Here is a 129,481-nt window from a genome sequence, read left to right as displayed (position 1 = left end):
CAGATAAGCACACATAAAGCCTTGCACAAACCAGAGATATTTGATCAGATTTATAAGAATTTGTAGTCTTATACATGAAAACACAGTAATGCCAGAGAGAATGACTTCAAATCTCCAAGAGAGTACAGGATATTGTAAATGTTAATTTGGGGGTGGCTCTCAGACATGACTATCTACTTGCTTGGTGTATAGTTCTTTAGGGATGCTATAGCACATGTCATTAACTTAGGAAAGATATATCTTCTAACACTGCTCAAGTTTGTACGACCAAGAACAGGATGTTGACAGGGCTGGTGGCTTCGAGGAATCCCTTGTGGCTTTAGATGAGATCTTCATAGTGTCTTTCCCCACATACAATGAATCTGTGTGTAGACATTTTTTTTTTTAATTCTTGTAAGGACACTAGCTAGATGGGATTGCAATACTTTCTAAAAACAGCTATCTTAACTAAGTTGCTGTTTAAAAACCCTCATTCTGATGTCTCTCTACTTGCTGTAGTTATGTAAGCGGTTAAAAATTCCTGGGGGGAGACTCTTCATCAGTAATGTAGCTGAATGTTGCCTATGTTCCTGTAAGCAACCCTTCACCTATATTGCTGTAAGTAACCCCAACTGAACACACTGGCTCACTAAGACAGAATGGGTCGTACTTTGGTCTGTCATTGGTGCCACACCTGAGGTGACTTTTTCTTTCACATCTATCCAGAAAAATTCACATAACACATGTATGTCTTCCCTCCCATATTGTGTTATTAATCTCTCTGTCTTGACACCAAGCTCATGTAGTGTATGGGCTCAAAGTTGTTGGGCTCTTGTAAATAATCCTTCACACAAGATCTTAAAAAAATCTAATTAAATGCAATGGGTTCCATACGTACATCACACACATACACACATGCACACACACACACACAGGCACACATAAACACATGTGCATACACAGGAAAGGGAATAGTCAGGAGGACAAAGGAGCTCATTAAAAGTGGGGAAACAAAAGGAGGTTCAGGGGTGAGTGTGATAAAAATGTATTACATGTATTCTTATATGTATGAAAATATCATAATGAAGTCATCGGTATGGATAATTAACATATGCTTATAGAATTATTTTTAAAATAAATTAGACTTTAAAAAAATGTTTAGCATATGAGAAAACTGAAGCAAAGCTCATAGGAACTCACGGAAACTGAGGCAGCTAACACAAGCCCGCACCAGTCTACACTGGGTCTTCTGCATAAATATATACAAATACTATAGCTCTCAGTTTAGTATTTTGGGGGCAGTCCTGAGTATGTGATTGAAGGGGACTGAGATTCTTATACTTTCTCTTGGGCTCTTTTCCTTCTGTGGGTTTGCCTTGTCCAAATTTGATATAATTGTTTTGTGTTAATATTATTTTTTTGACTTTCTCTCCAATCATGTTTAATTATTATATTTTATTTTGTAATGTCTGGTTGTTATCTCTTAGATGCCTGTTCTTTTCTTTTCTTTCTTTCTTTCTTTCTTTTTTTTGAGACAGTTTCTCTGTGTAGTTTTGGTACCTGTCCTGAATCTCACTCTGTAGACCAGGCTGGCCTCGAACTCACAGAGATCTGAGTGCTGGGATTAAACAAGTGCGCCACCACCCCCTGGCTGTCTGTTATTTTTTTTCTAATGAGGCACAGGGGGAGTCTTTGCCCTGGAGGAGATGGGAATGGGGGGTGGGCTGGGAGGAAGGTGGGGGGTGGGGGGCGGGAGGGGGAAGAACAAGGGAATCCGTGGCTAATATATAAAATTAAATTAAATTAAATTATAAAATTAAAAAAAAGAGTGGATCTGAATGGCAGGGAAGATGGAGAGGAGTAGAAGGAGGAGAAACTGTAATCAGGATATATTGTATGAGAAAATAATTAATTAGTGGGGAAAAGGAACATCAGAACCTCTGTGTTTATTGGGGAGCTCAAAAAGGAGTTTGTCTTGTTGGTCCCTTTCTGAGCTAACTGTGCATAGGAAGAATAGAGTTACCTTGAACAGGTTCCCTTGGAGCAGTCACAGTACCCTCTCACGTGACAGGTACATGGAAATAGCTGGAAGTGCTCAGTCTGAGGGCCCTTGCTGTCAACCTAACAACACGCTGCCCTCCTTTTATGCAATGACGGTGGGAGTTGCTGTACTGTGAGAGACATGGAATGTTGATTTCCCATCTGATGGGTACAGGTGAATAACTTGTAAAGATGCATGTTCCCCCATCCTTCCCTATTCCTGATACCCCGGTTAACTGTTTAGAATTTAAGCAGTAATTGAAAGAAACTTTGGTGAATGGAAAGTGGCTTCAATTGTTGGAGGAAATTCTGATCATAATATTATTTTAAACTCCTTGTCATTGGGGATTTAGCACTGATAGAACATAAACCTCAATGATGCTTATTAATGACTTTTCACTCATATTTACCAAAAACAAAAACAAAAACAAAAACAAAAAAACAGTGTTTTAAAGCAAAAAAAAAAAAAAAAAGTAAATCCATCCTTTCTGGGATCATGTGGCTCACTATCAATATGCATATATGAGGAATCAAATGCCCTATACTTAGCATTATGACTCCCATGAAATACCAAAGTACTTAACAAATCAACAAAACAGTAAGTTAGTAAGCCAGACTCTCTCAAGTGCATCCCATTTCACTGTCCCACTCTAATAAATTTAGCTGTGGTAGTTTGAATACAATTGGCCCTCATAGGATCATACATTTGCATGCTTGGTCCCTAGTAGATAAGCTTTCAGGGAAGAGTTAGGAGTGGGGCCTTGTTGGGGAAGCTGTGTGACTGGACAAGGGTTTTGAGGTTTTAAAAGCCCATGCCAGGCCCAGTCTGTCTGTCTGTCTGTCTGTCTCTCCCTCTCTGTCTGAAGATCAGGATATAAAGGTCTCAGATACTGCTCTGATGCCTGTCTCAGTGCCTGAGTACCACCATGATGATAATGGACTAAGCCTCCGAAACTGTAAGCAAGCCCCCAATTAAATGCATTTCATTGTAAAACTTTACTTAGTCATGGTGTCTCTTCACAAAAAAAGAACAGTGGTGAAGACATTGTCTTTCAGCTCCTTAGCTTTAATGAAATAGTTAAGGAAGCAACAGGCCTAACATAAACAAAAAAGGACTAATGTATTTCATTTGTGTACTGTTATCAGATTTTCCTGGAGATGTGATATAAATTAGCCATCCAATCTTAATTTAATTTGATAATAAAATTCTGCTGGTGACATCTGCTATTTAAGCCAATGATTTGAGAAGTACCTTTGGTTTGTTTGTTTTGGTATGAGTGCTCTGTCTGAATGTATGCCTTCAGGTCAGAAGAGGGCATCAGACCCCATTATAGATAGTTGTGAGCCACCATGTGGTGGCTGCGAATTGAACTCAGGACCCATGGAAGATCAGCCAGTGCTCTTAACCACTGAACCATCTCTCTAGCCCTGAGAAATAACTTTTTACTATGGTGAATATTGATCTTGTCAACCCAGCTATCCTGTAGTATTGTATAACAACTAATACTCTTGAAAACAAGTGTGTGCCCCAGGCCCTTTAGGAAAAGTGAAATGGCTTCTCTTTCTTTCTGAAAGGAAAATGGTAACCTTTTTTATTGAACTGAATCCTGAGCAAATACCATTTGACCTCAAGAATTAGAGCATGTTTGACTTATATCACTTTTTATGACGTGAGTCATATACTCTTGAGCAAACCAGATGTCTGTGCAACACTGCCTTGCCAGAAAGGCCTTTCCAGACCAATCTTTACAAAAAAAATACCACATTCTGACCTTGCCATGTACCACCCTTCCTTCACATACTACCCTGATTATCAAAGGTAAATATTTGAGGTGATAATAGAAAAACTATATTTCTATTATCACCTCATATATTTGCCTTTTATTTATCATTTTATGTGTATATTTGACATGTATTCTGATCCATAATTTACACATTAAATACCCTTTGCTTGTGTATGTGTATATGTACATGCATCTAAGTGTGTTTGCACATAGAGACACGCATGTGGGTATGGGTGCTTGCATGTGTGTGTATGTGTGGAAGTCTCCTGTTGATGTGGGGGATCTTTCTGAAACCTTTTCCACCTTCCTCACTGAGACAGAAGCTTCTAGCTGCACCAAGAGCTCAATGACTTCAGCTAGCCTAGCTGGCCATCTTGCTCCAGGAATCTCCTTTCCAGCTACTGAACCCTGCAATTACAGGTGGAGTGCCACCCTCACCCGGCATTTGCATGAGTTCTAGGGAGCTGAACTCCAGTCCTTACCATCTCCACAACCTCTGACCTCTAATTAGGAGATTGGGACTTCATTTCCATCCTGCTGGAATACGGTAAGTCTAAGCAGAGACAATTAAAACTGCAGAAAGAGATTGATGATGATGTCACCAGAATCCTTGGTGATTACCTACTTGGCAGCACAAGCTAACTGATGTACATCTCACTTCTCCTTGGATGTCTGAGGACACAAATCCCAGATGATGATGTGAACAATGATTTGAGTGATAACACTGTTGAGGCCTTCCTTGATGCAGTCCTGTACTCAGGACACAGCTGCAAAAGGGGCCGTTTCAGCCACAATCTCTGCTGTTTTTATAGCCTGCTCTTTTAGTTCCAAACAGCTGCTTTAGAAGAAAAAAGCCACAAAACTCAGCAATTTCAAATTTGATCATTCAGATTAAAATACACACAAATACCTATTAATTAATGAGTAGGAAGTCTTTTTCTCTAACATGATATTATCATAGAAACATCTTGATCAATATAATTACATCTGACAATTCTTACCAGACACTTACACTGGAAAGAACAACTGCTCACAGGGACCTGTTCTTAGTTTTTAATCAGATTATTTCAAAATTAGACCCAGCCGTTAGCACAGCATCTACTCAGCCGTGGTGATTAATGTAGGGAATTCAGCTTCCAACTTTAGTATTTCAGACTGACATCTCGATTTTCCAGATAAATGCCAGCTCACCCACACCACTTTAACAGGGCACTGCTAATTCTTCCACAGAAAGATTGTGGCCACTGTGTTTGAAATGCTGACTATAGCTTTACACTGCTCTTGGGGGATATTTTTAGCATCCGACTGCAGATAACCTTCATCCAGTGCTTATGATCTGAAAGTGAATGTTTAAAGACATTGATATTTTTTATTTTGTTTAATCTGTACATCAGCCTTCTGAAATGGAATTGCATTTTTCTCATGTTGCAGATAGGGAGAGTTAAATTAGGAAAATTAAACCACCCATCCAAAGTCACACATTTCCAACTGTGTGAGTATAACAGCAAAGTATAATTCACCTAGGATGGAGGGAATGAGGCATGCAGGCTAAAGGAAAATTCTACTGTGTCTATATTCAGTTTGGTAAAATTCATGTGCAATATTTGTTCAGAAGTATTTTATAGAATTAAATACAAATATAAGTATGTTTTGCATGTTAAGATTGTATAAACATAAAAAATCTTGAACAGTAGTTATCAGGTGGTTTATTTCTCATAAAGGTATATCAACGGGATTGATACTTTGGCATTTAGTAATTACTACCATTGTATCATTTGAGTACTTACAGTATTTGTGAAAACAGGGCTGACTTGCCAGCCTAGAGGACCAAGAACACCCAGCACCCAGAAGCAAGTGTGGTGGTTTGAATGAGAACGGTCTCCATAGGTTCATATGTTCAAATGCTGGGCCACCAGTTAGTGGAACTTCTTGGGAGGGATTAGCAGGTGTGTCTTTTTGGGAGAGGTACATTACTGGGGGTGGATTTGAGGTTTCAAAGGCCCATCTCAGGCTCAGTCTCTCTTTCCCTTCTGGCTGCCTTCAGAGCAGAATGTAAAGCTCTCATCTACTGCTCCAGTGCCATGCTTGTGTGCTTCTTGCCATGATGATCACAACTAACCCCCTAAAACTGTAAGCAAACTCCCAATTAAATGCTTTCTATTATAAGAGCTGCCTTGGTCATGGTGCCTCTTCACAGCAGTAGAGCAGTGAGTAGGATAGAAAACCAAGCTCCTCCTGAATTGTCTGTTCCTAGAGGCAGAGGTGATGTCATCAGGAGGAAGGGATTTTCTACAGTGTGTCATTCAGTGTGGGAATTCGAAGGTTCTTATGTTGTAATCCATACTCTTAGCCAGCCTCCTATAAAAATTATGCTTCCTCGATATCATATTTAATAAGAATGATTCTACTAATACCAGTATTCTAGCTTGCTTGTCATTGTATTTCTTACTGTGGATAAATAAATCACAATCATAGAGGTATGTCAGGTTCTAAATGTTTCAATATTATGATACTATACACACATGCACACACACACACACACACACACACACACACACACACACACACACACAACCAAATTTCCTTGAGATGGCAAAACAGTATAAGAACTAGAGAAACAAATTCCAGATGGGACAAAATTACCAAATAATGACACCTGGTGAGCTCTTTACATTGCAGCAGCCACGCTGCAGCTCATTTGAGAGAAAGCAAGTCCAAAGTTAAATCCATTTTAGAAAGATTTATTTATGTTGCTATAATGGATTCTAACATAGTCTAATTTTCAAAGCATTTTTATAAATATTTAAAAGGCAATAAAAACAGTAACAATAAATTCAAAAGTATGCAACAGAAAAATCATATGAACATACCTTTTCTGTGACTCAAAACTCTGGGCTAAATTCTATTGTAGAAGCTTCTGAAACATCAATAATGTGTTCATCAGTTGGCACTTACCCACACTTAGATCAGGGATGATAATCATATTGTATAACAAAAAGATGCAGGGCTCTTTAGATAAATCGGGAGTATACTAACAAAGAGAATGTAAAGATGTGATCAGGAAACAGAGGGATAGTGCATGGCAGCCTGAGAAAGTTAATGATCATATCAGATAATAAGTGAAAACAACATAAATAAATAAAATAAATACCTCAAGTCCAAACTTTCACAAATAACCTAATGTATACACAGCCTAAAAAAAAAGAAAGAGAAAATTTTTTCAGCTATACATTTAACTGAGGATTAACAGCTAGAATATACAAAGAAATAAAAAAAAATAAGAAACAGCCCAATCACAAATCTGATTTTGTAACTGAACAAAGTTCTCAAAAGAGGAAATTCAAACAGCTAGTAAATGTTTTCTAAAATCTTCAACGTCCTCACCTTTCAGGGAAAATAAGAAATTGCTTTGATATTTCATCTCACCCAAAAGCTACAAGCAGAACTACCATAGGATCCAGCTGTAACACTTTAGACATATAAACAAAGAATGTCACACCCTGGGACAGAGACACTTGCACCCCCATGCTCTTTGCTTCTCCACTACTAATAGGTGAGAAATAGAATCTGCCTAGATGTCAGTCAACTGACAAAAGGATAATGGAATGGAGTATATTACACCATGCAAGTTTTTAAGTGCTAAAAGCAAGCTGAATTGTGAAGCTTTCAGGAAAATGTAGTTAGCTAGGTAATACTATATCAAGCATGGCAATGTAAATACCAAGCATAGGCCCAGAAAGACAAAGGTCATGTATCTTCCCTCATACACCGATATCAGAGCTGAAGATTTAGAATTTTGTATTTAAGCTGGAGGAACTGTCTACAGAGACCAAGAAGTAAGAAAGAAGTTGTGATGTAGGGAGTAAGGAGGAGAAGACTGAATGTGGGGACTATAAAACCATGTGAAAGAAAGTAGGGGAAATTAATACTATTGGAAGAAATATCTAAATGGGCATGGGAGTGGAGAGATGAGGGGAAGTACGGGTGTTCAAGCGAAACTAAAGACTTTGAAAAATCCATATAGGAATCTGCCATTTTATATGCTAACTAAAAATTACAATCTTTATAAAAAGTATGAAAAGACATACTCCACATCAGTGGGTAATGCTGCTCCCAGAAGTCAAAGATTTTAAACCCCAAATTCCAGTGCCAGGTTTGAGAAAATTCTTTTATGTTCTATTGGTAGGAAGCCTCAAGACGACCCCAAAGCAATTATAGGCTATTGTCACTGTGAATGGCCAGCTTAAGTAGCCAGAAGATACTATGTACCGCAGATACAGGACAAAAACCAAATCCAGCTGGAACTAAACTAGAAGCTATCCTCTCAATTGGATAGCATTCATTGTATTAGACGTTCTATTGGAGCCCACTACCTATGGTGGGACACCTTGCACAGCCTTGATACAGGGGGAGGGGCTTGCACCTGCCTCAACTGTATGTACCAGGCTTTGCTGACTCCCCGTGGATGGTCACACCTTTTCAAAGGAGGGGATGGGGAGTGGGATGGGGGAGGGAGAATGGGTTGGGAAGAGGGAGGAGGGATGAGAGGGGAATCTGTAGTTGGTATGTAAAATGAACAAAATTTCTTAATAAAAAAAAAAAAGAAGTGTTATTCAGGGTGTTGAGGAAGAAAAGTCATCAATGATCTTACCCAGATATGGACCCTGCCTGCTGTAATTCTGACTTATCTGACAAGATAAACCCAGTGATACAATAGAAGCTTGGATGTTCTGGGAATAATCAATGGCTGGCTGATGGAATCTGAGGCCCACTCTATAGGAAGGAGTGAGTACACACACTTGGTACTGTAAACAGTCAAATTCTGTGGCTAGAGAGGTTACAGGCCCTATGTGGGGAATCTACTACTGATGTTTTGCTAAATGGATATATAGTTAATTGCTTTCTAAATAGTTATATTTATACCCACAGACTAGTTCAGTTTTCCCTCTCTTTCCAGAAAAACTTCTTTTGGCAGTGAGTGATAGATGATCAAAGAAAGGACTTATAAGAATGTGTCATCATTGGTGTCTGGCTGTAAATGGGACACCTTACCTGCTCTGGGTCCCAGAAGAGTGTGGAAAGACTTAATGCTGGAGGATGAGGAGGAGTAAAGAGAAGCTCTGCTTCTGGTCTGACATGACTGATGCAACCGTGGACACAGCAGCCGTGACCACCTCCACAAGCCCTGCAGAGGAAAGACAGGTAAGGTGTGCCAGAGAGCCATGAGGAAGAAAGGGAACCTCGCTGTGAGGAAGAAGCAGGGTGGGGGGAGCTGGAAGGGGATGAGAATAGGTCCTCAAGGATAAACGTAGGAACAGTAATCATGTGCATCACAATCAAGCATGGAATTATCAAATTTTCTTTTAAGTAGAAGGAAAACTTTCAGGCTAGGGAAACAAAGGACACTCACAAAAGAGGAGAGGGCTGTGAAAGGGGTAGGATAGGGGCTTATGGGGAAATTCAGAATACATTACCTATTGTGTGAAAATTTCCTTATGTGTCACAGCATCATGAACAATAAATATGCACAGTGAAAATTAGCACAAATAAATAATCTAAAATCATTGTTGTCTTGGTATTTTTTTTATAAATCAAACATCATTCTAAAATTAAATATATGTGTGTGTGTGTGTGTGTGTGTGTGTGTGTGTGTTTTAAAGAATTGTTGTTTTCTTCATGTTGTACCACTACAAAGACCCTAGAAGGTATCAGAGGAATATCCTGTACTCACTGCTTTTGACACTGATAAATTGTCCTGGGGAGATCAACTATTCCTGAGAAGTCTGATTGCATTCAGATTTCAGCAGCATCGCAATCAATTAGATGCCACACCAGACCCTCTGGTATCATAGATCTTACAAGCGCAGAAGCTTACAGCAGGATCTTCTGATACAGCTTCTCAGTCACCAGAAAACTAATCCTAAAAATAGTAAATGAAGCAGAACAAGGAAATAGTCTTGTCATTACAGGCACTTGGCTTTTCTGGAGGAGGAAGGAACACAGTGTACTTTGAAAGGTTACCCATGACAAACAGGGCTGTGATAGAAGTTATTATTCATTCAGTAGTCTGTGCAATAAAAACTTGCCACCTGCTCATTGTGTGGTAGCTAATCTAGAAACAGAAAATGAGTAGAGTACCTGTAGTCACCTGAAAGGAGATCACAGTCTGGGGGAAAGACATATACAGAGGGGGACTGTAATTCTCTGATGATGCTTGGAATGCAGATCTCCTTGTCTGTCCATGCCTGCTTAACTGTGTTGGGGTCTACATCAACATGTCATCTTCTCCAACTCAGCACTGTTACTTGTTAAGACTGTAGATACCATTCAAGATCTATAAGGGGAAACAATTTCCATACTATAAAGCTGTCCCCCTAAATTACATCCTTTTTTTTTTTTTCAAAAAGTCATTCTGTAATGACAATTTCTTTGTCTCCTTCAAATGTCATCCCTTATGTAGCCATTTGGTACTTTATCACTTTAACATTTTGTGTCTGCTTACAAGGAATTTACCATAGTGGCCTAAATACAAAGGTATGTCTTTAAAAAGAGAATTATTGTTCCCAATGGATTCTAAATACACTTCTAAGGGCTCCCCTAATGTCCACCAGTCCTATAGAAACTATATATGTTTGCAGTTATTGTACAGATGGCTTTACAGTCTGTGCATCACAGGCATCTGATTGCTGTCTTTACTGACAAGTCAACCATAGGTACCTAATGGGATGACTCTTTAATCAGTTTTACGGAGGAATGAAATGCTTGAAGTGTTCATTTCAATAACTTCTGTCAAATGATTACCTTAATTATCAGAATAGTTTTCCATTCCCTTGAAATGTTGTACTCAACATTAGCCTCAGGCAAGATTCTGCTCATTTGCAAGTTCTGTGAAGAGAAGTAGATGCCAAGTATGATTAACTATGACAACAAATTAGGAGAAATGTGAAAGATGAAGAGGAGAATGTCTAAGCAGCACAAGTCCTGCATAGCATCTTGGTTTTCACACCTTAGAACAGTTGAGTTCTCTTCAGTAGTTCTAAATCTCCTTTTGGAATTTAGTTTTCAAATTCTGCATTGGCTTCATAATGGTATTCCTCTGTTTGTTTTTTTGAACTGCAGTTACAAATTAATTTCTTCCCTGTTAGTTTCAAGTGTTTGTTTGTGTCCTCTTTAATTTACTTGAATTTTCTGATCATGGTTTTAATTGTTATTTTAAGTTCCATGTCCTGCATTTTATTTAAGCAATTCCTATTGGAGGAAATTTCTATAGGACTGGTGGACATTAGGGGAGCCCTATTGGCTTGGTCTTTTATACTGTTTGTGTTTTTGTGGTGGGACATGTGCATGCATATTTATTTTGTTGGATGTGTGTTAGATATGAAAATTCATCATGTCTTTGTTGACTGGAAATTTTGCTCTGTTTTTCCTGTTGCCTACAATTGGTTGATTTCAGGTCAGGTAAAAGTGAGCAGACCAATTCTTCAGACACTTACTGTTGATTATTGATTAGGGAGACAACAGTGACTCCAAGTCACTTGTAACTAGTGTGATGCAGGGATTTAAGAGTCACATAGGATTGCCTGAGTGAAGTCCAAGCTGGGCTTGGGTCTGGAAAAGCAGCACAGATCAGAGAACCGGGAAGACATTCTAAAACAGTGTGATGATGTTGCTCTCAGCTGGACCTGGGTCTGCATGGTTGTACAGGTCAAGATAGTTGGAACAAACTCAGCAAGAAAACACATGTATGGGCACAGGCCAAGAGAGTTTCCATGTGTGACTACTGCCTTGGGCCCACAGAGGCTACATGTATGGGCAGCTCAGAATGAGAATCCTGGATCAAACTAGGCAAGGGAGCCCATGAATGTGACTCCTCAGTCTGGGCCCAGAGGGTTTCAATGAATGTTATTCATGGCTTAGGTTAATTCTTAATATCTCCTTGCTTGTAGAGATTTTACTGCTAATAGTTTTATATCCAATAGTTCTCAATATATTAACCTTGTATTATTTTGGCAAATATTGTAACAGGAGAGTGGGTGAAAGCAGAGGAGAAGGAACAAAGTTACAAACAAAGGGATTAAGAGAATTGGAAGGAAGAATAAAAGGAAAACACAGACATGATAGATTGATTCTGAGTGCCTGGTAATGAAATGGTTGCATGTTCCCTCTTAAAGAAAAAGTAAGTAAATCAGCATAATGAAAATACCTCTGTGCTTGTGTGTGTGTGTGTGTGTGTGTGTGTGTGTGTGTGTGTAAGAGACTGCTTTAAATAAAAATGTACAGATATTCTATTACCTTTACTCACCTTTTTCAGGTTACAGTCACATTCATCCATTACAAACGAAGACCTGACAATAAGTTGGGAATGGCTTATTTTCTCACAAGCAGGTAACAGGTGGAGCCTTGACTGAGGAGCTCAGGAGCATTTGAATTGGAGCATCTGACAGCTCTTTCTCATTTTCAAAGACCTCAGCTGGTGCTGGGATTTCAGCTCTTCATTTCCATTTTCGGAAAGAAGGGAGGGCAGGGGAACTGGAAGGGAAGGCCTTTTGCCTGAAGCAGCCTTTTAAAGAACTTTCCAAAAAGAGACAGTCTGTTACTTGGAACTATATATCTTTAGCCATCCAGTTGAAGAAGGCTTGGAAATGTAATATTTGTTTATTTATTTTTTAAAAAAAATACTTGTTTTCCTCTTTTTTATATTTATTTACTTTATGTGTATGAGTGTTTTGCCTGCAATGCATAACATGTGTTCCTGGTATGTAGCTGAAGTTTTCCTGTGTCCCACCTGGCCCATGATCAGAACAAATCACTCTCACTCACTAGTCCTGCAGCTGCTTGGACCCAAGTAAACACACAGAGGCTCATATTAATTAAAACTGCTTGGCCATTAGCTCAGGCTAACTATTGATTAGCTCTTACACTTAAATTAACCCATAATTCTTATTTATGTTTAGCCATGTTGCTTGGTATCTTTTCTCAGTTCTGCCTTCACATGTTGCTTCCTCTGTGTCTTGCTGGTGACTCCTGACTCTTCCAAGAATTCTCTTCTCTGCTTGTCCCACCCATACTTCCTGCCTACCTACTGGCCAATCAGCATTTTATTTATTAACCAATCAGAGCAACACATTCACAGAACACAGAGCAATATCCATAGCACTGGTACCCACAGAGTCAGCAGAGACTATCAGATTCCCTGGAACTGGAATTACAAATAGTTGTGAGTCACCATAAGGATGCTGGGAATTAAATCTGTGTCCTCTGTAAGAACAGCAAGTGCTCTTAACCCCTGAGTTCCACCCCAGAAATGTTATTTTTAAATGAACCTGTTAAAGTAATCAAAACCATCAGCTTTGGGATCCTCAGCACAGGCTGAGTTGGTGTTGAGTTGACAGGTAGCAACTGCTGTCTACTTGATTATTTTTATTCACTGTGTAATACATGTAGTTACTATTGCTACTCATTCTTTACAGTTGTCTGTGCTTAATGTTCCCAGCCTTTTATATACTTCTGTTGAGAATGTTTATCTGTAACTAAAGTACTTGTAGAACCCTCCCTTTCCATAGACTCTAAGGTTTAGAAAAAGGTGTCTTCATTGCCTACTGTCAGACTATTCCATGCCTCCTCTCTTGGCTCCTGGCACTTTCAGAAATACCACTCATAGTAATTTTCATGGAATGTAGAACCTATTGCTCCTTCTAGGTCTTAGGCTTTTTATTGCCAACCACCTACTGGATGCCTTCTTAAATCCCGTTTGTGTATCTTAAAGGGAAATCAAATTCTAGATGTTGAAACTAAACCTACTTTACTCTGTTCTTTAATGGCCAATCTCCAATATGTCTTTTCACAGCTGAGATATCACAATTAATAACAATGAACTCTTCTTTATTATGTCTCAGACAACATTTGAAAATCTTCATGTCCCATTTTGCAGCCACTGCACCATTAGGAGAATATATTATATTATACCCAATTAACTGATGAGAAAACTGAGTCATAGAATGGAACAGATTAATAATTATGACCAGTGAGACAGCAAATAGTGCCCTCTTCAGTCACAAACTTAAAATTATTGTTAGAATTTCTTTTGTTCTTAGTAATAAATCTGAAGAAAATTTTCAGTATGAAAGGGGAAGAAATTTTTTTTCTCTGCACCAACCTTGGCAAAATTCAGCAGCATGAAATGTGTAAGTGTGCCTCAATGCACTTTGCCCTGTGCAGCTATGGCTTTACTGTTGGATGTTAGCTTTACTAACCATGCTAACACAATAGCTTTCAGACTCCCTGTTTTATTATTCAGCTACTCTTAGGAGTAAATTCTGATCAGGTCAGGTATTTTATCACAGTAAGAGAAAAGTAGCTAATACATGGCCCTCCCAGCCACATCTCACTGTTCCATCACATCTACTCACATTTACCTCAGCAAGTCACATGGTCAAGCCTGACTACAGTGAGCACTCTGAGAAAGTTCAAGGAGACAATGAATGTAACTGAGGAGGACAAGAGAGGGAATACTGTTTCACTCCTCACTCCATCATCTGCATGTTTTTCTCTGTAGACAGAATACCACAATGGAGACAGAGAAATCAGAATGTGAGAATGCTCACCTCATGACTCAGTCAAACTCACTGAGTACACAAGAGGGAAAGGGTAGAGTAGATGATCTGAAAAATGTCTTCAGAGAAAACTCCCACATTTCTGTAATATTTCCACTTTCCCCAGAAGCCCCCATGTCTGTGCAATCTTCCTGCATTTCTCATTTCATGTGGAAGGAAGGTGCAGATCAAGCATATTATGTAAATCCCTCAGATTTCATCCAGAGTTGTAGTTATTACTGTTCTTTTTCTGACACATATGGGAATAAGCAATGTATGTCTTGTTCAATTGACAACTAAACATGTCAGCCACAAATAATCATGACTGTTGTAGCCATCATTCTGGTGCATAATACACAGACACACAGACACACAGACACACACACATACACAGAGAGAGAGGGGGGAGAATTCCAGTATAAATTATTCATGAAAGCCAGCTTCATCTCAAGGACATCTCTTTGGCACAAGTTGGTTGCCAACTGCAGCTAGGATAATTCATGCTTCTGCATGTCATCATACCAACTGATCTCAAATTTTAGCTGGAATAACTTGTGTCAAATTCCTGTATATGAAACAATCCTTGTCAGAAAAAGAATATGAACTGGCTAATTGTCTTCTTCCCACAATCCCCGTGTCTCTGTTTAATGGGGGCGGGGTGGTGGAAGGAGAGTCAGCCCTAGAGAAGTAACCCTCCAGGTCCACAATGACAGTCACATGGAACATGCAAATCTGAACTTCATTGGAAAGTCATCAGTGTTAAGGAGTATGTCACCAACATGAAGAAAGAGAAGAGTGCAACAGTGAATGCTCACCATATTTATATATCCTTGACAATATTTGTGTGCTTCTAATAGAAAACATGACACCTAATTCTAATAGCGGGTTTAGAAATTTTCAGTTTATTTTTCAAATCTGAGCATTTACATTCATTAAACCTGTTTCCAAGTTCTTAGAGGCTCTCAGAAATTTTTCTGAGAAAAACATCTCACTATAGATTGATAACCACGTGTGGTGGAAAATAAAAATCCTGTTACTGCTATCTCTAATGCTTTGGAGGAGTGGAGAACCTAAGTATACTACAGCCTAGTTTGCTGGGTTATCTTATTAACATAAGCAAAATAGTCTTTATATGGCATAGACAGACATAATATAACACCACATTTTACTTAAGAAGGGAGGGAGATGTAGACTCAAACTCCTAGCACACTGCAGACATCAAATCTTTTATGTATCTGTCTTCTTTCTTTCTTTCATTTATTTCTTCCCTTTTCCCCAATAAATAGCTTGCTCTTATTCCCAGAGGAGGACTTGGAAAAGCAGGCCATATGGGGAATATATAGACAAGCTAAACAAAAGGATTCTAAAGAACCAGGCTTAAAGATGTGCCTTCAATCTTTTATATGAAACATTTGGAATTCCTAGAACATCAGCCACAGTAATTCCTAACAAAATAACAAAAATATATTCTAAATACAAATAAAAGTGATTTTGGATTATCTGTTTTCATTCCTCTCTAATAGCTTAGGACATTGAAATGACTTCATGTGAGCATCTTTGTGGCAATGAAACAGAACATAGAGTCTTCTGAATTATTCATGCTAATTACCAAGAAGTTATGCTATTAATAAATTAAATTTACAGATGAAGAAAACATCTGTGAGTCCATGGTACATTGTATCTCTCTTTGAAATAGAATCTTCCACTGTATATTAGAGTGATGTCCTATGCTTTACCTATTAGTCTTGGAGATTTGGAGGTATATGGTTATAAGAAATTGAGGTAAGCAGTCAAAGTAAATCATCTGTTGAGAGTTAGGCATTTCCAGGAATTTTGAGTATCATTGATGACACAGCTGAGAACATTAAGATTTTTTGAAACTCTCACATAATTACTAAGGCAATTGCTGTGGGGACGAGGGGTCTTGAAAGCAGGAACTTGGAAGAATCAATGAATTCCAAGAGCTGAATGTTAAAGAGTGAAGTGTCTGGACAGCTGATGAGGAAGTACAGAGAGAACAGTGAGTGCAAACACTGCTTTTCATAACAGAGGTCTGGGTTTACTGCTGCTGTATCTTCATCTGCATCATAAGTACCTATAGCCCATGGCTCTGAATACAGTGTCATTCAGAGAACCGAGGCTCCCTCCTGGGGGCTTACTTTTTAAACTGTGTAAATATGGATACCACAGCTGACCAATATATAGGAACATTGGATTTGATCCCAGGACCAAATTGTTATTCAAGAAATACACTAGAATTGAAAACTGATTGCTCTGTGATGCTGAATCCATTATACTCCAAGGGAGATAAAAATATCCAAATTTCTGGACCTGCCATAAATACTGAAACCCAGCCAAGAATTTGTTTTGTTATTCCCAGGTAATTCTCCTATGCAGTTGGTTTGAAAAATCACTTGCAGGGACACTAGTCAGAACATGTTTACTTTTTTTTTTAATTTTTATTTTTTTATTTCTTCTTTTCTTTTCATGTCTTCAGTGACATTTTAGAACTAAGTATAGTCCATTTCTTTAGATACTAAAACTCATTTTTTTTCTAGATTTAATAACAATCTACATATGTGTTTGTACTTGCCAACAATCTAAAATGAATCTACGGGCTAGCAAAAACACCAGTATATGCCTTCTTCCTAAAAGATGATCTAGGTAATTGTAAAAATGTTACATACACAACACCTTCAGGGAGAAGGTATTTGGTAGTTTTGGGACTAAGCATTCCAAGAGTTCTTTGTTTTGTGGATATGATTTGATGACAATATGTCTTTGTATACATGTGTATGTATCAAATACCCACTATGAAATCCTCAATGTCCATTCCCTCTTTCATGAGCACTTGATCGTTGAAAGATCATTTTGGACATTTGAAAGATCCTATGTCATTTGTTTATTTGCTTGTTTATACTTATAGTAACACCACTGGCTGCCTTTTAAATTGACCACTGCCCTCAGATCTGTGTTTATAGTCACTGTTCTGATGGACAATGTCCACTCAATTAAAAGGAACAAAGGAGGTAAACTAGCCAGTGACTTAATTTCTGGTTGTTCCAGAATATACAAAGAATCTGTGAGCTAGTCTCTATTTGCTTTAAACGAAACCAGTGCTACCTAGAATGAAGAGTATCAAAAACAAGAAGGTAAGAAGACAAGTGGCTGAATCCCCAGGGGAATCCTTGCCCTGGAGGAAATGGGAATGGGGGGTGGGTTGGGGAGAGGGTTGGGGGGCAGGAGGAGGGAGGACAGGGGAATCCATGGCTGATATGTAAAATTAAATTAAATTATGAAATAAAAATAAAAAAATAAAAAAGACAAGTGGATTCATTTGTTTTCTGAAATAATGGAAGCACGATAATGTTTGCTGCATGTTAATTAATGCTCAGCATTGAGAGCAGAACAAACACTAAGACAGAAGCAACACACTGTTCTCATTTGTCTCTTGGAGTTCTCAGCTGATTCAGGTTAGAGCCAGGATGTTTAGTTGGAAATTAATGTTGCTGAACGAAAAAAATTGGGCTGAATCCTGAGTATTTGTGATGAAACAGGCATCCCTTAAACAAAATTTTTCAACACAATGGTAGTGTAAAAGGAAAGGGCAATCCCACTAAAACAATCGGCTTTCCTGAAAGTATAATCATTTTTTGTCACTTTCCTGAGAGATGGATTCATCATATATTAGTCATTAATATGTTTTATTAAATGATACAAGAAGAGATAAAAAATCTGAATACAGTAGAAACTTTAAGCATGTATTAAAATGAAATAATTTGTAATTAAGGAAATATAAATTTTCTAGGACTCAACAAAAGGCAAAATGAGGACACTGGCAACAGCAGATAAAATAATGCCTCTATGGCATGAGCCAGACTTCTCATAAAGTGAGGAGACTGACCTTTTGGAGGTTTCCCAGATCCAGCAAGTGCTGAACACAGATTCGAAAGCTTGCCTTTCTGTAGGAAATAAATATAGGACAAATGAATGTGCTCCTCTGAAAACATGAAGCCCTTCACCTCTTCAGATTCTCTTTACTTAGAAAATTATATTGTGTAGATTCATTTTCCATAATTCAGTAAAATGTCAGAAAGCAGCTTCTTGTGAGATTAATATTTGCATGCATATTAACAAATTTAGTTATTTGGACACCTAACCAATAAATTCAAGAACCCAGAAACTGGTTTCTCCTGAACCCCACTTCTACTTAATCTTACCATTCACCATTACCAAGTTAGAGAAAAATTACTGCTGGCTGTCCAGAAAACTACATGAAGATAAGTGAAATGTGTGATAATCTTATTCCCTATAAACAAGAGATAAACCCACAAGAAAATGAAAAAAAAAAAATCGATTCACTGTACATTGGGGAAAATGGGTTTAAATCCCCCTTTCAAAGCCTCTTCAAATGTGGGAAATGCTTATTAGGTAGGAAAAAAGTCCAAGGGAGAATTTGAAGGAGTCTCAAGAAGCAGAGGGATAAATGAAGAAAGAAATAAAAACTGAATGTAAAATGTGCATTCATTGCAAACTTAGGAATATTTGGTCTAATTTAAAAATTGGAACCACAAGTCTGCAATTCTGCCAGTATTAAATTGCCTTTATTATACACTGGGAAAAAATTCTACCTATTCACATGATAAAACAAACTTTCAAGAATGCTTAATGAAAAAAAAAAAAAAAACCTCAGCAATAGCTTTCTGATCTGCAGTAAATGAGAATACTCAGAACTATGACTCTTTTTACATTCTAGAAATTAAGGGTGTCAAAGTTTTCAGTTTTCTTACGTTCAAACTTTGAAGTTATAAGATTAAAGAAAGTTATAGACTTAAGAATAGAAAGAGGAGAAATAGGAAGAAAAGAGGGTTAATAAGGAAGGAAGAAGTAAGGGAGAAGGAGGGAGACAAGGGGGGAAAAGGGACAGAAGATGGAAGTAGCAGGAGCAGCAGGGGGAAGGTGCTAGCAATTCCATTGGAAATTCGTCCTGATCATTTAAGGACCCAACTGAAGCCAGGAGAAAGGGAACAACAGGAAAGATAGCTCTGTCATACATTGATAGTAAGGAAAATGACCCAAATAATGTTCAATAATCTTACCGCTCACATGGACACAAGTCTCACATGTATACTTCTTCCAATAACAATTGCAAGCATGGCACAGTTGGTTTTATTGACAAGGTATCTTCCTTGAATGTAACTTTTACCATGTCTCTATGAACTCACCTCTCATCTAAGACTTGATCTGTGGACCTCCAGTTGCTCTACATCACCTACTTTAGAATGAATCCTTGGAAATCTTATTAGAATCTACCACCTTCAATGTGTGATTTATTTCCTTATTTCTCACCTGTGGAATCTGCCCTTTAGTTAGTGTCTCCCTAACCCCTTGTATCTCCTCTTTCCATCTGCAAACCTACTCCTTGGCTATAAACCCCCAGTTATTTATGTTGTGTTAAGAATAGAATCTAGTTCTCTGCTAAATTCCCCTTTCCACTCTTGTTATACTTCCTGAAAAACGTATTCACTTACTGCTTTATTGTCCATCTCTGGATTGCTTTAACAACATTAGTTAAATATCTCCAATACTCCTCTCTTTGTGTTCATCTCTGTTTTATATTGTGACACCTCAGCTCTATGAATACCTGTCAGGACCAGCTGACCTTTTGAACATTACCTGAATAGCGGAGTGGGGATTAAGAAAGAAAGAGACAAGAGACAGCAGATAGAATCAGGAGGGCTCTCGGTGAATACTGCAGGTCTCAAACTTACTTTTCATAGCCTTTTTACATTCAAAGCAAGGCAGACAAAAGACTTCCTTTACCATGGTTCAAGGGACAAACAAGCATAAATACCTCCTTAATTCTCAAAACATCTCATAACCATGCCTTTGTCCAAATACCCTGTGGTTCAACTTCGAGGAGCAATAACAAGCTTGAAATCTCTGACCTTAATTTAAGATGGAATCAAGCCACAAGCTGGAATCACCGTGGACTCCCACAAATACCAAAGCTAAATTAATTCCCTTGAGATTCAAAGTCCACTCTATATTCTCTCATGTCTCCTCCTTCTTATAGAGAAAAATAGTAAGTGATCTAAAAATGTAAGTCAGTTAAAAAGAATAGAGTGAATATTATTAATAGTAAGTATATAGGTACCGTTTTAGCCTCAAATATTTGCTTCTACCAATAAATACACATATTCAGAGTTAGAAGGTTGATTTTTTAGGCATACTTTATATGGAATAATTTTTAAACTAAAAAAACATGAAATCTTAACATCACTTAACAGACCCCTAAAGTTTTAAAAGGAAAGTTTAAAATCTACTTACCTCACTTAGAACTAATGTGACAGTGTCTTCTCTAGAGTGGAGGCAGAAAATTAGGGAAATGAAATGGTTATGGTGCATGAGCTTCCTTTAGAATAGCAATGACTCTTTCAAATGATTCCCCTGTGTTCTCAAGAACCAATTTAAATATCTGTATAAGGAAATACAACAGTGTGACCTACTTACTGGCTTAGGGTGCTGTCTGGAACACTGGCCACTCAGTTCCCAGAATGCCTCTGTTTTGACATTGAGTGTATTTTTTTCTCACTGGTGCTCATCCCTAATCTGCTGTCAATAAGAAAATAGAAACTAGGTTGAAGTTGTGGTCATTTATATTCAGCTAATAAATCTTAGTATTACAGTTTTCATTTTGAGTAAAAAAGTAATGATATTTGTGTTATAAAATTATACGTGTAAACAGCTATAATAGTAACAATTATGAAATTTGTCAGTCCTTCAGCATTTATAAATGGCTTTTGCAGTGTCTTATCTGACGACCACTACAAATCTGTGGGATGAACGGGACAGTTGCTGTCTTCACAGCAAATGGAAATCCGATTTCAAGAAGGTTTAATTTGCTCTCAATATCTAACTACAGAGACATTCAATAATTCATGGAAGAAATTAGCCTTAATCTTTTAGAGATAAGTCTGAAAACTGCATGGGGACCCTTTTTTGAAATAGGACCTCTGCAAAATTGAAGGTGTAAATCTTCAAGAGGCATGACCCAGGGCACCTAATTTCTAACCACAGTAGAGAAGTGGGGGAAAGGAGTCACCTGCCCAACTATAGCACACACTAATGTTGCTACAATAAGTTTATTATGTTTAATGTGAAACTTGGTTTTATTGGTATAGATTTAAAATGGGGTTAAAATAATTTAGTAGAAAAACTTAGTATGCATTCTGAAATCAAACTGTTATTAAATATCCGTGTTAGCATTCAGTTCAGGAAATGCCCATCATTCGGTAAGCTTCATCCAGAGCAGGACAAAAAGTCATAAACTTCCTTATAAGCAAGCAAAACAAGAAACATTGTGTCCCATAGCTATGGCAAATGTTCCATTAGGACAGTGAATGTCAAAGGTCAGAGCAGGCTGTCCTACAATAAAGGAAATTGTCCATAAAAAGAAAACTGGCAAAGTATGTGGGAAATCCTCCTCTTTGGGCTTTCGTCTTCCACTTATAACACAGATCAAATGGAATGCTTCTATTATTCTCTTCTGCAGTGGTCTTTATGCCTTTTATAAAACATATATTGAAGCTTATGCTTTACATATATTTATATTTCAAAAGTAGCTATGTACTTTGAAGAGCAAATGCAATGTTATATAAACACACCTGTGACTTGGAACAGCGAATGCAGTCTAGAGAGTGGAGAAAGCTCTGAGTGAATGACATCCTGAGTGAATGTGTGCTGTTGACATAAGCACAGCCATGTTGAGGACATCAAGACTTTGCTCCTATAGGACATGAACAAAGACATCTCCCCCATGTGGGTCAGTATTAAGGGGATAGCGAAGCTTTCCTCTGGAGTCTCAGCATGAGAGTTTATGAACAAGGGACCAGTGTGTGCAAAGAGTAGCAATCATGCTTCCTCCTCCTAGATAATTAGAGCCTGATACTAACCTCCTACCACAACTAGATAAATCTTCTACTGTACTGTACCTAGTAAACATGTTGAGGTTCCAGCATGTTTACTTATCCCAGATTTATTGTAATGTGTGTTTGTCCTTTCTTCATGCGGTTGCTAATCCTAGTCAGGGTTCCAGGACCCAAGCCTAAAGGGTGGAACCAAATTCATGCTACTTAAGTATACTTGTCTCTTGGGACAGGGAACGCAATGCTGCTTAAGCACAGACTTGGAATAGCAGGTACAATGCTACTTAAGCATATGTGCAAACCTTGATTTCTGTCCTAAATGTTCTATTGAAAAATCTCTTATCTCTAATGTCACAAGAGCCCCAGATAACTGATGATTACCTCTTGTCTCCTCCTGATCCCCCCACACACCCTTGTTATCTAACCATCTGAGCCAGGAATGAGATCAGTGGGACACTTGGCAGCCAGCTTTAGGAAAGCCACCTTTTCACTAATGAGGCACCAATAGGAGACAGCCACAGTCAGATAAATTTACACTGTTATATGAAATATTTGATGTTTCAGGGTACAGCTTTCATTCGAATCAGATGAAAAATATGAAATACATATGATCATACTTAAAATTATAATAAAGATATATTACCATCTATAACCACAATGTGAAAACACGTAGTTTTGAATCCAATACAGTGTCAAATATATCAAGAGAATACTAAATTAAAGTTATTGGACATTATTTTAATTCTCAAATGAGTTGCTTTTGAAAGAATTTTACTAAACATTTACTATTAATAAAATGAAATATTTCTCCAACTGAAACAGAAATTTTGAATTATCTGAAATCCCAGCAGACTACACAGAATGATTGTAGACCTGATAGAAGCCACTGCAAGGCCATGCTGTAGGGGAGAGACTCAAAGATGTTCTGAGTTGCTGAGTGATCACCAATTTGTGAATAAAACATAAATGAATTAAGATAAACAACAATGTTGAGTTATGCACACACTTGTGGTGACCCTGGTGTAGGAAGAATGGATTTAGTAAAGAACATTGTTTTATGTTCTTTTCACTATAAAAATCACAAGATTGATTTCCACCCTTGCTTCTAGTTAAATAGAAATGATAAAGCAGCAGAGTTAAAATTTCCAATATATAATCTAGGAAATTAATAGTGTTTTAATGAAGCAGACAGATAGTGGAGGCTCAGGTGCTGTCATTATGAGGTGGCAGAAACATGGACTTATCTGAAGGATTCCTGGGGATGACCAGGAATATACCTATAAAACTAGTTGATAGGGGTTTTCTCGGTTGTCTTTGGAAATAGGAGACTAATATCGATTTGATTTTCCTTGCTTTGTTGTATATTAGAACCCAAAAGAAGAAACGTCCTATGTAGAAACATAAATTTATTTTTACAGAGAATTCTTTGGAGACTTAGACTAATGCTGTCTTCTCTATGAAATCTTCTGCTGGTGTCGGTTCCCATGTAAAGTCTGCCATATGTGGTGAAAGGTAAAATAATAGACATTGTATGGAAGCTAGGATCTAAAAGATCAGCAGAAATTGTTTCAATGACAGGTAAGATAAAAAAAGCTTTTATTTTATGAACCAAAAGTAGGTCTTCTAATTTGCTTTCTGATGCTGTGATAAGCAATGATCAAAAACAGTTTTGGGGAGGAAATAGTTTTTTTTTATTATTCTCTTTTATTTCTTTTTTGTTGTTGTTTTTTGCTTTAAAGCTTACAGTCCATTATTGAGGGAAGCAATGGGAGGAGCTCAGTCAGAAGCCATTGAGAAATATGCTTACTGACTTCCTCTCTATTCTTACCTAGGCATACTTCTTGTGCAACCCAGGGCCACTTGCTTGGGAGTGCTACTGGCTGCAGTGGCTGAGTCTTTCAATATGAGTCATTAATCAAGAAAATGCTTCCACAAACTTGCCTGTAGGCCACTCTGATGGAGACATTTTCTCAATTGAGTTTCCTTCTTCCCAGACTACTCTAGGTTGTGTCAAGTTGATGAAAAAAAATCTAACCAGCACATTAAGGTTCCCTAAAGAAATGGAACAACATATAGATTTATCATAATGTAGCAACTCACATAAAAATAAAGGGTGAGAATCCATTTAATATAAAGACCCAGAAAATCAGTAGTGTTGTTTCAGAAGACTAAGAATTGATGTGTAGTAAACTTTCAATCAGGGTCTGATAGCCAGTAGAGTTGAGCATGATGCTTCAATTCCAACATCAACATTTCAGAGAAAGAACTCAACCCTTGTTTGATTTTTTGTCCTACTTAAATGTTCTCCCACACTGGAAAGGACTATCAGATTTCCCAGTCCACCAGATCAAACCCCAATCTCCAGAAACACTTTCACAGATACCCCTACAAATGATGTTTGACAAGTGTGAACTGAAGTTCCCTGAAAAGGCAACTTGATGTGGAAGATTCTGAAGATAGAGTGCCTGATTGTCATGATTTTGGAGGGTGGTGGTGCTGCAGGCACAGAGATAAAATAATCTTGTGCTGTCTTTAGTTCCCTGACTCCTAACCTGACCAGCTGACTCCTTACTTGGACTATCATTTACCCCTTTTCAGTCATCAGGTAAAGCATTTGGAATGTGTTATTAGCAGGGCATTAACTTCTACCCCACACAAAGCTGAGCATGAGCTGAAGCCCATTGTACTGCTTGTCTCACTTATCTCCTTGATGTCCTCACTATTACATTTGGGAATACAATAATTTATGATTTTCTCTAGTTCCATGACTATTAAAATACAATCATTTCCAGATTGAAATATGTCTGACATTAGGGATAACTTGAATATATATTCCTAGGATATAATTACATATATTTGGATCATCATAAACTATCTATTATTCCATTTAGAATAACTCTTTTTGGACATGATTTTTTCTTGCTTATTTGAGTTTTTAGATGTGTTGTTAAGTTACTAATATGAGGTCTCTCCAGTTCTTTGACATAGGCACTTATTGCTATGAACTTGCCTCTTATAACTGCCTTTATTGTGTCCCACAGATTTGGGTATGCTGTGCTTCCATTTTAAATTAAATTCTAAAAAAATTGTCATTTCTTTTTTTATTTCTGTCTTGACTCATTTTTCATTCAGTAGTGCATTGCTCCGTTCCCATGAGTTTGTAAGCTTTCTGTTGTTTCTAATACCCAGCTTTAATCCCTGGTGATCAGATAGGATGCAGGGTGTTATATCATCCTTATATCTGTTAATATTTAATTTTAGTCAATTTTGGAGAAAATACCATGAACTACTGATAAGAAGATACATTCTTTTTTGTTTGGGTGGGAAGTTTTATAGGTTCCTGCTAGATCCATCTGATTTATGGCACTATTTAACTCCAGCATTTTTGTTTGTTTGTTTAGTTTTTGTATGGATGACCTGTCTATTGGTGAAAATGGGATATTGCAATCACCCACTATCACTGTGTGAGGATCAATATGTTATTTTAATTGTAGTAGTGTTTCTTGTGTGTGTGTGTGTGTGTGTGTGTGTGTGTGTGTGTGTGTGTGTTTCTTTTATTAACTTGGATACATAAATGTTCAGAATTACAATGACCTCCTGGTTGATTTTTTCTTTGATAAGGATGTAGTGTCCTTCCCTGTCTCTTCTGATTAGTTTTGTTTTGAAGTCTGTTTTATCAGATAAGCATACCAGCTTGTCACTTGGATCCATTTGCTTTAAATACATTTTTTTTTTGTCCTTGTGACCTGAGATAACACCTCTCCTTCATGGTGAGGTATGATACTTGGATACAGTAGAATGATGGACCCTGTGTCCTAATCCAATATGTTATTCTGTGTCTCTTTGTTGGAGAATTAATGTTGAGAGTTATTGATGAGAAGTGTATATTGATTACTGTCATTTGATTTTAATGGTATGTTTTTTTCCCTTCTTTTGATTTACTGTTCTGAGGTTATTTATTCTTTATGCCATCTTGGGTGTGGGTAATCCTTTTAGACTGAAATTTTCTGTCTAGTATCTTCTGTACAGACAGATTAGTAGATAGAAGTTCCTTAAAATCACGTTTCTTATAGAATGTGGAATCTTTTTCTTCCTTCGTCGAATACAATTTGTAGTTTTTTGGGGGTATAAGTATCTGGGCTGGCATCTGTAGTCTCTTACAGTTTGTAGACCATCCATCCAGGTCCTCCTGGCTTTTAGAGTCTCCACTGAAAATTCTGCTGTTTTTCTAGTGATACTGTCTTTATATGTTTCTTGTTTTTTTTTTCTTGCAGCTTTAACTATCCTTCCTTTCTTCTGTACATTAAGTGATTTGATAATTGTTAGTCCTAGGGAGTTTCTTTTCTGGTCCTATCTATTTTGTGTTCTGTATGCTCTTTGAACCTTCTTCAGATTAGGGAAATTTTATTCTATGATTAAAAAGAATATTTTCTGTGCCTTTAACGTGAGTATCTTCTCATTCCTTTATCCTTATTATTTGTAGGTTTATTCTTTTCATTGTGTTGCACAATTCCTCAATGTTTTGTGCCTGGAAATTTTTAGATTTAACATTTCATATTTCTCTTGTGGAGGTTTGAATAAGAATGGCTCCAAGTTGCTTATATATTCAAATGCTTAGACATCAGGGAATGGCACTATTTGAAACAATTAAGAGGTATGCCTTGTTGGAGGAAGTGAATCGCTAGTGATGGACTTTGAGGTTTCAAAATCCCATGCCAGGCCCAGGGGCTCTCTCTAGGTCCTAAATTTTTATTTTCAGTCGTTTGCTTGTTTCTAAATTGAGTTTTTTAGTATTTTGATGACTAGCATTTTTAGTTCTTTATATATTTTGGATTAGCCCTCTGTCAGATGTGGGGTTGAGACATCTTTTACCCCAAATTCCTCTTGCTTCCTGCTCATGTTTTCTAGACATATTTGGAGACTATCACGATTGCATATAATAGAAATCTGTTATTCACTGTGTCTCTCTTCCATATCTATTTGGGATATTTACTCACTACTTCTTACTATATCAGTAAAAATCTATGAAATAATTTTCTTTTATTCACCAAACTTACATATGTGCTGTGAAATAAGTTAATGTATCATTTCACTTAACAATGCCTAGCATTAGAATGCTATTGGTGTTGACTATCCCTTTTGATTCCTTATAGTCCAGTAAAAGACTTATGTTTCTTCAATAACCACAGAATATAAAAATAAAAATGATTACTAACTACTGTGTTTTATCTCTTACCAAGTAACTAAATATATACGATGCTGTTTCTGATTTGTTAATGTGCATCTTGCATCTGCTTATTTATGACAATTTATACTGAAAAACACTAGGAGCTAACTATATGCACATATGTATTTTTTATGCAATTGCTTTTAAATAAATAAAACAAATAAAAAATATATTGCAAAAAAGACTATAGCATTTACTAAGTAGGTCACATGTGAAACTTATATTGAAATTGATCTCAAAATGCTAACCCTTCTTCATTTGTCTTTCCATATGTTTTCCTGTTTATAGGCTCACCTCACTCCCACATCTAGTTTTATGTGATAGACAACTTTTCAATATTTTCTCTCTCACACAGAAGTTTCCTGAATATGGTGTGCCTTCAGCAGAAAATCCTCAAGTTATACTGTGACCCAGAAATTTGGTTATCTATGAATAGAAGAACACTGAAAGTCTTAGTTCCCTTCAGTTTTTCCCTTAATTAAATTCATTAAGCCAAATAGAAATCATATAGCTTTTTTTCTGCACATCAGCTTTCTGTTGGGAGATCTTTTGAAACTGAAGGATTAGAGATCCATTTGCTCTTCAGGAATAATTGATGACCATGACAATAAGTCCGGCCCCTGGAGTCTAAGATTTAGAACACAGAAACCATAGAGGTTCTAATTGGAATGGGCAGAAGCTTCATGATACATGTACTGGTGCAATTACAGATTGATTTACCTTGCTTTGCTCTCTGTGGATATTGACTTTTAAGCTTAAGAAAAGGCTTCCACACACATGCCTGTGTCCTCTTACTTCTTGCCTTGGAGATCAGTAGATGTTCTAAAAAAGACCAAGAGAAACTGAAGTAGGTGAGAAGGATGAATGAAGGCAGGTATTTTAGTTTACTCTAATTAGTGAATATTCAAACTGGAGATGCAGATGTTAGTGGGGGATGTGGAAGAGATGCCATATCTACACAAAAGTATTCCTCAAGCTGAGTTCTGAGTTCTGAGTGGGGCATGGGCAATGTCATATTTATAAAATTATTGACATCTCTTTTTCTTAGATTCTTACACAAAGTAAAAAATTGTATTATTCTTTTTTTCATACACTGGAATATTCCAAAACCAGCTGTCTATACAAACAAAATTAATAAATCAAATGGTTCCAAACAGTTAGCTGTAATAAAAAGCAAATTTGTGTGAAAATAAGTATTATCACACCAAACAACCAGCTAGATGCTAATGTCAAAGGCCTAGAGATGTGGCTTAGTGTTAGAGCACTTGACTCCTATGTACAAAGCTCTGCACTTGAATCTCAATCCCACAAGATGAACAACAACAACAACAGCAAAAGGAACAACGAAACAAAACAAAAACCACCATTAAAAGTTATCTCCTCAAATGAGACCAAGGGTAAGCTCCACACAGCCATGCTTTGTGCTGTTACATTGGGGCAGGGTGGATTCTCTGCACTGTCATTAATATTTACAATTAAATATTGTTAAGTGTCAGAGGAAAAAAAACTACTAAATTTCTCAGAATTGAGCAACACTTTACAATTTTACTGTTTTTTATTTCCAGTTAAGAAATTTTTTATTTTTAATTGTTCTCAATTAAATCTGTAAGGACAGTCAATAATTGTACAATTCTAGCAACTGTTTCGAAGTTAATGAGATTTATTAAAGAATCTTTCATCAGATACCTTCCCAACAAAGCCAATGATTAATAAGTAAATAGAGAAGTTCCCTACAGCTTGGCTGTCAGGAAGAATTATACGAACTAATTAACAGAAGACCTTTCAGGAACTCAGGCTCATTTATAATCTTGATAAAAAGAAGAAAAATGACACCACAAAACAGAAGACACACATATTATTTTAAGTAGAAGGTTATTCTTTCTTAATAATATATATGCCTAGTCAGAGGAAGAAAGCTATTAAAATGTGTTCAGGAAAACAAATAATATTCAAAAGATAAGATGTAAGCATTCATAAGGAAAATCAGTACACAAATACAAATTAAAAATCAAAAAACTGGCAAGTAATTGGTAAGTTAATTAGCAATAAAAATTTGAAAAGATGTTTAAAGAATACAAAGCAAAAGACAACTATGTTGGTAATGTGAAAATTGATAACTTTAGAAATCATTTATACTAGGTACTCCAAAAATCGTGTAAATCTCCCTACCCTTAAGATAGCCAGGGCATTTAAGAACATTTTCCCAAGGATTACTTAAAGAAATGAGTACTTGTAGTCATTGTAGCATTATTCATTATAGTAAAATACCACAACTACTTAGCAAGAAGAAATGATTATTTAAATATGGTCTATAAACTGATTTTATATTAGAGAACAATATTTAAAGTTAATTATGAGGAATCTCTAGCAATGTGTAAGAAACTATAGCACTGCAGAGAATATGGAACAAGAAATTAGCCTTGGATAGGAACATTGCTCACATGCTATCTAAATTTTACTCCTCCTTACTACTGCCTATTTGGGGTAAAAGTTGTAGAGAACGAAATAGAAGAGGAGATTGTTCTTATTTCTACTAGAATTTAAAAATTTCTATATAGGATAAATTCTTTGAGCCAAGCCTTCTTTGTAACTTATTTTTAAAACATTATTAAAAATGTGTTATGAAAAAATATTTGGTAAAATATTTGGTGAAGACTCAACCCAGACAACTGAGGTCTGACAGGAGGTTTTCCCCAAGTAACAGTATTTCATACTTAGAAGGAAGGGAGGGAGGGAGAGAGGAAGGAAGAAGTGAGGGACAGAAGGGAGGATGAAAGGAAAGAAGGAAGAAAGACAGGCAGGCGGGCAAGATTGCACAGGTCCAGGTAGCTCATTTAGTGCTGAACTTGTTCTTGAAATCATTTGTACAATCTTACAGGGGAAAACCTCAAACAACACCCCTCTACCATTGTGTTCAACCTCCATGACTGTGTGTGGAGATGGCTGCATGAGCATCCTTGGGATATAAGCTGAGTGATCTGCACAGATGTTTTGGTTTCTTTGGTAAAAGGCTGAGTCAGTTAAAGCTGGGTCCAAACCTGAGGACCTTCCTCACATATTTATGTCTGGGTAAACAGAATGTTAAATCATTGTATGGAGTTTAGTCCCTATAAGGTTCCCAATCAGGATTTGTACCACTTCTTACATGGATCCCAGAGGCATTCCAGTAGGGTTTTTTATTGTGATCCACAAAGAACTTCGAGTAGTTCCATCATGGCACTATGTGGCCTTCCTAGTTTGAAGACGGGTGAATTGTTCCTTCAAGGCCTGGGGGTTGTGGCTACCCATTTTGATTTCTTTAAAGCATGTGGTTGCCAAGGTAGATGGACTACGGATTGCTTTGCTCCTGCCCTTACTTTGCTTTGTCCAAGGGTTGTAAATTTCTTAGCTGTTGTTTAGGACCAAACCATCAGTTTAAGCTTGGAATGAGTCATAATCTGCAGCAGGTTGTGATGCCTTGAATATAAGTTCCCTGACTCCTGCTGGGAGGCAGCTCCCAGAAGCTCTTACTTGACAATTAAACAGTAATATTCAAGTACACTGATGGTGAAATTACTGATAATGTATGAAGAGTCTTTGACACTGTCTAATAGGAAAAACATGATTACTTAGAATAAAGTGCAATTAGGCATTTTTAAATAATAGCTTTTACCTGACAATCTCAGATTTACAGAAATTATCTGATTAACCTATAAAGAGGGATGTACAATTTTCCCAGTACCTGATCACCAAGGTTTATTTTTTTTTGTTAGTGGTGGTAATGTTTTTTGTTTGTTTTTAATTAATAGAATTGCAAGGTATGAAAGAAAATGATAGGATAATTAAAATAAATAAAAAGCCATTGTCTTCTCAGAGCCTTCAATATAGCTATTTAAAAGATAAATGAACCCATGAGACACAGCCCACAAAAAAGCAGACTTTCCAGTCAGATTTTTTTCTCAGCTAGACTCAAATAATATACAAGCATAAACATTTTTAGACTAAGAGTGGCTGCTATCTAGCATCTGCAATTTTCTGGTGACATCTACTGTACAAAGGAAAAAATGCATGACATCTTTCTTGTGACATGATAGTTGAGCTGCTAGATCTCAGGTTTTACTTCATTTTGTTTTACTTTTTTATTTACAATTCTGTACCTTTGATAATATATATATATATATATATATATAAATATATATATATATATATATATGAAATAGATAAGAAATCCTTCATCTTATAAAGGGCTGGATATATAATATCCATGCATTCTGAATATAAATATATTGGGCTGGAGTATACACACACACACACATTACACACACACATTACACACACACCTCTATATATGAGAGAGAGAATGAATAAATAAATATTAATTGGTCACTAAAGTGCTTACCACTCAAGAATGAGCACAGAGCTACTCACACAAAAGGAGCAGAGGGATGATGCTTATAATCCTGCATTGTGGTGGCTGAGTCAAGTGGATGCCTGACCCTCCTTGCTCAGCCAACTTTGCCTTATTAAGAAGCCACCATTCTAAATGGGAGCCTGTCTGTCTCAAAAATAGGGTAGCTGCCACCTTAGGAAGAAGAACTTGTTAATACAGTTGCCCTCTAAGGAGCCATAGAAAACAGGTGGAGGTGTCCTAAGAAATCTCCACATTGAACATGAGAAGTTAGAGTCTACAAAGAAGCTGAATCCTTTCCTCGTGATGACTGATCATGACTGGAAGTTCTTTTCTTTCTTTCTTTCTTTCCTTCTTTCTTTCTCTTCTCTCTCTCTCTCTCTCTCTCTCTCTCTCTCTCTCTTTCTTTCTTTCTTTCTTTCTTTCTTTAACGTGTGCCAGTAGTCAACATCCTTCCAGCTGTAATCTGAAGAAACTCTTGTTCAGGGCCTCTTTCTTCCTTTTGATTCACCCTCTGTCTGTAGACAAGGCTAAGTTACTTGTTGGAGATCTTGTACACATGATCAGTATAAATTTTAGATCTTATTTAAAAGCCTTTGCTTTCCCTCCTGCTTTTCAAAAAGTTACAAATCAAAGACAACTACCATTTCTTCACTAGGAAACTACTTTTTATCTGATAAAATTTTAAGTACTTCAGATTTTCCTCCCCCAATACTTTGTTCTCATGCTGAGCCCTTGACTTTCCCTTACTACTTCCAATAAGTAAAACAGCATTCTGGGAACATTTCTATTTTTCTTCCTGGACTAGGGGTGGCGAGAAGCCAATAGCAAAACAAAAGGCATAGTGTAAGTGACAGTCACCAGTCTTGGTTACCTCTCCCAGATTTGCACAAATCTCCCTTTCCAAGAAAGATGAAAATAATCCTTCCTGCAACTTGTCAACAAAATGCATAAATGGAGTATTTGAAATACCTAATACATAAGTAGAAAATATTAACAGCTAATTAAATTCAGTTGATAACTGAACACTACAAATACCATGCCTTTTTTGGTGTGTTTTTTTTCCTAACAAAATCATAATAACTTTATTTATTTTTTTAATTTTATAATTTAATTTAATTTTACATATCAGCCATGGATTCCCCTGTCCTCCCTCCTCGCCCCCCTCCCCCAATCCACCCCCCATTCCCATCTCCTCCAGGGTAAGGACTCCCCTGGGGGATTCAGCTCAACCTGGTAGATTCAGTCCAGGCAGGTCTCAGTCCCCTCCTCCCAGGCTGAGCAAAGTGTCCCTGCATAAGGTCCCAGGTTCCAAACAGCCAGCTCATGCACTAAGGACAGGTCCCAGTCCCATTGCCTGGGTGCCTCCCAAACAGATCAAGCTAATCAACTGTCTCACTTATCCAAAGGGCCTGATCAGTTGGGGCTCCTCAGCTATTGGTTCATAGTTCATGTGTTTCCACTAGTTTGGCTATTTGTCCCTGTGCTTTTTCCAATCATGGTCTCAACAATTCTCAATCATACAATCCCTCTTCTTTCTCGCTGCTGATTGGACTCCTGGAGCTCCACCTGGGGCCTGGCTGTGGATCTCTGCATCCAGCTTCCATCAGTCATTGGATGAGATTTCTAGCACGACAGTTAGGGTGTTTGGCCATCCTATCACCAGAGTAGGTCAAGTGAAATTTCCATCCCAGTTCTAGCAATAAGTAAATATTTTCCTCTATATCAAGTTGTGAATTTTCAACACTGCCCTAAAGAGTTGTAATTTTGTGTTTCCTGACTATGGATTCAGGACAAGTTAGCAGAGGGAGAAGTCGTGAAGCTATTTCACATTTCTGACTTTTACCATGTTTGCATCCCAATTCTGGGTCTACACAAACTGTAAGTAAATGGAATGGTACCACATGGGTCACCTCCCTGCCTTAGTCAGACCACCTGTCTGGACTTAGTCTGTCACTATGCAATCTTCTGACAGCTGGTTGTACCTAGTGAGACAATTCAGCAGTGCCATACCCTTTGTTGCCCAACCCAGACATGTAAAGGAGTCGTTCTTCTTAATGTAGTAATCCTCCAAATTTTTCATTTTATAAGAATTAAATATGCTTATAAACTAAAGCAAAATTATTAATTTTCTGCACAGGGAGGGTTAATATAATGTCATTCATATTTTGGGTATACACTCACCCACCTTAATAGACTTTCTAGTAGTCTTGAACTAATACCGTGTTGCTAATACTGTCACAAAATTGCATTTATAAGTATAATTTTAATTTCTTAAGACTTTAAAATTACCAATGTCTTATATACATTTCCTTGGCCTTTGTTTATTTGTTTTTGTTGTTGTTGGACTGAGTTTCATTATGTTGTCCACATAATCTCAAAGTCCTGGACTCAAATGAAAATCCCTCCTCATTCTTCTGTGTATATGGAACATCACACAAGGTCACTGAAGTTGTTGTGGCTGTTGTTGTTAAGGAAGAATTTGAGAAAAGCTGGCCCCCAACTCAAAATCTGCCTGCATCAGGCCCCTGAATGCTGGGATATCCAACTGCTCAGAAACCTTCCTGAAATCTACATTGTTAAGATATTTGGCATACTTGGTTGACACACCCCTATAGGTCACAATTAAGAAAATATTCTGCTGTGGGTACTGAGGTACCAGGGATATTGAATAAATTTCATTAAATGGCAGGCATTTTCATATGGTCTTATGTTGATCTTGATAGATTTTTCTCCACAATAATAGCAAACGCAGCAGCAACAAACAGTGGCAAAACTCTGTGTGTATATAACAATATATTATAGAAATAACTGACTATTATATATATTATCACAAAGCTTCTTTGATGACTGGGTGGTAGCTATACTTACCTGTGAGTATAAGGATGAAATTTAGAATGTAGTAAGGAATTATACTGGTCTAACATAGTGGTGTCAATAGATTCGTTTCCTAAGGTCCATGACCTCATTAGTTCTGGGAAGCTGGCCAGGTTTCCAGTATCAAGCATGATTTACCTTCTATTGAATATTTGTTAATTAAAATTTAATGGCAAATGGTTTTCACCAACGCAAAAGAACCCCTTACTATATCTTTATGGATACTGTGCCATATTTCTTCAAGATATTTACCTTGTTGTCATTATTATTCCTATTAGTGTTTATGAGATAAAATGCTTCAATTTTTGTGTTATATTTTTGAATCCAACTTAGACTATATTTCTCCTTCCTATGATTAAGAAATCACCTGTGCTCCACAGTGTTCACTGATCCCAGTGCTGCTCTCTACTCCTTTTACACCCTCTGGTTTCCATCAAAGAGGGAACATGTATTTAACTTTATTATTTTATTATATTAACTGTGTATTTCCACTATAAATCTGGAAGATCTTGTCTTAGTTAGGGTTGCTATTGCTATGAAGAGACAACATGATCACAGAAATTGTTGTAAAGAAAAACATTTAATTCAGGTTGGCTTACCGTTTCAAAGGTTTAGTCCATTATCATCATGGAGGGAAACATGATGGCATGTAGGCAGATATGGTGCTGGAGAATGAGCTTAGAGTTCTACATCTTGATCTGCAGGCAAAAGGAAGTGAACTATCTGCCACACTGAGCACAGCTTGAGCAAAAGAGACCTCAAAGACCACTCCGACAGTGCCACACTACCTTCATCATGGACATATCTACTTCAACAAAGCCACACTTCCTAACAGTGCCACTCACTTTGGGGGCCATTTTATTTCAAACCAAAACAGATCTTGTTTAAAACATTTCCATTTTTCTTCAGAGTCTATTTTATTTGTATTGTTTTGTTAAAAATATTTAATGTGAGTTATGAAAAATGTGAAACATTGACATACTAAAGGAATTGAGTTAAAGACATATTCAATAGTTGTTACATTAATCAAAATAATTTAGTAATTATTGAATATAGTTTGTGCATAAATATATTTTTGTGTTCTTTTAATAGATTTTTTGACATATTCTTACAGGTTAGCATCTATGCCTCCTGCCCATAGAGTCTAGAAATCTCGAGGACAGACTCTGGGACTTAAATCATTGCCTTGGCCATTCCCTATACCTTTCCAGGTCTTCTGCCTCAGGCCCCCACCATCTTGCTTCTCCCATTCCCAGGCACAGGACTCTGAGTGAGTTATACTCATTGTCTCTCATGGGCCTCCAGTTTGCAGGTGGCATACTGTTAACTTTGTCAGCATGTGAACAATCGCCATACTGGAGATCTTCTCTTGTGTATCTGTGCCACTAGGTTTGTTCAGTTTCTCTGGAGAACCTCAGCACATATTATTCTAAAATGTCAGATGGCAGTATGGAATCAACACACTCTGATTCTACACCCTGGCTGGAGAGAGAACTTGCATTTCTTCCACTTGCTTGTTGTTTGGAAATCTTTTCTCCAGATTTCTTGGCCTCCAGTATTGACAAGTATGAATCCTTACCCTGTCTGCCAATGCAGAGACTCAATTCTCTACCCTATCAGCTACACAATAAATAAATAAAACTTTTCCTGCCAGCAGTGGTAGTGCATGCCTTTAATCCCAGCACTTGGGAGGCAGAGGCAGGTGGATCTCTGTGAGTTCGAGGCCTGCCTGGGCTACAGAGTGAGTTCCAGGAAAGACACAAAGCTGCACAGAGAAAACCTGTCTCAGAAAAAAAAAAGTCATAAAAGTTTGCCAATGATCAACATTATTTTCTCCAGTTAACTGATACAAAATTCACAATCATAAAAGAGTATAGCAAAGTGATTTGCATTGCTCCTTTCTTGTCTGTCAACTATTTTTAGACACCCCTTAAATCACTGAGGAGTAATGCAATATAACCTTCTTTTTCCTTGTAGTATCCCAAATCACCATTTACTGCCTTCCTTCTGTCCTGAAGAACCCAGAATTATATGCTTGTCAGTTTGTTGTGATCTCATGTCTAGATAACTCAGGACTACTTAGTGGTCATTATTTTTAGTCAAATAATGGTAATTGTATAAAAGTAGCGTCCACTTGAGAAAATTCCATGCATGATGCTTCCCTGTTTTTGTTAAGTTAGAACATTCTTTCAGTAATCCAAATTCAAATCATTAACCATGTGTAATTTCTTCTTGACTTCTTTATAGTAAGTCACTCATGAGGTCACCTGCTTTCTTTGGCAAAAATTGTTCTATAAAGAGGGAGACAGTTAAATATTTTAGCACCAGACATAACATACTGTTAAATTTACTTTTATAACTATGAGAAGTCAGACATAAAAGGCCTGTAGTATATAATTCCATTTATAGAGAGTTCTGTAAATGGTAAAACTGCAGACACAAAAAGCAGTGTAGTAGGTGCTGTTATAGAGGAACTAAGGTGAGAACTGGACATAAACTGCATATGACGGTTCAGGGAAAGAGAGAGATCTCAAAGACGCAGGGTAGTACTCACAGACTCACGGCATTTACCAAAAGCCATGAGACTCCCGTGGCAGAAGACTACCTTTTACTGCATGTTAATTTTTCAAAAATCCAACAGGACGTATGGATAGGAGGAGTATGACATTGTGAAACAAGTAAGTTCTTTCTGTAAAGGACCATATAATGAGCACACAAGGCTTTGTTAGACCTGTCATCACTGTTCAGTGGCTGACCCCTTCATGGGACATGAAAAACCACATAGCATATTTGAAAGAATATACATGGCTGTTTCCCTGAAAAAAAAAAAGACCAGGTAAGCTTTAACCTATGAGCTACAGGTTTGTAAACCTTGCTACAATTAGTATTTTATAACGGGAGCATGAGTTAATACTGCAGCTACTTCACTTTCATATTAAATTTAAGCCAATGAGTACATGTGTAACTGATAGATTACCTATGGTGGGATACTTTGCTCAGCCTTGATGCAGGGATGGGGGAGACTTGGACCTGCCTCAACTAAATGTACCAGGCTTTGCTGACTCCCCATAGGAGCCCTTATCCTTTTGGAGGAGGGGATGGGGTGGATAAGGGGGGAAGCTATGGGGAGTAAGAGAAGGAATTTGTGGCTGATATGTAGAATGAGTGGAAATTTTTCTTAAATTAAAGAGAAAAATCCCTCATAGGTGTAACCCCAAACAACAACAAAAACAGTGAGCTGTGTAAGAGTCCTGACAGTTTTTGAATTCTTAAAAATATAGACAAAAATAAGTATCAGTTAACTTATATCCCTAGGGACTAAAAATTAGAGCCCTGAGAAAATTGCTGGACCCAAAAGGCTATGGGTCCATGTCTAGAACAGTACAGACTTTTAACATTAATTGCAGATTGCTGAATCATTTGACATCAGAGTGGATGTCAGAACAATTTGTCTCAAAGCACTTAATAGCAGTGGTCAGAGCCAAGGGGACACCACTTCGTTGGTAAGATTAGATGTAACACACACACACACACACACACACACACACACACACACACACAAAGCAGTGTCAATTCATATGGCCCATGACCTCTGTTACCACAAAGGTGCTTTACCTTCCTAAAAACCCATAATTCAAAGTGAAAAACTTTGGAATTTGAACAAGGTAAAAGAAATAATTCTTAAAAGTCTCAAGATGCACATTGCAGAAAAGGAAGCCAAAATAAGTTGGAGGTCATTCACACCAGGGAAAGGAGCGTTTATTTTGAATTGTGGTCTTCCACAGAAAATGAAAGTTACATTTACTCATACATCTAAGTAGTGATCACTAAATTGATGACTTAACACTCCCTGCTTCTGTCTTCACAGCACCAGCTGAATAATGCTACTCCTGGAACTGCATCTTCCCTGGTGGGCACTATGTGCCTAGCATGACATTGGTATTTGGATTATAATTGTCCCATGAGTGAAGGAATAAATGAACTATTACTGCCCCACTGAATGACACCAGAAATAACAGGCAGACTGGTAAGCAGATATTACACCCAAACTTTACTAACAGGTTGATACTAATCCCCTTCTCCCGACTCCGAGAAGACTGAAAGGAACTTAAAGAAGGGTGGGGCTCTTAAATGTTCTCAGGTTTGACAGGGATCCTCTGACAGAGAAAAACCTGGGACACTTTCTGGAGAAAAACCATTTCCTTTATACTTGGTATTCTCTGAATGCCGCACATCACAGGCATTTAGTCAGCAGTGGTTGGACATGAGTTTGGGTTTACATACATTAGTAAAAGAAATTGTCATCACAAAAGATGTGCTTTTAACTCATGATGCTACAGAAATATTTATTTTATTTATGCTGGTCACCACAGGGGTTCATGTAGTCAATGGGATTGATTTATGAAACTTCTTGCTATCAAATCAAATAAAATAATGCTCATGAGTAAACTGGTAAATTTCTCCCCTTTTGACCCTCCAGCAGGCCAGGTTATTAGGTAAGACCGAGAGGCACCTCCTAAAAAACCAACGGGGGTGAGAGAGAAAGAGACCAAGCGCGTAAAGGAAACAGAGTCAGTCTGAGTTCGTCAATCTCATTTATGCAAGGAAGCAGGTTATATACACTGATGTATAGAGAAGTGAAAAAAAAAGAAAGTTTGAAAATAGAAGAATAGGTCTGGTGAGTTCTTCTGAAATGATCGCAGTCTCTTGGTCCAAGCTTGTGCATGACAACTGAACATGTTCAAGTTATTCTAATTATTATCTAAGGTACATTTTGTGTTTTTTTGGAGTTACTTTTTTTTAATTAATGTTGTCAGTGTATTACATATCATCCAGCAAGAAGGCAGAGCAGTCTCTTTTTTGCTCCACACTTTCTGTGTCAAATACATAAAAAGTTTATCATGATCTTTATCATTGTTTGTGTTTCAATTCTCGGGGCAGATTCTCTATGTTCTTCATCTGGCCCCTCTGCCCATATTATAAATGTAACAGTGTTGGATTATAAGCACATTTGTGTGAATGATTGCCTTGCTGCCTTTGAACCCTGTGTTGACTCTTCCTATTCTCATGACATTAGCTGTATTGTGGACAGGAAACAAAGAGAAAGAAATAGAGAGAGAATTTCATTTAAACACACACATAAACAATGTTGGATCAGATTCCTTCATATTTTGGGATGCAATTATAGAATCATAAACCTAAAATATCCTTCTAGACACAGCCTTTGAAATCACCAATTCAGCTCTTGTGTCTTACATGTAAATTTTACTAACTTAGAGATTAAGCTCTACTTGATTACAAGAGAAATATTTCATTGTCTTAATTTGAACTGTCATTTATTTGTTTAGGGATTTTTAAAAATTTTTGCAAGTGCATTATTATGATATACACCATAAACCTACCATTCAAATACACAAACTAGAAAGTACAGACATGACTGAACAGTTCAGAGTGCTTTCTGCTCTTCCAAAGAACTTGAGTTCTGCTCCCAACACTCCTGGGTCAGATGGCTCATAATGCCCTTAACTCTAGCTCCAGGAAGAGTCTATGCCTCTGACTTCTGCAGAAACCTATACACACATGCACATACCCACACACATATATGTGATTAGAAATGTAATAATCTTTAAATGCATTTATATGCACAATCCAATGCACTTAACATATGCACACAAAAATTAGATCATTAAGATCTATTTTTAAAACACTTTGCCATCTCTAAAAGAAATTTTGCCATCATCATCTTTATATCCAAATCATCTCCTATCTTCCTGGGACTACAGATTTGTATACTCTGAATATTATACAACTGTAATAATACAGTAGGTGGACATATATAACTGGATGCGTTTAGTTGATTTTGCATATTCAAAGTTCATACATGTTGTTTAGTGTCATAGTAATTCATACAAGAAACACACCTCAACTTCAAAGACAGACACTACCACAGAATAAAAGGCTGGGAAAAGACTTTCCAATAAAATGGATTTAAAAAGCAAGCTGGTGTAGCTATCCTAGTATCTAATAAAATAGACTTCAAACTAAAATCAATCGAAAGAGATCAGGAAGGTCATTACATATTTAACAGAGGGAAAATGCAACAAGATGAAGTCTCAGTTTTGAATATTTATGCCACAAATACAAGGGCACCTTGTGTGGTGGTGTAAACCTTTAATCCCAGTACTCCTGAGCCAGAGTCTGGCACATCTCTGAGTCTGAAGCTGGCCTGGCCTACAGAACCAGTTTCAGGACAGCCAAGCTCAGGCAGTGAATGAAACCATTGAAAACAGAAAGATGTTGAAGTTGTAATTGAATAAGGGGGTCTTATTTCAGCCCCAGTAAGCAGCAGAAATTGGCAGCTTTGGCCATGTGGTTCTGGAGTTAATGATAAAAGAAACTGAATATGAAATTAGCCTCTGTAACTAAGGAAAGTCCCTGAGGCCAGGCATGTGTCAAGGGTGTCCCTGAATGGAGGCTTAGAGAGGCCATTGTGTGAAGCTATGAAGTTGAAGCCTGGATTGACTTTGAGATCCCAAGATGTTGGAGATGCCAGAGTTGTGGGATGCCTACAGAGAAAAGCTGATAACGGGGTGGAAGCAGCCCAAGAGACAGAAATATGTTACAGTCAACAAAGATGAAAGGAGTTGGAGATCTGAAGAGTGCCTTAACATCAGACATGGAGATGCAGAGTTTGTAGTTTGCTCAGCTGGGTTTCTGTCTTTCTTTGGTATAATATTTCCTCACTATATCCCTCCCCTATATTTTGGAACAGTAATGTATATCCTGTGCCATATTTGTTGGAAATATGTAATCTGCTTTTTTAAAAATTTTGATCTCATAGGAGATTACAGTTAAGAGAATGCATTAATCTCAGAAGAGACATTGAACTTTTAAAAAGCAACATAACTTTAGATCCAAAATTTGAAGTCAAGATACTGTGTGTGTGTGTGTGTGTCCTTAATTTATCAGCCCTTACAATCAAATGTCTTTTTGTAGTTAAAAATATTAACGACAACACAATCCAGATTCTCTGTGTAGTATCTATCTTTACAACCTTATCTTTTATATTATCTTTACTGTCTCTTTAATGACTTTATTTTTTTAAAAACTTTTTTATATAACTCTTTATATTTATTTTCTCTCTTTTAAGCCTATCTACATTTTTACACATAATGTAAACCATTTAAAGTCTTGTTCCATCTGAATCTGCCTTATTGTAATCTATTGCTTTAAACTGTAGCATTACTAGGACTGAAATGGCAGCTTTGGCTGCTGGCTCCACTCACCTGAACTTTCCAACATGATGGTGATACATTTATTGCCAGCTTTGACTCTGAGAGCCAAGTGTATCACCAACTCTCAGAAGCATTTGGTCTATGCCTCCATTAAAGCAGTGTGTAGACCAGAATATTTTTTTTGTATTAGCAAAAGCTAAATCTGCCATGCAGTGTTCTGTGTGGCTTGGAGATGCCACTGTGTACTGTGGTGGAAATCTGTCATGCTGCACTCAAGCCCACACACTGCTATAAACCAGCCATACTGTAGCTCAGGGCTTGCCTGAGAGACACAACTAGGAAGCTATTTTTAGCTCCATTTTAGAATCTTTTCTTCTTTTTTTAAAAAGATTTTTTAGGTTTTAGGTGGAAACTATTGGCCCCACGTTGGGTGCCATCTGTAGCTGAAGTTTTCTCTGGTCCTGCCCAGCCCCATGGACCCCACAGCCACTTATAAAATAATCCCTCAGAAGCTTATATTAATTAAAACTGCTCAGCCATTAGCTCAGGCCTACCACTGACTAGCTCTTACATTTTAACTCAGTACGTTTCTGTTCATCTATGTGTTGCCACATGTTCGGTGGCTTTACCTGTTTGCCCTTCCATGCTGGCCCCTGAATGGCAGGCTGGCATCTACTGACTTGGCCTTCCACTTCCCAGAAATCTCCTTGTCTGTTTATACACCTATACTTTCTGCCTGGATACTGGCCAATCAGTATTTTATTTATCAACCAATCAGAGCAATACATTCATAGCATACAGAACATTCCACAGCAAACTGGTAGGCAACATATATCTATAAATTTGTCCTTCTTTTATATGTTTCAGGTTCATACAAATAGAATGTATGAAAGTCTTATACCTCTCTGAGTTTCTTTGATGTCTGTCCTAATGCCTCAGTTTTGTATCTAATTTCATTAATTTGGGTCATTTCTCTCTATCTTTGCTTAATTAGACTAAAAGTTTTTCAACCATGTTAATAATTTTCAAAGAACCAAATCTTCATTTTATTGATTCTTTGCATTTTTTTCAGTTCTAGTTCGTTAATTTCAGCCCTGATTTTTATTATCTCATCCTGTTTTCCAAGGCCTTCAGGTTCATCACTAAGTTATTATTTTTAAATTATTCAAGTATTTTTTTAATGTAGCACTTGGTTCTATAGACTTTACTCTCAGCAAAACCTTCTCACATCCCACAGATTTGGGTTTTTTTTTTTTTTTTTTTTTCTTTTGAGACAGAGTTTCTTATGTAGTTTTGGTGCCTATCCTGGATCTCACTCTGTAGACCAGGCTGGCCTCAAACTCACAGAGATCCTCCTGGCTCTGCCTCCCAAGTGCTGAGATTAAAGGCATGCACCACCACTACCCAGCTCAGGTATGTTTTATTTTCATTTTCATTCAAATCTTTTCTTCTTTATTTCATCCATAACTAAGTCATCATTTACCAATATGTTGCTCAGTTTATATAAGCTTGTGTACTTTCTGCTATTTCTATGTTGTTGATTTGCAACTCTATTCAATTCTGGTAGTATAAAATGGCAGATATGATTTCTATTTTCCTATATTTGTTGAGACTTGATTTGTATCACAATATTTGCATGATTTTGGAGACATTCCCATAGGCATATTGAGAAGAAAATGTACTCTTTAGTGTTTGAGTGGAATATTTTGTTAGAACTATCTTGATTTATTTTAACATTTGAACCCACAATTTCTATGTTTAGTTGCCTTTTTTCTTACCCAGATGATATTTCTACCAGTGAGGGAATATATGGAACAAGTAGGAGACCTCAAATATTTATTGGATGCGGTAAAGCAAAACTATCGTTTTACTCAGGACATCTTTCACCCCCCTCTAAATAATTTTTCTAAGTCAAAGATGTTCTTTTTGATTTCTTTACATGTTCTTCTCCCTTTCTCTCTAATTCTCTAGTCTTCTAATCTCCCTCCTTCTCCCTTCTCCCTCTTCTTATGGTCAAGAGATAATATAGTACAGGAGCCATAAAAAGCTAAGTATATGCGGTAAAGGTAGAAGCACCTAGACCTATAATCACCCCAAACCTAGGTGCTTAAACAACAGTGTAAAAATGCAATCAGTAACATCTAGGGCAATATACCTCTACCAGAACCCAGCTATCCTAGCCTAGCAGGCCCTGAATATTCCAACATAGCTGAAGTGAAAGGAAAGTCCTTAAAAACCAACTATATAAAGATTATAGAGTTCCTTAAAGGGAAAATTAATAAATCCTTTAAAGAAACCAGAAAAATACAACCAAATAATTGGAAGAAATGGATAAATTGCACAAAGAACCCCCACAAAAAAGAAACAAATAAAATTGTTAAAGACCTGAAAATGGAAATAGAGGCACTAAAGAAAATACAAAATGAGGGAATTCTGAAAATTAAAAATTTAGGAATGTGAACAGGAACTACAGAGGCAATTATCACCAAAAGAATCACCAAAAAGATGGAAGAGACAATCTTAGGCATTGAACACATGATATAAGAACTGGATACATCAATCAAAGAAAACATTAAATCTAAGGAATTTCTGAAATGAAATGTACAGAAAATCTGAGACACTATGAAAAGATCAAATCTGTGAATAATAAGAATAGAGGAAGAAGAAGAATACCAGCTCAAAGGCCCAAAAATATTTTCAATAAAATCATAGAAAAAAAATTTTCCTAATCTAAAGAAGGAGATGCCTATAAAAGTACAAGAAGCATACAAAACACCAAGTAGATTGGTCTAGAAAATAAAGTCCCCTCACCACATAATAATCAAAATACTAAACATACAGAACAAAGAAAGAATATTAAAAGCTGAAAGAGAAAATTAGCAAGTAATAAATAAAGGCAGACTTATTAGAAATATATTTGACTTTTCAACAGAGACTCTAAAAGCCAGAAAAACTTAGAAAAATGGTCTTCAGCCTCTAAGAAACCACACATGCCAGCCAGAACTATCATTCCCAGAAAAACTTTCAATCACCATAGATGGAGGAACCAATATATTCCATGATGTCAAATTTAAATAATATCTGTCTACAAATCCAGCACTACAAAAGGTGTTAGAAGGGAAAATCCAATTTAAAGGGATTAACTACATATGAAAACACAAGAAAGATATAATCTCAATCAGCAAACCAAAAGAAGGCAAACACACACACACATACCACCACCACCACCACCATCACTACCACCACCACCAAAACAACAACAAAATAACAGAAATTAACAATAATTGTCCATTCATATCTCTCAATATCAATGGCCTCAATCCCAAAATAGAAAAGACACAGACTAAGAGAATGGATAAGAGAATGGATAAGAGAAACAGGACTGAATACAAGAAACACACTTCAATATCAATGATAAGCATTATCAGGGTAAAGGGTTAGAGAGAGATATTACAATCAAATTGACCTAAGAGGAAAGCTGCTGTAGCCATTTTAATATCTGATAAAATAGACTTCAAAATCAACTTAATCAAAAGAGATAGGGAAAGACACTATATTCATCAAAGAGAAACATCTACCAGGAAGACATTTCAGTTCTTTACACTATCTATGCCCTGAATACAAGGGCACCCAACTTTGTAAAAGAAATACTACTATAGCTTAAATAACACATTGATCCTCACACATTAATAGTGGGAGACTTCAATATACAACTCTCACCAATGGACAGGTCACCCAGACAAAAACTAAATTTAAAAAATGTAACTTGTAATATAAACCAAATGAACATAACAAGTTTACAGAACATTCCACCCAAACACAAAAGAACAAACCTAATCTTCTCGGCACCTCATGGAACTTTTTCCAAAATTTACCAAATAGTGGGACACAAAGCAAGTCTTAACAGATAAAAGAAAATGTGTGTGTGGGGGGGAACCTGCCTCCTATTTGACTACCATGGATTAAAGTAGAGTATCAACAACAACAGAATCAATAGAAATCCCACAAACTAATGTAAACTGAACAGCTCTCTACTGAATAAAAAAAAAAAAAATTGGTCAAGACAGAAATGAAGAAGTTTAAGACTTTCTAGAATTCAATGAAAATGAATAAACCACACCAAACATATTGGGCACAATAAAATCAAAGCAAAGAGGAAAGATCATAGTACTAAGTGCCTATATAAAATAATACCAGCAATGTAACAACACATCTAAAAGCTTTAGACAGAGAGAAGCAAGTGCATCCAATAGGAGTAGACAACAAAGAAATCATCAAATTGAGGGCTGAATTCAATAAAATTGAAACAAAGAACAATATAAAGAATTAATGAAACAAAGTTTCAATTCTTTGAGAAAATCAACAAGATGAACAAACTCTTATCCAAAATAATTAAAAGATGGAAAAAGACTATCCCAATTAATAAATTCAGAAGTGAAAAAAGGATATAACACAACAGAAAGGAAATTCAGAGAATCATAAAGACATAGTTTAACAACCTGTCTTCCACCAAATTGAAAAATCTAAAATAAATGGATAATTTTCTCTTTAGGTACCACTTATCATAGCTAAGTCAAGAACAGATAAGCTACTTAAATATATCTACAATCCATGGTGAAATAGAAGTAGTCATTAGAACTCTCTAAAACAAAAAAGCCCATTACAGTATAGTTTTAATGAAAAGTTCTGCAAGATTTTCAAAGAAGAGATAATGACACTACTCTTCAATTATTCCTCAAAATAGAAATAGAAAGAACATTGTCCAATTTATTTTGTGAGACACAGTTACCCTAATACCCACATAACATAATGACTTAACAAAAATAGGGCATTACACACCAATTTCCCTTATGAACATAGCTGCAAAAATACTCAATAAAATACTTGCAAACATAATCCAAGAATACATCAAAAAGATAATCCACCATGATCAAGTAGGCTCCATCCACATGGTGCAAGGATGGTGCAATGTAAGAAAATCAATAAATGAGATCAAACATATAAATAAACTGATAGAAAAAAAGCAGTGCTCGGCATGGTCCTGAGTAGTTTGCAGTCCAAAGCCGATCTTTAGATGGTGTTTTTCAGCTTAGTGGTGTTATCATACCCCTGGTGTAATCATTCTTGTGGGGCTTCATAATCTTTTTGGAGACTTCAAAGGTCACTGATAGGCATGGTCATGGTTTACTGCAGAAAGTATAAACATTTTAAATGTCAGATGCAGCAGATTTCAAATAGGTTAAAGGATCCATACTTGTTATGTACAACCAGAGTACAAAAACTTAATTCCTTTTTACCTGATAGAGACTCAAACCTGATATCATGTACAAGAAGCTAGATGAAGCCTTTTTCTAGAATTAGTACTCTATATGATGATTAATATCATGACAAAAGTTTAAAATATATATTAATCTTAAAAATTTTGAGATAATATTTATACCTTAAGAAAAACTGTTAAAGAGTCAAAATAAACCAAAGGATCATGAGATTAGTTACAATAGAATAGTCCCTTAGTTTTGTTTTTTCTTCTGTCTGTGTCTGAATATCTCTATGATCTGTTTTTATAAGTTTTTCTAAAACTTTTATCTTATCACTCATCTTAACCAACTTTTTTAATGATAAAAAAGATCAAACAAATAATATTCCTAATTGACATTACATAAATCCCATCTAAATTAAATTATCCTGTCATTTATTTGATTTTAAACAGTCCAGTGTATTATCATACAGAGATCTAATTCTTTCCATTGTAATAGTTTTTCCCATTTATGTTTTGTGGGATTAAGAACTCTCCCTTTTACAGTTACAATATCTAGTCTATTTGTATTTGGCAAAATTAGAGAAAATATTCTATCTATCCTATATTTGTGAGTCTAAAGTTTGATATCTAATTTATCTTTTATCATAAATAATGAAAATTATAACTAATCTTTAACAACATCAAAGACCTCAGAAGGATACAATATTACCTAAGTAAATAGGAAGAGCATTGTAAGCAACTTCCAAAAATCTAGAATGACAGAGACAGCTGCCTGCCTGGACAGTTACTCAGAGTTCCTCTATAATACTGGGCATCTATCTTTAGCCTATAGGCCTAGTCTCTCAGTCACTTGATAATTGTTTGCTATATGTAATTTTACTATGTTAAAGTTAAAAACTCCCTTTTTAATTAAACAGAAAAGGGGAAATGCTGTGGAATAATGCTTTTGTACACTGGTTTAATAAAATGCTGATTGGCCAGTAGCCAGGCAGAAAGTATAGGCAGGATAAGCAGACAAGGAGAATTCTGGGAAGAGGAAGGCTGACTCAGGAGATGCTAGTCTGCTGTCCAGGAGCAGCATGTAATGACACACAAGTAAAGCCATGGAAAATGTGGCAACATATAGATGAACAGAAATGGGCTGAGCTTACTGTAAGAGCTAGTCAGTAGTAAGCCTGAGCTAATGGCCAAGCAGTTTTAATTAAAAAAAAAAAAAAAAAAAAAAAAACTTTCCCTTTTAACTAATTCCTCCCTTTAAGAATTCCCAATTGTCTCACCAGATCTGCCAATGATGACAGTTCAGATGACAGTGATGTGTGGGGCTGACTGCTCTGCAAAGAACAGTAGAAGCCTGAACAGTTTTCAAGACAGCTACCTAGTTTGACAGCAGCCTGAGGAGGTGGTCCATGGAAAGCCCACAATCCACCATGAGAGAAAAGCCAAAGAGCCAGCTGTATGCAGGAGGAAATGTGCAAAAGCAGCTAATCCTGTGAATTTTGGTGCCCAAAAGGCTATGGCGTTTGCTGCAGATAGGCTGCAACAGAAAAATCCCAACTCCCTCAGAGGCTTGGGAAAAGAAAGGAAAACCTAGTGATTGCAGCCATGTTCAGCTCCAGCCTGTGCCATTTGCTGCAAGCCACAGGCAAGCAGCTTTTTTTTTTTCTGAATTTCTGCCCCAAAAGTTGGATCCCAGTTGTAGTGTGAATTCTAATGGTTCTTAATAATAAAAATGGAGTCATATTTCAGGGTTAAAACTGAAAGGTCAGAGAAGCAGAGCAGCCAGCCACTGGAAAGGCTTCTTACCTCTAGGAATCCTCAGAATGAAAGAATTCAGTATGGTGATATTTTATTTGTGCTGAAATGTGATTTTATTTGTATGTTAATAAATAAAGTTGCCTGGGTATCAGAGCTAAAAGCAAGTCATTTAACAGAAATCCAGTGGTGGTGGCACATGCCCTTATCCATCACATGGCAGGCAGAGTCTCTACATGTTCAAGGACACAGCCAAGCAGTGATCAAACCTTTAATCTCAGTATGAACCATGGAGACCTGGAGGTCTATATAGACAGGCAATGAAGAGGAAATTATGTGTTGGGTTTAAAGCCAATGAGAAGGTACGACAGAAAGGCAATTAAAAAAATAAAAACAAATGGGTCACACAGGAGAAGGTCTCTCTCTCAGGGGAAGGACAGCAGCTGGTGGTAAGATAAGGTGGTCTTAGCTCTTGGCTCCTGCTCTGATCTCTTTATTTGGCTGTGTTTCTTATTTAATAAGACCATTTAGAATTATATCTATAAATGGTGTCAGAACGTGGGGCAAGAGTTTCCACCTAAAACCTGAGGAAAAAGATTCTAAAACAGAGCTAAAATAGCTTCCTAGTTGTCTCTTTCAAGTTAGCCACAGTCTGTAGTTTTGAGCTACTCTATGTGGGGTTCCTGGCATTTTGCGCTTAACCAGCAGTATGGCAGAAATGAGGTGTCTCCAAGCCACACATTATGCTGGGGCTGTGTGGTGGATTTAGCCTTGCTAGTACAAAAATAATAATTAAAAAATAATAAATAGTTTTCTGGGCTACACACTGCTTTGATAGAAGCATAGAACCACTGCATCTGAGAGTTGATGGCTCCCAGAGCTGGCAATAAACGTACCACCTCCATGTTGGGAAGCTGAGATGGACCGAGAATGCTGCAGTTTAAAGCAATAGTTACACAATAAGACAGATTCAGATGGAACAAGTCTTTAAATGGTATACAATGTATGTAAAAATGTACGTAGGCTTGAAAGAGAGGGAAAAAAGTAATATATACAGTTATATAAAGAAATATATAGTTTTAAAAAATAAAGTCTTTAAAGAAAGGTAATATAAAAATAAAGGTAATATAAAAATAAGCCACATAAAGATGGATATCACACAGAGAATCTGGATTGTGTTGTGTTTGGGATTTTAACTGCAGAGAGACATTTGATTGTAAAGGCAGTAGGGTTAAACCAATATGGATATTTTAAAGGTACCTTGACTTCAAAATTTGGATCTAAGGATATGTTGCTTTGGAAAGGAGGCTCTACTTTTATTTCCACAGAAAGCAAGAGGCTATGTATTTGTTCCAGATTAAGATACATCAGGTTTGACCAGCCAAAACCTCCTGAAAGGTTTATGATGACACCATGGACCAAATTATCCAACATTCAGAATGATTTCAAGGCAACTGACTCAGATAATACAACCTCATGGATTAACCTATAATTCTAAAATTTTCTTTATGTCTCCATAAGAATACAGCACCTTTCTCCAGCAGAAAGTAGTAGGAGAAACTATGCCCAAATTCCCAAATATACCAAACTGGCTTTGGAGATGGAATTGGCTCACTCCTTCTCTAAATCCAAGCATTTTGATAAAAGAAAAAGTTAAGAGATTCTTCTGTCCCATATCAGAAGAGCCCTCTGGTGTGGGACAGAGAAAAACCAATATTTTTATTTAAAGCAAGATGATTATAAAAACATTCTCTTTTTAAGGAAAAAGGGGATAGTGTAGATGTGGTTGGATGAAAGGATAGATTAATGAACCTACTTTTAAAGAGCAACTTATTTATAATCTTTTATGTTGCTATAGATTTTAGTTTATTGATACAAGTTTAAACTTAATTTTGTTATACTGTAAATATATTTATACTTTTATTTAAGGTATTATGCTTATGTAACTCATTTAGGTTGTAATAGATAATTAAAAATCCAGATTAATAATTAGTCTTCTATGATAGTCAAACTTATAGTCATGTTAAGTTTTCTAGGTATACATAGATATAATTCAGTTAGATAGGTAATCTTCAAACACTTCAAAGACATACAGAAGATGGCATTTAAAATATTTTAAAAAGTTTAGACTTTCTGGACAGTGAGGCATGTCCATTCCTGGCAGCACTGATTTACTTCAGAGAAAAAAGATGGGCATTGAAGACACTCTATATGGAGTTTATCTTCTTCTTGGCAAAAATTTCCATTTGGGTAAGAAACTGTTTTTTCCTGGACTGCTTGATTGACTAGACATGTGACCCATAGGAAGGTGACCACTGAACTTTGCTTGGCAAAATTTGCCCTTCAGGTTCCTGCTTCTCAGAGAAAACTGCAAGACATTCTACTGGACACAGAGAGAAGTAAGTGACTGAGAGAGAGACTCTAGACATGTGGGCTGAAGACAGATGCCCCAATTTTACCGAGGAACTTTGGATGACTGTCTAGGCTGTCAGCTTTCTATGTCTACTCTCTTCCAAGACTCCTGAAAGTTGCTTGAATTTCTACCATTTCTCAGGTAATATTATATCCTTCTGAGGTCTTTGATATAGTTGAAGACTAGATAGTTACAATTTCCTTAGTTATGATGAAAGATAAATTAGATACAAAAACTTATATTCACAAATATAGGATAGATAGAATATCTTCTTTAATTCTTCCAACTACAAATAGATTAGATATTATAAGTAGACTAGATATTGTAACTGTAATTCCTGCTTGATAGTTGTTTTGTTATATGTAATTTTACGATGTTAAAGTTAGAATCTTCCTTTTTGAAAAAACAGAAAAGGGAAAGTGCTGTGGGATGTCCTATATGCTGTCAATATATGTTGCTATGATTGATAGATAAGTAAAATGCTGATTGGCCAGTAGCCATGCAGGAAGATAGTGTAGGCTGGACAAGGAGGAGGAGAATTCTGGGAGGTGAAAGGGTGAGGCAGGGAGATGGTGCCAGCCACCGCCATGAGGAGCAGGATGTAAAGTACCCATAAACCAGGAACCACATGGCAAGGTACAGATTAATAGAAATGGGTTAAATTAAGATAAAATGGGTTAAATTAAGATAGCAAGAAGCCTGAGCCATTAGGCCAAACAGTTTAAATAATATAAGCATCTGTGTGTTTATTTGAGTCTGAGTGGCTGCCGGCCCAGGCAGGACTGGAGATAACTCCAGCTACAGTTCAGTTCCAGCCTCTTCCCACCTTATACCACTGTCTCCACCTACCTAGTGCTAGGATTAAAGGCATGTGCCTACACTGCCTGGCTCTGTTTCTCAATTAGACTGGATCAGTCGCCTACAGCCCAGGGTGGCCTTGAACTCCTTATCTTCTTGCTTCCTCCTCCCAAGTACTGGGGTTACAGGTATATGAACCACTCCTGGCTTCTACAGTTAACTAGTGGCTAGCTCCACACTCTGATCCCCAGGCAAGTTTTACTTTTTAGAGCACAAACAAAATATCACCAGAGATAGTCATTAAAAAAAAATGGCTATGGCTGCTACATGGGCCGATGTTAGCTAAGAAAATTCAGCTATTTTGGACATGTAACAAACAATCATGTTTTGTAGAATATTTAGTGTGCAAGCTGCATTTTCCTGTGAAGTTTAGTTCACAAATCTCAGCTCAACCTTGGCAATTACTGTGCTTTACATTATACACATTATACAGCTTTGTGTGGGGCAGGTACATGGTGAAATTTCTGCCTGCATCAGTGTCTGCTGCCCTTGTGAGGAACTTTAATCCCACAGGTTAGAAAGACAGAAAAATACTTCTGGCCACATGTTTGGAACTTATTCTGACTGCTCTGAAGATTAGCACATTGCACACCAGGGCATCCAACTGGAGCATTTTTGGTGATGTGCAAGGTATGAGATCTTAGGTCCCACACTCATTGTCATACTTCCTCCAGAAAAATACACTTTCTTTCTCTGATAAGAGTTACATGTGACATATTTTTCATTGGCATTTCCCAGGTAGTACTGGCATTGATACTCACTCATTCCCAAACAGCCCCAGATATTGGCTACCAAGTGATCAGATATCTGAATGTGGGAACAATTACATTCCTGAAACCACATTTCTTGTGAACTGTATGAAGTTTTCAAATGCCTTGTCTTGAATTCAGCACTCAACTGTCACTAATTCTTACTATTGTGAGCAGCTATGCATGAGAATGACAGTACCTTTTGTCAACTGTTTTGAATGTAAACATATAGATAGCAGTTTGGTGCTGTGTCAATCTACATAAACAACACTACATTTCTCCTTGGGACCTAAAATCATCTTATACATGGAATTTTCAATGTGTTTAGAGAACCAACCCTGAATTATTATTGTGATAATAAGCCTCAGCACCAAACATAGAGCATTTGGCATATGCCATAATACAAGCTCCTTACTGTACTCATGTGTACATCTAAACAGGTGGTCAATATTGTGCTCTGTGGAGTTTTCAAGAGGTTAAGACCCTTAATGTCCATTCATTGATGTCCACATTGCACTTGGCAGTGTGAAATCTGCCCCACAGAGAAGATGCTCCTTGTGGATGTCCAGGTTCCTCTAGTTCAGTTACATTTTGAACCACTGACAGCACTTCTACCATCTTGGTTTTTTTTCTCCCTTCTGGGTGTTAGAAGAGGTAAGGTCAAGGAATCAGCTCAAATTGATAACACTTTTTATTCTATTTTTTCTTGCTATTACTTGTCATGAAAATAATAAAGCCACTATGCACCACATGACCATGACAAACATTTTCCACATATCTTGATTGGAAGTGAAGTATTAAAATGAAATTGTGATATTTACTGATAAGTTTGAAGAGATACTTTACTGAAAATTGACCTTCAGTACACATAATGAACCTCCATGCTGTTTCTCGGGAATATTTGTTTGTTCTTCTACTCTAATTAGTATAATGGAGAGTGACAAGCACCATGTTCTCCACACATCCTTCTTAAGTCCTTCACCGTGACAGCTTGTGCCTGTGCTTCCTAAAATAAAATACAATAGAATCCTTATTTAGTATCCAGTCTGTGAATGCCCAGAATGAATTGTTCTTAAGAGTCTACTTATAAATTTGCAAAGTAGATATATCTGTGTGATGAATATATTTACTTAGTATTTGGGTGGCTCTGAAAATTGAGATTCTGGGAGTATAAATTCAGAAGTACAGCCTGGGAACATGTCTTAATTACTGTTCTATTGTTGTGAAGAGACACCATGACTATGAAAACTCTTGTAAGAGAAAGCATTTACTGGTAGCTTGCTTACAGTGTCACAGGTTTAGTTCATTATACTTAGGGTTGGGAACATGGTAACTCACATTCAGATATGTTGCTGGAGTTGTTACTTAGAGTTCTATATTCTGACGTGAAGATAGAGAGAGACTCTGGACCTTGCATGGGCTTTTGAAACCTCATAGCCCATCCCAGGTGACATACATCTTTCAACAAGCCACACTTCAAATACTACCAAATACTACCAATTCCTTGTGCCCAAGCCTTCAAATAATGAGACTATGGGGGCCATTATTATTCAAACCACCACTGATCATTATGGAAGACTGATTCTCAGTGCACCACCCCACATTGTGGATTCTGTATTAAAATGGGAAACAGATCCTTACCCGAAGTAAGGTTGAGGTCCAAAAACCAAGCTGTTAGTGTTTGGGACCTAGGTTCAAATCCCAGCAAAAAACAAAATGATGATGCACATCTACCTGGAAATCTGGTACTAGAATTTTGATGCATTCTCCTTTTCTTTGAAGGTTTGAGGCTCACAACCATGGTTCACATGTTTCTATACAAAAAAGAAACCTATACACATAAAATAAATTACTTAACTAACATAAAATAATAACATTCAAAAATATTTTAGTTTCAAGTGAAAAATAGGACTCAGAAAACACAACGCTGAGAAGACAAGTGAGAATATAGAAAAGAAATTAAAATTCTTCAAAGGGATTGCAGTAGATCCCCAAAGCTAACAGAGGTATGCAACTGAAAACAGTACTATATAATATCCATTATGGACACAAATCTGTCAAACCCAGTTCTTTGAGTTTACCTTGGTCAAGAATTTAAGGTTGACCCAGAACAGGGGAAAGACTTTACTCAAAAGAGATTTTTTTAACATAGATTTAAGCAGGAGGGTTCACTGAAAGTGAAATACTTAAAGAAAGGGTACTACCAAGTCTTTGCCAGCTGTGAAGTCTATATCAATGAGAAGTTATCCACAAGATTGTGAGTGATAGTTACAGGGTCATTCAGGAAGGGTTTGTTATATAAAATGATGATGTTGAAAGAAAGCTTAAAGGATTGCTTGATGCCCACAGAGACATGAAGGGGTGCTGGATGCCCTGAAGTTCCTGTTACAAATGGTTATGAGCTATCATGTGGATGCTGGGACTTGAACTAAGGTCCTCTGTAAAAGCAGCAGATGCTCTTGGCCACTGGGCCGTCTCTTCAGCCCCTAAACCAGATTTTTTTGACTCAGCATTTCTGGGATGGGTTTTATAGAGTTGATTAAGTTGCAGAGCAAGAGAATTTTATAATATTTTTAATTATCCTACTCTGGGTTCTGTCAACTACCGTTTCTTTACAAATTTTCCTTAAAATACCTTGACTGGGATGTTGGTATTTTTAGGAGACATTAGCATCTTTTCATTTTGCTTTCAGACTATTGAGACACGGATCCTCAAGGAATTAGAATGTCCCTAGACATCTGTGGCTCTGCCATAGCCAAAGTCTGTGTTGAGGTCTATGACTCCTGTTAACATTCTGTGACTTGATTGCCCAGGGTCTGAACTGCCACATGGGGCCAGGTTGAAACACAGAGACTACGCTGCTGCTGGGCCCATCTAGATCTGAGAGCCCTACACTACCACCTGAGGTCATGGTGTCATCAGGCTCCAAACTGCCCTACTGACCACATCTGAGTCTGTGGTCCTAGAGCAGCTGAGTCTGGGAGGAGGTCCATTACCTGTGTTACCTGATTGGACCATGCAAACCAAGTGTTGAAGCATGTGTGAAGTTCAAAGGTCCTGCTGAGTTGGCCAACTCTCATTGGCCTAGAATCACATGTATCTCCCCAACACTACACCTGCACTCCCCCAGCAGAAGAGCTGAACCGGAACCTCCCCAGCCCTGGGATGACAGATCCCAATGACCACAGCATGGGAAAGCTGATTCCATCCTTAATTGAAGACCTGGCCCCACATACTTGCTAAGGTTCACTCACCCATTACTGCTGGCTTTGCCCCTGAACTTAAAGGAGTGGTCCTAGGAGCCTGGACTGACCAACACAACTGCCACCCAGGCACATATCTAGGGTCTGGAGTTCACATTCCATAACATCTACCCTATCTCTCACCTGCGGGGTGTGGGAAGAGACTGAATCTGTGAAACCTTCATTATAGGATCTCCATGACTTGGGCAATAGCAGGATAATGGAGAGAAAGGTTGGTGGGGTCCAGTGTTGATGGTGTGCCAAAGACAGAGGCCTCAAACCTGACAAACAACTCATTACACAGTGAACATTTGCAAGTAAAGCTGTTTTAACAAAAGGATATAATGCATGATACACAGTAGCTTCCACTTCCACTAAGATGAAGGAAGAGGTAAAGGAGAGGTGGGAAGACAGGGGAATGAAGTGTTTTTCCTTCTCTCCTTTTTAGTACTGTGTATTTTATTCTTTTTTTTTTTTTTTTTTATGCTTTCTTTGTGTATTTGATAAATAAAAAAAAAAAAAAATGATTTTTTTTCTTTTTTTTTTTTTTTTTTTTAATCTTTTTTAGCTTTCCTTTGGTGAGGAGAGTGCAAGAGTGAGTGGCAGATTCAGGGGGACTTGCAGATGAGTAGAACTGGGGTACATGATATGGAATTTCCAAGTAATCATAAATAAGTAATAAAAAAATCCCTCAGACACCTCATGATGAGCATAGGAAAAGGATGGATCCCAGTGCCCACCAGAGAGCAGTATGAATCCAATTTGACAGTGCACACACTTTTGACAATGTATCAGATCACCGTGCAGGAGAGACTTGACCTGTGTTCATAATGATTGAGAGTCACACCTCAACAGGACAGCTTAGCTATGCATCTTATTCCTCTATTTACAATTAAATATCATTCTCGGACCCTAAAGACAGACTTGGGGTGGGGAGATCTCTAGCCCTGTTTGTACCACTGAGTAGTGTGGCCACACTGAATACTTGTTATTTTTGTGTTTTTCAGATTTACTTGTGTCTTTTAGTGGCCTACTTTAGATACATGGCTAAGTTTGGCTTGTTAGTCTAAAAACTAGATTTGCAGCATGGAACATTGTAAGCATTCTACCCACATGAACACAGATTTCTTCTTGATGTCAGAGCCGAATACCAACCCATCTACAGTCTTAAGTGTTCTGGAAAGGATGGGAACAATCGGTTTGATGGTTTGATGAGTAAATTCATTTTGCTTTCTCATTATGTTCTTTCCTTGTAGATGGTTTTATTCCGTTTGAAAGTCAGGAGACTGATAACATTTCTCTTATAAAAGGGAAGTGGCAGACCCTCTGGCAAGGTGCAGCATAAAAATGGGCATGAGGTGAGGCCTCTTGGCAAGCTCTTGACTCTATGTTTCTGTGTTTCACGTTACTTTTGTATTGTCCTCTAAGGCTTAGACAAAACCCAGAACACCCAATGCTGTCATAATATATAATGTTCATGGTACAATAGTATTAAAGTTCACCAGTAAGGGAACTTTCTTGCTTCTCAGTCAAGAGTTTGAAATATGCCTTTGAGAACAGACAACCACTTTATTTTCATGAAAAAAAAAAATCAGCTTAGATGTTTAAAATTGCCATTTTTTTCAACATCAGATGGGACATTTGGTTTGATTCCTAAGAGTGCCCTTTTCTGGCTCTTAGGCTGTCCTGGCTAACAAGACTCACCTACTAAAAGACATGTCATAGGAATTTTGTAGGTCATATTTTAGTTATTGGTTATGTTTTCCTGTCTAATTATGATACATCAATGAGCTATGGAATTATTCTCAATAAAAATTATCTCCTGTTATATTATCAACCAGTTTGACTTATTTTTATTTATTTCTATGCTTCCTTGTTTCTTTTTTGTTTTGTTTTTGAGACAAGATCTCACTATGTAGTCCTGGCTGTTGTGGAACTCAATATGCAGACCAGAGTGTCATTCAAATCACAGAGATCTACCTGCCTCTGCTTCCCAAGACCTGGAATGGAATTAAAGACATGCAGAAACATGTCTGACTAATCAGATTTATATATATACATATATGTACATATACATACATATATACATACATATATATATACATATATAACATTTTTAATTATGTATAAATCTGTGTGGCTTTTTAAGAGTAAATGCACCAGGTAGATGCAGTACAGTTGGTTCTGCAAATACTAATGGGTCCTCTAACCAAACTCAGTTTCTCTCAAAGGCTTCCAGTTCTTTGAATCTTCTTTTTCAGAATCTTCTTTCTCCCAAATCAGATTATTTTTCAATACTTAGAGTAGATTGCATATTTCTGTTTGTTGTGTATTTCATGGCATTGATTGAAGACAGAAATGTATGTATGAGAAAATATTTAATTTAGGCAACAGAAGAATCAGTAGAATGGTAGGGGGATGAAAAAAAACCATAAAACTGGGACTCTGGCTTCATAGGAAAGATGAAAAGAAAAGAAAATTTGAAAAAGATGAGATATCTTAGTTTTCTTGATTTTGATTTCACAGAAAGGATAATATGAGAAATATTCTTGATCTTGCTGTTATCTGTGAAGCTTCAAAAGCAAAAAGGAATACAAACAAACAAAACAGTAAGATGTGCATGAGCTGATGGGACTGACATAATTTCTGAGATTGTAAATGAAAGAATATTAATGGATGAGGAGTTAGGTGGAAGATTTGATTAAAATGACACATGTGACAGTGTTCAACTATGTTTGTCTTCATTTGGCTTCTTCAGCTCTGTCCCAGGCTTTAAAATGACAGTTTCTTGTATGAATATTGATTATCTACCACAAAAGCAAAGTTGTGAATGACTGTATCTTGGGAAACTTTTACAAAATTTATTTACATTTACAGTATTTCTCAATGCAAGATACACTCTCGACTTGCAGAAATATTGCTTCTTTTAACTGTCAAGAGTTTCACTAAATTCTTTCCCATTGCCCCCAAGATGAAAGGAACCTACACTTTCCTTTTGGAGCCAGTCACTTTCCCCCATATTATGAAGATTAAAGTTAACACCAATAATAACTTTGTCATTTTTAATTATATTTATATAAATAGAATGATAAATATAATTCTTCCTTTAAATACATAACTTTAATTAATTGAAGAAATATTTTTAGTAAATTAAAGTATGAGTAGGCTCTCTTGCCCTTTTTGGACTCAACCATATCATGTTTTTCAACAAAAGTATCCATAAAAGATAGTTTCAAAAAAAAAGCCAACTACAGAGTAAAAGCCCAAGAGATTAGAGCACTAGCCTTTAGTTTAACAGTCGCTGCCGTCCTTCCCCTGGGAAAGAGACCTTCTTCCTGTGTCCTGTCTTTTATTGCTTTTCTGTTCTGCCTTCTCATTGGCTCTAAACCCAACCACATGACTTCCTTGTCACTGCCTATCTATACAGACCTCCAGGTCTCTATGGTTGGTACTGAGATTAAAGGTGTGTGTCACCATGCTTGACTGTGTTCTTGAACACACACAGAGACTCTGTGTGCCATGTGATCGAATTAAGGGCATATGCTACTACTGCCAGACTTCTGCTTAATGTCTATGACCTCTGGTCTTCAGGCAGGTCTTATTTATTAACCTTATTTATTAACTCTTCTCTGAATATGCACAGGAGACATTGATGATATTGGCAATGAACATATATCCTGTGTAACAGCCTAGGGTATGTCTGGCAATTTTGGGGATACAGGCAAAGTGGGGGGAGATGTATTATCTAGGCAAGATTTATGCACAAAAACCAATGTTCATATTAGATAGGGAAGAAGAGGGTTAATTAAAGGTTTTTTTTTTTTTTTCATTCTTTGCCATTATTTTCCTCATAGGAATAGGAATCCTCATTTCTGTTCTCAGATTCACTCACATCTCCCCCTGTGCCTTTTAATCTTCTACCATTCTGATGGGACAATCTCATCACACCCTGCTTTCTTGTGTTCACTTGAAAGCATTAACCATGTCTTCTATAACGTATGTATCATAGCACATTTGGCTTTGTTTATATAGATATTGTGTCAAACAGAACAACCACATATGCTGAAGACAGGCCACAATCCTGCTCATGGCAAATATTTCATTTCCAGCCTTCAAGGGAGGCTTCTCCGGTGCCAAAGTAGAGTGAGAAGTAGATTTGTGTGGTGAAGTGTTGCCTATGGAAAAAAAAAGCCTGAGAAGAAGAATAGGTAAAAGTTCAGAATCTTGTGAAAGAGATGAGGGAACGAATATCTTCTGTAGAGGTCCAGAAGCTCTCCAGGAAAAAACAGCTGATTTCTGAAGAAGAGCCGTGGAATTCCTTGACAGAGACATACATTTGATATCAAATATTTGTCTCTATCTTATGATGTCGATCATAGTTACTGGTGCTTTTCCAACCTCTTCTGAAACAGTACTACAACCATAATAACCCAGACATAAGCAATAGGCAAAATTTTACAGTCTTAAGATGAAATATGCTTAAATCCATGCTATAAAAATAGAATATCATCTGCAAAGAAATATAGACTGGCCATTGTGTCATGACACTAATCTAATCAATCACCCTGCAGGAAAGGCTGGTAAGATTTATGAGATGAAACTCCTTAGGAATCCTCATTTCTGTTCTCAGATTCCCTCACATCTCCCCCTGTGCCAGCCATTCCTTGCTGACATCCAGAAGAACAAGTTCTCTCCCCTCTTGAGACTCTTCTCTTTCTTCATTTGAACTGGAATACAGACTGCACACACTATAAGATCTGTTTTTCTAAACTACCACTTTCTTCTTTCTTTCCCCCCTCCTTCCTTTCATTCATCTTTTTCTGTCTCGAGTTTCTGAGATGGGCTTTCAATATGTAGTTCTGGCTGTTCTAGGATTCACTTTGTACATGAAACTGGCTTTAATCTCACAGAGATCCTCCTGTCTCTATCTCCCAGGTGCTGGGATCATTTTTTTTCTTAATGACGGTCTTTCAGATGTTGTGATCTCATGGAGAAGTTGGGACATTTCCTGTATTGTGTTAGAATATTTAAAGTCGGAATAGAAACATGTGGTTCATCTCTAGTTATTAGGTGATGATGTACAGTGTATATGTTTGAACTGTTTTTTTTTTTTATAATCTTATAAATTACATATTCAGAAACCATTTAAAATTATCCCACCCCCACCCCGAGACAAGAGTTAAAAAACATTCTGGTTTTCTCTCTCAAAGTTCTATCATTGTGTGAAGATATGATCAAGGAAGCCATTCAAGGATCTCTTTCAGCCCATGGTGCAAGCTACTTACTTTCAGAAATCTGGCTTCTTGTATCCTGAAATGTCAGGATTGCTTTATTACTTGAGTCAATTTGCAGACTGACCAATGCAACACTGTAACATTTGCTGTAATCACAGTCTGATGTAGATTAACAATGTCTTTAAATAAGAAACACAGAGCCAATGTAAAAGAGAAAGCGAGAGTCAGAGCTCAGAGATAAAATCTTACCTCCTGCAGTGCTCTAGCTTCCCGAGAGAGAGCTACTTCTGTTTGTCTGTGTTTATATCTTTCTGTTTGCTTTATTGTTGTAACCCACATGACTGCTCTCACTGCTGTAGTACGTCAGTCTTAAGCATATGTCTCAATATGCTGTATCTGAACCACAGAATCTACCTAGCTTTCTAACCACATGCTTTGCTATGTCTAATAGTCTGACCCAGGCACTTATTTATTAACATAAAATTAAAATTACATTTCAGTACAAATAAAATATCACCATAGTCTGACTTCTAGGAAATGGAAAATATGACCTGTTACTTTTTAGTTCTTACTGAGAGACCTTAATTTTAACAGAATCAAAATGAGCTTCATCATCCTATGACCTTTGTAACTGATTAACTTTTCCTTATCTCCACTTTCCATCTCTAACATATTGTCTTTGGTTAATATTACAGACTTTTAACAAAAGTTCATAAAATAGGTTGTTTTGTTCAATAGATGTGATGTATATATCCTCCATATTGTTTTGTATTAGTTTGTGTTAATAAGCAGCAATACTTCTGTTACAGATAAGTAAAAATAGTACACACCCTACCATTCTATGGGAGGATTAGGAGAACTATGAGGTTTGAAGGGATAAGCAAATAAATGTTACTTTTAAAATCTATTTGATATACATAGAATTTTACTATATATTAATGACAAATTTGAATAAAATATTAATGTGCTTGCTAATATTTATGTAAAGAATTAAATTACAGTGATGAAGAGATGACTCAGTGATTAAGAGCCCTTGCTGCTCCTTTGGAGGATCAAGCTTGGGTTATCAGGAACCACATGGTTGCTTATTACCCTCTGTAAGTTCAGTTCAACTTACAAAGGACACAACATTATCCTATGGACTTGGTGAGCACCAAGAACACACTGGATGCAAAGACATACATGCAGGTGAAACAATCAGTCACATGAAATAAAAATGAATAATTCTTAAAAAAAAAAAGCCCTATAATAATTAGCTGAATTTATGATACTGGAGGACATAGAGCACATCAGCATTTGCCAAAGTTGATGGGTATTATGAATGTACAATAACCAGTGTTGAGTAAAACAACTTATTATACCTGGATAGTATAAAGTAGCAAGATAGCTTAGGGCTATTTCAGAAATTGCCAGAGATTCTGTCCTAATCTTAAACCAAAATTCACTGGATGATTTTTTTTATAGGTCCTTTGAGAATTTCTTAAAATTATACTGATTATATGTAGCCAAACACCTCACAAATCCAATCCTTTCCCTACCTTAAATGAATGATTTTTCAAGTAAAACTCGATCTCAGAAAAATTAGTTAATAAACAAGCATTTGACCACAGCACAATTCAAAGACAAACTAATTTGTTAAACATCAGAGAAATGTTAAATTTTTTGTTTTCCATGTTAAACAATTATTTTTCTAATAGCAGAGAATGCACTATGTATGGTAAAATGCAATTCATAAATATGATAATATTAACATAAGCCAAGATATTTTGTGCTGTGTGTACTGACACTGCATGGGTGGCCCATCTATGGAGAGCAGACTGCAGTGTGTGGTCAGAACAAAGGCCACAGTGGAACACATGGTCCAGAATGCACAAACTAGCCAGAAAAAAACTCTGATGTCCTACACAATCGACTTTTAGTTAGTTTTTGGTTGTTGCATATTCAGAAACATTTCACTGTTTCAAAGTCTTTGTTATATGTGCATTGTTATGCGGCTCCATGCAGAGTTGTAACAGACAGTTTATGAAACTGTGTCTTAGTGGATTTTTTTTTTTTTTTTTTTTTTTTTTGGTTTTTCGAGACAGGGTTTCTCTGCGTAGCTTTGCGCCTTTCCTGGAGCTCACTTGGTAGCCGAGGCTGGCCTCGAACTCACAGAGATCCACCTGCCTCTGCCTCCCGAGTGCTGGGATTAAAGGCGTGCGCCACCACCGCCCAGCTCTTAGTGGATATTTTAAATAAACCCACACAAGTGTCTTTTAATGAAGACATATTTGGAAATACTAAAATCACTTTGTTTTCCTTCCTTCCTTCCCTCCCTCCCTCCCTCCTTCCTTCCTTCCTTTTTGAGCCTTCAATTTCTTTTGGTGGAATGCTATATGAATGAGCAATTCAGTGTTTCTTACATACTGAATATGCAAACTAAAGATGACTTTATGCTAGAGAAACACCATTGCAATTCAGAACAGAGTATCTAGACTTTTTTTTGCCAGTGTCTGGAATAGATAAAATTTTAAATAAATCATTATGATACCTAAATGCTTTTACACCTATCATTATACACACAGATAAGTGAAGTTCTTATTCATCTTCAAAGTCACTTCTCTTTCTGGCAGGCAGAGTTCATTACAGAAAAACAGAGATCATTACAATTGGTCAAAATTCAGAGATGAATTGCCCAGTCCAAACCAGTGGATACTTCTAGATACAATCCCAGCATCTAAGGCTCAGGGAACATCTAAGAGGGTGATGCAGGATTGTAAGATCCAGACTACCAGGAAGTCAGCTGTGAGACTGTCTCCTAGATATGACAGGGAAGTTTCATTTTACTTACTTTTTAATGTGGTCACTGAAATGTTTAAATGTGTGGCCCTATAAAGTTCTAGTGGATAATGTTGGTCTAGAGGTTGAAGAAAAAGCAATGAAAAGGAGTAACAACTACAGTTATGTCATGCATGATTTCGGCCTTCTTGTTCCAAGCAAGGCGCCTTTTTCTGGACACACCAAACTTTGCTTCTTGCTGATAATTCTGTTTATATTGGTACCAAATACAGTAACTAAAAGCACTTTTTTTTAGCATTATGGACAAGGACGTTCTGATGTGTTTTTTGGAGTTACATAAAATGCTTGCAAGTATTAACTATAGTGATTTTGGTCATTATTTAAATGCTAATGAATCAGCAATTTACTATTATCAAGTATACATTAAATCTATACAGTGTAATTGTAATGATGACTTTTTACTATATAGTTAAGTATATACTGAAAATACATAATGATAAGTTGGTATCAGATATTAAATTAAATATATTTCAACAGAAATAAATAAAAAGGTTTTTTGGAGGGAAATATCTTGGGCAGAAGAAAGAATCCAAAGAAGACTAAATCAGAAGACAGCCAGTATGCATGTCTGATAGTAATATAGAGTTCTGAGTATTTTATCCAGAAATCTCTTATGTTTTTATAAAATCTTAATTATTTGGAAAATTAGTAATAAGTGCCTAAAATCATAAAAGAAAAGAATTATGTATGTTTTCTTAGTGTAGATTGTCACTGTATTTAAAGTAGAACTTTTATTTTTATGTCCCTTTAGTGTCATATTCTGTAAGTTAGGTACAATTTTTTCAATATTAGGCCTTTATAGACATTTTAATATTGTTATATAGTTCTCATGAGCAGAATTTAGGAAGCACTAACATTAAACCAAAGTTGGTCATATAAGAAAGAACAGGAAATTGGTTGATTAATCACTTATTTATCAAGTAGAAACTTGCTCAGTAATTGGAGGCACACTATCATGATAACAAGCAAGAGAGATGGACCTTTGTGGAGGTCTGCTTCAACATTACAACATATAAAATATTGGCCACATTTCTGGAGCTCTCTGAGCCTGTGTCTTTTGTATAAAATGGAGATGACTGTTGTGTGATCATAGTGAGAGTGAATCAGAATCTGATAATATTGCTTGGCAAAAAAATCAATACAAGTTTGCAACAATTACGTGTCCTTTGATCACTTGTCAAAAGATGTTATGGTATCATGAAAAAAAAATCCATTTGTACTTTAGAAACCAGTACAGATGTTCCTAGATATTACAAAGACAAGAGAGCCTGGCCTACTGTTGAGTCTAACATTCTCCAAGTGACAGTGTTCTTGCTGTCTGACATACCTCAATTTAGTTTAGTCTTTTACAGATTTCCCATGTCAAATTCTTCACTATTCAAGAAGTCTGGACCAGGTTCTTCCTTTTCCATGATGTCTATCTTTCTATATGGTGGCAACATCTCTGCATGCAGCAAAGCAGGAAGTAGGTGGACCTGCAATGGTCACAGTTCATTATCTGGACAAGACTTGGCAGCAGCTCACCTGACAGTTGCCAAGTCGAGTGCAGGAAAGTGTTGGGGGCTTGAGCACATGAAGTATCAAGTTCCTTTCTCTGACCACATGCTTCAACTCAGGAGCAATTCTGACTCAGCAAAACTGTGAGGAAGCAGTCAGATTTCTTCCCCCCCCTCTCTTTCTGACTGACTCCATATGTGTCTCCAAGTTGGTTAGACATTTCAAATAGTCTGTCCCCAACAGATCTGGGTATTTTCCCCCAGAATGCATGACCCTCTAGATATTCTTATCTTAGCAAATACCCAACAAAATATTGCAATGAACCTTGAGTCACTCTTGACACTTACTGCTTTTATTTTCCTAATTATAATCCATCACAAAGTTAGGTAGCAATGTAGCACAAATATTAGAAGTTCTCATTAGTAGAAAACCCAGAGCCAAGTATTGGGGTGAATACTGAAATATCAGAAAAACAGAACAAGCCACAGCCAACCTCATCTTTCTAACTCCTCAGCTGATCTTGTTTCCTCAGACTGAAAAACCTCTGAGTCCTCATCGGAATGGATCTCAGCTAAACTGCTGCTAAAAAGCCTTTAGTTCCTGGTCTTCATGCCTTTTATACCTTTCTGCTTTCTGCCATCAATTCCTGGGATTAAAGGCGTGTGTCCTGCCCAAGCAAAGACATGAGATCTCAAGTGTGCCACTAGGTGTGCCTCTGTACCCAGTGTGGCCTTGAACTCACAGAGATCCATACAAATCTCTGCCGCCCGAGTGACAGGACTAAAGGCATGTGTGCCACCACCATGTGGTCTCTATATCTCATCTAATGACTGTTCTGTTCTCTGATCTTCATATAAGTTTTATTTGTTACAGCACAAAAAATTATCACCACATGACACTACTGTCAAATTCACCTGCCTCCCCTTCAATCACTGTCCTCCTCCAGCTGACACTATCACTAATCTCTGCCAGGTCTGCTAATGATTCAGCTACATCTTTATCCCTAACTTGTTTAGCCCCTTGCAGTGAGAGTGAGTGATCTTTTAAAGATTTGATTCTTATCATCTGCTTCTTTGGTGATATCTATAGCTTTAGGATTAAAAGCAAATGTTTTATCATGACTTTTTTGTAAAATATGCTAGAAAGTCCCAAGGTCTTCCTCACAATATAATATCTGGCAGTTCTTAAAGCACACATTGAGCAAGCACATCAGGAATGATTTATAGTTTCTTTAAAGAATCATGAGCACCCTGAAGCAGGGAATCAATAGTGTAGTACTAACTGGTATGAAATAAGAGCATCATGGCTTGCACACTAATGACTAATAGAAAGTAATCAACTTAAAAAAGGAAAAAAATGTATGGCACCAGAACAAATACTAAGCATGAAAATTTCATTATTTTATTCGTGTCCTTAACTGATGATTTTAAAAGCTTTAAAATGCAGTTGCCCAGTAGGAGCAAAAAACACATTAAATCGTCCCATGTGAAGTCGCTTCAAGCACAGCATGAGAATGCATCTCAGACAAACATGCATCTGATTTTTGGCTAAGTTTAAATTTTTGTATTTCAATACACAGAGTTACACTTGAAATTCAACATAAACATTTTCATCATTTAACCACTATTCAGCTGTCGCTTATTTTACTAATAATAAGATCTTCAAAAAGTTGCTCTTGATCTGATATATTTTTAAAATATTTATTTGGAAGGTGATTAGAGAAAAACAAGATTGGATGCACACAGACATTTTCAATGATTGAAAGTCATGCGCCTGAGGATTACTTATATACAAAGTAGGAGAAATTATCCTCCTGCAAAATTAAATATTTTGTCTCCATATCTGAGTGCTCTGGTCCTCATAAGAAAATGAATACAGACTCATCTGTTGGATTCATTTTTAGCCTGAATTTGTGCTACTGATATTCAATTTAATCTTTTAAAAAATAGAAATTAGTTTATTGGACTTGAAAAATAATTTTAGTGAGACACATCCATATAGTTTTTCATATTAAAATGAGAATAAACATGTAGCACATAGATCTTAGTGTATATAAATCAGGAAGTACTAACAGTCAACGTTCTTGAGACATTTCATGCCGACTGTGCTCTTTCCTGCATAAAATGTCATCAACTTGTCATCATGGGATTAGATTTCACTGGAGTGTAACATTACTGAATTGCTCTCTTTGACATACACAGGAACATTACATTCTACTGAATTCTCATCCTGTGGGTTTAAATGAAGCAATGCCAGACATATTCAAATACTGACAACCAGACTGTTCTGAAAAATTAAAAACAAACAACTAAAGAAAAGGTTCAGTGAAAGCAGGCTCATCGCACATTGTGCAAACCTAAATGCTGTGCATGCGTCTTCAGTTCATCATTTCACTGGCAGCTGAAAAACTCTGGTCTTCTGCTCCAGAAGAATGATGAAGGTTCTTCTGCTTTCTGCTCTAGCCTGTTTGGTGTCTGCTACTGAGGAACCCTTACCGGTACAAGGATGGGCTTTCGGGGAAGGGGAGGGGGCAGGAAGGGAGAGAACAAGGGAATCTGTGGCTATTATGTAGAACTGAATAGTATTGTAAAATAAATAAATAAATAATAATAATAATAATAATAATAATAATAATAATAATAATAAAAGGACGGGCTTTCATGGGATTATGCAGGGTCAGAAGTGGCTGTGGTGAATTTGCCACTTTTGACATGACAATCAATGTGATTTGATGAAAGTATTGGTGCGCAATCTTTTGTACTGTAATATAGTCTCATGTCTTAAATATTTTTGTTTTATTTTCAAGGTTACAATGACCTCATTTGAGCTTCTTATATTGACTAATTGCATTTTTATTTGGCATAGGGGGTAAAAAATATTCACTTTTTAAAAAATACCATGTTTTTTTTCTTAATTTCATATGCACTTTAGCATCATTAACCTTATGTTCATAGTTGAACCTTAATATATGATTGCATAAAATATTTCAGTGTCCTAAAAGAATTCAGGGATGAATTTTGATGAACATAATAGAAAATTTAAATCAGTATAATACGTCCATGACAAATGGATCTCTCTTTATAGCCTTCCTACTATGGTCAACATGTGAGAAAATACTGATATGAATTATAATCCATTTACGTATCCATAAAAGGAATTATCTTTTGAAGTTTGTGTGTGTGTGTGTGTGTGTGTGTGTGTGTGTGTGTGTGTGTGTGTGTCCATACCATGGTTCACAAATGCTGCAGCAAAGATGTAGAAATCAGAGGTAAAACCACCGGACAAGCACAGTTTTAACTCCTTCCTCTTTGGATAAGAGTGATTACTCATTGGAAAGTCAATTCTAATACCTTTGGACACAAAGATGTTTTATCATCCAAATATGCATTGGATGAATTTACACATAGATTTTATCATGTTTTGCTTTGGATTATTTATGTGCATTAAAGCTGCTTTGTAATATGAACCTACAATCTATATTTTACACTAAAGTTTTATTCTATTTTTTTCCTCAATCATATTTAGTATTATATAAAATTATGACATTAATAAGCAAATATGTCTATCTTTTCAAATAATATGTCAGACATTTTTCTTGAAGGAACAATCATTCCATATGTGATAAATTTTTATAACACTATATAAAAAATAATGTTCTATTTCTTTAGTTGAAAAATCTATAATTTAGTTAGTTTTTCTAGTCATCCTTTTATTTAAAATTTTTATCAAATATATTTTGTCATTTTATGTATGTGTGTTTGCTTTACGTGTTTCGTTATGTATATGAAGCACCCACAAAGGCCATATGATATCCTCAGAAATGAAGTTACAGGAGGTTGTGTACCAACATGTGGTGCTGGAACTTCAACCCAGATCCCTCTGACTGGTGAATCAAATTCATATTAATTTTTAGTTTTCAGGGAATTTTACTACCATCTACCTAGCAGCTGACATTGTGAGTGTGACTCAAGAAAATAGTGATTTCAGGATGTTGATTCGTGATGTGAAGTTTTTTAAGAATTACACACTCATGAGCATGACTTTCTATGTCAGGTAAGAAAATTTAACTCAGGTAGAAGAAACAGTTTGTTGAAAGGGGACTCAAAGCATTGCCAATATATTTCTGAAATGGGAAGATAATATGGATCTAATAATAATTCAAGGAAAGCTGCAGTTGAAGGTCACTGTGCTAAAAATGTTCAACTTTAGCCCTCAGCTGCTGATGTTTTAATTTTTCTATTAAAATAGTGAAAATACAAACTCAGGGAGTAAAAAATACATTTTTGAATAAAACTGATGTTTGCTGAAAGTGAAATATTGATGAATGTGAACATAAGTAAAGGGAAATCTGAGAAAATAAATATCAAAAAAGAAGTGTTTATAACCTCACCACGAAAATGACTCTTCCTTTTGAAAAGCATCCTGATAATTAGATACCTACCATTTCATCAATGAGTCCCTGGCATAGCTTTTGTGACATGGTAAACTCTATAGATTATGAATCTGAAGCCCATTTTCTTCCACACATCTTGTTGGGTACTGAAATTCTTTCTGTACCTGAAATGAATCACCAATCAAAAATACTACTAATGAAAAGATTTACAAACCATGGAATATATTGCAAGGGGCATTACATCTAACATGTCTCACTTTCAGTAATATTCTTGAGAAAGAAACACAACTGGATTAATAAATGAGTGGTTGTATTAATAATGAGTGGCTATTATTCATTATATTGTGTTTAGGAAAAATGGCAAGTGTCAGCTACACACTGTTTGGGCAGACAAATCTTCATTTCAGTTTTGCTTTAGGCTATGTGAGTATCTCTGATTAAAAATTAATGGTGTTACTTAAATTTTCTGTAACCAATATGATCTTTATCAGGAGCATCTTTAGCACATAACTGGTCCATTGTGTCTCATATTACAGCATTTTCTGACTCTTCAAACTGCATCAAAATGAGTAAGACTGGGTTCATCATCGGGACCTGGGTGTTGCGCAATGCCAATCGTCATTTCCCCCACATCTACTCCTACCCTCCAGTCTTTGGGGGCTTACCCAGACGTGAGTAAAATCTCCATTATCTGCCTCCCATGACCATGAAGGAAAAAAAGAATGTATGAATCATGCTGTGTGGTACAAAAACAAATTAATAAATAAACAAACAAAAATAATTAAATAAAGTTTTTTCTATAGTTGGTCAAGTACAGACATGTACATGACTACTGTATATTATATTAGAACTCATGGGAATGTTTCCCCAACTCAATAATTTAATGCAAGCATGGTAATATATTTTGTGGTGTCTTAGTATTATACTAGGATTATTAGGAAAGAGTTGTTTGACAATGTTGTCTTAAAAATAATACAATTAAAATAAATATTAGATATACAAGAAATATTATATGGACTCAATGAGTTATATTCATGGGTAAACATATATCACATTTACCTATAGCTGGAGTTATCACCAGTCCCGCCTGGGCCGGCAGCCACTCAGACTCAAATAAACACACAGACGCTTATATTATTTGAACTGTTTGGCCTAATGGCTCAGGCTTCTTGCTATCTAGTTCTTGTATCTTAAATTAAGCCATTTCTATTAATCTATAAGTTGCCATGTGGCTCATGGTTTACTGGTACTTTACATCTCACTTCACATGGTGACGGCTGGCAGCTTCTCTTGACTCAGCTTTCCACTTCCCAGAATTCTCCTCTCTCTTTGTCCTGCCCATAATTCCTGTCCGGCTATTGGCCAATCAGCACTCTATTTATTAACCAATCAGAGCAACACATTCAGAGCATATAGAACATCCCACAGCATTTATCTTATAAGTTGTTGTTATTTACATAATATAATATATAATTTATATGCAACATATAATAATATAATGAATACAGGCATGCAACGATAATCACTAAAAAAGGAATGTTTTTGAAGGAGATTGTAGAGGGGTATTCACTACAATTCTACTGAAAAAAGAAAGTGGCAAAATGTTGTAATTATATTAGAATCTTAAAATAAACAATAAATAAGTAAAAAGGAGAATCTGCATCATGTTCTCATGAAGAAAAAATTATTTCTTCCTAGGCCCAAGTGGATTTTATGTTTTTATAGATTTTGTCTCAAAAACAACCATCCTATTCAAAGCCCAATTTATTAATAGTTTTGGAAACCTGCACTGGATGACCGCAGCACTGGGTATGTAAATCTGATATGGAACAGAACTTTTCTTTTCTGATCATTAATTGCAACATAGCTGTGTTCCTGCATTTCATTGCATGATGCACTGCTATAGGAAGTTGTTCACTCATGTGTTTTCAAACATAATCCCAATTGTGTGAAACAAGTTGAAATGTACAGGATAATAATGTTAACAATAATGGTAATAGTCATGATCTTTAAATCATTATCTTAGATATAGTAAGATGGAAATTCATTTATTTATCAGCAGGAAGAATTTTTGACTGAACTTCAGAATAATATGTCTAACAGGCATCATTATTAGGGAGGGTGGGACGAGATAGCAGGATTTCCCAACTGATGACAATTTGATTAATTCAGACACTTAGGTGTGATTATAAGGAACATCCCTTCTAACTTTTTCTCCATGAAATGCAGCAACAGGAACAAATCTCACTGAAGAAATGTGGAAAGACTATGTGAACCTGACACAATACTATGAAATCCCTATCAGAAATATTAAAAATATCTATGAAGAAGGTAAGTCAGTTTCTGTAAACTGGCCTGAAATTAGGGCAAATAACAGTCTTATTTTTTATCTCAGCAGTGTTAAATCTGTACAGAAAATAAGAAGGAAATCCAATTATATTTTTTAACTTCTCCTTTTTTTGTTGTACCTCACAGATGCTTGCCCTAAATGGGAGCCTCGATGATCCCACATGCAGAAACATGGTATAATGTGCTGTTGTTGATCATTGGAATAAAAATTTCAGGTTGATTCAATCAAGTAAACATAAAGTATTCATAGTTGTCACTCTGGAACTTCTATACAACCTTCTTCTATGAGAAATCATTATTGGCTTCATGTGTGATTAAATGCATTGATTTTCCTTATTGCAAAAATGATTTTAATAAAGTACCTAATGTGCATCATACAGTGGATTCAACAAGAGTTGAAAGTGAATCATCACCCCATCATGAATGAGAATTTTGAAACCTAGCAGATAGAAATTTATAGTGATATCAGGTACTTTATGTGTGTGTGTGTGTGTGTGTGTGTGTGTGTGTGTGTGTGTGAGAGAGAGAGAGAGAGAGAGAGAGAGAGAGAGAGAGAGAGAGAGAGAGATTTTTCAGAAAATTTTCAAAAATACCTTAAAGGAACATACTGTGTACAGTATCCCCAGGATAATGGATTCTCAAAAGTACATGTCTGAACTGGCTTTATTCCAAATCATTGTATATTTTTTACAAAAAGAAATCAAGTATATACATGAATATATACATATATATGCATGTAGCAGCAATAATTGAAAATACTTTTTATTAAACTTAATGGTAGATTGTTTCACAATGTGCTAATGAATATGCATATACTAAACCAATTAATTGAAAAAGAGCAGAGGGGACATATAGAGAATATGGAGGGAGAAAAACTGATATAATTACATTTTAATATTGAAAATAAAAGAAATAAAAATCAGTTGTCATGACTCACAAAAAAGTCTTGAAACATCAAATATGTATCATCCCTCCCAGAACTAGATAGAGAAGGATGGAGACTGTGCTTGTAACCATAGCAACAGCTCAAAGTTCACCTGTCAGTCAGGTGCAGGGGACCCTGTCTCAAGAACAGGGTGTAGGCTGATAAAAAGGAAACATTCTTTCACATGCTTAAATGTTTGGCTACATATATATCTCTACAAGCAACACACATGGTTTAATGAACACACATACAGGAATCAGGATGTCATCAGTAGGCATGGGATGCTGTTTATGGAGGAGACAAGCCCAATATTGTGAAGAAATTCTGAGAATTTCATCAGTTGCTCTAAAAAGTTCATTGCTAGTAGGTTTTTTATACAATATATTACGGATATCGCTTTCCCTCCCCCAACTACTCCCAGAGCCCCCATACATACTCATCCACCCAAATCCTCACCTTTTCTGTCTCTTTCTTTTTAGAATACAAATCAATGTTTTATTAAAGACATAAAAAAGCTCATACACCAGAGTGTTCTCTGGATGTGAGTTGTTATAAGACACAGTATTTTTGTTTAGGCTGAAATAAGAGAGGGAAAATGACAACATCATTAGCCATTGTAACTTGAAGGTGGGTGGTGGGTAGGGTGTGTGTGTGCATCTCACAGGGCCCACCCCACCTGTTGTCATGAATAGAAACAGTGTTCCTACCCCTATGCCATTCAATGCTGAGGATAATAGTTCACACTGACACTCCCAGATTTTTTTCCTGAGTGGTGTTGATTTAAAATCATGTTTTAATATACAAAAACTATACGCAAATAAAGTGCCCAGAAAGCAGAAGAATTATCTGCCTCAGCAATGAGATCTCTCATTGATTATCCAGTACCAGGTGATCAGCTCTGAAATCATATACACCCAAACAACACAAAACAGACTCAACATGCAACTTTTATACATTTATGTAGGCACATATGTTGATATATATAACAATAATAATTAAAGATGTCTGTGAATGTGAAACCAAGTAAGGAGTGCATAAGGGGTCAGAAAGAGGAGAGTGTGGGGGTTAATGTAACTATATTTGAATATGTTTTGTATATACTTATATAAAGTGTATTTATATTTTGTTATATATTTTATTATAAACACAGTCTCTATCCTTCTCTATCAAGTGCTAGGAAGGATGATACACATTTGATGTTTCAAGACTTTTTTGTGAGTATAACTAATAGATATAATTGTTAATTGTTTATTTTCATAAATATATATTTAAATATAGTTTAAAATTTATATGTTAATATAAACATATATTAAATATGTTTTATATCTGTATATTAACATATAATTGTACTACCGTGGTTTTAATAGGAATAGCTCCCATAAGCTCATATGTTGATCATTAGGGAGAGATGCTACTTGAGAGTAATTAGAGGGTTTCTCCTATTGCAGTACATGTGGCCTTGTTGGAGGAAGTGTGTCACTAGCGGTGTGATTTGGGGTTTCAAATGCTCAAGCTAGGCCTAGTGTCTCTACCTGCTACCTGAGGGTCAGGATACAGAACTTTCTACTCCTCCACCATTATCCCTGCAAGTGACCATACTTCCCACCATGCTGATTGTAGCAGATGTTTTCCTGTGTCCTGCCCAGTCCTACAGCCACTCAATTTTCAAATTATATGGCCTAATGACTCAGGCTTCTTGCTTGCTAGCTCTTACACCTTAGATTAACCCATTTCTATACATCTATACTTTGCCACATGGCTTGTGGCTTACTGGCACTTTACTTCTTTCATTTTCTGGTGGCAGCTAGCAGCATCTCCTCAGATCTGCCTCTTTCCTTCCTTCCTCTCTAGTTGGAATATCCTGTCTTACCTTATTCTGTCTCACTATTGACCAAACAGCTTTATTTATCAATCAATCAGAGCAACACACACTCACAGCATACATAACAACATTCCATATCACTTTCCCTTTTCAGTCTAATCAAAAAGGAAGGTTCTAACTTTAACATGGTAAAATTACATATAATAGAATAGTTATCAAGCAACAATTACAGTTACAATATCTAGTCTATTTGTATTTGGCAAAATTAAAGAAAATATTCTATTTATCCTATATTTGTGAGTCTAAAGTTTTATATCTAACTTATCTTTTATTATACTGAGGAAATTATAACTATCTAATCTTCAACTACATCAAAGACCTCTGAAGGATATAATATTACCTAAGTAAACAGGAAGTACATTCTAAGAAACTTCCAAAATTTTGGAAATGACAGAGACAGCTGTCTCTCTGAACAGTCATCTAAAGTTCCTCTGTAATGTTGGGGCATTCATTTTTAACCTATAGGCCGAGAGTCTCTCAGTCACTTCTTTCTGTGTCCTGTAGAATGTCTGCCAGTTTCTTCTGTGAAGCAGGAGCCTGAAGGACCATCTCACCTTGAAAGGTTCAGTGGTCATCTTCCTATGGGTCCTGTTTGTCCAGTAGATGATAAAATATTTTGCCAAGCAGTCCAAGCAAGAAAAGTTTCTTGCCCAAGTGGCTATTCTTGCCAAGAAGATAAATTCCATATGGAGTTTCTTCAATGCCGTCTTTCTCTTGGAATTAAATTAGTGCTGCTTAGGGCCAACATGTCTCATTGTCCAAGAAAGTCTAAGTTTTTAAAACATTTGAAATGCCATAATCTATAGGTCTTTGAAGTATTTGAAGATTACCTACCTAACTGAATTATATCTACATATACCTAGAAAACTTAACATGACTATAAGCTTGACTGTCATATCCCTAATTATTAATCTGTATTTCTTAATTATCCATTACAATTTAAATGAGTTACAAAAATATAATATCTTTAATGAGAGTAAATATATATATATATATATATATACAAAATAACAAAATAAATTCTAAATTTGTATCAATGTAAAACATTTTTAAACAACTTGTTGCTCTTTAAAAGTTTTTTAGGTTTATTAATCTACTCTTTTATCCTATCATATCTATACTGTCCCCTTTTTTTCTTTAGAAAGAGATTTCATTTATAATCGACCTGCTTTAAATAAAAGCATTCATAAACAATATTTGGGGAATTTGGGTATAGCTTCCTGCCAGATGAGGTTGCTGGCAATCTAATGGAGATGCTGAAAAAATTAAAAATTATGGTCAAGTCCTGACTGGAGTAGTCTGTGATGCTGTATTCTCTGAGACAATTGCCTTGAAATTGTTTTTGGATGTTGGATCATCTGGGCCAGGGTGTCATCAGAGACCTTTGGGGGTCTTGGCTGGTCAAACCATATTACCCTGGAAGCAATCCATAGGTTCTCATCTTCTGTGGAAACAAAAACAGGAGCTCTCTTCCAAAGCAACATATACTTAGACAAAACTTTGAAGTCCGGGTACCTTTAAAATATACATATTGGGCCAGCACCAGATTAGACATACCTGAACACCACAACCCCTAAGCTTGGGCCCAGAGGGACAACGCTGCATCCCCACACCCTCCCTCTTTGCAGTCCCAGTTTCAGGCCAGTCAGCAGACCTCCTGCAGACAGGTAGGACTACCACCATCCCCTCCCAGATCCTGTAGCCGACAAGCCCCACATCTCCCAAATGCACCCTCCCTCTGAGACTGCAACTGGTCCCTGAGACAGAGCCTGCCAGCACTGATTGGACTAAGAGGTGAGTCTTTGTTGAGTTTGGGCCCAGGGGCACAACCCTGTGCCCCCACACCACTACCCATTGCAGTCCCAGTTTCAGGCCAGTAGAGAGGCCGCCTACAGACAGGTTGGACTACCACTATCCCCCACCAGACCTTGTAACCCACAAGCCCTACCTCTCCCACCCCCAACCACCCTCTAAGACTACAACTGTTCCCTGAGACAGAGCCCACCATAGCCAGATTGAACTTAGAGCAACCCCTTGAGACAAAGTGTCCATCAGCAATGACTAAACCAAGAATCCCAACTAGACCAAGAACTCCCACTGGACGAAGAGTATAGATCAGACAAAAAGAGGCTCCCTTAGATACAGACACCAATTGCACCAAGTGGAGAAAGAGATTAGTAGATGCCAGTGCAAAACTACTGTCAACAACCTAAAAAATAATATGGCTCCATTAGAACTTATGTCAGCAAGACCTGAACATCCCATTGCAGAAGAAACAGAAGAAAGCAACCTTAAAAAAAATAATTTAAGAAGATGATAGAGCTCTTTGAAGAGAAAATGAAAAATTCCCATAAAAAAAATCGAGGAAAGTCTGGCAGTGGTGGTGCACACCTTTAATTCCAGCACTCAGGAGGCAGAGGCAGGCAGATCTTTGTGAGTTCAAGGGCAGCCTGGACTACAGAGTGAGTTCTAGGAAAGGCGCAAAGCTGCACAGAGAAACCCTATCTTGAAAAACCAAAAAAAAAGAAAAAAAGAAAAAGAAAAGAAATCGAGGAAAAGTCAAACAAAAATGCGAAAATGGAAGAAATCAGTAAATCCTTTAAAGAAAGCCAAGAGAAAGCAATTAAACAGGTGAGGGAAACAGTTCAAGGCTTGAAAACTGAAATGCAGACAATAAAAAAGACACAAACAGGGAATTCTGGAACTACATTTGCAAGCACAACTAACAGAATGGAAGAGATGAAAGAACATGTCTCTGGCGGTTGAAGATGCAATACAAGAAATAGATTCATCAGTCAAAGAAAACACTAAAGCCAACAAAGTCATAACAAAATTTCCAGGAAATTTGGGACACCATGAAAAGACCAAACCTAAGAATAATAGGAATAGAAGAAGGAGAAGAACACCAACTCAAAGGCACAGAAAATATATTCAACAAAATCAGAGAAGACAATTTTCTCAACCTAAAGAAGGAAATGTCTGTAAAGATAGAAGAAGCTTACAGTACACCAAATAGACTGGATCCAAAAAAAGTCCCCTCACCACATAATAATGAAACCATTAAATATACAGAATAAAGAAAAAATATTAAGAGCTGCAAAGAAGAAAGGCCAAGTAACATATAAAGGCAGAGCCATAAGAATAACACCTGACTTCTCAATGGCGACTCTAAAAGCCAGAGGGTCCTGGAAAGACATAATGCAGACACTAAAAGACCATGAATGCCAACCCAGACTATTATATCCACAAAACTCTCAATCACCATAGATTAGGTAAACAAAATATTCCATGATAAAACAAAATTTAAACAATATTTTTCCACAACTCCAGCCCTAAGGAAAGTACAAGAATGAAAAATCCAATCTAAGGAAGTTAGATACACCCGTGAAAACATAGGCAATAGATAGTCACACACCAACAAATACCTAAGAAGTAAAACACACACTATTATCAAAAAATAATAGGAATTAACAATCACTGGTCATTAATATCCATTCATATTAATGGTCTCAATTCACCTATAAAAAGACACAGGCTAACAGAATGAACATAAAAACAAGATCCATCCTTCTGCTACATACAAGAAACATACCTCAACTTCAAAGACAGACACTACCACAGAGTAAAAGGCTGAGAAAAGAATTTCTAATCAAAGTGACTTAAGAAGCAAGCTGGTGTAGTTACCCTAATATCTAATAAAATAGACTTCAAACTAAAATCAACTGAAAGAGATCAGGAAGGACATTACATATTTATCACAGGGAAAATCCTACAAGATGATGTCTCAATTCTGAACATTTATGCCCCAAATACAAGGGCACCCACATTTGTAAAAGAAACATTACTAAAGCTTAAATCACACATCAAACCCCACGCACTAGTAGTGGGAGATTTCCACACCCCACTCTCACCAATGTGCAGGTCTGCCAGAGAGAAACTTAACAGAGAAATAAGGGAGCTAACAGACATTATGACTCAAAATTACTTAATAGATATCTACAGAATATTCCACCCTAACACAAGAGAATATACCTTTTTCTCAGCACCCCATGAAACCTTCTCTAAAATCAAACACATGCTTGGTCACAAAGCAAATCTCAACAGATACAAAAATTTGGAATAACCTATATCTTATCAGACCACCATGGCTTAAAGTTAAATTTCAACAACAACAAGAATTACAGAAAGACTACAATCTCATGGAAACTGAAAAATGTCCAACTGAATCACCAATGGGTCAAGAAAGAAAGAAAGAAAGAAAGAAAGAAAGAAAGAAAGAAAGAAAGAAAGAAAGAAAGAAAGAAAGAAAGAAAGAAAGAAAGAAAGAAAAGAAGGAAGAAGGGAAGGAAGGAAGGAAGGAAGGAAGGAAGGAAGGAAGGAAGGAAGGAAGGAAGGAAGGAAGGAAGGAAGGAAAAAAGACAGAAAAGATTTCCTAAAATTCAATGAAAATAAATGTTCAATATACTCAAACTCATGGGACACTCTACTATGAAAGTAGTGCTAAGAGGAAAATTCATGGCACTAAATACCCACACAAAGAATATAGAGAAATCTAACACTAGTAACTTAACAGTAGACATAAAACCCCTAGATCAAAAAGAAGCAAACTCCTCTTGGAGAAATAGATGCCAGAAAATAATCAAATTGAAGGCTGAAATCAATAAAGCAAAAACAGAACAATACAAAGAATTAATGAAACAAAGAGTTGGTTCTTTGAGAAAATCAACAAGATAGACAAGCCCTTATCCAAATTAACCAAAAAGCAGAGAAAGAGAGCAACCAAATTAACAAAATCAGAAATGAAAAGGGAGACATAACAGACAATGAGGAAATCCAGAGAATCATCAAGTCATCTTCAAAAACCTATACTTCATAAAATTGGAAAATCTGAAAGAAATGGACAATTTTCTGGAGAGGTACCACATATCTAAACCAGATAAACTATTTAAACAGACCAATAACCCCTAAGGAAATAGAAAGAGTCATTAAAAGTCTCCCAAACAAAAAAGCCCAGGACCAGATGGTTTCATTGCAGAATTCTACCAGATTTTCGAAGAAGAGCTAACACCAATACTCTTCAAATGGTTTCACACAATACAAGCAGAAGGAACATTACCAAACTCATTTTATGAGGCTACAGTTACCATTATACACAATCCACACAAAGATGCAACAAAGAAAGATAATTACAGACCAGTCTCCCTCATGAACATTGATGCAAAAATACTCCATAAAATATTGGCTAACTGAATCCAAGAATACATAAAAAAAAATTATCCACCATGACCAAGTAGGCGTCATCCTATGGATGCAAGGATGGTTCAACATATAAAAATCTGTCAATGTTAATACACCATATAAACAAACTGAAAGAAAGAAAACCCACATGATCATCTCATTAGATGCTGCAAAAGCCTTTGACAAAATCCAACACCCTTCTTGATAAAGGTCCTAGAGAGATCAGGAATACAAGGAACATACCTAAACATAATAAAGACAATTTACAGCAAGCCGACAGCCAACATCAAATTAAATGGAGAGAAACTCAAAGCAATTCCACTAAAAAATGAACAAGACAAGGTTGTCTACTCTCCCCATACTTATTCAATATAGTACTTGAAGTCCTAGCTAGTGCAATAAGACAACAAAAAATGAGATCAAGTGGATACAAATTAGAAAGGAAGAAGTCAATTCCCTGAAAGGTCTCTGATGACACCATGGCCCAGATGATCCAACATCCAGAATCATTTCAAGGCAACTGGCTCAGATGATACAGCCTCACGGACTACTCCATGATCCTAAAATTTTCTTTGTGCCCCCATAAGATACAGTGCCCCCCTCCAGCAGGAAGTAATAAGAGAAGCTATGCCCAAATTTCCCAAATATACCAAGCTGGCTTTGGAAATGTGTAAAAGTTAAAACCTTCTTTAAAAAAAAAAAGAAAAGGGGAAGTGCTATGGGACGGTCTGTATGTCAAATTGCTCTGATTGGTCAATAAATAAAACACTGATTGGCCAGTGGCCAGGCAGGAAGTAGGTGGGACAAGGAGAGAGGAGTGTTCTGGGAAGCAGAAGGTTGAGGCAGAGAAACACTGCCAGCCACCGCTATGACCAGCAGCATGTGAAGATGCCGGTAATCCACCAGCCACGTGGCAAGGTATAGATTTATGGAAATGGATTAATTTAAGCTATAAGAACAGTTAGCAAGAAGCCTGCCACGGCCATACAGTTTGTATGCAATATAAGTTTCTGTGTTTATTTGGTTGGGTCTGAGCGGCTATGGGACTGGCGGGTGACAAAGTTTTGTCCTGACTGTGGGCAAGGCAGAAAAACTCTAGCTACAGATGCATATCTGTTGCCATGCACAAAACTTAAGTCCAAGTAGATCAAAGACCTCAATATAAATTCAGTTACACTGAACTTGATAAAAGAGAAAGTCAGAAGTAGTCTTGAACACATTGTCACAGGAGACTACTTCCTAAATATAACACCAGTAGCACAGACACTGAGAACAACAATTAATAAATGGGACCTCTTGAAACTGAGAAGCCTTTGTAGAGCAAAGGACATGGTCAATAAGACAAAATGACAGCCAACAGAATCAGAAAAGATCTTCACCAACCCACCTCTGACAGAGGGCTGATCTCCAAAATTTATAAAGAACTAAAAAAGCTAGACATCAAAATACTGAACAATCCAATTTAAAAAAAAAAATGGGCTACAGAGTTTAATAGAGAATTCTTAATGGAAGAATCTCAAATGGCTGAAAGACATTTAAGAATTGCTCAACATCCTTAATCATCAGGGAAATGCAATTCAAAATGACTCTGAGATACCATCTTATACCTGTCAGAATGGTTAAGACCAAAAACACTGAAGACAGCTTATGTTGGGGAGGATGTGGAGCAAGGGGAACACTCCTACACTGTTGATGGAAATGCAAACGTATATAGCCACTTTGGAAATCAGTATGGCAGTTTCTCCGAAAATTGGGAATTAATCTACCTCAGGATCCAGCTATATCACTCTTGGGCATATACCCAAGGAATGTTCAATCATACCACAAGGACCACATTCTCAACTATGTTCATAGCAGCATTATTCATAATGGCCAGAACCTGGAAACAACCTAGATGTCTCTCAACTGGAGAATGGATAAAGAAAATGTGGCACATATATATAATGGGGTACTACTCAGCAGTGAATAACAATGATATCATGAAATTTGCAGGCAAAGGGATAAAACTAGAAATTACCATCCTGAGTGAGGTAACCCAGAATCAGAAGGACAAACATAGTATGTACTCACTCATAAGTGGATACAAGATGTAAGGTAAAAGATAACCAGACTACAATGCACAGCTCCAGAGAAGGTAGCTGACAAGTAGGACACTAAGAGGGACATATAGATAGCCCAGCGAATGGGGAAATAGATGAGATTTACATCAGCAATCTGGGAATGGGTGGGTAAAGGAAGGAAAAGAATGGGGGATGAGAACATAAGGAAATGGGAGGGTCTATGGGAATAGGGACAGAGTGGGAGAGCAAGGAAAGAGATACCATGATACATGAAGACACTATGGGAACAGGAAACGGCAGGGTACTGGGGAAGCTCTCAGGAATCCACAAGGATGACCCCATCTTGGACTAGTGGCAGTGATTGAGAGGGTGCCTGGACTGGTCTACTCTGGTGACTAATCTAGTGAATACCCTAACTGTCATCATAGAGCTTTTACCCAGTGACTGATGGAAGCAAATGCAGAGATCCATGGCCAGGTGCCAGGCTGAGCTCCTGGAATCCAATCAAGGAGAGAAAGAGGAGGGATTCTGTAGGCAAGGGACAATGAGATCATGATGGGAAAACATGCAGAGATGACCAGGAAATCCATGAACTGTGGACCAGTGACTGGGGAGCCCCCACAGGACTAGACCAAGTCATCTGGATATGGGAGACAGTTGTTTAGCTTGACCTGTTTAGAGGACACCCAGGCAGGGGAATCAGGACCTGTCCCTGGTGCATGGGCAGGCCTTTTGCTATGGTGTGAAACCTTGTACAGCCTTGGTGCAGTGGGGATGGGCTTAGACCTGACTCAGCTGAGTGTACCAGGCTCTGCTGACTCTCCATGGGAGACCTTAATTTCGAAAATGTGGGTATGAGGTGTGGCTTGGGAGTGAAGGCTGGCGGGTGGGAAGAGGGAAGAGGTGGAATCTGTGGTTGGTATGTAAAGTGAATAGAAAATTTCTTAATAAAAAATGAAAAAAATAGCCCTTCACACTGTCTTCAATGGGATCAAATCCCTGGTTCATTTTTAATGTCTATATACATTTTATATTTCATACTTAGGATTTAGTAAAATCTACCTACATCTGGTGCAGTTATTTCACACACCAACTAAGGCTTTGGATGGAGGAAGCAGATGGGGAACTTGCCCTATGTTCCTCTCTAGAGCAGATTGTGCTGTTGTAAATTGAAGCCACTAAGAATGGCGAGGAAACAGGGCTTGTGTTTCAAATGCATGCATTTTGTGAATGTATTCATTCTTGAAATACACGAAAAAAAATCAAAACCAGATTTCTCTTACTGGATAATGATTCCATGAAGTGGGCTCTAAAGGGATATTTCTGTGGCAAAATAAATACTTGTAAATGTTTCCATTTATTCTTCCCTACAAATGAAAGTGACAAAATAATACCTCATGTGCCAGATAATTCTATCTCTAGTGCTCTTCACTGCCAGCTCTTTCTGAAATATGTCCAGACTGCTGCTACAGTTGAAAGTGACAAAATAATACCTTGTGTCCCTGATAATTCTATTTCCAGTACTTTTCACTGCCAGCTCCTGATGAAATATGTCCATTCCAGACTATTGCTTTCAATCCCATACGAGCTGCTTTCAGTCACCCGACCTTGACCTTAGTATGTCATTTTTAAAAGCCATTAAGTGACTCTCAGAATGTCTGTGACAGATCGGTAATAGTAAACAAACCAGTAACTACCTCATCTAGTCAATGGTTCCATATGGTTAGTAACATGTGAGCCCATATCCAGACAGTTTTGACTTAGTAAATAGACAAGTTGAAGTTTTGCCTTATCTCTGTAGTCCTACATGTTGTAATTATAACTGCACATGAAATATCTATTATGTTCATGCAGGGATAAGGCTTAAAAAATAGTGGCAACACTGTATTTGACTTGCTGATTTTGTGAATCAAGATGAAGAGACAGAGAAACGGAAGAAGAGATAAGGAGTGAGAGGGAGGGAGGAAATGGGGAAGGAAGAGGGAAAGGGAGGAGAGAGGAATAAATGAAAGAGAGTGTGTGTGTATGTATGTGTGTGTTCTGCTAGGTATATAATAATTCCACTTTTAAAAATGAAACAGGGCTGCAGAGCTGGTTCAATGGTTTAGAGTGCTTATTGCTCTTGCAGAAGACCTAGATTCAGTTCCCATCACCCTTCTTTGGCATTTCATGAATATCTGTAACTTTAGCTCTAGAAAATCTTGTTACTCTGGCTTCTAAAACACCTGGCATTCACATGCACATATCTGTACAGACATATACATACATAATTAAAAATAAAAATGACATTTAAAAATTAAACTTAAAATGTGTGTAATCATGGCAAAGTTAACTATGGACATGAGGTACATGTTATGCAGCTCTGGGTTTGAAATACAATTCAACTAAGTTAGCTGCTTCAACAACTGAATAATCTTGCCTCTTAAAAAAGTTAAGATGAATGCTGTACTTTTAAATGAATCTGCAAAGGAAGTGAAGTGGATCCCTGTTCACACAACTGTCCGCTTGAATTATCCATTCACTAGTTACCTGCTTTGTTACAATGGCTTTTAGCACACTTTCATTTGAAGATTGTATTCTGTAGATACAAATGACCCAGAACTACTCAAAAGATAAAAAGGGAGAATTCAAGAGAGAAAAACTGACACCTTACTTAGTAACTTTTACTGTTTTTATTCTTTCATTTGTTTCCTTCTCTAGTGGTTCTCAATCTTCCTAATGCTGTGACCCTTCAATACAGTTCCTCATGTTGTGGTGAGCCTCAACCATAAAATTATTTTGTTACTACTTCATATCTGTAAGTTTGCTATTGCTAATGCAAACATAATGCATAATGTAAATATCTGATATGCAGAATATCTGGTATGTAACCCGAGAGGGGTTGTAACCCACAAATTGAGAACCTTTGTTCTTCTTTCACTCTTCATTTATGGATGTCACCACATCCCGATGTCAATGCAAAAAACACAACTCTCATCTTAAAGATAATAATAGAGTGTTTATTCTGAGTCCCTGTGGACCAGGAATACAAATTTAGTTTACCTCAAATTCCATGTTCTAGAAGCAGTTTCATGGAGTTTTATAGTTTCACAGAATGTCATAAATAAAGGCAAGTTTAAAATACATGAGTGGGAGTGTGTATAACTTCCCAGGCCAGCAAGAGTCCTGCAGTGGTACTCTGCTGGCCCAGAGGCCCCAGCCCCACACAGGTGTCTATAATGAACTGTCACCCAGACAGATCCCACAGAGCAGGGCTCATGGACACCTGCAGCATGAAGATTCAGGCCTTGTAGGGCCAGTAGAAGGTCCTCACCTTCAAGGCCATGGTGGTCATGTTCATCAACAACATCAGCAGTGAGATTTTGGATGAACTGTACCAGGCCACCAAAGAGTCCACACACAGATGGAAGGAGGTACAGAGAGTGGCAGAGAATCTGGTAAAGGTGGTGGTGAAGCTGGCCATGCAACTGCAAATTTGTCAACTGGATGGTGGCAAGCTGACCCTGTGCACAGCCTGGCCATGATGACCCTCAACTTTCATCAGTGGGATTCTATTTCCAACCACTGCATGCTGGCTTCAGAGCTGCAGGTGGCTGGACCTGAGACACCAGGCAAACAGCCATAGCTTATTTCCAGGTCTTACTGATGGCTTCCTGATGAAGTCCTAAGGAGGATGTTGGATGATGGTTACATTTGACTCAGATCCACTGGCTTGGGCACTGCCCTAGACCTGTGACTGGTCCCTCTGAAAACCAAGAGCTATCTGAAGGTTCAAAGATCAGGATCTCCTCTGCCTCCCTGTCCTGTGTCTTGTCTTCTTTTTTCCCAACTTTTTCTCCCATTCACCTCTTCTTTCTACTTATGAGACAGGGTCTCATGTAGCCCAAGCTGACCCCAAAGTTGCTATGTTGCCAAGACTGGCCTTGAACTCCTGATCCTCCTCCACCTCCTGAGTGCTGAGAGGACAGGTATGAGTGATCCACCATACTTGGCTATGTAGGCATTCTTTCAAATGAAGTCATGGAGAATTGGGAGAACATAATTTTAACCTTGTGACCCCTGATCCCTACTAAATGTCTGTGTTTGTTTCCTCACTTAGGGCCTCTTAAGGTGACCTTTAGGAAATGGAGTTTTTAAACTTGGCATCAGACTAGAGTTGAATAGATCTCAACCTGGTATTACAGTACCTTATAAAGGAAAAATTGGTACTGAGGAAGACTTACTCTGTTAATGCTGTAGGACACAGCATCACAGGAGTAGGAATGATGCTTCTACAAGCCAAGGACACCAAGACTCACTGGCCACATACAGACAGAAGCTGAGGATGGGGAATGATGACTTCCCCAATGACTTTGGAAGGACTGACTCCAAGCACACTTTGATGTTGGAATCTGACTCTTGAGGAAGTGATACATTATTCTGAGATCCAGTTTGGAGACTGCATCCCAGCATTTAAGAAAAGGGAGAAATAGAACTGGTGAGATGGCTCAGCATGTAAGGGTTCTTGGCTTCAAGCCTGATGACATGAATTTGATACCCAAAATCCAGAACCAAGTTCAGCAAGTTGGCCTCTGACCTCCACATGGACACACCTACACAGAGACATATTGGGGGCTTCAGGTACTCAGGAACAACTAATGGATCTTGACCACTCAGCAAGAATGCACTGATCTGGTTGGAAATTTGAAGTCCTTACTAGGAAGAAGGTAACTACTTGCCATCAAACCTGGGGGCCCTCAGAGACTGTCCCCAGGCTTCAGAGCAGGGTAAACCCAATGGAGACCTGTGTACGTGTTAAATTACAGTTTACTATCTGGTGGGTATTTAATACATTGGTGGGTACATCAGAGAAATAGTTCCAGTAAGATAAGAGAAGCTTTTCTATATGCCTAAGACACTATCTGATGACATTCTTAGGTGTTGGTTTGATGGAAGCTAGTAGCTGCTAAATTAATAGATTACAAAGGTTTTTTTTTTTAAAAAATCTATTAATCACAGGATGTTAGTTCTGATCTAGAGGTGAGCAAGAAATGGCTATTCAAATGGCTAAAGCTAGCTCACATAAGGCAATATTCTAATCTCTCCACATTACTGCAGTTCTAATTCATCAGTCAGTCTCTGCAGACATGGCTTATTTCCAGGAATTTTTTCCATACCAATATAAATATAAACAGAATAGAGAAATAAGACTATTTGATATAAAAATCCTGTGTTATAAAGTTCAAAAAGTAATTGATATAAAATAATTTTGAAACTTTAATCAACATACAAAATAAATAAAATATTTCTGATCACTTGAATCTGATCACTTGGTAATGATTTGTTTAAACCAATGAAATTTTACTCACTCTCTTACTTTTATGTGTGTATGTAGACATTAGTATGTATGTGTATGTGAATGTGTGTCTATGTTTTAGTGACTTTTTCTGTGGCTGTGATAACACCATGATTAAAACTAAGTTATGGAAGAAAGACACTATTTCATCTTACACTTTTTGAGGAAAGCCCAGGCAGAAACTCAAGGCAGGAACCTGATGTTAGAAACTGTAGCAAAAACCATGGAGAGATGCTGCTACCTGATGTGCTTCCAGACTCAATATTCATCCTCTTTTCTTGCACAGTCCAGGACTGACTGCTTAAAGATGGTACTGCTCACAGTGGCCTGGGCCCTCCCACATCAATTGTAAACCAAGAAAATGCTCCACAGACTAGTCTGGTGGAGACAGCTCCTCAGTTGAGGTTCCTTCTTCCCAAGTGACTCTTGTTTGGGTCTAGCTAACTAACTAAAACAAAACAAACAAAAAAAAACAAAACAAAACAAAACAAAAAAAACCTAACCAGCAGAATATATTCATATGTGTATGTGTGTATGTATATGAGTATGATTCTGTGTATATATATATGGTATGTATGTAGTGTATACCTGTTTATTGTGAGTGACTGTCCTCCAAGCCAAGCAAACAGCATCTGGGGATGTTCAGTCGCACCCCATTACAAAATATAATACAAACTGATCTTGTTGACTGCTTACTCATGCTCATGGAGGGAGGGGTGAGTGTCCAGCTTTTCCCTACCAGCTGTGTGCAACTCTGCCTTAATTGCATATGGCTTGGGGGAGGGGCTAGAGTATATAGGCTGAGAAAAGGGAAGGAAGACTATCTATGCCACTATGGGGAAGCACTCATAACTACTGCGTAAGGCTTTTCAGGTCTGCCTGTTTGGGGAGGAGCACCCACACCCCTATTGTAACCTCTCACCTGTGCTCCATAAGAAAGCTGGATAAACTCATTGGTTCTGCAGAGTAAACTTTAGCAGAATGGGCTGTGGTTGTCACTGGGACCTTAGAAGAGGGTTAGACATTGAGTAATTTTCCCCTTTGCTAGAAATTTTAACAACAGTATAAGATATAAAGACAGGGTGGTGTGTGTATATGAGGAGACCAAAGGAGGTCCTGGGTTGTATTTATTGTGTTCCATCTTATTCCCTTGAGATAGGGTCTCTTGCTGAACCTCTCAAGCTTACTCCTTTAGCTAAGTTAGTTGGCCTACAGGCTCCCAGGATCTACCTGTCTCTCCCTCCAGCCCTGGGGGTACAGGCGCACGTGGCCTTGCCTTACTTTTATGTGAACACCAGGGATTCCAACCCAGTTCTCTTCTTGCTTGCATGGTGTGCTATCTCCCTGCATGTGAGGGGGTACAGTAAAGAAACCACTGGAAAGGGTTCCCCACTGGAGAGAAGGCTTTTATTGTGGACAAGAGAGATAAAAATGCCCTGAGGTATCTGGAAGAGCCTAGAGAAAGGAGATAAGAAAGCGGACTGTGCACAGCTAGAACTGTCTGTCAGAGAAGTGAGAGAGGGGGAGAAGAGCAGATATAGGAAGAGAGGGAATAGTGAAAATAGCAAGAGTAGCCAGGGAAGGGGTAGAAAGAGAGCAGAACCTGAGGTGAGAAGAGCCAGGAGGCTCACATGGGGTCTCTGAAGTATAACAGATACTTGTGAATGAAACTGAGGGAGCCTGAAGGCCAGCATGGGCTTTGGTATACAACCACAGGTGTGTGTCAATGGAGAATTCAATATCCCTTCTTCCAGAGGCAAGGGAAATAATTCCTTTGGGGATGACAACTGGTTCACAAGTTCCTGGAGGATGCTAACTTTTATCTAACAACTAGAAATCCTTTGATTGCCCAGCTTGAGCTGATTTATGGATATATGAACTACTTGGCTCCTAATATTTCCCATAGCAAGCTTATTCATAAAAGGTCTTTTATTCCTTTTAAAGTATAGGAGAAAACATATTTCATTGATATTTTTAAAAGTATTATAATAGATTTGAAGTAGCTATTTAAAAATCTCTACAATATCTCACTGGTTCACAAAAAGAAGACCACACGTGATTTAACTAGTATGAACTAGGTGTCAGGCATTACACTTGGTAGTGAAAACTTTGGGATAAACTTAGCTTGATTTCCGTTAAAGAATCATAGTTTGCATAAACATATCAAGCTCCCAGGAGCTGACAACCAGTAACTTATCAACCTTTAGGATTACAGTAACCTGTTAGCCTTCTTTTGATCATTGTTAGCTTTACTTAACATTTGAAACCCTTGCTGTCATTTTTCAAACATATCATTTACATCATATCTGAGGCTTCTAGAAGCCTCTTCTGGTTATAATTATCTCTTTCCCATTTTCTGAATTTGAAAATGAATAGCTATTTTATCTTATGTAGCTTGTACCACAAAATTCCAAAATAAGTCAGCACTCCCCTCCTGAATGAGTTTCCTCAAGTTTTAAACTTCATTAAATGTATCAGGCTTTCTTGGACCACCAGCCCCCAAATCATGACATGGAGTCTTATTATTAATTATGAATGCTTGTCCTTAGCTTAGGCTTGTTTCGAGCCAGTTTTTATTTTTAATCAAATTCACCCATTTCTATTAATCTATGTACTGCCCTGAGTCTCATTTATCTTATCTACATAATGTCCATTCTCCTTTCCTGGCCCTCTGTGTCTATCTGTCTAGCCCCTAGCTGACTGGCTGGCTGGCTCTCTTTTTCTCTCTGTCCAACAGCCCTGTCTATCCCTCCTCTACCTAGCTGTTGTTAGCTGTTCAACTTTGTAGTAGACCAATCAGGCACCTTAAGGAGGCAAGGTAAAACAGCAACACATATTCTTTACATAGCTAAATAAATACAGTGTAAACAAATACAACACATCTTTACATACTTAAAAAATGCAGCATAAACAAATGCAACACATTTTTACATAGTTAAACAAATACTCTATTCCACAACAATTAAAATATCACTGGTTTCACTTCCATAGGCCACTCAAATTGCTACATTATAGAAATGAATTCAGAATACATAGGACACTGAATCTTTCTGATAAGAAATAGAAAGCCCAGCAATGATTGAGTCTGGCGGGCCCTTTTTACAATTATATTTGTGTGAGAGATTTTTCTTTGTCATATAAATTTGCTCTTGCCATCTAAATTCAAATTTGTCCTCAGCCATTGGCAAATTAGATTGCTGGATTTTCATTTCTGCCACTAGAGGTCTACCAACACCAACTTGAGCACAAGCTGGTCTTGGAGAGTCTTTTCCAGTCTTTCAAGCGAGCACTGATTCCTTCATTCTCTCATCACCTGTTTATCCTCGCGTTGGACCAGTCACAATGCTTCTTCCAACAGTGACAAGCTGCTGTTCTCTACCTGCTTGTCCTTAAGGCTTTTTCCTCCCATCTCCCTGCACCCTTGTTCAGTCTGACATCTCTGTTTTTCTTTTTATTATTAACTTTTAACTTTTGCCTCCTTATTTGTCTTTCTCACATCATCATTTCACCTTCAAGGACTGGACCCTGCCCTAAAATGAAAATAAAAACATTTTTGATGCCTACCTGCTACAGACACTCATGAATAGCACAACTTTGTTTCTTTCTTTATCCGCTCTCCTCAAACCACTCTATCAGCCATAGCCCAGAGCTCTGCAGATACATTGGTTTCCATTTGGGTGTCAGCATTAGGTGACTGATTGTCCACAGGGTAGAAGAATATTCTTCCTTTCAACTACCCCTCAGTATGAAGGTGATTTTATCTACTCTGTCTACAGAAACTAGGTTTTATTTAGCTCTTGCTTTAGGCATACATCAGGCAGGAGGCAATGATTTGTGCCTTCTCTCAGATGTAGCCCATTTCACTAGAAGGATGTAGTCCATGCTATAGTGGCCAGAAGCACTTTCTCACACTGTCATGAAATAACCACAGAAACACTGAACAAAAAAAGTATTTGACATCTATATTGTGTTAAGTCTTCAAGATATATAATTTCACAACAATAAAAACAGCAATCAAATCCAAATCCTTTTCTTTGTGAATCATGTATAATAGTGAAAGAGGAAAAAGAGACAGAAAGTGAGTAAGAGTGCCCAGGGGAGGAAAAACAGTGACATGGAGGAGCATGATAGTACAAAGCTGTGCAAAAGACTTTTGTTGGGGAGTGCACATGTCTACATACCTGAGAAAGGGAGCTCATGGCAGACAAATTAAAAAATACCGATGTCCAATTTGGTGAACCAATGAGTTTTTTATGGGGGTTACTAATAGAAATATTGATGAGGGGCTACTTACAAGGAACAGGGATAACTCTAAAGCACCTGCATTATCAGAAACCCCACTCTACACCCCGGAGCTACCTGTACATCTTTTCCTGCAGTTGGCTGCTCAGAGCCACCACCTCCAGCAACTACTTACTTCCTTTTATACGGTTGATAGGATCCTTAAGGGTCCTTCAAGGTTTTGATGTTGTTGTTCTCATCCACATGTGACCATTTCCCAGTTTTTCTTTGCTTCTTGAGGTTCCTGAGTATCCCCTCCTCTGCTGGAACAAATGTTTCAATTTGGAGGGGGTGTTGAAACTTGAAAGAACATGGGAAAGTGGCAGGCAGCCTTTTGGGGAAATTAAAGCTTGAGGCATCAAGATCATGATGGGAAAACCTACAGAGACAACCAAACCAAACTCATGAAATTTAGACCAACACTTTTGGAGTCTCCATGGGACTGGACTAGGCCCTCTGTAAAAGCAAGACAGTTGCATAGCTTGATCTGCTTAAGGGGACCCCTGGAAGTAGGATCAGGATCCATCCCTGGTGCATGAGCTGACTTTTTGGAACCCACTACCTAGGGTGGGACACCTCGCACAGCCTTGAGGCAGGGGGAGAGGTTTGGACCTAACTCTACTGAATGTGCCAGGCGCTGTTGACTCCTTAAGGGAGGCCTTACCTTCTTGTAGGAGGGAATGGGGAGTGGGGTTGTGGGGGGCAAAGGCTTGCAGGGCCAGGAGAAGGGAAGAGGGAGACCTGTGATTGGTATGTAAAATGAATAAAAGATTTCTTAATTATAAAAAGAAAAAAGAAAAACATAGAAAGAAATCAAGGAAACAATTGTATTCACAAAAGCCTCAAAAGTAATCTTGGAATAAATTTAAAGAGGTGGAGGTGAAAATCATCCACTATGGAAGTGAAAGACTTGTGTAATAAAAACTTTAAGAAGAACTCAAGGAAGATTCAGAAGATGGGAAGACCTCCCACGCTTATTGGTTATTAGGATTAATATTGTAAAAATAGACAGGCAGCCGAATGAAATATACAGATTCAACACAATCCCCATCAAAATTCCAATGCAACACTATCACTCTGATAAATGGATACAATATTAAATTGATCCAAGTGACTTATGACTATACCCATAGATTCATGCATCACTCAGCCCTCATCAGAGAAGCTTCCTATAAGCACTAGCTGGCAATTAACCCAGAACCCCACAACTGGTCAGAATACAGAGAATTGGAGACTATAAGAATGCTCATCCCTAAATGGAACATATGTATTACGTCCCTACACCCAAGGCTAAGGGATCATTGCTGAAGAGGATGGAAGGCAGAAACATTGTACAAGCTAGGGATGGTAGACAGCTTGAAGAATACTGTGATTTATCTACCCAACAGGGCAGTTGAATGTGTGAACTAATTGTAGTTGTGTCAGCATGCATAAAACCTGTGCAAGCTCAAGCCAGACAAAATATCAGCTAGAAGAGTTCTATGCTTAGCTAAAGAGCAATTGTTAACTGCTAGGAGAGGGAGAGCCAGTTTAATTTAAGGATATAGCCTCTGGTATGACAACCACTGCCTCAAGTCAATGGCCACAAATCCAAGAGTACATGTATAGCATAAATTGGACTCAATTTTAAAAATAAAGACACAGACAGAATTTGGTGTCAGGAAGGAGGAATTGAAGGAGGGATGTAAATATGATCAAAATACACTGCATGAAATTCTCAAAGATTTAATAATTTTTTTTCAAAATAACAGTTTACCAAAGTAAGAAAGTAGGATAGGCCTTGTAACCAATCATCTTTCTTTTCTCTTAATCATTACTCAAATGTAACAAAGTACTAAGTCAAAAGCACCGTGTTTCTCATGAGAGTGTCACAAATGTTTCTTTGGATGAAAGAAATGTTAATGTTTACTTCCTATCTCCCTGGAGAGTTTATCAAAATTATAGCCTAAATTAGTGTATAGTCATCACCAATGAGCATAAACCATGCTATCTCACCTAAAAAAATACTCTTTTCTCCAGTTAGATATGGCACACATGCTAATCCCATGAAAAATGTCCTTTTATCTCCTTCCATTTTGTTTGAAAAAGCATCTCACACCAAGGCATGAATGGTCCTCACTGCCTCCCCCAAAGGTAAAAGAAGCAAAGCATTTCCCTCAATGAAGGGAAAGAATAGAGAGGAAGTGCATTTACAACAGAGTAGTCTGGGCTCTTTCACTCAAATTCTGTTTTTTTTTTATTTCCAGTGCCATGTGTAACAAAACCAGGAAATGAGGTTTTGAAAAATCAATGTGAAGTGTAAAAAGATCATCTGGAATCTGGTTGTTTCTGTAGTGTATTATGTTTATTTTACAGACGTAACCTTTCCAAGCATTGGCCAGTTCTGATGTGATAAGTAAAATTATCTTCAAAATTAGAGTATGACGTCACCGTGAACATGGCATGAAGGAAAAACAGATAGAGACAGTTCCTATTTATCCAGAAGGGCAAGGAAACAGACATTCAAATAATACCACCAAGAACTGTTGTACATAAATTACCAATTTTCCAAGAAATTGAATCACAATAGAACATACTGAAGCTATAGTGAGTATGAGTTAACCCATCCAATTCAGTACAGTCACTGTGCCCACCTGTAACCACAGCATCAATTGTACAGACTGACCAGTGGGAGGTGATGCTAGATCTGCTAGGTATTGATTTGAACAAATTCTTGCTATGCAATATCCTTATTATATAATCATTATCATTTGTCTCTTTCTCATAAAAGGGATGTAATTAGTGAACATTTTTTAGATCCTATAATTTAAGCTTTTTAAATATTTTGTCTCAAAGAAAACAATCCCTGAAGTGTTAATTTTCATGTATAAAAACAGAAAGAGACACATGTTTTCTCCAGCTGACTTCTAATTACTAATCATACACTATAAGTAAGAATCATGATTTATCCAAAACTCAGGTTTGAAATTGCAGAAAAGAAAAAAAAAATTAATCTAAAATACTCATTCCATACATTTGTACTATAGCTTAAACTTTCTGACTGAGATTAGTATGTGAGTATAGTCCATGTGGAGGCAAAAGGCCCTCGAAGTACTCCACCCAGCCTCTGGAAACTAAATAGAAAATAACCTACATCATTTTTTTAAATGAGAAACTCAACATTATTCCCCAGAAATCGATAAAGATCTAGTTAAAGATGAAGATCTACCCTGTGGGTGCTGAGAACTGAGCCTAGGTCCACCACAAGAATAGCAAGTGTGTAGAACTCATCTCTCCAGCCATATTAATGCTCATTTGATGATTGAAAAAAATAGATTTAGGGGCTGGAGAGATGGTTTAGTAGTTAAGAGCACTTGCTGTACTTGGAGAGGACAGGGATTCAGTTCCCAGCACCCTCAGTGGAGCTCATATCCATTCATAACTCGCATTCTAGTTGACCCTATGATGCCCTCTTCTGACTTCCACAAGCACCAAGTACACACATGGTGCATGAATGTTTATGCAGGCAAAATACTCATACACATAAAAGAAATAAATCTGAAAAAATTATTAAGAAAAAGAAATGAACTATAAATTCAACTTGCTACCTAATTCTATTACATAATTTATTAATGAAATAAAATCCAACTTGTGATTTAAATAGAGATTTCAATTTATCTAGTCATTGTAGGGAGGACATTTCTTTGAGTAGAACCTTTGGGATGTGTTTTATATTTGTACAAAGAACCCCACTTGTGACTATGTGTCTTTTTTCTGTGTAATGCTTCATAGATTTCAATGTCATCTTTGTAGAAGGTCCATGCAAATCTTCCCCGTATTGTTCCTACTTTAAGATACATGCTGCTGAGGCAGGCACTAAGTACTTTGATACACATGATGATAAACATTTTATCAACTCACTGGAAAAACCACTGAACTAATTTGCTTGATTTAACATGCATGGAAACAAAAATAACTGTAGTTCACGAAGATTTCTATTCTATAAACTCACAGCAACTAGAAATAGTGATATTACAGTACTTCAGAAGCTAATTTTCTGCTGTTGGGAAGGGTTAACTCAAATGTTAGACACTCTATAATAAAAGGCTTCCTTTTCATTTTATCTCTCAGTAGTGTGAATTCTAATTCTGAAAGGGAATTGTAATTCACTTTACATACAGCATACAATATGTAACATGATTCTAATTTGCTCCACAATGGTTAACTTCTACATCTGAATGCATGCTAATATAACAACCTTTGTCCCTCTGGGCTTGAAACATTTATCTATATTTTTCCTAATCAAATGGGTATTCTGTTATCTTGCAATCTGACCAGGTTTTATCTTACTCTCTATTTGGAAAGTGACCATGAATTGAAATCATGCAATCCATGAAGACTGTACAATAATGCTCAAAACTCCAAGTTCGTTCTTAGTCTTCCTCTCTTCCACAACAACCAGACAAGTAAACTCTTCTGCTGCAGCTCTTCTCACAGCCTCCCCAGGGGTTTCCTGCATGCCATGATAGTTTGTATGTGGAAGCCAGAGAACAATTTTGTAGAGCTGTTATGCTCTTTTCATTTTACATTGGTTTTGGGAATTGAACTCACTTTTCCAGATTTGCATAGCAAGCCCATTTACCCACTACGCCATCTCACCAGCCCCAAATGGTTATACTCCACAGGGGTATATCTACTGAATGTGTTATAATCCCTGAATAACCTATGGAACAGCCCATTCTTTCTATCCTGCTAAGCTGATTGACACTTGTTTTATGGGCTGAAGTTATTATACCCCCACCCTCTTCCCACTGAGTTCTTCTGATGGTAGAGTCACTCATTCCAGAACAGCACACTTAGTGGTTTTGTCCACACTTCCTGGTTTTGTCAGTCCCACAACACTGAATACCCAATCTCTCCATTAAATTTCTATTGGCCCTTCAAAATTCTCTTCAAATGTCATCTACTTTATTACATTCTCTCCCTCGAGATGTCTAATCATAACTGCTTACACATTTCATGGACATCCTGCAGTGTAATAATCTCTAGCATCAGGAATGTGTGTGATTTAATTTTAACTTGACTTTCCAATGCGTAAAACAATACCTGACCTAAGAAACATGACCAATTAAAATTTCTGAGTTCAAGAGTTTTATAAACCTTTCTTTAAAAAAATAAAAAGGGGGGGGTTGGAAGGGAAGGTTAGGGGGTGGGAGGAGGGAGGACATGGAAATCTGTGGCTGATATGTAAAATTAAATTAATTATAAAATAAAAAATAAGAAAATATTACTTACAGTCTTCTTTCTTCTCTGAACTTCCAGAATGATGTAAGATTTTAATAGCATTGTCAATCAAATTATTAGAATATTTCATTTACCCCCTGTCATCCACTCAAGTAATTCAAAGCTATTCTAGAAGACTTACAACACAGAAGACACTGAGAATAATAAAGTAAGCAGAATGGATTCTTACCTCTGAATCTGTGAAGGCTATGGTATAATGCAGTAACAATTTTCACACCTGAAGTACAAACTATCCCGATGACTAAAAAAGAAGTGGGGAGGGGAGGAAGGAAGGAAAGAAGGAAGGAAGGAAGGAAGAAAGGAAGGAAGGCAGGCAGGAAGGCAGGAAAAAGGAGAGACCGATTCTGGCACCGAGGAAGCTGAGGCAGAAGACTCACAAGTTGAAGACTAGTCTGGGCTCCATACAAGATTCTGGGTGAAGCAAGATCGTGAGTGTGTGTGTGTGTGTGTGTGTGTGTGTGTGTGTGTGAGAGAGAGAGAGAGAGACAGAGACAGAGACAGAGACAGAGAGAGACAGAGAGAGAGAGAGAGGTGGGAGGCAGAGTGCAAGTTGGGGTAGGAAGAGGAGGAAAGAGAAATATGAACCACAGGGGATTGTGCCTGCTTTGATAGGATAGAACATCAAATGAGTGTCAGAATCCTATCCAACAACAAATTCATAGAATCTGTAATTTTAGTGGATTAGAGGTAGGGAAAATGTTTCAACAGTGTTCACATAGATTCAGATGAATAGATCATCTCTGGAAAAAAGTGAAAAATACTACTATATTAACATCTCTGGAGAAACATAAATAAGGTAAAAGTAAGTCAGAAGTATATGACAGAAGACAGAATAGAAACAATAAAAACTAAGTGCAGATATAAGTCCAGAAAAAAAGAAACTATAAAGAAAAGAAAATTTGACTTCTCATATATTTATCACTGCAAATGTTATAGCCCTTACACCATAGCTGGCAGATGTTCATCTTCTTGTACCAACAATGAAAAATAAAATGTTTAGAAATTATAATTATTATTTTTAACATAATTGGGACTTAAAACTTTATTTTTTATAAAGGGCCATACTTGGGAGTTTTCTTGGATTTGAAAGACTTAGTCTTTGTTGAGACCATCAAGTCTATTGTGTTTTGAGAGATGAACCACTAACAATGCAAAAACAAAGGAGCTGCTTTTCAAAAAGTTTTATTTAAAAGACAGTTCTCCATCCTGTAGTTTGCCACCCCTACTTTATAGCAAAATGTTCTACGAACTGCACACATCACTTAGGAAAATTGCTGCCATGTCTGTATGGGCCACAGTGTGTCCCTCACAGGTTTAGGTGCATATTATGTTGGGCTTTGGTGTGCAAATATTTACAAATGTCACATACATCTTGATTACACTGCAATTTCTACACTTCACTTTATCTAAGGCAACATGAGTCACATGGATGTCAGCTTTTCTTTTTATAGTACCTAACTTTGAACAGCCCATGACGCACTTTATCATAGTTTCTTTGATAATGTACTCTCAATAAAAATAACAAGTTTTGTGTCATATATGTGTGTGTGTGTGTGTGTGTGTGTGTGTGTGTTATTTAAAAACATCACCCCCCACACTATGACTCTGAGGCTTCAGCTATTAATGTGATTTTGTAGATGCAGTTCCAGTCATTTAATTCTTCACTTTTGTTGTCGTCTCCATGGACATCGTGCCCAAGAGTTAGGCTAATACCATTATCTGGTTTCCTGTGAAACACACAGTGTTGACATTTCCAAGAGGGTTTCCTTAGTTGGAAATGTATTTTTCCCTCTAGGTAGATTTTTAGGAGAAAGATTGTGCACAGTTGGCCCACAGTTGTTGTGGGCACTAACATTTCTCCCAGTTGAGCATTCTGTCAGTAGTTAAGGATGACCCATTTGCACTCCATAGCTGCCTCAGTTAACACTTTACAGGACCTTTCTCAGCTCTTTAAGGTTAGAAGGCAAGCAAGGATGTCTGGATATTTACAAAACAGATGTCCCAATGAGTCCTACTAAGTGAATAGGAGCTGTTTCCCATTTATAGAAATAGGCACTGAACCAAATTATTTTTTCCACAAAATTGAGGTTTGTGTTACACAGTCATTAAGTCTAAGGGGAGGAATGAAATTGACAATTAAATTATAGTCAGAAGTCCATGCAAAGTCCCAGCTCAAACCATTTCCTGGGGTGCAAATGTGGAGTAATGTCAGTGTTTGATGTGTTAATCTGATCCTACCAGCTCTCTCCAGGTGGAGCTGCAAATGAAGCCTGAGAAATCAATGGAGAAATTGAACCCAGACAGGAGTAAGGAGATAAGAAAGTAGGGCTGGGTTTAGGGCCCCTGGAGAGGCTTGAATTGGGCATTTGACTGTGCTATCAGTTGAGCTTGACTGACATGACAGGAAACAACATTCCTTTTCCACATTCATAGGTTGACCTCTCACCACAGTGTGAACGAGCACAGGTAGCCTTTTCTTCACTAAGAGCAATCACCCAGTTGATCAAGTTTAAGAAAATACTGTGTACGAAAAGGAGACTAGGGTCTCATGACCATCTCATAAGATGGGCAATCAGACCAATGCATCACCAGTCTTTAGATATGCTGCCCTTCTGCTTGCCTTCTCAGCAGAAATGCTAGACTTCACAAATGAAAACACAAGGATAACTAGTTAAGATTAAATTTCAGACAAACAGTAAGTCATGTAATATGTGGGGCACAGGTTTGCTAAGAAATGAATCTTTTTTTATATGAAACTCAAGTTTAACTAGGCATGCTTTTGTCTCTAGTACCTCTTATCTTTACTGAGAACTGGGTGAGGTTTCGAATGGAAGTATTCTTTTTAAAAGGAAAAGTTGTGAGTGACATCTCCCATGTTGTAGCTCATCACAGCTGCGATCAGTTCATTGTTCTTACACAGATATACAGAATAACTCACAGCAATCAGAGAACATCAGCCCCAAAGGGTAAGACTTTTAAATAAATTATTCAGTTCAAGCGATTGGGATCTTTAAAACTCTTGTTCAATTATAAGGATCTCATGGGTATTTATGGGGATAATCAGTGAAACACATTGTCAGAACTACATGGTTGTTAAGTCCAGTTGAGGTGACCCGGATAATGAGTGTTTCTCTAAAGACAGGTCAGAGTTGGACAGTAAAGTCAAAAGGGAGATGATGAAAGATGATTAGATAAGTGAAAAGACACTCTTTCCTAAAATAAGAATAATAAGTAAATACAGCGATGCTTAGTACTTTATTGAATGATTGCTCTTGAGCTGTGCAGGTGTCAATTGTTTTATGTGCATTATTATTTTGTTTAATAATCAGACTATCCTACTCTCCCCACTTTATAACAAAAAGTCACACAGAGGCAAGCACAAGTTTAATCTACATTTTGCTATTTATATAAAACTCAATGCTTTTATCCATAATATAATAACAACTCTTACAAGCAAAATAGAAATCTGATTTGTATTTGTACTTTTATTTTTTACATTTATTTATTTATTGAATGTGTGCAAATATATGTATATATGTGGGCACTTGTATGCAACTGTGCATATGTGGAGGTTAGAAGACAACATTGGAGAGTTAATTCTTCCTTTTTACCATGTGGAACCCAAGGATCAAACTCAGGTTCTCAGATTTGGCATAAGCATGCTGAATCATCTCACTGACCCTAATTTGTATTTTTAAAATATGAAATATGTTACAATAAAATTATAGTAAGTTCAAGGTTGATAGACTTAGAAACCAGATGGGTTTATGAATAGGAAATATAAGGAAAACAAGTGGGTCTCCTACCATGTACTTCATTACTTCATTAGAGGTTGGTCTATGTATAACATTTTGTCTATAAATGCTCCAAAGTGGCAAAGACATGTTCTCCCACTGGAGAACCTCTGGTTTAGACAGATGCATCTTTCTAATAGAGACAAGTGATTCATTAAGCTGCCATATGTTGAGAGTAGGAAGGAATGTGAGAGGAATGACAATGTTGTCATTAATTACCACTATGGAAATTGGCTTGTGATTTGCATGATTATTCATCAGACACAGAGGGAGCACTTAGGAGCACATCCTTTATAAAAATAGAACACTTTATTAAAGTTGCTCATGGATCCATATGTTGTACACTACAAGGATATAAGAACTTGAATATCAGAAATGAGCAAAGTAGAAAAATCAATACATATCCATACATAATAAAGAACTATTTTACAAAATACTTACTTTGTAATTAAAACTTCAATGCCTTTTAATGCCCAGCTCTATAAAGTCACAGTAGAATACTATTCTTTGCTGCAGAGTTTAACATGACTGGAAAGAAGAGTATTAAGACATTACCTAGTGTATAATAAATTTCAGATTTTGAGGTCATTAACAATAGAGACACAATAGGTTCTCTACTTCCTACTTGAATTAAGAATCTATATCGGGGCTGCAGAGATGGACAAGCAGTTAGGGGCCTAGACATTTTTCCAAAGGACCTGAGTTAAATTCCCAAGACCCACATGGTGGTTCACAACCTCCAGGGGATCTGACTCCCTCTCCTGATCTTAAGGAGACCAGTTATGCACATGGTACATACACATATACATAAGAAAAACATGGGCACACATAAAATAAATAAATAATCTTTTAAAGATTTACACAGTTCCTAGTTAATGATGGATACAATCTCGGGCCTGACTCTGCAAGTTCATAACACAGAGGGACAAGAGTTCAGATACCCCTGCAGACAAGTCAGAACTACACATTGAGGGAAGTGAAGAATAATGCATATCTGTTTGGGGAGATTAGTTTGTGTTGTTACTCTGAGACTGCCAATGGAGTCAGACCCTGGTTTGGATGGCAGAATCTACTTTCAGGTAGGTGGAGTGGATCATAGAGTTTTCTTGAAGACTCAGAAGAAGATAGAGGAACACATATGTGGAATAAGGAAGAGCCTAAGGAGATGTAAGGCCTTTTCAATCAGGGAATGCAGAGAGAAGAGTGTGAGGTAATCATCTCTTCATAGATCAGTGCATCTTTCAGGTTTATTCCCCAATATTTAACTTCCAAGTTTTATTTTTTAATAAAACAGAAAAAGAAGATGCAATATCTGGCATTCAGTGTGTGTCCTCAGATCATACCAAAGCTGTGTGGAGTCACCACCACTGCAATGACAGCCAGCTGCAGTTTCTTTGTACTCCATGGGCAGCCACCCTCCACTGCTCACAGCAAGCAGCTTGGTCCCCTCCTATGCTGTGTATCAGGAGCACAGGTTTCTCCTACGGCTCACATTCTCTTCTTGAATGGTGTGTGAGTAACTACAGTGGCCTCCAGCCCAGGTGTGTAATTAGCATGGCTCAGGACACTCCACCATACCTGCCTCCCTGCCAGCACAGTAAAACACCATCATTGCAGCTGATTACTCATACACAGCTCCACCTACACTGTCAACATCAACAGGTCTATTGAGACACCAGGGAATTCTTAAAGGGCATATTAGGTTTCAAAACAAAAAAAAAAAAAAAAAAAAAAAGGAAAAATCTTTCCCATGTTAAGAATTGGAAATATCACAATTCAGGGAGTTAAGATTCTGTTTAGTGCTAATATGGATGGCTTACAAGTGGAAAAAAAAAATAAATAAAGGGATAAGCCACTTAGCTGGGACTGAGATAATGTTGATCATATTATTATCAGTTTGGTAATTCATATTTTATCCTTCAAAATTGTTTGATAACTGTTACAATTCTAAAAATTTGACTCATAAGATAAAAGCCTTGGAGAATCTTACTATTGATAAAATGCAAATTTCAGAAACACTTAAGACTGATATGATACAAGCCTTAGAAAGAAATAATAATGAAAATAAGAAAATCATTTATATACAGACAGAGGAATTTAGAGCTGAACCTACCACACCATTTTATTATGAAATTGAAAAGAAACACCCTAAGGTTATTAGAAATCCAGCCTTAGCTTATCCAGTTATTATACAAGAATGATCACCAGATAATATACATGACCAAGGCTATGTGGAAGTTGACTCTAATCCTATAGAAGTTTTAGATTTGAAGAGATTTAAAGAAGCAGTCATTCCACAGGGAACATACCTAAACATAATAAAGGCAATTTACAGCAAGCCAACAGCCAACATCAAATTAAATGGAGAGAAACTCAAAGCAATTCCACTAAAATCAGGAACGAGGCAAGGCTGTCCACTCTCCCCATACTTATTCAATATAGTACTTGAAGTTCTAGTCAGAGCAAAAAGACAACATAAGGAGATTAAGAGGATACAAATTGGAAAGGAAGAAGTCAAGCTTTCCCTATTTACAGATGACATGGTAGTATACTTGAGTGACCCCAAAGATTCCACCCAGGAACTGAAAAGGCTTATAAACACCTTCAGCAGAATAGCAGGATACAAGATCAACTCAAAAAAATCAGTAGCCCTCCTATATACAATGGACAAAGAAGCTGAGAAGACAATAGAGATACATCACCCTTTACAATAGCCACAAATGACATAAAATACCTTGGGGTAACACTAACCAAGTAAGTGAAGGACATATATGACAAGAACTTTAAGTCTCTGAAAAAAGAAATTGAAGAAGATGTCAGAAAATGGAAAGATCTACCATGCTCATGGATAGGCAGGGTTAACATAGTAAAAATGGCAATCTTACCAAAAGCAATCTACAGATTCAATGCAATCCCATCAAAATACCAACACAATTCTTCACAGACCTGGTAAGAATAATACTCAACTTCATATGGAAAAACAAAAAACCCAGGATAGCCAAAAGAATCCTGTACAATAAAACAACCTCTGGAGGCATCACAATCCCTGACTTCAAGCTCTACTATAGAGCTACAGTAATAAAAACAGCTTGGTATTGGCATAAAAACCGACATGTGACCAATGGAATCGAATTGAAGACCCTGACATTAACCCACACACCTATGGACATATAATTTTTGACAAAGAAGCCAAAAGTGTACAATGGAAAAAAGAAAGCATCTTCAACAAATGGTGCTGGCATAACTGGATATCAACGTGTAGAAAGCTGCAAATAGATCCATATCTGTCACTGTGCACAAAACTTAAGTCCAAGTGGATCAAGAACCTCAACATAAATCCAGCTACTCTGATCCTGCTAGAAGAGAAAGTAGGAAGTAGTATTGAACGCATTGGCATAGGAGATCACTTCCTAAATATAACACCAGTAGCACAGACACTGAGACAATCAATCAATCAATCTCTTGAAACTGAGAAGCTTTTGTAGAGCAAAGGATACGGTCAACAAGGCAAAGCGACAGCCTACAGAATGGGAAAAGATCTTTACCAATTCCACATGTGACAGAGGACTGATATCCAGAATATATAAGGAACTCAAGAAATTAGACATCAAAACGACCAACAGTCCAATTGAGAAATGGGCTTTAGAACTAAACAGAGAATTCTCAACAGAGGAATCCCAAATGGCTGAAAGACATTTAAGGAATTGCTCAACATCCCTAATCATCAGGGAAATGCAAATCAAAACAACTCTGAGTTACCACCTTATAGCCTGTCAGAATGGCTAAGATCAAAAACACTGAAGACACTTTATGCTGGAGAGGATGTGGAACTAGGGGAACTCTCCTCCACTGCTGGTGGAAATGCAAGCTTGTACAACCACTTTGGAAATCAATATGGCGCTTTCTTAGAAAATTGGGAATCAATCTCCCCCAAGATCCAGCTATACCACTCCTGGGCATATACCCAAGAAATGCTCAATCATACCACAAGAGCACTTGCTCAGCTATGTTCATATCAGCATTGTTGTAATAGCCAAAACCTGGAAACAACCTAGATGCCCTTCAACTGAAGAATGGATAAATAAATTGTGGCACATATACACAATGGAATACTACTCAGCAGAGAAAAACAATGACATCATGAGGTTTGCAGGCAAATGGATGGATCTAGAAAAAATCATCCTGAGTGAGGTAACCCAGACTCAGAAAGACAAATATGGTATGTACTCACTCATAGGAAGATGCTAGATGTGGAACAAGGATGACTGGACTGCTACTCACATCACCAGTGAGGCTATCTGGAAAACGGACCCAAGAAAGAACACGGAGAAATGGATGAGATCTACATGAACAGCCTGGACATGAGTGGGAGCAATGAAGGGCAAGGTCAAGGGTAAGAGAGTGGGAGATCCTAGCTGGATCAAGAAAAGAGAGGGAGAACAAGGAATAGGAGACCATGGTAAATGAAGACCACATGAGAAAAGGAAGAAACAAAGAGCTAAAGAGGCCCACAGAAATCCACAAAGATACCCCCACAAAAGACTGCTGGCAATGGTCGAGAGACAGCCGGGACTGACCTACTCTGGTGATGGGATGGCCAAACACCCTAATAGTTGTGCCAGAAACCCCATCCAAGGACTGAGGAATCTGGATGCAGACATCCACGGCTAGGCCCCTGGTGGAGTGCTGGGAGTCTAATTAGTGAGAAAGAGGAGGGTGTATATGAGCGAGAATTGTTGAAACCAAGGTTGGATAAAGCACAGGGACAAATAACCAAATGAATGGAAACACATGAACTATGAACCAAAGGCTGAGGGGCCCCCAACTGGATCAGGCCCTCTGAATAGGTGAGACAGTGATTGTCTTGATCTGTTTGGGAGGCATCTAGGCAGTGGTACTAGGTCCTGGGCTCATTGCATGAGTTAGCTGTTTGAAACCTGGGACTTATGCAGGGACGCTTGGCTCAATCTGGGAGGAGGGACTGGACCTGCCTGGACTGAGTCTATCAGGTCGATCCCAGTCCTCAGGGGAGACCTTGATCTGCAGGAGGTGGGAATGGGGGGTGGGCTGGGGGGAAGGGGAGGGGGGCAGGAAGGGAGAGAACAAGGGAATCTGTGGCTATTATGTAGAACTGAATAGTATTGTAAAATTTAAAAAAAGGAAGAAGAAGCAGTCATTCCATATTATATGCATTCACCTTGTGAGAAACAAATGTTAAATTCATGGGCAATTCAGAACAAAACTATCTCACAAGCCTGGAAAGATTTTGCTGTAGCAATATTGGAAGATGGACTTGCATTACAATGGAAAACATGGTGAAAAGAGGAAGCTAGGGTCATAGAACAATGATGTAGGGCTTAACGTATAGAAATTTCCCAAGGTCAGTTTCTCAGTGAAGGCTAGTATGCTGATCTGCACAGAAAGTTTAGATTTGATGATCACACCTTGGAGCTATGTCGTATAGCAGCTTTAAGTGCTTGGGACAGAGTTGAAGAATTAAAAAAAAAAAATGACTGAGTCATTTACTAAAATTATACAAGGCCCAAAAGAAGCCTTCACTGATTTTTTTTTTTTACAAATATTGATTTCAACTGTAAATAGAATGATATTAGATCCAGAAGTTAAACAAATATTAATGAATGTTGCTTTTGAAAATACTAACACAAGCCAAGCAGTGGTGGTGCACGCCTTTAATCCCAGCATTCAGGAGGCAGAGACAGGAAGATCTCTGTGAGTTTGAGGCTAGCCTGGTCTACAGAGTGAGATCCAGGAAAGGCATCAAAACTACACAGAGTCGCCGGGCGGTGGTGGCGCACGCCTTTAATCCCAGCACTCGGGAGGCAGAGCCAGGCAGATCTCTGTGAGTTCGAGGCAGCCTGGGCTACAAGTGAGTTCCAAGAAAGGCGCAAAGCTACACAAGAGAAACCCTGTCTCGAAAAACCAAAAAAAAAAAAAAAACTACACAGAGAAACCCTGTCTCGACAAACAAACAAACAAGCAAACAAACAAAAAATGCTAACATAAAATGCAAAAGGGTGATTAGATCTTAAAGGCAAGGTTAACACCAATAAATGAATGGATTAGAAATATGGCTGATTGCAGGGTGGTGATGGCACACACCTTTAATCCCAGCACTCGGGAGGCAGAGCCAGGTGGATCTTTGTGAGTTTGAGGCCAGCCTGGTCTACAGAGTGAGATCCAGGAAAGGCAAAAAGCTACACAGAGAAACTCTGTCTTGAAATACAAAAAAAAAAAAAAGAAAGAAAGAAAAAAATACAGCTGATATTGTGTCTCACAGTTATGATGCTCTTTGGCAGGAGAAGTAATTTCTAGAAATTTTAAGAAAAATCAAAATGTCAGATATTTTAATTGTCGTAAATAAGGACATTTTAAAAGGGATTATAGGCAACATGTTTCTAGAAACAATGTTTATCCTAGAGATAATCCAAACAGAAGGCCCCAGACCAATATGCAGAAAGTGTGGCAAAGGCCAGCAGTCGAATATGAATGCAAATCAACAAGGGACAGGCAAGATAACCCTTTGCTATTGGAACAAGTTTGGCTCAATCATCCCCTGCTATCATTGGAGAAACTTATCTACAGAGAAATTAAAATTAATACATGTTGCTAAAAACCACACTGCCCTGGATGTGACCAAGACAGAAAAACTTCTGTAGATACAACAAAACTTTCAGAAGAGACCAGAAAAAAAGCACTTTGGCAAACTGCTATAGATAATCAGATTCCAAAGTCAAAAAATACATGTAAATGACATTGAAATTGAGGGTTTGGCAGACACATGTGCAGATGTAACAATAAACTTTTTGTCATGATATTACTTGTCATATGGAGTACTTACTAATTCTAGAATCATGCTTTATCTAGCTTCCTGATCATGATTTTGGGCATGAGACTGTAGAAGGTAGTAGGGAATTAAGCTTGTGTACCTTGGATATATTTAATAGATTGTGGTCCTTTAACCTCTCTGAGATCTGCTGCATATGGCATTTAAAATGTTTAAGCTTTCTGCAGTGAAACATGACCATTCCTAAAAGTGACCTTTGAAATCTTCAAATGGATGATGGGTCCCCACACTGACAACTCCATTTGGATTGTGGTAATGCCAATAAGCTGAAAAACACCACCCAAAGATCAGCTTTGAACTACAAACTGCTTTGGACCATCTCAAGGTGGTTAGATAAGATGGCCCAGCATCATAGACTATTCCAAATGGAACTTTAGATAAATCTTGCACTTTCCTATCACACTGAGACTGGACAACAGCTAGCTCTCCCAGGACTTGATCTTTATGTCAATCTTTCAGGGTCTCCTAAAGATGCCATTATCCCCAGAAAACAGGAAGTAGTTTTAAGAACACAATGTCCACATTCTCAGTAGGTGGGGTAGATGGTTTTTGTCACTCAGTGGATGTTTACCATCATTTAAGGGGACTGGTTACAAGCTGTTATTAGTCCTGATCAGGGAGGAAACTAAGCAAAGATTATATTTGGGGATTTTGTTCTGAAAAGAAAAAGGGGTATATAGAAATGACAGGATAAAAGGGTAGATTATTGAATCTACTTCCAAACTAAAAAAGCAACAACTAATCTCAAATAGTTTACATTGGTATGGATCTTTGTATATTGATATGAATATAACATTATTTATATTATACTGTATATATGTTTCTACTCTTATTTAAGATATTTTTGTATATTAATATAAATTTAAGGTTATTTTTGTTATACTGTATGTATGTTTCTATTCTTGTTTAAGGTATTTTTCCTTTAGAGCTCATTTTAAAATATAAAGTTCTAGTCCTTTTAAGCTCTTAAGGGTAATAAAGATAGACTAATAGTCTATAATAATCAAACATATAGTCATGTTAGGTATGTTTTCAAGATGAAACAGAGATATATTTTAAATAGATAGATGGTCTTTAAACACTCCAGAGACCTACAGAATATGGCATTTAAAATGTTTCAATAACATAAGACTTTTCATAACAGTAAGACATGGCTGTTCCTGGCAGCACCAATTGACTTCAATAGATAGATAGATAGATAGATAGATAGATAGATAGATAGATAGATAGATAGATGATAGATAGATAGACAGATAGATAGATAGATAGATAAATAAATGAAATCATAGACATTGAAGTATCTCCAAATGGAGTTTGCTTTCATTTGTGGCAAAGTTAGCCACTGGGGAAAGAAACTGACCTTGCCTTCAATGCTAACAATATGCTGTCCAAAGGACACTAAAGAAGCAATTGCTGAACTTGGCCAAGAGAAGATAGGACAGTCCTTCAAAATTCCTGCTTCACAGAAATGTCTGTCATAAATTCTAGGTCTGTAAGCCGAAGATGCATGCCCCAGTGTTGCAGGGACAACCAGCTATTTCTGATATTTCTATAGTTTTGAAAGTTGCTTGCTGTTCACTTCCTGTTTACTCAGGTAGTGCTATATTCCTCTCAAGTCTTTGATTGGGTTAAAGACTAGATAGTTATAGTTACAAATTTCCTTAGTTATGGTAGAAAGTAAATTAAGTATAAAACTTTGGACTCACCAAGAAAGGATAGATGATGGAGTACTTTCTCTGAATTTGCCAAATACAAATTGACTGGACACTGTGAATGTTATTCTTACTTAATAATTGCTTATTGTTTATAGTTTCATTTTGTTGGAATTAATTTCATTTTTATTTAGACAACACCTGATAATTGTTCTTATTGGATATAGCTTTACTATGTTAGAGTTAAAACTTTTTTTTAATTAGAGGAAAATGTTGTAGGAGATTTGTTTGTGTTTTCCCCCAAGACTGCCAATGGAGTCAGACCCTAGTTTGGAGGAGAGAGTCCACATTCATCTGGCTGGAATGGACCATAGAGTTTTCTGGCCACCTCAGAAGAAGATAGAGGGATACACGGAAGGAATAATGAGAGCCCTAAAGAGATGTGCAGCCTTTTTGATTGGGGCAGGTTGAGAAAAGGATGAGGTGATCATTTCTCTGTCACTTGGTGAATCTCTCAGGTTTATTCACTAATATTTAACTCCCAAGTTTTATTTTTTAATCAAACAATAAAAGAAGTTGCAATACATCTCAGCATCTCAGCTAACTAACAGGACATGTCATTCACTTTTCCTTAAAAGCAGTAAGTGAAGCTTAGAAAGAGGCTAGGATTTTCTTGAAAACAAATTCTTCAAAATTATGGGTTTCCCTAATCCCATTGAAGTTAAAGCCTCAGGTGCACAACTGGAAAGAGGCTCAAAGGCTCCATACTACTTTGAAGTTTGCAAATAAGAGAACCCTAGTGGGAATGCTTGCAGTAACACCATGCCTCAGGCATTCTTTAAAACTATTTCTTCACAGTACCTCACTGCTAGTAATCATTTCAATAACCCTGTAAGAGAGAATCTATTTTGAACTTCACACTACTCTTAACGAAATGGAGGTTCATAGATGCCAATTAGAATCCTCCATATTTTTTCCTATAGGTTTGTTTATATTCTTTCATCTTTGCTTGTGAACATGTGTACATGAGCACCCATGCAAATGTATGTACATGCTTTCGTAGCCAGAGAGGAACCTCAGGTATTATCCTCAGGAACAACATTCACTTCCTTTGAGAAAAAAAACTCTCACTGAACCTGAAGATTGTCAGAAAAAACACACCTCAGGGCTCTTCCTGTCCCTGCCTCACTGGTGCTGCTAGTTTAGATAAACATGCACCTCTGTTTCCAGTATTTTTTGTGGGTTCTGGGGACAAAATTCAAGTTCTTCATGTGTATGAGGCAAGCACTGTACTGACTGATCTATCTGTCTGAGCCCCAATCCTCCATACTTTTGTTGGTCACCTTTCTACTGGAACTGAGATAAAGAATATTTCATCACACTTGTCTGTATTTTTCTCATTTGGATATTAAAGCTCATTTGCTTCCTCAAAGGCTATACCCTGCACAGAGGAAGGCTTTCTCTAAACTAAGTAGCCTCTTTTCCTAGACCTTGTACCCATACAGTGATTTAAAAGATAATGGACCCCTTAGGCTCATATATTTGACATTTAGTCTGTAGTTGGTATAACAGTTTGGAAAGGACTAGGGGGCATCGCCTTGTTGGAGAAGTTATGTGACAGAGGACAGGCTTAGATCTTAAAATCCCAAGCCATTGTCAGGTAGGTCTCTCTGCCTCATACTTGTAGATCAAGATGTAATTCTCAAGCTATTTCTATAGTGCCATGCCTGCCTGTCTTCTGTCATGCTCCCCATCATGATGGTCTCAGACTTTAACCTTCTTGAACCATGACACCCCGATTAAACACTTTCTTTTATAAGTTGTCTTAGCCATGGTGTTTGATCCAAGCATTAGATAAGTAATATAAGTAACCCACCTTCCCATAGACAGTGGTTTTCAACCTTCCTAATGCTATGGCCCTTTAATACAGTTCCTCATGTCATGGTGACTGGAACCATAAAATTATTTTCATTGCTACTTCATAACTAATTTGGTTAACATTACAATTCATAATGTAATTATCTGTGTTTTCTGGTGGTCTTGGGATACCCCTGTGAAAGAGTCATTTGACCCCCGTAAAGAGGTCATGAACTGGGACAGTAAGCCTGTCTATCTTCAGGAGGCCTGACACTATTTTCAGTGTTTAGTTCTTCCTTCTAGGTTTGATTGTTTCTGTCTGCATAATACAGTCATCCACCTTTCCTCTACACTACTGATCTGCAAACTCTAGTCCTCCAATAATTGGCACAGCCAGAATTGTAAGATATAGAATATATACACATGGAGTGCCACATTACAAAATATAACTCTTTTAGTATTGCTTATATGTATAAAAATATATTTCTAGTTATGTGAACCATGAGTCACATTTTATAATCTATTACTGATTATGAGTAGTATTTCTAAAAATGTACACATACTGTTTCACCTAATTGGATTTATTTAATATTTCTAGTTTATCCTTGACACTCTTTTTAAACTTATTTTTCATTATTTAAGTTTATGGACCTTATGCCTGTATGTTTGTCTGTATTATATAAAAACCATATGCATGCCTGATGCTTATGGATGCTAGAAAAGATAACTAGACCCACAGATACTGGAGCTGAAGACAGTCAGGCACAGATACCCACCATGTGTGCTGGGTCTTCAGGAAAAGTAGCCAGTGCTCTGAACTACTGAGCTACCTCTCCAGCCACATTTTATTTATTTTAAATCACACTCTTTTGTTCTGTTAACTCTAACATCATTAATATCTTCAGATTTTTTTTAGAACCAGGTAAGACAAAAAATAAGTAAATGATTCAAGCAAGACATGAAGAAATAAAGAGAAGTATATTATGAGTATTTGTGAGGGATTGTTCCAGAACTACTATGGATACCAAAGATCCTTATGCTGAATCCCATAAAAACTTGTGTACATTTTGCCTATAACCTAAACATATCCTCCCGTATAACAATGTTTAGTTGACTTACTATATTTAATATACCATAAATAGTTGCTATACTGCACTTTAGGCAAAAATTATGAGTAAAACAAATCTTCTGGTATGTTTTCAGTACATTTGCACAATTTTCTTCTTAGTATTTTACTCTGTTGTTGAATCCAATAGTATAATATCTGCAGCAGAATCCATGGCTCTGGAGATCTGACTTTATTTTGGAAAGGCACAGGATTATCATTGTTTAATATGTTTGTTCATGTAGTAAATACTTACAGAGAATATGTGCTATGGCTGTCAATATCCAGTGCACTGTTCAGTAAATGATCCTAGGCTTCTCTTACAAACCACATGTGTGTGAGTAGATAAATAATTTTAATCTGTGAAGATGCAGAGAACAAAGCAGAAGTTAGTGATGGAGTATAATAATAAAGGGGAGCCCACTCCTCTAGACTCACAGCCTGGTCTCAGCAACTCTCTGAAACTGTGGAAGAAGAACACATGACACTTTCAGTTGTGCATAGCTCATGCTTCTGAAGTCAGCACTACATTTCTGTACTGCCAAATTCGGCAGTCAGCGAGGGATGGAGCTTTGCCCCTTGAGCCACGTTAGCATCAGTTTTGGTTTGCAGCTGCAATTTTCTAGGAGCAAAATCTCTTCGTGCGTTTTCCTTTCACAAGTTGGAGGCTTAGCTGGGTGGGGTCTTGCCCTACCTTGAGAGCACCCTTCCCTTTGTTTCAGGCCTCTCATAGCAGGCCTCTCCTTAACAGTGCTTATCACCATAATATGTGGAGCCTATCTTCCAGCACATGCTTTGGCTATAACATCACTTTTTCTAGTTCTCTCTTACTCTTCAAACTGTACATTGTTTTTTTTTTTTTTTGACCTACCTACTAGTTTTTATTACAGATCTGCATAAGCATTATAAATAATAAGCATGCCACTGACTCAATATTATGAAGTTTTAAAATCTACTCTACTAGACAAATTAGTCCAAGGGATGGAGAGATGGCTTAGCAAGTAAGAGGACTTGTTGGCCTTGCAGAGGACCCAGTTTATAATCTCACCCTACTTTCAGTTTCCTCTCTCTGCTCTATGTTTGCAGTTAAAAATGTCATTGCTCAACCTCCTTCTGTTGCCACAATTTTTGACTGTTGCCTCCATAACTGTCTGCTGCCTCCATAACTGTCTGCTGCTGCTCCTCCTTGTCCTGGTGGACTCTTATCTTTCTGGAGCCATAAACCAAAACAAGCTCTTCCATTTATAAGTTGCTATGGTTATAGTATTTTACCATAGCAAGACTAAAGTAACCACTAATTGAAAATAGTAGAATTGTTGCTACAAAGAAACTGGACCATGTTGCTTTTTGAAAGACTGTGGAATTCTTAGGAACTCTGGACTAGAAAAATAGGTGAATGCTGAAGCAGAATATAGTGCGCCATTCTACTAGGAATCTGGACTAGGACAAAAGGACTGTGGAGGCCCAACTCAAGAGAATTAAAATGAAGGGAAGAACTGTAAGAGCAACCAGACTAGAGACTGTTACTGTGATATTTTTTCAAAAATGACAAAAAAAAAGAACTAAAGGAAAGAAGGGAGAGAGAGAGGGAGGGAGGGAAGGAAGGCAAGAAGAAAGGGAGGGAGAAAGCGAGAGCAAGAGAGAGAGAGAGAGAGAGAGAGAGAGAGAGAGAGAGAGAGAGAGAGAGAACAGAAAAGACACTGCTTTATGTTCTTGTTCTATGAACTTGCCTGAGGCTAAATTTAAAAATAAAGCACTACTTTTATATTTTTTAGATTTATTATTTTTATTGTATGTGAATGAATGCTTTTCCTACATACATATAACTGCATATATGTGCATACCTAGTGTCCACAGAGCTCAGAAGATTGTAACAGATTCTCTGGAACTGGAGGTACATGTATGTATGGTTCTGAGCAACCATGTGGGAACTAGGAACTGAACATAATAAATCATGAAACTGAATGTCTAGTTTTTAAGTTATACAGAAAATAAAGTCTGAAAAGTTTTACAATGGAAGCAGAGAGACAGGTATTGCTACCTTACCTTGACAAAGAGAACCACAGTATCACTGTAGATTTTATTCTAGCAGCAAAAGGTAGAGTTTGTCCTAGAACTTTACTGAAGCATCGCAGAATAAACTAGGAGGGCATATTGAAGCTCAGTTTTGTTTGGGAATACAGTAACTATAGCAGGAAAGAGTTTGCCTCAGTTATCCAGAGCCCCTAGAGCAGAGTCAAGAAAACTCCACACACAGGAGGAGCTGGGAGTCGACAAGAGAATAATGAGACCACACCATTGAAAACAAAATCAACAAGGAGCACAGCTAGAGGAAAAAGCAGTGAATCTTCCAAAGAGACCAAAGATACAGAAGTAACATTAGGCTTGTGATTCTATTACATGATATAACACCTAGCTCCCACCGCCACCAGCTCCATCCTCCTGCTCCCAACTGCTGCTTATCTATACCATACACTAGGTAAATGTAGCAGACCAACACTGCCCCACCTTATCTATCTATCTATCTATCTATCTATCTATCTATCTATCTATCTATCTATCTATCTTCTATCTATCTATCTATCATCTATCTATTATCTATCTACCTATTTATCTATTATCCGTCTATCTATCATCTGTCAATCTTTCTATTTATCTATCCATCTATTTATCTATCATCTATCATCTTTCAATCTTTCTATCTATCTATCTATCTCTCTATCTACTTCTCTATCTACCTATCTATCATCTATCTATCTATCTATCTATCTATCTATCTATCTATCTGTCTATCATCTATCTATCTACCTACCTAATCTACCATCTGTCTCTATCTATCTATAATCTATCATCTCTATTTATATCTATCTATCTATCTATCTATCTATCATCATCTATCTATCTATATTTCTATGGTTTATCTCTTCTTCTTTCTTTCTGTTTTACTTTCTCTCTTTTCCAGTAGCCATCTGTCTTACTTTTATATATCCCACAGTCCAGAGGCTGACCTGGCTTACCATATCTTGGTACATATCTTTACTCCCCTTTTTAATCTACCACTGACCAGATTTGTAGTTGGATGTTTTTCTGACCTGCAGCCACTCTCAAATAATCATTCAGAAGCTTATATTACTTATAAATGCTCAGGCTTGTTACTAGCTATTTCTTACACTTAAATTAACCCATATTTCTAACTAACCTCTGCCATGTGGCTCATGGCTTATTACCTCATTTTCGACATTTCCTTCTCCCTCAATGGCTGGCTGACATCTCCCTTGATTTTTTTCCTCTGAGAGTCTTCTGTGTCTGGCTGTGCCAGTTATAATTCCTGTCTGGCTATCAGCCTGTCAGCTTTTTATTAACCAATGAGAGTAGTGCATATTTACAGTGCACAGAAGGATTATTCCATAGCAATTCCCTTTTTTCTAATTAAAAAGGAAGTTTTTTTTAAACATAGTAAGACTATATATATGAAATAAAACAGTTATTAAGCACGAATTATGGTTACAATTTCTAGTCCATTTGTATTTGACAAAATTATAGAAAATATTTTATTATCTACCTTATCTCTGTGAGTCTAAAGTTTTACACCTAATTTGCTTTCTATCATAACTAAAGAAAATTATAAGTTTAACTATTTAGTCTTTAACTCCATCAAAGACCCCAGAAAGATGAAATATTACCTAATGACAGGGACATCAAACTTCCTGATCAGTCACCCAAAGTTTCTCTGTAATGTTGGGGCATTCAGCTCTGGCCTACAGACCTAGCATATCTGACAGACATTTCTCAGAAGCAAGAAATTTTGAAGGACTGTCCTACTTTATCTTGACAAAGTTTTGTAGTCATTTTATTTTGTATCTTGCTGGTCCATTTTGGACAGTCACTATCAGCAATTGAAGCAAGGGCAGTTTCTTTCCCCACATAGCTAGATTTTCCATAAAGAAAACAAATTCCATATGGAGTTTCTTCAATATCTATCATCCTCTTTGTAGTAGATTGTTACTGCCAGGAGCAGATATACCTCACCATCATGAAAAGCCTTAGGTTGTTAAATATATTAAATGCCATATTCTTTAGGTCTTTGAAGTGTTTGAAATTCATTTATTTATCTAAATATATCTGTGTATGACCTTGAAAACATACCTAGCATGACTATAAGTTTGACTATTATAGATGACTATTAATTTGTACTTTTAATTATACATTACATTTTAAAATGAGCTGTATAAATATAATACCTTAAACAAAAGTAGAAATATACATACAGTATACAAAATTAACTTTAGATTTGTATCTATAAACCAAAATCCATACCAATGTAAAATATATAAGATTAATAATTGTTTATGAATTAAAGTAGATTCAATAATCTACCCTTTAATCTCATCATTTCTTTATCCTCTCTTTTTCTTTTCAGTAAGAGATCCTTGAATATAATCCTCCTCAATTAGCTTTTTTTTCTGAACACTATCCATAACAATTTATAACTAATCCCCCTAAAATGACAATAAATACCCATAACCCAGTTTTTGGGGGGATGTGGGTATAGTTTTCTAGACTACATTCTGTTGATTGGGCCAAAGGAAATCTTTAGGCAACTTTGAGAAAATGCAGCATATGGTCAAGTTCTGATGGGAGTAATCTGTGAGACTGGATCATCTTAGTAAGCAGTCTTGAAGCTGTTCTGAATGCAGAATTTTGAGGAGACTGTAGTAGAGGCATTTTGAAATGCTGGATTACCTAAGCCATCCATTTTCATTGGTGTTTGATCCCCTTCCTCTGAAAATGCAAAAATTTTTAATGGTAATATACAAGTATGGAATATGAGGTGCATACAAAGTATATTAAAGATTTTTTTGTTGTTTTATGTTTGAGCAGGTAAAATATGCATCATACATCTTATAGTTCTTTTAGGTTTATTTTTTTATGTCTGCAGCCAGGATTTTAGGGTGTTTTCTTTGAGCAAACTTGATCATCTTTACCTTTGAATGAATCTCACAGCCTTTTACTCTCTAAGGACTTTATCTTACTATTTTTAAACTATTTTTATACCCCTTCTCTTTGTCTTCCAAGCCCATGTGCAATTTTAAACACACTGTAAAACATTTAGAGTTTTTTTTCAATTGTATCTGTCTTTATTGCATATCTGTGACCTTTTCTGTTTGTATGAGCAAAACCCCTAAACCTACCATGTGCTAATAGCATAAGCCTACACACAGCAGCTGGAAGAAGCCTCTGTACTGTGGCCCATGTGAGAGGCTGTGGGAACCTGACGAGCTGCTTAGCTGGTGATGGCTGGTGCTCAGTTCCATCTTGTCTGTGCTGTATCTGGCATTATACTCTGGCTTCATTTTTGTGTTTAGAACCTTTTTAAAAGCTTCTTTGTGTTTTATGAGGAAATTTCAGCTGCACATTGCTGTGGGATGTTCTGTACATTAAATGTGTTGCTCTGATTGGTTAATAAATCAAACACTGATTGGCCAGTAACCAGGCAGGAAGTATAGGCAAGACAAGGAGAGAAGAGAATTATGGGAAGTGGAAGGCTGAGGCAGAGAAACACTGCCAGCTGCCACCATCAGAAGATGTTAAGATACCTGTAAGCCACAAACCACGTGGCAACTTATAGAATAATAGATATGGGTTAATTTAAGATAGAAGAACTAGATAACAAGAAGCTCACCACAGCCATTCAGTTTATAAGAAATATAAGTCTCTGTATATTTACTTGGTTGGGTTTGAACAGCTGTGGGATTGGCAGGTGAGAGAGATTAGTCCTGACTCTGGGCCAGGCAGGACCAGGAAAACGCTAGCAAAAACACATTGGGTGCCATTTGTAGTTGTACATTTTTCTGTCCTGCAGCTGCTCTCAATCACTCAGAGGCTTAATATTGCTTATAAATGCTAAGTCGATAGCTCAGGCTTGTTACTAGCTAACTTGTTTTGTTTCTTTGATTGAGACAGGCTTTCTCTGTGCAGTTTTGGTACCTGTACTGAATCTTGCTCTGTAGACCAGGCTGGCCTCGAACTCACAGAGATCCACCTGGCTCTTCCTCATAAGTGCTAGGATTAAAGGCATGCACCACCACCACCTGGCTAGCTAACTTTTACACTTAAATTAACCCATATTTCTTATTTACCTTTGCCATATGGCTCACAGCTTGTTACCTCATTTTGCACATATCCTATTCCCTTGGCAGCTGGCTGGAATCTTTCCTGAGTCCACCTTTTTTTCACCTAGAGTTCTCCGTGTCTGACTGTCCCACCTATACTTCCTGCTTGGCTATCAGCCTATCAGCTTTTGTTTAACCAGTGATACATATATATATATATATATATATATATATATATATATATGTATATATACATATATATGTATGTATATATGTATATATATATATTACAGTGTGCAAAAGGATTATGCCACAGAGAAGAACCTTTACATATCCACGCATTTTTCCCATTGCTTTAATTATTCACACTTATATATGTCCCTCCTCTCTACTTTCAATCTAACAATCTAATACCCATACACACTACTCTTAAGGTCCCTTTCTTCCCTAAACAAATCAGAACTTAGAAAGTCTCTGCTTTTTAATTGATACTATACTATCAAAGTGGTTGCATACTGGATAGAAACTATTTCTTCAGACAGCATTCAGCCCAAAGGGGCAGACTGCAGATAGAACCTCATGCCTAGAATACCAGTCTAACAGTTGAAACTATCACCACCACTTTACTAGAGCCTAGCTTCCCCTGAATAGAGCAAATACACTCACCAGAAAATGACAAGCAACCTGAATTAAAAGAACAAAAGTAACAAGTCTTAACCAATGACCTAAACTCAGACAGGAAAAAACCCCAAGTAACATGATAAACCAAGAGAACTTTTCTCACCCACAAGTTGTCAATTCCATAGTAATGATCCTAAATTCAAATTACTTAGATGAAATTCCAGATTCAGAATTCAAATGAATTATTATCAATATGGTAGAACAACCCAGAGAAGACTCACATCTTTTCCAGGAAAAGATGAATGGACAGCTGAATAAAATATAGAAGTCAATTTACAATAAGGAAAGAGAATTTATTAAAGACAGAAATACTAAAGAAATGCCAAATGGAAATTGTTATGGAAATGAAAAAAAAATAGTCTACAAAAAGCTCAGCAGAAACCCCAAATATAGGAATCGTTATATAGAAGGTAGAATATCATGAAGACAACAACAAATAAAGTTGGCAGTAGCCCCAGCTGTCTGGCCCACAACAAGGAACCACTATGGCTACAGCCCATGCTGCATGAAAAGAAATCTTAAAATTTCAATAAGGATGCTGAAGTGTAGCTATTCACAATTGATGGCTTCTGTCAGGGGTGTGGGTGGGGAATGACTTTTTTTTTTTTTTAAGGAGCTGGCCACTGGGAGTTTGACTATGCTCCAGTGAGTGTGTTGACAACATAAATTGGGCTTTCTTCTTCTTCTTCTTCTTCTTCTTCTTCTTCTTCTTCTTCTTCTTCTTCTTCTTCTTCTTCTTCTTCTTCTCCTTCTTCTCCTCCTCCTCCTCCTCCTCCTCCTCCTCCTCCTCCTTCTCCTTCTTCTTCTTCCCCTTCCCCTCCTCCTCCTTCTTATCCTTCTTTTTCTTTTTCTTTTGAGGGGAGGTCACAAGGGAGGGCAGACATGGAAGAACTGGGAGGTTGGTGTGATTGGGGTGCATGATATGAAATTCCTAAACAATCAGTAAATGACTATGTAATATTATGTAATAAAATATTACACAATAAAAAGAATATCATGAAGACAATATAGACGAACTGGATCATTTGACCAAGGCCAATGATACACTCTTAAAATGTATCAAGATAAAATTCAAGAACTTTGGTGTAACATGAATTGCTAAATGGTCTTATTAATAAAAATTCCAGAGCCAGGTATTGGGGTGAAAGCTGAAAGATCAGAGGGATAGAACAAGCCACAACCACAAGTTCTTGCCAATAGGAAATCCTGAGCCCCAAAGAGAGCTACTTCCTGTATACTCACACCTATATACCTTTCTGTGCCTTGCCATCTTACTTCCTCTCTCCACCTAGCTACATCACTTCCTCTTTCTGCCCAGCTCCATCACTTCCTGTCTTTTTGTATAGACCTCCAGACCTCTATGGTTAACTAGTGCTGGGATTAAAGGTGTGTGCCACCACACCCATCTCTGCTCCCAGTGTGGCCTTGAACTCACAGAGATCCAAATGAATCTCTGCCTCCTGAATGCTAGGATTAAAGGTGTGTGCTACCATTGCCTGACCTCTACGTTTAATATAGTGGCTGGCTTTTCCCTCTGAATCCCAGGCAAGCTTTATTATTATTTTATTTGCTAGGGCACAAATAAAATATCACCACACTTTGGGACATGTTGTATAGGCTCAACCTACCAATACAGGTCTAGGAGGAAAAAAAATTGATGTAATGGCATAGAAAATATTTTAATAAAACTGTAAAAGAAAATTTCTCAAAGCTAAGAAAACAGAATCCTATCCAGATATAGGAGACATATAAAACACCAAGCAGACAGGATCAGAAAATAAATTCCTAGATTATCTTATAATTACAACAGTAATTATATAAAACAAGGAAAGAGTACTGCAATCTGCAAAAGAGAAGAGTCAAGTGACATACAACAGTAAGTACATAAGAACAACTGCTGACTTTTCATTCCAAACCATAAAAGTAAGAAGGGCTTGGACTTAAGTCTTTCAAACTAAGAATGATCCTAGGTGTCCATCAACTGATGAATGATGGATAACAAAAATGTTCCTATATACTATTCAGCTGTAAAGAAAAGTAAATTTGTAAAGGAAAGGATGGAACCGCCTGAGGCAACTAAGGTCCAGAAAGACAAATGTCACATTTTCTTGCTTACATGTGGAGTCTATCATGAGACTTTAGAGCTGAGTGTTTGACTTGGAGTCCCTGTAGACTCTAGGAAAGAAGAAAGGACCACTGGAGGGAGGGAGAAGACAGACCTTAGGCAAGGGGGGGGGGCGTAGAACACAGGTGACATAAAGGGAGAAAGGTGAATAATGGTGAGGGAGGTTCAAGTGGGCAAAGGGATGACCGAGGAACACAGATGAAGGGATAGAGAGAGAGGTAACTAATACTAGGACGTTAAACAAAGCCAGGCTAAACCCAACTATTTTTGCTTCATATATGTGTATTTCATTCATATGAGAAAGTTTAACTGGAGTTACCCTAAACAAATGACAAAACACCCAGAAGCCACAAGTTGCCAAATGTAAAGTCCTGGGCAAGGCATAGAATATCTTCTCCAAGACTGCTTACCAGGGTATTCTACAGATCCATAAATCAGTACAGACTATTGCCATTACTTTTGGTAGACCCCTATAATTTGGTGATAAGACTCTATTGCTGAAGGCACCATACATTACAGGACAAGGAGGAAAGTAAATTTTCTTTAATGGTGTAACCTCTGGTAAATCAGTCATGTTTCAGTGAATGACTCCAATCCCTTCCCATAAGTATATGCGCAGTGCAAATTAGACTCTGTAAGTTATAAAACACACACACACACACACACACACACACACACACACACACACGAGAGAGAGAGAGAGAGAGAGAGAAGAGAGAGAGAGAGAGAGAGAGAGAATACATAAATTGTGAGTGTTTTGAGTAAGGAGTCAATCTTGGAGAAGAAAGGGAGTCAAATAGGGAGTATATATGATCAAAATACATTATATGCGTGTAAGAAATTATTAGAATTTATAAAAGTATTCTATTAAAAGAACCTACTATATGCAATTAAAATATTAAATTAATTTTATTTTAATACTGATAAAGTACAGAAAAGCCAGGTGAGTCTGTAACTACAGATGTTGTTCTTTAATCTCTGTCTACTAAATGGGCAGCACTGCTGAACTCATGACCTCATGGAATCTAAGACTGCCTACACAAGTCTTACACAAGATCAAAGCAGTCAACGTTCCAGCACAGAGGGATGAATTGATCAGGAGCTCACAATGAATGAATTAAAAATGAAGGCTTTAATTTATACACTACACTTAAATGCAACTTTTTACACTTTATACATAAGTATTTCAGAAAAGTTTTTCCCTTTCAGTAGTGGGGGGAGGGGAACACACAACAACAACTCTTGAAAATTTGATGAAGATTTTAAAATTACCTTTCTCTTTCATCCTTACAACTGAAAATTTTCTAGGGTCTCTTATCTAAAATATTCCAGCAATCTTATAACAACTCACTGCTTCCAGCTTGCCTTTGAAGTGTCACTTCCCACAGTAAAATTTGTAAGACTGGTAGAATGCTTCTCTGCCAATGACAGTTTTTTATATATATACTTTATTTTGTTTTTTTATTTTACAATACTATTCAGTTCTACATAATAGCCACAGATTCCCTTGTTCTCTCCCTTCCTGCCCCCTCCCCTTCCCCCCAGCCCACCCCCCATTCCCACCTCCTCCAGATCAAGGTCTCCCCGAGGACTGGGATCAACCTGATAGACTCAGTCCAGGCAGGTCCAGTTCCCTCCTCCCAGATTGAGCCAAGTGTCCCTGCATAAGTCCCAGGTTTCAAACAGCCAACTCATGCAATGAGCCCAGGACCTGGTACCACTGCCTAGATGCCTCCCAAACAGATCAAGCCAATCGACTGTCTCACCTATTCAGAGGACCTGATCCAGTTGGGGCCCCTCAGCCTTTGGTTCATAGTTCATGTGTTTCCATTCATTTGGTTATTTGTCCGTGTGCTTTATCCAACCTTGGTTTCAACAATTCTCGCTCATATAAACCCTCCCCTTTCTCACTAATTAGACTCCCATCACTCCACCCGGGGCCTAGCCATGGATGTCTGCATCCAGATTCCTCAGTCCTTGGATGGGGTTTATGGCACAACCATTAGGGTGTTTGGCCATCCCATCACCAGAGTAGGTCAGTCCCGGCTGTCTCTCGACCATTGCCAGCAGTCTTTTGTTGGGGTATCTTTGTGGATTTCTGTGGGCCTCTTTAGCTCTTTGTTTCTTCCTTTTCTTATGTGGTCTTTATTTACCATGGTCTCTTACTCCTTGTTCTCCCTCTCTGTTCTTGATCCAGCTAGGAACTCCCGCTCTCCTGCCTACAGGTCAGGCCGACCTCACTTTCAGGATTCTAGCACCCCTTTGAGTTCCCTCTCAGCATTCATAAAGGCCTTGAGCCTTACCTCCCGTGGAAATGGCTCCCTCCTCTTTTCCTTCTTTTATCTACCTACATGGCAAACTGAATCTCAACTCATCCCTTACATACTTTCTTTCTTTTATTTTCTTTTTCTTTTTTTTTTTGGACTGGGAGCTCTTTTATTTATTATTTTCATGCCTGGCTTTTTATTGTGTAAATTTCCAAAATTAAAAGGAATAATGTTGATGAATGTTTTACAGCACAGCTTGAATACATATCACTGTGCTAATGTTGTTCTATGTGTCTGTGTATAGTGCTTCCTGGAGTATTTTAAAGCATAAAGAGATACATTTTTATCAGGTATGCATCTATAACAGATAAATATTTTAATAATTCCATACTTTTATTATATTATCGTATTTAATCCTACAATATCACTTTATACCTGGCTCATACTTAAAATTTCTCATGTGGTCTTACAACTGTTTTTAGTACTGGTCTATTTGAATCACTATCTAAATAAAGTCCACACATTACATTAGATTATGGATCTTAAATCTCTGCCTTACCTTTTAGAATATCATTGGTATGTAGAGAACCATCGGAACACCTTTTGGGTGGGCTGTTCATAGACTGTATTTAACTGGCTACTTCCTTTATGTGTTTTTCTTTGTAGTACAGAAATGTAGTGCATTTTGGAGAGTGGAGACAGCCTACATTTTAGGCAGGATTTATACTATTCTAAATTCTCTAGAACAGACAGCTTCTCTTCAAGGGTAATTCCATGTCCATCCAGAAGGAGGAGACAAGAGTTTATCCTTGCTATTTGTCAAGAAGCCTTTGGCCAGATAATAATCTTACAAGGTTTAGCCAGTTATATATTCATGAACTTCCATGAAGTTCAGAACCTACCCAGGCCAGAGATATGATTTAGATTCTATTCTTTTGACAAGGTAATCAAGAACCGAGTAGTCCGGGGTTTTAAAAAATGCTGATTATGAGGAAGGGGTCCATTCTCGATGAACTCTGTGCCTGCTAACACACAACTGACTATCTAGTATTCTCCCCTTAAGAGTTAAGAGCCTAAAATAGTTGTGGAATATTAGTTGAATATGGGTTACATTTGTTTATGCTGTGGAATATTTGTTTAATGCCTTACATCCCTTCTAAGTGTCATTCTCTCTGTGGAATTTTCCTTCATCTTTCCTCTTGAAGAGAACCTGTTTTTCTTGCTGGATGACAAATCCCCTGGAAGTTATAGGTAGGCTGTATATAACTCAGTTTGGTAGAGTAAATCCAGAAATTACCCATCATCCTTTAGAACAATCCATATCATAGGTCTTTGATGTACCTATTGCCAATCCTCACATGGGCATTGGAAAAATAATTCTAGGGTTGATGGCTCAGTGGTTAAGTGAGTCTAGAGGACCTATATTCAATACCAATCTCACAATATTAATTGGAAATAGTGCCAGGTACAGAATTTTCTAAATGATCACTTCTGTCTTTTAAATGTTTTGAGCCTGAATGATGAAACAATTATAAATAATTATACAGCTCACAAACTAGGCAGTATATTTATTTTTTCCCTTATATAAGGTCCTAGTTGGTTAAATGAGTAAAAAAAAATCATTTTAGAATAAATTCTTGTTTTCTAATGCCTTTCCCTGACACTTTTTATGTACATTAATTGTAAAAAAGAAAAATGGCAATGGTTTTCATCATGACCTACTCACATGTGAATATGTCCTTTGAACATATTCCTCTCTCTTTCATCCATCATGACCCCAATCCAGCCCACTGATCTCTCCCACTGTTAAATAGCTACTGTTAGAATATGTCTAAATTCATATCTTTTTAAAAATCTATAGTCCACATATGAGAGGAAGTGTGCAATGCTAGTCTTCTGAAGCTGTACTTCTTGGTTTGGCATGATGACCTGCAGTTCTGTCCATTTTCCTGCACATGGCATCATTCCACATTTGTTATGAAGTATCCTCCATGTTTTTACACCCCCCTTCACATTTGCTACCTGATAAACAGCTAGGCTGATTCCATAGCTTGGCTGCTGTGAACAACACCATAAACATGGATGTGCAGGTCCCTCTGTAGCATATTGACTCTGATTCCTTTCAGACTGGCAGAACAGGACCTTGTGATAGTTCTATCTTCAGTCTTTCGGGCATTTTTTGTGCTGATTTCCACAGTAGCTGGACTAATTTGCATTCTCAATAAGTGTGTAGATTCTGCAACCTCATCTTTCACCAGAAATTGATGACCTTTGTTTTCTTGGTGGCAGCCATTCTCATTGCTTGAGATTATGACTTTTGAAACTCAAAAACATTGAGCATTTTGCACATCCATGTTGGTCATTTGTACTTCTCTTTTGAGGAGAGATTACATTTTTGTCCAGTTATCAAGTGAGTTTTTTGGATTTTAAGTGTTTACATTTTATGTGTTTCCTATATTCTGATAGTAATGCCTTTTGTGTCATTATTAATTATGACACATATTAATCAATTCTGTGCCAGATGACTGGCTGGCAGAGGTTTCCTCCCATTCTGGCTGCTCATTTCACTCTTGTTACTCTGCTTCCTCCATTGTGCAGTTTTTTTGATTCCATATATCCCAACCTCTTGACCTTTTCCATTATCTCCTGAGCTACCAGAGTCCCATTTAGAAACCCACTATCTGCATCTATAGCCTCAAGTGTTTGCTCAATAGTTTTAAAGTTTCAGATCAAACATTAGCTTGAACTGTTTGAGAGGTCCCCAGGTTGTGGGACTGGGACCTGTCCTTAGTGTATGAGCTGCCTTTTTGGAGCCTGGGGCCTATGCTGGGACACTTCACTCAGGCTGGGTGAAGGGAGGAGGGGACTGGACCTGCCTCTACTGAATCTACCAGGCTGAGCTGAATCCCCAGGGGAGTCCTTGCCCTGGAGGAGATGGGAATGGGGAGTGGATTTGGGGGAGGGTGGCGGCAGGGGTCGGGAGGAGGGAGGACAAGGGAAACTGTGGCTGATATGTAAAATTAAATTAAATTATAAAAATTAATAATAATAATAATAATAATAATAATGACAAAAAAGGGTTTTCTTAATATAGTTTGAATTGATGTTTGTGAAAGATGATAGGGGCACCTGAAGCATAGTGACTTGTAGAGAAACTAACCCGGAGAAACACAAAGGAAAACTCAGTTCAGCCCATCTCAGACAGTGCTGGTTGAAACTTCTAGAGTGTTTGACACCAGACAGCTTATTGTAAACATATTTAAACACAGCACAATTTGGAAAAAAGTTTCTGGGTGTAAAACAATTCCCTGTGCATAAGGAGCCATAATTGTATTGAAACTCAACTCAAAGTACATGTGACTATGAAGATAGATTCGATAGTGTAAGGGTCTTTGATCTGGTGTGGTCTCTAACCAAAATAGCATAGAGGTCAGCAGGCTATAAAGCACATGTGACCTTCCCCCTAAGAATGGGTTCTTTTGACTGAGAAACAAGGCTAAAGATAAAGGTCTAGGAAGAAAAGTCTGATAAATATTCGGGGGGTGAGGGGGTTGTAAGGTATGGCTCTACAGATAGCCAAGGTCACCAGGTCATTAGCAGAAACCACTCCCAACCTTCTGGGTCGAAAACAGGTATTCATTTCTTTCTTTGAGGTGGCAACCCTGTATGCTTAATATTCCTTGTTTCTCTAGTGATCTGTGGGCACAAGGACCTTTGTGCTCCCAATATTTTTGCATGTGAACACCCAATTTTTCAGCCACCCCACATACTATGGGATGTTTTTGGTTCATTTTTAGGAAACAGTCAGTTGTAGCTAGTGGGTGTATTTCTGGGTTCTTTATTCATTGATCAACATGCCTATTTTTGTGACAATGCCATAATGGCTCTTCCACACCTTAAAGGATAATTTAAGCAGGTTCTATGATTCCTATAATATAGGATTTCTACTCAGAAATGCTCTGGCTATTTGGAGTCGTGGTTCCACATGGATTTGGGAACTTTTTTCTATTTCTGTAAAAAACAGTCATTGGACTTTTGATGATTATCCAGCATTTTAAACTTATTTTTATTTCTCATATTTGGAAAGCAGTCCTGCCTGTGTGCTTGAGTTCCAATAACACTGGTTTGAAGGCCTCAGTGAGCTCTGTTTGTTCTTACAGGATTATTTGCTGTGCTGTAACTCAAATGCCTCTTTGACATCTTCACTTTTGTTGGTGGCAGCCACCTTTCTGGAGCTATGTCTTAATTTTCTTAGAGAATCAGAATATGTGCAACACTAGTGCTCTCCATATTCCTCATCTCTCTGCAGCAATGATATGATGGTGACCATTGCCCTGTGATAGAAATTGGAAAACACTTGTAGAGGTAATCTCTTGGCAAGCAAGATAAGCTATTCTTATGAATCCTTTGCAAAAGTATGAAATGCAAGATTATCTGTATTTTTATATTGTAGAATGCAGTATATTGATCTGTCCAATATTTAGAAAGGTCACTGAAACAAAATAGGGGATATTTGCATATTAAATATTTAATTTTTAAAAATTATTTTTTTAAAAAAAATTTCAGCTTTAAAAACCTGCCCCCTAGCTATCTTGTTATACAAGGATTGTTCCAGAGGCCATAATTTCCCGGTACTTTATTTATAATTTATGAATGTAATTCTTACATAAAGCTTAAACCCAGGAAGACTGCTTTACATGTAGGTTCCTCCAGATGTACCCTCTAATCAAAAATAAGCCCTGGATTCTCCTTTCTGATGGTCACGTGAAGATAAAGAAAAAAATAATACAAGCTCTGAAAATGCTGAGGCTGCAGATGACCTAGGCAAACTCTGTGGAGAAGAAAAAAGTGTTGGTAACTATTCCCATGGTGTTAATTTAGAATTCAGAGACAGAAAAGATGTGTGTTAGCATTCTATAACACACTTTAAGCACAAAGTCTATCTGAAAATAGGGACAATTTCATTTTAGAGGGGAATTCTGCTTAGACTCGAGTTCTATGGTTGCTCAGTTTCTTTCAGCCACTCCATGTTCCAGCTGTGGCCAGCTCTCGCAGGAGTCCTCCGTGTGTGTTCAGTCTTTTCTCCTAAGCCCCAGGGTTTTCATCCAGCTCTTCTGAGCATAAGCTGACTGCATCAACATGAGCTATATTTACCACAAGTGAAAGACTATCCATACTGGAGATGGCAGCAGGAATTTTTGACATCTGGAAGCACCAGATGATTAAGGAAGGCATTTGACAAATCAAAATAGGTGAAGCTTGGTCAGAACAGCTGCTTGGAATCTGCATTTAATCCAAACGGGTTGAAGGAGGAGATAACTGCTTCACATTTTAGCAGCTTTGCCTGATGATTTGCAAAACTACATCTTAATTCTCCAAACTGT

At 37.4% G+C, this 129,481-nt stretch overlaps 1 protein-coding gene and 1 non-coding gene across 2 annotated transcripts; one reads left to right on the top strand and one right to left on the bottom strand.

Moving 5' to 3' along the window:
* The first annotated feature begins 8,939 nt into the window (after positions 1-8,939).
* On the top strand, positions 8,940-72,789 carry LOC114686565 (probasin-like). The gene is made up of 6 exons (XM_028861230.1): positions 8,940-9,005; positions 69,806-69,945; positions 70,638-70,708; positions 70,822-70,956; positions 72,515-72,616; positions 72,761-72,789. Exons 1-6 carry the CDS (start codon positions 8,940-8,942, stop codon positions 72,787-72,789), a joined length of 543 nt encoding a protein of 180 aa, XP_028717063.1.
* A 23,315-nt stretch (positions 72,790-96,104) lies between these two features.
* LOC114686566 lies at positions 96,105-96,211 on the bottom strand. Its single transcript, XR_003733590.1, has one exon. It is a non-coding gene; the product is annotated as a U6 spliceosomal RNA (small nuclear RNA).
* Positions 96,212-129,481: the final 33,270 nt, after the last annotated feature.

The sequence above is a fragment of the Peromyscus leucopus genome, chromosome 3, assembly GCF_004664715.2.
Source record: "Peromyscus leucopus breed LL Stock chromosome 3, UCI_PerLeu_2.1, whole genome shotgun sequence".
NCBI lineage: Eukaryota > Metazoa > Chordata > Mammalia > Rodentia > Cricetidae > Peromyscus > Peromyscus leucopus.
The sequence above is the reverse complement of the archived record's forward strand: the minus strand, read 5'-3'. Positions and strand labels throughout refer to the sequence as shown.

Coding starts and splice junctions, on each gene's coding strand:
- LOC114686565 (XM_028861230.1), top strand. CDS start 8,940: ATGACTGATGCAACCGTGGACACAGCAGCCGTGACCACCTCCACAAGC. Junction 69,946..70,637: donor AGCATGACTTTCTATGTCAG/GTAAGAAAATTT, acceptor TATTGTGTTTAG/GAAAAATGGCAAGTGTCAGC. Junction 70,709..70,821: donor TCAGTTTTGCTTTAGGCTAT/GTGAGTATCTCT, acceptor CTCATATTACAG/CATTTTCTGACTCTTCAAAC.